General features: G+C 36.8%; 1 protein-coding gene across 5 annotated transcripts; it reads left to right on the forward strand.

The window, feature by feature from the left end:
• Positions 1 to 15,244: 15,244 nt before the first annotated feature.
• LOC100678364 (proteasome subunit alpha type-3) lies at positions 15,245 to 101,608 on the forward strand. Of its 5 annotated transcripts, XM_031925987.2 has the most exons (8): positions 15,284 to 15,685; positions 15,779 to 15,861; positions 15,964 to 16,007; positions 16,184 to 16,309; positions 16,395 to 16,455; positions 63,993 to 64,384; positions 99,632 to 99,683; positions 101,299 to 101,589. In XM_031925987.2, the coding sequence occupies exons 1-7, from the start codon at positions 15,665 to 15,667 to the stop codon at positions 99,661 to 99,663; spliced, it is 759 nt and encodes a 252-aa protein (XP_031781847.1). In that variant the 5' UTR covers positions 15,284 to 15,664; the 3' UTR covers positions 99,664 to 99,683; positions 101,299 to 101,589. The 5 variants fall into 5 exon arrangements, with proteins under 5 accessions (XP_031781846.1, XP_031781847.1, XP_031781845.1 ...); XM_031925985.2 differs by lacking the exon at positions 99,632 to 99,683 and having other exon boundaries at positions 101,299 to 101,608; XM_032601827.1 differs by lacking the exons at positions 15,284 to 15,685; positions 99,632 to 99,683 and having other exon boundaries at positions 16,101 to 16,309; positions 101,299 to 101,608.
• The last annotated feature ends 31,360 nt before the right edge of the window (positions 101,609 to 132,968 follow it).

Below are 132,968 nucleotides of genomic sequence, written 5' to 3' on the forward strand. Positions count from 1 at the left end.
ATGATTTATATTTTAATGCATATGTAAATCGGTGTACTGAATTTCAGAATTATAATCGCGTTATTTATATTTACTGAAGAACATCCTCATATAGCCCGAAAGAGGGTTATTCAATTAATAACCATGAAATGAAACGTTACGGTATGATAATGTGAACATTTTTCTTACTCTCCTGCCGGCACGGCGCACCCTTCTGTTTCTTCGAATCGGTGGGCCTAGGTCATCCAGACCGGGGAGGGGTACCGCAGTGACTGCTTCCGCGGGTTCATCGGCGAGTGCGTCAGCAGGATCTTCGAGGAGCGCACCAGCGGCTTCTTCGACGATGGCATCAGCGGGTGGGTCTCTCAAGAAGTGCGCCAGCGGGTTCTTCGAGGAAGGCTCCAGCGGCTTCTACGTCCATGGCATCAGTGGGTTCCTCACGAAGTGCGTCGACAGGTTCTTCCAGGAGTGCGCTAGCGGCTCCTTCGACGATGGCATCAGCTACTTCCTCATCGACTTCGGCCGGAAGACTTTTAGTACATTAGTACATTAAGAGGGTTATTCATTATTTGAACGTAAAAAAAGAACGAAAAAAACGCATATTTTGGTAAGAGGATTTCAGCCTGTGTGTTATGTGTGTGAGTGTATATGTGTGTATGGTGTGCGGAAAGCTCGTCAACGTATTTACCATATGTTTTATTTATGCAATCTAACAATGACAATTTACATTAATGTTTTTACCAACCTTTTGCTAAATAATAACGCTGCAGACCAGCGACGTGAGTGAGAAATTCTGGTACATCATATCTATAAAATGCATGTACAAATGATCATTAATTTGTTCCAAAATAAATTATTGGGTTCTTTGTACTACATAATTATAGAAAATTACCACGCATTGGCACAAGTATCAAGGACTAAGTATCGTCACTCCTAATGAAGAGTAGTGCATATAAATTAATAACAAAGAATAATAATAGAAAAAAGAGGCTTTTCTGAAATCTGTTTTGTAAACGGTTTTTATCGTGTATTTATGTTAAAAAATAAACTTTAACACTCGGTGATAGAACGGAACAAGAACGATCCTGGCGAAAAAAATCACGCGATTAATCACGCCAAATAATTACGTAATATATCACGTTAGAAATCGAGTGATTTATCACGCGAATAATCATGTGATAAATCACGTGATTTTTTCGCCAAGGTAAGCACTCTTCGCCCTCGCCCCGTCGTTATAGTCCGCCAGGTGACGCGACGGTCCGCATGTGGTGTTAGGCGGTGACTTCCACATATATATATATGTATATATATATATATATATGGGACGTTTCACGTCAACCGGACCAACAGTGCACCCAAATTTTAAACCCACGTTTTCATAGCACATTCAACAAAAACAATAGTAAAAATGTTCTTATTTGTGAAATATCCCACCAAAAAGCATGTACAACTCATGATAGGACATATTATTGACAATGCTGACGGAATTCCAAAATCAAAAATGACGAAATCAAAATATTGGACATTATACCTCCACCAAACCCATTTTACCGCAACAAATGATTTTTGATCAGTTTAAAGTATCGATATGGGGGTTTTCAGGGTCACTGAATCTTATTTTAACCTCGACATTTCAAAATTCGAAATGGTGGATCCAAAATAGCGGACATTATACCACCACCAAACCAATTTTACCGCAACAAATGATTTTAGATCAGTTTAAAGTATCGATATGGGGGTTTTCGGGGTCATTGAATCTTAGCTTGACCTCGAAATTTCAAAATTTAAAATTGTGGATCCAAAATGGCGGACATTATACCGCCACTAAACCAATTTTACCGCAACAATTGATTTTAGATCAATTTAAAGTATCGATATGGGGGTTTGTGAGGTAAATGGTTATAAATGTATTATCGGAATCAGTATTTATGCACATGAATCTTATATTTTTCCGGTCTATTAGATTTAGAATTATCTGTCTGCGGTTTTTGCACATACATTTTTCTATTGTTCTGTGTATATGTATATGCCTGCGTGGATGAAAAAAATATATAATTTAGCCAAATGAATCAATCTTTAATGACATTTTGTGTACTCTTATCAATTCTGGCTCCTCGTTCGTGGAGTTTGTACTGGTGATAAATGGCTTTCGCCGATATCATAAATTACTCTGTTCCTAGGTTCATTGGCATTTGAGTAATGCATGACTTTCAACGTTTCATTATTTTCTGGGATAAATCCATGCCCCATTTGTATGTTTGTGACAGGTGGACAGTTTTTAAATCTCTTTGTTAGGAATTTACGAGTTTGTTCGTGATCTTTTTTGGTGTATAAGAAAAATTTTATATTGAATGATCGCCCATTAGCCCATGAATAAAGAGCTTTAACATCTAGAATTGCTTTATTTTTTGCAGCTTGTAAACACGCTCTTGTAGCTTCTCTCTTTACTATCGCTCCAACTCCATCGCAACTACCTTTTCCGTGTGCTGTTGCAAAACAGTGCCATTCAGCATCAACGCCAAAATCTCTCTTATGACTCATTAAACTACTCATTTGATAACGATTTTTAAAATGCTGTTTAGCACCATCAGTAGCATATATTACCTTTCTTACTGTGGGACAAACCTTGCGAATTTCAGGTATAAGCTTTTGCTGCATTATGTATACTGCAGTGGTATCATGAGTAGTACAGTCGGACATAGATACTGTACTAAAATGCTTTAGCTTGCCTTCAGATTTATAATAAACAACAGCAGGAAAAATCGTACTTTGATCATTATTAAAATGAAATGCCTGTGCAGCATCTTGGGCTGTAAAAGCATAGTTCTCAGCAAAATCCAACTGAGCAAGAACCTCTTCATCTGAAAGATTATTTTTCTTCCCAGAAATAAACTTTGATTGTTCCTTAGCGATGAAGTGATGAGGTATCAACTTTTCTAGGCTAGAACATAAAGTTTCAATAAATTCTTGCGATGTTAGGCATTGTTTTATCAAAGTGTATCTATCGGTTGATTGCCACGTGCTGAAGATGACTTGATCAATATTGTGCTCATCCATAATGTTCTCAACGTAATTAAAAAACTTTTGAATGTCCGGACAAAATTTGTATTCATTCAAATAACAACTTGGTTTGGGATCCTCACATAGAACGAAATACAAACAATCTTTATAATTCTTCAGAATATTGTTTGAGATTTTTTCCATATTTACTGCGTCAATCATCGCCTTGAAATTTTGGTGTATCGTACATACGCATACATTGTGTGTACCAGAGGATCCTGCAAAGACACAACATTTTGGTCTCAGTTCCGAAAACTTGGTAAGCCCAATCGGATGTTCAGGAAACTGTTCTTTAAATTGATTATGAAGGTTCTTAATATCAGTAAGTAATAATCTTTTCTGCACTTTTATTTTTTCACCATATAAATAAATACTGACGGTATCTTTTTTATTTGGCATAATTCTGCTATTAAGATAATTTTCGTAAAAATCTTCAACTTTCTGAGTAGTTTCTGCAGGTAATGTTTTTCCACGTTTTGCAACAGGAGAAGCCAAAACTCCATCTGATTCTCTTAACTGTTTTGCTTTACGAGCCATTCTGTGAGACACACCAAATTGGTTCATAATTTTACGTATTGCCCAGTGTTCGTATAGACATCTTGAAATTCTTTGGAGATCTTCCTAAGAGATTTGCTGTGTCCTGTATTAATATCAAATGGATTAACGCATCTATCGATACCATATTTTTTCGCAGGAGAGGACATTGTTGTAAGATATGAGAAAGCACAACCAAAACAAAAAAAAATGTTAGAAATAACAAAATTACGGCTAGTACAGTTGAACAAGGAGTTGCTGATAAAGTAAGACTTACTCAACAACTGCCTTAAAAAGGATGTTGAAGAAGAAGTCGCCAATGTATCTATTAATGTACCTATGAACTATCCTAAAAAGGACTGTTGGAGAAAAGGTCGCCTTTGAATAAAGCCGCTGATGGACTTGCTCACCAACTATCCTGAAAAAGACTGTTGGAGAAAAAGTCGCCGATAAAGAAAGCATTCCTTCAAGAAAATATTCCTTTCTATGGGTTGCTAAACGTGGGAAGGGTTTGGGGGTGTAGGTAAAAAAGAGGGATGAAATAAATCACTTGAAAGCAATAAATTCCTTTGCCACAAAACAGTTTTATTTGCTGAAGTCTTTGCACAAGTTGTCATTGGACACGAGCCGTGTACTTGCAGCATTAGGCTGTTGGAAGAGGGGCGAGGTACAGCGCTGGACCCGGCCTCCTTATGTGTCGTCCGCGACGCTACTTCACTTATGGGTAATGCGCAGCCGCCTAGCGGCGCGCCGCGGTACTAGCGCCGCGGTGATAAGCGCTGCAGCGTGCGTGGCGTGTTCGGCGGGTTGCGCGTTAGCAGGGGCTTTTCGCGAGAGAGCCTGCGGGTGGGTTATGACAAATATCCGCCAGTTTATATTGGCCATATTGAATTTTGAAATTTCGAGGTTAAAATAAGATTCAGCGGCCCCTTAAACTCCCATACCGATACTTTAAACTGATTTGAAATCGTTCATTGCAGTAAAATAGTTTTGGTGGTTGTATAATGTCCGCCATTTTGGATCGGCCATTTTGGATTTTAAAATTTCGAGGTTAAAATAAGATTCAGTGACCCTGAAAACCCCCATATCGATACTTTAAACTGATCAAAAATCATTTGTTGCGGTAAAATGGGTTTGGTGGAGGTATAATGTCCACCATTTTGATTTCGCCATTTTTGATTTTGGAATTCCGTCAGCATTGTCAATAATATGTCCTATCATGAGTTGTATATGCTTTTTGGTGGGATATTTCACAAATTAGAACATTTTTACTATTGTTTTTGTTGAATGTGCTATGAAAACGTGGGTTTCAAGCTCCATATTTTATGCGCCACATTGGATTTTTGAAAAGGCCAGAACTTTTTCAAAAGCCCTTAACCAGACGATCATTTTGAGACCTCAAACGTCTTGTTAGGTTAACCCAAATTTTGGGTGCACTGATGGTCCGGTTGACGTGAAACGTCCCATATATATATAAATTGTAACATAGCAAACCTAAGGTGAGGGAAAAACTCAATCTGAATTATTCCGTGCTCATGTACTTATAACATTCACCAGGATTCTTGATCTCTAAAAAGAATAACTAAAATTTTCTTTTTATGTATTAGAACGTCATACAAACACTATAAGTACAATGAAACGGGCATGGCAAGTTACGTAGTAATCATATTGAGAGTTGTTCCTCGCTTTATTAGGATTAAATGTAATAAACTTGACTTTGGTTAATCTCAGTTCTTTTCTATCTGTAATTTCGTTGCGGAATATATCAAACTCACCTAAGCTTTTACTTTTTTAAAAGTTATTTTTTTTTAGAGATTTCAATCGTTTTTAGTAAATTTTTTTGAATATTTAATATGCGACGTCGTAAAAATAAAATATAAGCATCTTTAGCACCTTTCGACCACAGTTTTTTTGTAACATTTTTATCACTTACATGAAAACACTGATTGTTCTGATAAGCACCACCCTCGAGTTATTTCTACATCTAGACACCAAAAACCACGAGGCGAACTACCTAGACGTCGTCATCGGCCACCCTGTACCACTAGACACCTTCCTCGATTGATTTTTACACCTAGACCAAAAAACCACGGAGCGCGCCACCTAGCTCTCGTCATCGGCAACCCTGTACACCTAGAGACCGCCCTCGTATGATTTATATACCTAGATACTAAAAACCATGGAGCGTACCACCTAGACGCCGTCATCGGCCACCCTGTACACCTGGACACCGTACTTGAATGATTTTTATACCAAGACACCGAAAACAACCTGAACCTTGTCATCGGCTAGGCTGGCAAGCTATAGTTACTGTTCGGAACGCAGAGTATGCACTGGCAATCCCTTAATTCTAAATATCGTAATATATTATTATATTTTTCTCGAGAAAATAATTTCCATCTGCATATAGCTGTGCAGCCAACTTCACGGCCTTGACACTTTTTGCGGCTAATTTAACGGTCCTAACACATTTCAGGCTGAAGAAGAAAAACGTGATTTTAGCATTTGTGGATTATACACTCACATATTATAAAAATAAGCAGCCTTTTTACTAATATTTTTGTTGGAAATCATAGTTTAGTTCAGAAAACACTCTAATACGACAAAAAACCTTACCAACAGTAATGATAAGTATTTTTTTTTCTTTTTTTGTATAATTAAAAATCCGAACACCAATATAGAAGTAAATAGTACGGAAGCGCCTATACACCACCTTTACGAAATAGGCTAAAGCGCGTTGCTTTTTCCGCAAGGGAAAGGGCTTGCTATTGCTTGCTTTTTTTAAATTATGTGTTTCAAGTAAATGTCTAAGTGTAAATGATAATCCACGGATAGCGTCTAGGTATGTAGGATCGACGATGACAGGCCAGGAAATGCGCTTCGTAGTTTTCGGTGTTATTTATTAGTATTTACACTGACAAGGAAAGGTACCCAACCCGAACTCACCGATTTTGATGATTTTCATATATGTTGTAGAACATAAAAAAATAAGAGACACGTATTTTTTTTATCGGCTAATTTTCACTTTTAAGGGGTAAAAACCTCCCCTAAAGTTAACCCCCAAAAAGCGTTTTTTTTAAATATCTCGGCTTAAAATTAATATTTTTCAATGAAACAAATTGGAGGTTATTTCTTACAAAAAGAGCAAGTATTTCATGGTGATTTGAAGAGTAAGGGTAGCATCCCCTATTTTTTAGGGGTTGAAAACATATATTTTTTGGCATAATTTTATAATAAAAATGTTTAAACCGACTAAAAAAAAATTGGAAAAAATGTTTAAACATCCTTAATAACAAAATTTAGTTGACGTCTTTCGGTGTTTTCATAAATATTACCCCTAAGGGGGTAAACCACCCCTAACACAAAATAACTGTAAATATGTAATTCAATACATAATATTTCGTAGAAAGTTTGTATATAGAGGTTTTCGAGGTCGCTGATTACAAATCTGTTATCAGATTTTGAAAATTCAAAATGGCGGATCCAATATGGTGGACGGAAATATCGAAAAAAAATTTTATATAATAAAAAAGTTTTAAACGACTAAAAAATTTGGAAAAAATTTGTATACATCTATAATAAACAAATTAAGTTTTTCGGTTTTTTCATAGATACTTCGCCTTAGGGGGGTAAACCACCCCTAACACAAAATAACTATAATTATACTTCAATCCATAATATTTTGTAGAAGGTTTGTATATAGAGGTTTTCGAGGTCGCTGATTACAAATCTGTTATCAGATTTTGAAAATTCAAAATGGCGGATCCAATATGGTGGACGGAAATATCAAAAAAAAATTTTAACTTTCAAAAAAACTTGTTTACAAATGTGTGATCTTTGTAGCCTGTACATGTGAACTAAAGAGCCTTAAACCCTAAATCCCTAAAGAACAAATAGGCTAAATGGTTGTGCATTTTAACCAAACGACTCCAAACCCCTAACCTCCAGACAAGCCGAAGGCCTATGCTTTACCGTAGACACGAGTATAGACATATTACCGATATTTTATTCTATCATTTTGTATGTAACAAATAACGTCTCGTTTTATGTTTCAATCAAAGATTATTTATTTTTCTGCTTTTATAAACTAGCATAATTTCAAAAGTAATTTCATAAATTGCATAATTATATAATTTTATAAATTCAAAAAGTCCACACTTTTTTGCAAATGAAAAAACATAGGTTAATAAAATTAGTTTATCAAACTCTTTTGCGTTTTGTAATAAAATTTAATGTTGTCAAACTTGGGAGTTTTTCATTGTTACAATTATTTCGTAAGCCAAACGTTTTTTAGATGAATTCTCGAAGTAATGATTATTGTATCTATAGTAAAATATTTACAGTCTGGAATTCCATAATAATACTATTTGATACGATTTAATGAATTTATCAAAAAATCTAAATTTAATAATAAATATTATTATAATTATTATTATTTTTCATTATCATTGCTATTATCGGTATTACTGTTATTATTGCTATTGCAATTATGCTTATTCTTCTTCTTCTTATTATTATTATTATATTACTATGATAATTTTTGTTATTGGTAAAAATACATAAAAGAATATTAATACTCGAACTTCATTTGCAATTAAAGAACACGTTGTTATTGAAAGGGAATTTTATATGCATTCATTAGTTTAATGAATGTTATCGTACATTCAATGATAATTCCACAGATAAATGTCTTTCACTCATAAAAGTTGTTGACAATATGTGCGAATCAGTATGTTCTTTTTTTAGATTGTTTTCATCGAGTGTTTACCTCAGCTGCCTGTGTTATTTTTTAGGCAGTGAGTGAGTTTTGTGGGTATTCTAGTTCGATGCCGGAAAGTACGAATAGTACGTCTTTTTGTTTGTCAGTGGTATCATACAGTTGTAGAAAATTTTCTTTAGTGATTTTATATAGATTTACATTATTAAATTTCAAAGTGAATAAAAGTTGAATAAAACCAAAAATAGAGTTTTCTGAACATCACAAAGTGGAACGAGAATTCTTCTCCAATGCATAAATTAATGATTTGATTCAATTTACATTCACTCGTTTTATTCTGGTAGAAATGTAGCAGTCGTGCCTTACATGCAAAAACACAGCTTGTATAAATTTTACCGCTTGTTTTCATTTTAGATTGAAAAATGAAAATTAATCCGTTAAACGTTCTAAACTTATTATTAGCATACTTTCAAGCGTTAAACATACCAGATAGTGTCACGAATTATCACGAAACAGAGTTGGCCGAAAAAATAAAAGAAATTTTAATAGATGCAACACATGATTTCAACGATGTAGAAATGATTACTGATGACTCTTTGGATTTTCAAGAAGAGTATAAAGACCATAATGTGGAAATAATTGAAGATGAAGTGCAACATCATTTTCCTGATCCGGATATAGCACCAACAAATCAATGTACAGCAGATAATGAAGAACTAGATTTTGAATACAAAAAAAGAGCTGTAGAATTTTGGAGAAGTAGCAAAACGAAGCAAAATTTAAGTCTTAAAACAGTGCAAAACAGATTCAAAAAAGTATCATCTATTAGTCAGCTACGTCGTTGGGCTCATTCAATTAATAAAGGTGGCACGTATAGAGAAAAAGTAGCACAAATTTGTCAGTATACCCTGGATAATTTTCAAGCAGCTCTCGACAGTGGTTCAATTATCCATGATGAAGATATAATTCGATGGGCCTTACAAGCTAAAAAGAAATTGGTTTTGATGATATTAGATTCAAAGCTTCTAAACATTGGTTACTCAAATTTAAGCAAGCACACCGAATAGTTTCTAGGAAAATAAATAAGTTATAACAAGAAAAACACTAGAAAGTAGTGCAGAACTTACGGCTAAAGCTGAAGCATTTATCGATGACGTTAAATCGTGTATACCAAGGATTGGACTCGAAAATTTGTATAATACAGATCAGAGCGGATTTCAGCTAGAAATGCATTCTGGAAGAACATTAGCAGTAGAAGGAGAAAAGCAAGTGCAATGTCTGGTACAGTCAATTTCAGCAACAACGCATAGTTAGTTTTGTCTTGTGCAACACATTGTGAAATAGAAGGGTGCACAAACATTGCAATTGTACGATGTGGTTGGTGCAAAAAAGCATTGTGCTTTAAACACTTCTATGAGGACTACCATTATTGTAAAAACATCGTAAAATAATATATTTTATGCTCAATACAAAAAATGCACTATGGCAAAAGATAAAAGATTGTAGATTATTATTATACTCTAATATTATAAACAAAAATACATTATAAGTTGAATTTACAATAAAGGAATTTCAATAACATTCTGATAACAATTTCTACGGAAATTATAAAACTGCTTCACACACAGAATTTTCTTGTTTACAAATTTAGGAATTTGAGGTGGTTTGGTTAAAAAGCACAACCATTTAGCCTATTTGTTCTTTAGGGGTTTAGGGTTTAAGGCTCTTTAGTTCACATGTACAGGCTACAAAGATAACACATTTATAACAAGTTTTTATGAAAGTTAAAATTTTTTTCGACATTTTCGTCCACCACATTGGTTCCGCCATTTTGAATTTTCAAAATCTGATATCAGATTTGCAAAGAGCGATCTCGAAAACCCTTATATACAAACCTTCTACAAAATATTATGGATTGAAGTATACTTATAGTTATTTTGTGTTAGGGGTGGTTTACCCCCTAAAGGGTAGTATCTATGAAAAAATCGAAAAACTTAATTTGTTTATTATAGATGTTTACAAATTTTTTCCAATTTTTTTAGTCGTTTAAAACTTTTTTATTATATAAAATTTTTTTTCGATATTTCCGTCCTATTGGTTCCGCCATTTTGAATTTTCAAAATCTGATAACAGATTTGTAATCAGCGACCTCGAAAACCTCTATATACAAACTTTCTACGAAATATTATGTATTGAATTACATATTTACAGTTATTTTGTGTTAGGGGTGGTTTACCCCCTTAGGGGTAATATTTATGAAAACACCGAAAGACGTCAACTAAATTTTGTTATTAAGGATGTTTAAACATTTTTTCCAATATTTTTAGTCGGTTTAAACATTTTTATTATAAAATTATGCCAAAAAATATATGTTTTCAACCCCTAAAAAATAGGGGATGCTACTCTTACTCTTCAAATCACCATGAAATACTTGCTCTTTTTGTAAGAAATAACCTCCAATTTGTTTCATTGAAAAATATTAATTTTAAGCCGAGATATTTAAAAAAAACGCTTTTTGGGGGTTAACTTTAGGGGAGGTTTTTACCCCTTAAAAGTGAAAATTAGCCGATAAAAAAAAATACGTGTCTCTTATTTTTTTATGTTCTACAACATATATGAAAATCGTCAAAATCGGTGAGTTCGGGTTGGGTACCTTTCCTTGTGAGACACCCGAAACTATGGAGTACACTACCTGGACCTCATCATTGGCGACCTCGAACACCTAGATACACTGCCTATAAGAAGTTATTCAATCCTTAGGCACTCAAAAATACGTAGCGCATCGCCTAGATCCTGTCATCGATGACCCCAAACACTTAGATGCCATTCTGGAATAGTTATTTACACCTAGAAACGAAAAACTACCGAGCGCGCTACCTGGACTCGGTCATCGCCGACCCTGCACACTTACTTGAAACACATATAATTTAAAAAAAAACAGGCAATTATGAATGTTAATATGCAAGCTCAGCCCAGAGGGCGTCTTGCTTCCCAGCCCCAAACCCGTGTTAAATGTATATCTATATATATGCTCACGGACACGCTCTAGAGTGCGTGTATCACGTGACCTAACTCACACATGCACGAGCGTGTCGGTTAGCATATATATAGATATACATTTAACACGGGTTTGGGGCTGGGAACCAAGACGCCCTCTGGGCTGAGCTTGCATGCTAATATTCCTTATAGCAAGCTCTTTCCCTTGCGGAAAGAGCAAGGCCTTGTTCTTTCCTATGTTAAAACGCGCTTTAGCTTAGTATAGGTTACGGGCGCCGCGGCTTCGACTGCTTCTCAAACTCGCCTTCATGGCGCTGGCGCGCCACTTGATTGATACTTTAATTTACCTGATGGGTGCCAGGTGAATGCATTCCTGGTCAAGATAGAGCGTGTGAACGTACGATGTAATTATTAAATTATGCACAGGATTTACAGGTTGTTTATTTTAGTATAACTATAACTTATAGCACTTACAAGTTCTGCCACCAGATGTACTACTTTTGCTTAGACGTCTGAATAGTGGACGCTAGCGGTTAAGCGGTATTCGCCATGTTAGGTGACTGGAACGCCCCCTTAAGCGGATAAAGTTAGCAACTTTGAAACGTGCCCCAGAAGTGGTTCCAATTAAGAAATTTTGTCACGCAACATTTTCCTTTTCTCTTTTTAAAACTTTTTTAGACATAATTGCGAATACTAATGTTCGACTGTAACGACTCGAACTTACGCTTGGCAGTGGTCACGATTACTTAGAGGGTTGCTCAAATGCCAACTTCAGGAGGCATCGGGGTAAGAGCAATCCGCTGCGTCCCCTGAAGTCAGCCATCGGGCGACCCTGCATCAATCCGAAAATGTTCGAATTACCGGTGGCTGTGCCGATGAATAAGAAAATGTCAATCTAAAACTAAAAAACAAGAACCCTATGCACTAAATCTAGTTACCAAGACTTAAATATAAAACGTCAATACTAATATATCACATAAGCTTAAATCTACCTACCCCATGCACGGCGAGATGCAAATGAAAAAATAAAAGTACTAAACCATGAGACGGCAGGCCCAGCCCGGGGGATAAAAGAACAGCAACAGATAACTTGCCTGGCGTAGGCAAGTTACCGACCGAGTGGCGCTAGTAGCTACATGTAAATAGTCTACCTAAGCGCTGGTAGATGGCGTGCAACACGGAAGAGAGGGAGCATCCCGAGTATATAAGGAGCCCCGGAGCCAGCAGCGAGCATTCATGATCTGGCTCTCAACTGAGCAACGTGCGAATGGTGGTACTCGCCGCTTGCTCCGGTCTCCACCATACCCAGTAGTCCATGAGCCCCAGGCTCTCGAAGAGTATGTGTGCAGTCCACTCCCTCTCCTTGTAGACTGAGATCCAGCATCGCTTATAATTCAATATTGAATGATTAAATAAATAAATGAAAGACATTTAAAACATATAAACTATGTTAACCCTTGTTTAGCATTACCCACTCCCATCCCCCCATCAGTTGTGTCACCGGTGTAGGATGGTAGTACCCTGCATTTAGGTGGCGCATCTGGTTCTAGACTCATGGTAAGATGGTAGTACCTCACACATCAGTCTAATAGCTGCGTGGTTTACCTAAGTGTGCGGGATATGCGTAGTGGGAATACCCTACTCATCTCCCTCTACGCACGAGCAGCTCTCCTCTGGTGGCTCGGCCATTACAGAGGCTAGGGAGGTCTTTTGGTTGGATGGTTCTCTCCCGCTTTACTAACCTCGGGTCTCGAATCCTTCGCGTTCGCGTATTAACCCTTCGCGGTCCGTTTCAACCAAAATCTCCTAAAACCATCTACACCAGGCACAGCACACAAGTTGCTAAAATACAACAAAAATATCAAATCCTAAGCACATAAGCCCACACAAAAATCAAAATCAAAATACAAAATCCTAAGCCTGATCTAAATTAATTTACCTAATAAGCAGATAGATCCCTATATAAAAAAGTCATGATCGGATGAAGTGAAGCCAAGAATGCGTCAATATGATTGGCTCATGTAGTAGTGCGCATGCGTCAAAAGTATCGTTAGAATTTTTTGATTTGTTTTTGATTTCTAAAATTGATTCTAATATTAAAAATGTAATTTAATACTATAATACATATCAAATTATAATTTTTGTATTTATAATATTCTGTATCGTAAATTTTATTATTGTTACAAAAAGAAACATGATGTGAACGTTGACACGAACTGAGTTGAGGCATAACCTTAAAATTTTAAAAGGAAGTTGGCGACGAAACCACGGCAATTTTGAAATTTATATGAGCTCGAAATTAATCATATATTGTAAAGTTTAATATATTTCCGTGATAGAAAACAAATATTAAAAATATCAATCAAGCATTTATATTTAATTTAATAAGTTAATGAATTAATAGTCTACTACAGTGCGCGCAGCGCACTGCGCCAAGTCCAGTAATATTAAATCTTTGAATATGTCTGCACGTTAACGAAAGTCGAGCGAGCGCAAGATTAATGCAAAACTAAAAACCTTAAACCCATCTATCCCATTTAGTAAGAGTTTAAGTCGTAAAATATTATTATTAAATACGTCGGCACATTAAAGAGAGGCGAGCGAGCGCAAAAGTAGCTTCAAAAACCAAAATTCCTAAACCTACCAACCTCACAAAGCAAGAGTTTGGTTGAGGAACTCTTGCTAAATTATTCTCTTAATGATATTAACATCTTAGCTAATATTATCATCTCTCACGCACGCTTTCCTTCGATATGCCGACGTCTTTAAATAATATCTTTTCAGTCAATCTCTTTCTCCCTATTGAAAATATTTAGATCAAATTTCATGTTATAATTTTGAAATTTCACATTTTTTAATAATTTAATTTAAACAAATTTTTTTATAATTGTTAAAAAATAAAAATGTTGGAGCTCAAGTTTTTGTGTTATCATCCTGATGGTAATACCAGTACTGGCCCTCATTATGTGAAATTATAAATTTTACTTTTTTTAAACAACTTATAATAAATATATTAAAGTTTACAAATTTTGAATGATTATGACCTGATTATCACCTGATTGTCATCAACATTTTATCTCACATAAACGCATATTTATAACTATCAGCTTTATTAAAAATACTGAGCCGAAATAACCTGATAATCAGCTGACGTTTTGGCATGATTATCAGCTGATCTAACTATAAAATTTTACATGTAAAAGTTTAAAATATTTACATAAAATTAAATGTAAAATTTAATGTAAATAGTTTTGACTGAGGTGCATAGGGTAGGTGGGTTTAAGGGTTTTAGATTTTAATGTTACACTTTTCCTCAATCGCCTTCCTTCAACGAGCAGACATATTTAAAAATTTAATATTATCTATCTGCTTATTAGGTAAATTGATTTAGATCAGGCTTAGGATTTCGTATTTTGATTTTGATTTTTGTGTGGGCTTATGTGCTCAGGATTTGATATTCTTGTTTTATTTTAGCAACTTGTGTGCTGTGCCTGGTGTAGATGGTTTTAGGAGATTTTGGTTTAGTACTTTTATTTTTTCATTTGCATCTCGCCGTGCATGGGGTAGGTAGATTTAAGCTTATATCATATATTAGTATTCACGTTTTATATTTAAGTCTTGGGTAACTAGATTTAGTGCATAGGATTCTTGTTTTTTAATTTTAGATTGACATTTTCTTATTCATCGGCACAGCCACCGGTCATTCGAACATTTTCGAATTGTTGCAGGGTCGCCCGATGGCTGACTTCAGGGGACGCAGCGGATTGCTCTTACCCCGATGCCCCCTGAAGTTGGCATTTGAGCGACACTCTAAATAATCGTGACCCTAGCACTGACGCTTGGGCACGTTTCAAAGTTTCTAGCTTTCCCCGCTAAAGAGGCATTCCAGTCGCTTAACATAGCGAATTGGTACAATGCGAGCTGTTTAATGTTCCTCTCTGTTTCTTGGTTTATATATATTCGAGGTGTTTAGGCCTTTATTCGTCTTTATTTATTATTCCTAAAAATTAATTTTTTTAGCGTGCAGAGGTCTTAAATAAGAGGGTTAAGAGTGACAGTCATGATTTTCTAAAAAAATATATTATTCATCATATACACATTCCTGAGTAGATAGCTTATTGTAACCAATAACTCATTGAAGGAGGATATATTTTTAATTTTTCTATATAGTTGGGACGTGAGGATAATAAAAAAGAATTCTATATTTCTAACTTATTAGCTTAATCTTTTGAATGCTTATATCGCTTAAAAATAAAAAAAAAATAATACAATTTTTTTTATTACTAAAGACTTTATATAAAAAATAGATAAAAAAAATTTGAGTTCTGCAATCAAAACTATTTACTGGCATTATTTTTTATATTAATAAAATAAAAAATGAGTTCTATTGGAACAGGGGTAATGATAATTTTTGTATATATTTTTTATAGTATAAGAAGATTTTTATAATATATTTTTTTTATTAATTATTTACTGTGATTTAATTTGTAGTACGATTTGTCAGCATCACAGTTTTCACCTGATGGTCGTGTTTTTCAAGTTGAATATGCACAAAAAGCTGTTGAAAACAGTGGGTAAGTGATGTATTTTATTAATTAAAAGAAGTTCTACACCTGTCAAAATGATGGTATACTTTAGATTTCTTATTCATTCTCTAATGTTTGCCTACATTACAGATATATTGCATACCTATACAAATTCGATTTGTATAACAAGCAAGGTATAGAAATAATCTTAATAATTTTTTATTTTGATGCCAATATGTTTCGGATACACCCTTTCCAAGGCTAAAAGATTTATTGTCAATTTATAGAAAGAAATTATTGATACATATGAAATAATATATACAAATCACAATAGCTGTCACTTTTAATATCTCCCATACATTGCTGCAAGTTCACAGCTCTCACGAATTTGGCAATCAGTCTGATCTCAAGAGGCTTTGGGATAGAAACAAGGCAAAACACTGCACCTATTGTCGCCCATTCCATAAAGATGTCTTAATGTTAATGTCACAGCTGAGTAAGTCCTTTTTCTGCACGCCGGCAGATCAATGATCTATTTCCTCGAAAGATGCTAATCGTGTGTATTTGCTTATTATCCACAGATACAGATAAATCCGTGTACTCATGTTGCAGACTCAAAAACTACTTGCATATTCTTACAAGGTGAGAATTGCTAAGAAATTCAGTCTTTTATTAGTAATATTTAAAATATTTTAATTTGATAAGTACTGTAATTTATAAATACGTTTTGACACACGTTAACAAATTATTTCTATAAATTGACAGTAAAACTTTTAGCCTTGAAAAAGATGCCACTTGCATCCAAAAGATGTTGGCATAGAAATCAAAAATTGAGAATTTTATTTCTATACCATGCTTATTAAACCCATCAATTCATTCTTGAGTCAAAAATGTCCCGCATTCAATAAAAGCAAAAAGCATTAGGTCTATTTATGATAATTATTAATATAAAGATCTTTAAAAAATTGAAGTTGAATGTCCCTGGTACAAACGTTAACGGTTAATAAGCTAAGTTTTGAGCCACTTAGCTAAGTTGTGGTTAACAATTTAAATAAATAAGAGTTTAAACATTATAAATGCAGAGATATACACATTAACTCAAGATAAAATAGAACATTTGCTTGAAATTTGTCAAATGACTGTTACAATCCAGAAATTATAGAAAAATATCTTGCAATCGTGAAAAATCCAAATATTTGTAATAAAACATGCAAACGTTTTAATGCAAGAAAAAAAGGAAAAAACAATTTTTAACTTAAAAATAATACTGTGTTGGTATAACACGCATCACTAAAATATTAGCAACATTTTGCTTTATTCTTTTACATTCAAATTTGATAATAATGGTCAACTAAACTTAACTTTTTAACGGTTTTCACTCGTTAATTTTCTACCAGGGGTATTTTTTTATTTTGCGTGCACTACAAATCAGAATGTGTATCTGACATTTGCATGCTCCATAGGTATGATTATTTAACCAAAAAGCTTTTTTCTAAAATAATATAGTTTAAAATATGCTAAAGCGATTTTATCTCTATCAAATGGTTTAAGTAACTAAGCTAATTTTAATAAATTGTTTTTCTTTGTTCAACAAACCTAGCCATAGAAAAAGTCTCAATCCTGTCCCAGATCAGTAGTTGAGTTAATTGGGTTATTTATATATCCATAAAATTTTCTTTGTATAATTTAAAAATAAAAAATAGTAAACACAATCTTGGTCCTTACATATTTGCACGTTTGTTTAAAAATCTAAAGTAAGATACTGCAGTGTAGAGTATGTGAAAAGTTTTATAGCATTTATTTATTTATTTTTTCCAGATATAGTACAGAGTATAACTAATTGATAGAGACACTCAGTACCTTGCAGAGGTCAATGTATTACCTGTTCGCAAGCACTGGCATTACATAATAAAGTACAAAATATTAAAATATACTTAATATCTAGAGAAAAACTTTCCTTCTTATGCTATATGTCACAAACTAAAGGCATCAATCATGCTTATTTATTGTGCTTTTAACAAATAACTTCAAATAACAACAAATTTCATTTAAATAATTCCTATGTTAAATTATGGCATATATATAGTCAACAATTCATTTTAATCCACTCCTTGATTAAATTCTTATCAGACATTTAAGCATATATAACAAAGCATATGTAACAAATTATCTGAAAAATCATCTGAAAAATCACTACTAGATTTTATTTTGCGTATGCTATATCAGCCACAGAGACATACTCTTTGTATAATTTAGAAGTATATATTAATACATTTCAAAAGCAATAATATGTGATAATCGTTTAGTAATTGCATTAAGACTCAATTACGTATTTGCGCGAGAACATAAAGAGTTGAATCAAAAACCAAGATTACTATGTCCAAGATGACAACAATCACAGGTGTCCCTAATTGCTAACATGGAACAACTGCAATGAACAATGTGTTGAGAAATGTCACAGAATGTGTATCAAGAGAATCAATAGCAGAGAATGTATGCTGTGATCTTTACACTTTGTTTACGAATACCAGGTGATAAAAAATAGAAAGATAAAGTCTCGAGACCATTATCTATCATCTTGATCAAGGAGTTCTACCTTACAGCCCAAAAGATTAGCTTTGACTCTGTACGGGGGTTTCCAGTAAAAATTAAGATGAAATAAGCGAAAAAGTCTGCTTTTAGAATGAAATATAACTAACTAAGTGTGCTGAATTTTCTGCAATCGAACATACAGGAGAGAGAGGTAGGATAGACCGAACCAGAATACCCAGCCATCTGATTGATAGTAAGCTTCAGCCAAACCACATATTAAAATTTAAATTAACTAGGAATAAAGGCGCGCTCTTGATTCTATCTCTATCTAATAACACTGGTAGAAAATCTACCATAAGTGTTGGGCGGCACACTTAACGTCTGCTAATATTTTATAAGCATGTAACATGTTACTAAATCCCTCAAAACTATTTTTTAAAAAATATATATTAATAATGCTCAATGTTGTCATCATTGATTTGAATAGTGAATTTGAAGAAAAGTTCAGTATAAGAGTCAGTGGGTTTGTCTATCATTACAATGCCATTTATTTGCATTATAAAAAATCTATACAACTGAAATTTTACACAGATACTTACTATGCTACCTAGAAAACATGTAACCTACATGATTATGATTTAACTATTTTCATTCATATTTTCACATCGAGGCCCATATGAATTTTTTAATTTAGCGCATCAAATTTTGCTTGTAGACAGTTACACAGAAACTACCATCTCCAGCACATTGTGTATTTCTGGTTTCCAGTGTATTTTTACATGAAGAAAGTGATAAGTATTTTAGCTTTTTTCTCAAGACATTAATTAGAATTTTGACTTTTAACAGTTGTGAGAGATTTTGAGACCAATACCTTTTTCTCCATTTTTGCATTATTTCTCATTCGAAAACTAACAGGTCTACAAAGCTCATATTTTGCATATAGATTTCTTTTGTGATTGTGAAAAGATATTTAAAGTTGAATCGACCTTAACTGAAAAACTTCTGATTTCGACTGCGACACTGATGTGAATGCAAACTCATACTATATCACTAAATAATTATCATGGGTGTTGTAGTCGAACACAAAAGTATTTCAGTTAACATTGATTGTGGAAAGATATTTAAAGTTGAATCAATGTTAACTGAAATACTTTTGTGTTCGACTACAACACCCATGATAATTATTTAGTGATATAGCATGAGTTTGCATTCACATCAGTGTCGCAGTCGAAATCAGAAGTTTTTCAGTTAAGGTCGATTCAACTTTAAATATCTTTTCACAATCACAAAAGAAATCTATATGCAAAATATGAGCTCTCTAGACCTGTTAGTTTTTGAATGAGAATAAATGCAAAAATGGAAAAACAGGTATCGGTCTCAAAATCTCTCACAACTATTAAAAGTCAAAATTCTAATTACCTAATACCTTGACAAAAAAGCCAAAATATTTATCACTTTTTCCATGTAAAAATATGCTAGAAACCAGAAATACAATGTGCTAGAGCTAGTAGTTTCTGCGTAACTGGCTATAAGTAAAATTTGACCTGCTCAATTAAAAAATTCGCATGAGCCTGGATGTGAAAATATGAACAAAAACAGTTAAATCAGAATCATCTAGGTTACATATTTCTAGGTAACATAGGAAGTGGCAGTGTCATATTTTAGTTGTCTAGTAGCCTTTTTACAATTCAAAGAGCATTATATAACGATAGACTTACCCCGTCAAAACGAACAACGTTGATTCAATGCTGATTTCAATATTGATTTCAGTCTGAAATCAGCGTTGATTCAATATTGTATCCACGTTGAATCAACATTGAATTTGTCCGAAAACGCAACGTGGATTCAGCGTTGATTTCAGACTGAATTCAGTGCTGGATTTCAGGGTTCAATCAGAGTTAAAATAAATAATTGTAAAAAAAAATATCGCTAAAACCTGGGCTCGAACCCGAGACCCTTTGAATAGTAGACGAATGACTTGACCACTTAGCCATTTCGACACTTACATTTATATCTCATAATGTAACATAAACGGAATCCTATAGAGAATAACCGAAAATTAACCTACTCTATCATGATTTTTATAATAATACTGGGTTCGACCCTCAACTGAACCTCTCTTTGGTCTCGGGAAGGTACCCAGCTTCGAGACTATTTGCGACCTGTAGGTTTCCACACAAATCAACGCTGAATCCACGTTGCGTTTTCGGACAAATTCAATGTTGATTCAACTTTGTTTCAACGTGGATACAATATTGAATCAACACTGATTTCAGACTGAAATCAATATTGAAATCTGCATTGAATCAACGTTGATCGTTTTGACGGGGTAAACTTACTGACTCGAATACTGAACTTTTCTTTAAATTCACCTCTCAAACCTCACCAAGGGCGACTTTGGGCACAGAGACACAGTATATCTTCAAACTCTTTATTCTTTTAATTGAACTTCTCACTGAAATTAAAAAAAAAAACTAAATAATATTCACACACTTTATTACTACTTCAAATAGGGTTAGGGTGCCACTTTTCAATACACTTGTTGTAATACTACACACTCTTGGTAATGATTAATTTTTACATTTCTTGCTAGTTATATTACATATATTTTATTTGTTATCAAGGTTTCCACATTACATTTTAAACACCTCAAACATTTCTACCAGGGTTATGAGTTATGACTGTTTTGAGGGTTATGAATTTAAAGCGCAGTTCTGATCTCGTTGCAGGCAACCAACCAGCAACCAATCAGAATCACGTATTAAATGCTTCACAACAAAGGCCATCATTTTTTAAAGAGAGGATTTCTTAATATCAAATGCTATCGAATACATTAATAAATATGAATAATTCAAAATTGTATATACAAATCATTATTAAATAATACAAATTTCAATATTAATATCTGTAGGAAGCCGTACAAAGGATGTGTGTATGTGTGTGTGTGTGTGTGTGTGTGTGTGTGTCTATATATATACGTCCAGAAAACCTAGGTGATTACAGCGAAGAGCAGGGAGAGAGATTTCACCAAGATATCAAGGAAATGGAGCGCAGGTACCAAGGAAGATGGGACGTAAATATGTTAGCAGATTACTGTTGGTCGTTAAAAAGAGATCTACCATCAACATTGGAGAAGCGGAAGCGTACTCCACTTCGTAGATCATTTGCCAATAAAATAGTTCGTAAAATTTTACGGGTATTTTATTGAATTGCATATACTTCTAACAAATTTAAAGTAAATGAAGGAGCAGCAAACTATGATATAGTTTTAAAGGATACGATTGTACTTGCATATATATTGTTCTTTGCTTTATGGTTTACATTACCTTTCGCATTGTTTCAATTTATAACTATTTTTTTCACTCTCTTTACGTCCATGACCTTGAACTAACCTTGAACTGACCATAAATATAACCTTATGGGACTATACTGACCCTGGATTCGGATTCAGCGACCCCAAAAACTCCTAAATGTCATGGTTTGATTTAACTTTTTATGAATCTTTATGATTTAACCTTCAACTGACCTTGACCATGACCTGATAGGGTTGTAATAAGCCCGGATTCGGATTCAGCGCCCGAAAAAATCCCAAGATACCATGGTTTTAGTGTATTTTTCATGTATTTCGATAATTTGACCTTCAATTGACCTTGAGAAAGATCTGATTGTTTAATCTGACCCCGGATTCGCATTCAGCGACCCCAAAAACCCCAAGATACCATGGTTTAGTCTTTTCTTAATGTATTTTGATAATTTGACCCCTATTTGACCTTGACTTAAGATGGGGTTAAAATGACCTGGATTCGGATTCAGCGATCCCAAAAACATATAAGTACCGTGGTCAAGTTTTTGGGACTTTTTTTTTGTATTGTGGGGCTGTGATAATCATTGGAAAATTAAACATAGTAATTGTTATTTTTTTTACTAGTTTTGAAATCGTGCACGCATATTATGTGCTGCACGACTACATACTGCAATTTGCATTTATTTACCTGATGATTACTCATCGAAATAAGACAGATGGTCTAAAAAATGGCTGATTGTCCAGGACTCTTTAATACCATCTAAGTGATCCCATCCATCTTGAATACTTTCATTTTTCAAGCCCGATTTCTTCCGTGTCGTTTTCAGATCTTCCAGATAAAAATTTTGAGCCTGCGCAAAGAGTCTTGCCATTCTTTGAATATCTAACAATCCGTCTGCAAATCAAAATATAAATCATTACAGATTCTATGTGAAATAATTAATAACTAATAAAAAAATGTGTTCATGAACCTTTGTTTATATAAAATTGCCGGTTTTATACGTAATTTTTAAATTGATTACAAATGTTTTGGTTCGACAGAAAGCAAAAGAACATGTGTTTAGCAAATTTATATAATGTACGAAATTATACATACTTAAAAAGTTCAAGAGGTTCGGCTTTTTATTAATGGACCTTTGTATGTTTCGATGGTATACTTCAACCACATTATTTGTTCTGTATGTTTGTTTATAGACTGAAATTTCTTTAGTAGCAGTTAACCATTGATTTTCAAAATATTTCAAGAAGGTCAGGATGCTAGGATCGGTTGCAAATTTTTGTTGGCATTCTGGTTGTACAATTTTGTACCCTTCAAGTATGCACTTACTAGGCAGTAAAGCTAAGGCGATTAATGTTTTGATTATCTTATGCTTCCCAGGGTTTTTCTGTTTTTGCTTTTTTGATAAAGCTACCTTATGCTTTAGTGCATTTTTGTACATAGCCTGTGAATAAATAAAATTTACTTATTAATTTCTTGCTTATAATTTATAAGAATAAAGTCGATAAATATATCGATTCTTTGTAGACATATAACAATATAAAATTATAGTTACCTGTGAGAAATGGAACCAGCAGCCAAGGATTTGTGCTTCTGGGAACTCGCACCTAAAACCAATTCTCATAGCATCCTCATAATCAGACATGATTTTATTTGGTGCCAACAGCGGGAATGCATTTTTCAATTTTTGGAACAGTGCTCTGTACGTATCCGTTGTCCTGTTGCTCATTAAAGCGAATGCTATTTGAATAACCTATGTATAAAAAAGAGTTGCATATTAAACAAGCAAAAATGATTTTTGTTTTAAAATGCTTATACAGGGTAACCCAATTTAAACCGGCACCGGTGATAACTCGTTAGGGACAGTCCTAATAAAAAAAATGATGGTGACCTTGGATTTGACCTTGAGCTTGATTTTCAAGGTCATATCAAGGTCAACTTTGATTTTTTAAATAGAAACCCTATCTTTTTATTGCGGGAATGGAAAGAGCGGGAAATTTTACGTTCAGAGTGATATTTTTGTTTTGGGTAGCGAAGGTCATCTCGAAGTCATGCAGCCAGTTCATGTAGATCCACCTGCGTAATTACTCTGGCAACGCTAGAATCGAAAAAATCGTATATATAAGTTGTACGATATCGAGGGGGTGCGTAACGGTGACCTCAAATTTGACCTTCTCTTAAAGGTCATTTCAAGGTCAAATTGATTTTTTTTCATAGAGTACCCATATTTTCGACTCCGGATTCTGAAAGCACGTAAAAATTTGCGTTTTAAACAAGATAGTCAACTTAAAATCGAAGAAAGGATTTTTAACATCTAGCGGACCATTTCCTGCATTTCGACATCACATGCCAAGTCACATGACAAGATATGCCATTTTTCATCAGCATGAAATATTTTTGTTTCAAGGTGATAGTTCACTTCGCCATACATATATGCTAGTGAAGATTCGTTGTTAGTTAGTGCATCTCCTAAATTTTGTATGGTTTTTACCCCATTTACTTTAGGAACGGTTTTAAGCCTCTTTATAGCATGACTTTTATGCCTTGCTGCAGATCTCATCTGCGACTTCAGCGGTGTAACTTACGCCCCTTCTACGTTTCTGTATAAAAGAAATACGTACAATTTATAACACAGAATCATTTACGAACATACAAAAATAACTATATTATCGGTATTTACATTGCATGTATGTAGTATAATGTAACGAAATGCGAAATCGAAAGCGCGAGGTAAGATTCGGGGTCTATCGTATTAGTCGCGGTCTCTCAGACAGACAGATAGCTTCCGGTGCAAATGCATCAGCTCTCGCAAGTGAGAGTGACCCTAGCGTGCGTAGGATTGAAAGTGTGTATAATTGCGAGAAGAAGACGTCTAGGCTAATTCCTGTCACAAGAGAGAAGGATTACCCGCGCGGCCTATCAACCAGCGACCGAACGAGAGAGGACCGAGCACAGCATGTATGTGAGTGTGCTGTCTGTAGTGCGCGCCTACTGAGAACGGCAACTACAAGTAAGTATCAGCTGTAGCCGCGGCTACAGTTTTGCGACTTGATGCTGCGGCACCAAGTAAAAAGTGATAGCTGCATTACAAAGCAGCTAGAGCACATACGCCGCAAGAGATCTCTGCTGCATCAAAGGATTGAGATCCGGTTAAGTCTTACTATGTTCCCCTCCCCCGAAAACGCGCCCCGTTACAATATTTAAAAAAAAGAAGGAAATATATATTTACAATAATATGCGTAACCATAATACACTTACACTTTTGACAAGTCTGCGTAGGTAAGAGATCTACTCCGATTACCCGCTGTGCTGCAAGCTCTCAAAAGGTCTTGGTGAAATTTTCTTCGAGTTGCGTAATTAGGACGTCGTTCACAGACCTCATCATTGTGGCCTTTGGACTCAAAAGGTCGTTCTTCGACGTGCATTATTGCCCTACCCGGACACTTGTGTTTTTCGTAATTAAGACACTTATAATACCTACAATTATACGTATAATTTGTAAGAGTTGAATATTTAATGTTATTATCTAAATATTAATAATTGTGATCACTTTGAAGGTCCATGCAACCGATGTTTTCACATTGAAAAGGTGAAATTTCATTTGTCCTTGACATCCACAATGCGCGAAATGTCGGATTCTTCAATATGCGAAGTATGTGATTTTTACTCGACTTCATTTTGTTAATCAAGCATATAGTAAAGACGATAAGAGTACGATATTGCACTTTGAGAACGTGTACACGACTTATAATAAAATTGCAGTAAATTAATCGCATGTATGCAATAAAAATACGCAAAAAAGTTTTATCAATCAAACTTACTCAAAGATGCAGCGTTCTCGAACAAGCCGCCAAGACAATGCGTCCTCGAAGCAGGAGCTTCGAGCTTTTCTTGGCCCTCGTCGGGATGAAGCCTTCTTATAGTTAGCCGCCGATATACGCGCGTGTGAGCGAATCTTATTACACACTTATATTTCAATCACCTTAAATACGCTTGTCCGACAAAAGTAATTACTTCGCGTACTTTTTTCAATCATAATCCTTTTACACTGCGCACGGATTTCGATATTTTTCGTGCCTGCATATGAGACACGAAACATGCAATGATATAATCATCAAAAGTAAAGCGTTTGTGAAGTACAAGTACAAGAATGATAAGTCTAAGTATTCGCACTTCATGGTAAAAAAAATTGAGTACAAGATACTATTGTACACGACAAGAATTCTCGACTCGGATGATTAACGCACTAAGATCCGCCGAGAATCACACTTGTCTCGCAAACACGTAACACAGTGAATTTTCTTTGACACTATTTAAGAAAAAAAGTTAGTATGTAACGTTTATCAGTTGAAAGGCATGTGGTACACTGTACCATTCTTCTTGTTTTCACTGTGCTTGTGTATACACACGTCCATTGAGAAAAAGTCCCAATCCATCACCGTGAACTTGGTCATCTGCACTTTCACTACCTTTGTCATCCATTTCGCACGAGCAAAAGATCAAATTGCACACTAATACAACACAAAGATCACACGCGACAGTGATATGCGAAACTCGAAGAAGTTCAATAAAAAAAGTAAAAAACACTGCTTTTAAACGCACAAATCGACAAAAAAAGGGGTAAAAAGACAATGCGCAACTCACAGATCTTGCAAGACACTAGAGACGAGAGACAGTAGATGCATCAAGTCATCTATGCGCGACTGACAGCGACGCGGGCCGCGAGAAGGGGGACGGGGACTTCGAAAATATGCAGACCAAACAGCGCCGGCAAATAACCGCGCGCGCATATACGCGTACAATGTAGATGACCAAATAGTTGCACCAACCGCAAAAGCGGACGTCCTTCTAGCTTCACGCAGACTTTTTGCGTAATTCTTGATATTGTACGGCAGTAGACGTAGCTAAAGTTGGTCTATTGAACAAACATTTCATGTAAATCACGTGCAATTACATAAGTCGCGTTGCGACGAGATTTTCATTTTGCGAATATCGCTCGATGCCACTAATTTACCTCCAAAAAGCCAACGTATTTCGCTATAGGATGCCGATTAAATTATTATCAAACTCGCTGCGCGCGGGGTAGGTTGGTTTAAGCATTTCAGTTTAAGAGTGATCGCTCGCATTCGCTCGCCTCCCTCCGATTTGCCAATTAAATTATTATCGAACTCGCTGCGCATGGGGTTAGTGGATAAACGCAATCTCATTCGCTTTGCTCGGGCGACAAACCTCACACTTGCGTAGAATCAACTTTTGCGCACTTGTATCAAAGTATACAATTTTGATGCAGTGTACTTTTGCACACCAACAAATGTTTGTAACCAACATGTGTTTCTATCGGTAGACATGAAATTTACTAGGTTATAAGTGTCAAATTTGCATGTAAAACCACTTATTAGCCATTATATCATGTTTGTTTTCAACATAACTTCTAGTAGAAGGTCAGGCCCATTCCGAAACTTTACAGTTACTTTTTATATTTGATATTTTATCCCTCTGCGTAACCTTAAATCTTAAGAAAATATTAATTGTTTTTACTCTAACTATATTAAACACTTGCACTGCAATTGTATATTATCATACTCATCACCATGTATATATACACATACTTTTACTAATTTTTATACCAAGTGACCTTATATTATACTTCATACTTTCTTTTTGTACTCAAACTCACTATATATATATTGAATATTTTATATTCTACACAGCGTCTAGCCTACATTTTTTAAAAAACCTTATATTACATGTCATACTTGTTTGAATCAACTTTTTTCACTCAAACTCACTATATATATACTGAATCTACGATATTTTGCACAACGCCTAGATTACATTTTCAAAATATCCTTATATTACACATACTTGCTCATACTTGCTTGAACTAACTTTTTTCACTTAAACTCTACACCATGCCTAGACTAAATTTTTAGAATGTTTGTACCCTACTTCCTTTTACCTTTTTTCTGACTAAACCTTCTCTTTCTTCTGTCTTCGTGAATCTTGTAATCCTGGTACTTTCTTATCACTCCTTTTTTTGAAAAGCACACGCATCATCACAATATATTATTGACAGCAGCAAGTCACTTATATTGCTATTATCACCATGTATATATATGTATATACATTTAATATTTGCATGTTACTTAAAATCATGAATTGGTGAATTTTTTATTATACTCTTGCGTCCACTCAACACAACATATGTGTAGATGTGTATAACATACATATACAACTACCGCATATAAACACAAAGTCTAAAACGATAAATCTTTAATCTTGCTTGCTCTGAACGTAACACTATGCCTCATAATTATAAAAATACATATAAATTATATAAATGTAAATCATTAACTCAATGATATATGGTTACTGCATCACGGAATCGACTTCTGAAACAAATATTGAACAAGATACTTTTACTAAATTGTAATTTATGCATTTTATACATTAATTAAATTGTAACTAGATTATACATAGCAAATTATAACAATCATAAATAACAATCATTATTGCATTGAAAAATTAATAATAATGATGATAAAAATTAAAATAAGAACAATATTTTAATCATAATTTTAACGGTAAACAAATTTTTATGCAATTTTTGACTATAATGAAATATTAATGAGATTATACTTTGCAATAAAATGCAACAAAATCATTTATATACAAGATAAATAATAATTGTAATAAATTAAAAATAATATACTTTACTAGTCAAGAGGCTGATAGAAAAATTCATCTGCTACAAACACCATAAATATTGAAGAACCTGTAACAATAAAATAAATTCCACAAAGTAAATACTTTATAAAAAAAGTTTTAAACAATAATTTTTGTTTTTAATTTATAATAAATCACATATCTAATAATTCCATTGAAGTACTTTATTGAAGGCAGGATATGCATACATGGAACACTTGTGCAATTCAACAAATTTTATATATACTCGCACATATATCACTAATAATTAAAGAAAAATAATAATTATCAAACAATATTATTATGCACCAACAATATATGCAATATAATTTATAATTTAAAATTGAAAATCAAAACAAACTAAAATCTAAAATGCTAACTAAATATGGAGTGTAAACTTCAATATTAAAATTGGACAAACGATTTGAATCATTAACTACATAAATATAACTATAGAATAACACTATTAGTAATTAAAGGCAACTTCACTTCTTACACAATTTACTAGCATGACTCCATGGCTTTTACGGAAAATCTTAAAATTATTAATTTGCTAAAATACATTAGCTTATACTTTAAACGCACAGAATGATATAATTTGCTCCATAAATATAAATCTCATTTAACCTTATAGTAACAGAATTAAGAACTATTTAGATAAGAACACATCTATTTAAGAGAGAACACACAGTGGCGCTGTCTGCAATTTGGCAGAAGCAATATATATATTGATAAAATATTTTGATACATTTTTATAATCTTTCCACGTCATATTTCTCAGCATTATTTTACAATATTCCTAAAATAATTTTTAGAAATGTAAAATTATGAGATTATAATACATTTTCTCAGAAATATTTCAAAATATTTTATAAACATTTTAGGGGTGTAACGGACGAAGTGCAGACGAGTCGAAAAGCGAAAAAGAGTAAACGCGGGTTTCAACCGCGGATCCCGAGATTAACAAGCAGGAGCTCTAACCATTGAGCTAACGTCTACGATACAAGCGCATGCTATGCATCGTAGTACGGCTGTGCGGACTCTTATCGCTGGCTCGTCTCGCAGCTTGCGTTGCAGACGTGCGCGTCTGTGATAGGGGTAATTTTTTTTATTTAAGTCGAGATAAGTAAGAGACCACATTCGGGTAATGCATGTTTATTTATTCTGCTTCCTACTTAAGGAAGCCATGTAGGTAATAGTAACTTTTAGAGTTTGTTTAAACACATTAAGAAAGTGTGTTTTGATTCAAGTCGAAAAGTAGTGTTTTTGTATTGTATCCGTACGGACAGATGTGTGTGTATGTGTGTGTGTGTGTTCTCCAAGAGAAAGCTTTGTAACAGTGCAAATTATCGAATCAAAGATTTTGATAAATTTTGATATTTTTGAGTTTCCTGAGTCCGAAAAATACGTTTTAAAAAAATGTATGTATGTACATATGTATGTATGTATCTACGTATCCGTATACTAAATTTTGTCCTCATTATAACTCTGAAACGGATTGATATAATAAGCTAAGATTTTGCATGCTATTTGACTATGTCTCAACTTAGACCTGATTAAATTTTGGAGTCAAATGACTGACTTGTTATGTTGATTTTTTATAATTAACGATTATCTACATTTCATAATCTTTGAGAAAGCATACTGCTAATTTAGTTAGCAGCGGTTTTTACATTTTGTTAACGCGTTTTTTATAGATTTTATATTTTACAGATTTGAGTTTTTTCTAATAAAGTTAAATATTCTAAATTTTAATGGCTAAATTTGAAGGCCTTACAAGGACTATTTTTCAAATAAATGTACGTGTTAAAAAGGCAAAAAGTAACAACCTAACCTAGTATACTCCGTGTTTATAGTATTGGTACGTCGTTCAGACTGTCTGCTTATATATTAATTATATTTATATAGCAACGCAAGCAGCACCTAACCGTACACACACATACATACAAAAGTATATACCACGTATAGTATATAGATTGTATATGTTGTCTGCTATGCTATATACAGCAGAATAGCAGATACAGCACACACAGTTCTCACGTTCTCAGTCATGTTAAAAATGATATAATATACACTGACTAAATTATTGTTGATTAAGTGTAAATTATAAAAAAGTGTCATCTTGTATGTGCCCAAATATTACCACTGATGAGGTCTGAAAAGAGAATAGCACAGATACTGCAAGCCAGTTACTGTCAACATCCAAATCTGTCATTATCATGCTAAATCGATGATATTAAAGTTCAATGTCTGTTCTTTCGCTTGAGACTTGTTAAATTATTCAAAAACAGACTGCCATGTCAGTTATTATTTTGCCGTCTTGGTTCGGCATTTGATCTCAAAATAGCCTTGATCTTGAAAAGCCATAGGGGGCTTTGGCATCAAAATATACAGATAGGTCTATAGATGAAAATTAAATTCATATCAGCTAGAATGAATTAAACTGAATATATTGTTTCAACATACAGATACAAATTAAAATGTAAGATTTCAGTCCTCTAGGTTTTTAAAAAAGAGAAAAAAGAGAATCGTAAAACAGGTAATGGTATAATCATTGAGAATTAGGTTTTGCTCTCAATTAAAAAATATCATACCTAGAGAGCTGAAATTATGCATGGTAATTTCTTTCAACATGTTGAAACAATATATCAAGTTGTCTATATTTCAAGTATTGTAGTTTACATTCTCAAAGTAACACCTATCTGCAAATTTGGCCGACAAAGCTGTAGAGTTCATCGTTGAACAACTATATCAAAGACATAAGTAAAAACTGTCACACTTGTCTATTTTTACATAATGAAACAAGTATCCACGTCAAAAATTTTACATGATGCATTAGTTCACTGCATATATGCCACTATAGTGATAGATACTGCCAGTGACTGACTCGCAAACTGAGTTGAGAATATCTTTAAAGAATAATCAAATCCAGATTTCATCATTGGTAATCTTGAAAACACAAGTTTAATTGGTGTTTCTAAAATCCACACCTGCATTAAAAAAAAACATGTCGGAATAGTATGCCAGTGCGAGTGCAGAGTATGTCATGCATATGTTATTATATGCATGAATGTGCAAGGTTAGGTTGCCACTCTTAACATATACCTTACGTACTAAAAGTTTACATTGTTTATCGTTATTAATATTGTTGAGAAATATACTTTCTACCAACGATACGCACACACAGCCCTCAGCTGATCGAGACGAGCAGAGAGGGTAGCTACCTGGCTTGGGTTTTATTGCACCCGAGCGGCCACCGACGCTCCCCAGCAGAGACGCGCCCAGAGGGCCTCACTTCCGAACGGACCGCCGACCAGCGTACACATCAGCCCCCGCAACTATGTCTACTCTACAGTTTTACCTTGTTCTCTCTTTATATTAGATTCAGTGTACAACGAACATTTTAAATTAGTGTTACATATATTGTATTTACTTCATTTACCTCTAGTGCTGTTTAAAACTCTGTATAATCTCGTATATTTATTTGAATAAAGTCTAATAAATAAATACTACCACTTCACGTAACTCCAACAAATATATTTCAGATTTTATTATAAAGTATTATAGAATATATTAACACATTATAAGTTTAGATAATTTTCTTCTAGATCTGCTACAAAAAACCAATTAAAATCGATAAGCCCAGGCTCCATAAACTGGGGTTGTTACTATTAAAAAGCTCTAAGAATTTTATAAATGTAAATATTTAAAAAAATTGTGAAGAATTTTGAAAATTCTAAAAAATTTAAACAAAATGTGAAAATTCAATTTTTGTTAGAAATTTAAAGAATTTGAAAAAACAAAATTTTAATTTAAAAATTTCAATTTTTTTCAAATTATAAATTAAACAATTTTTAATATTTTTAAATTTTTTACAAATTTTGATCCCAAACTTTTACAAATCTTAAAGATTTGATATTTGTATCTAAAATAAAAAAAAAACATGTTTATGGAGCCCGCGCTCCATAAGCTAGGGTTGTTACTTTTTTAATGGACCCGGGATCCATAAACATGAGTTTATATGAAAAAGGGCTCCATAAACCTGGGTTACTTAATATACACACACGCTGAAGTCCTATGCACGAAAGCTGTCAACAGTTTATAGGAGAAGTGCATTGCGGGTCGCTTCTGCCTATCGAACAGTATCAGAAGATGCAGTGTGCGTTATTTCATGTATGCCGCCTATTGACCTCCTAGCAACAGAACGAAAGAATATATACGAAGAAAACCGGCGTGGTGACAATACTCAAAAGGAAGTTTGGAAATCCGCTAAGGAACAAACCCTAGCTGAGTGGCAAAGGCGATGGGACTTCAATGGAAATGGGCGATGGACGCACCGGCTCATACCGTGTATTGTTGGCTGGACCAATAGACGACACGGGGACGTAAATTACTTCCTTACGCAGTTTTTGAGCGGACATGGGTGCTTTCGAGCCTACCTACACCACTTCAAGATAGAGGATAATCCAAATTGTCCAGTACGTTTGGAAGCAAACGAAGATGCGGAACATGTCTTCTGCAACTGTTCGCGATACGAAATGAAACGAGAGGGACTCGAGCAGTACCTTCAGGCTAGGGTGACCCCGGAGTCAATGATGACAGCTATGCTAGCGTCGAAAGATGGCTGGTGCGCAGTAAACAACTACGTAAGGACTATTATCAAGAAGGTTAGAAATGACGATGAGAATAGAAGGGCAAAACAGCTGAGTAAAACTGTTGCTAGACGAAGGCCACTAGGCAGCAGATACGAAACGTTTATCGGACTGATGCAGAGGAACGTAGGTCATAAAGTTGAGCTTGCACTCTCTTGCCCGATGCAGAGAAACGTAGGTGCTAGGGTTAAGTACCTCTAAGTGTTCCTCAGACCGATGCTAAGGAACGTAGTTAACTGAGTTGGGCCTAGACTTCCTCACCCGATGCAGAGATCACAAATCCATACGGACATTTTCTAAAAACACTTGATTGGAACTTCTCACACACTAAAAAGTAATTAATTAATTAATTAAGCTTTATTCTGTCTCCCCTCTGGGGTTTACAAACTTCTTCCTTTGTACACTTTATTACATCATTTATATTACATTTATTTATTTATTTTTTTGTTTTATTTATTTTCATCCTCTTGTCTCCTTTTTGTGTATGTCTGTTTTAGGTTATGTTTTGTGTGCGTGTTTGTATGTTCTGTTGTTTCGTGTACGGATGTGTCTGTTTGCGCTCGTGTGTTTAAGTGAGTGTTTGTGTGCGCGTGTGTATATGAGTGCGCGTGCACGCCTGCTCCTCCACTTTTGTAGGCGAACTATGGGCTTTTTCCCCTCTTCCTCCTTTCTTCTACTGTCTCTGTCACTCCTTCATCCTGTCATCTTTCCATCTTTTGTATCTTTTTTCTTCTACTTGGATCCTAGCCCTCTTTCCTTTCTTCACTATGCACTCCTTCTCCTCGTCTCATGTGTACCTCATTCCCTCCACTTCTGCTATTATTTCCTCCTTTAGGCATATTCCATCTCCCTCTTTCTCCTTTTCCTCTCTCTTTTTTAGTTCTCTCATAATGAGAGCTTTGGCTCTTCTCTCCTCGTGCGTGAGCCACTGCTCCAATTTAATTTTTCCTCCTCCAATCTCTGCCCTCCTCTCCCAGATTTTCGCCATATCTTCTTTACACTTGAAAATTACTTTTTTTGTCTCCTCCGTTCTCGTGTCTTCTAGTTTCCATGCTACTCCCTCCATGATATCCTCCATCCATTCTTTCAGCAAGTCCTCCTCATTACAATTATTTAGGTGCACAATCAAACCTCTTTCCCACACCATACATTTATTTTCACTTTTCTTTTTTTCCGGTCTCTCTCTTTTTCCCTCTCTTCTGCTCCTACTATCCATACTGTCTCCGACTCTTCTTCCTCCTCTTATTTCCTGCTACCTCTTCATCATTCCCGCCTTTGATTCCTTTTCCTCAACTGCTTCTCTTACCTCTTCCATCTCTTTTTTCTAGTTCCTCATTTTCGCTTTCATTATCTCCATATCCTTCCTTTTCTGATTGTTCACTCTTACCGCTTTTTCCTATATCTTTCTCTTTTTTGAAATGCTCCCATCTGAATTCGAAAGCTCCTTCTACCTGTTCGTTTGCTCTTCCTCTATCCTCTTTCTATTTTCTCTTTTTCTTCTCTTTTCCAAAGTACTCTATACAGTTTCCCCAAATTTTTTCTCTCTCCGTTCAGCGTGTTCTCCCAGACCTCCACGCTGCTACCTGTATAGCTACAACGTTCAAAGATGTGCCCCACCGTTTCCTCCTCCGAATAACCTGCATCTTCTTTTCTCTTCCATCATCCAATATCTGTATCCTCTGGCCTCATTCCCCACCCTGAATCTTGCTGTCGTGGCTAAACCTCTCTTCCCCGTGTTTCCTCCTCTTTTCAGGTACTCAGGCCTCTCTCCTGTTTGGTTTATTCCTCACCTCTTCTTCCGTTACCCACTAAAAAGTATTTTCTAGAAGTTTTGACGAAACTTAAAATTTTACCTCTACAAAGCTTTTTCTAGGAGGAAGAAATAAGGTTCCTATTTAAAAAATCAAAGTTGACTTCTGAATGACCTTGAAAAAAAATTAAGATTAAATCCAAGACTCGATACGCAAAAATATAACCGCCGCGTAAGCTGCTTGACTTGCGTCGACGAACGTATGCAGCGAAACAATGTCGCCTTCCTGAATTTCGCCGAGCAAACATCGCGGAACCTTAACTTCACCGAGACGTTTAAGATTATCGGTCCATTTAACGAATTGAAGCTTTATTTCGTCATTTACTTTCTGATTCCACGATAAATTCCGCGCTTACGTTTCTTGTAAGAACAAGCGCGCACAAAGCACTGCCGGGCTTACAAAACCTAGTGGATCTTATACTCGATGTGCTGCCGAAAAAATTGACCTCTTTATCACTTTATCTAATTCTAATTTATCAACAAAATCAGTGTTCAAGGAGAAAGTATTGTCACACTAGTTCCACAAAATTTCTAATATTCTCGAGCGCGGTTTATTGGAATCATCGTGTATAGACTCTTAAGTCGAATTTCCCTAACTCCATCGATGCTTTTGCTTCGCGAATCTAGTCATGCAACTCACTCACACAATTTACCATAGTCACGCAATTGTCGACGGAAAAGCTATTGAGTAATTTTACAATATTTTGTTCGGACAAATTCAAATCATTATTCTCATCTAACGACGCCATAATTTTTTCCAAATGCATGAAAAGCACGGCACTTAAGATAAAAGGACTATTCGTCACACCAAATACGACTCGACAATGTCTAAAAACAACCTGATTGCCTCGCCATAAAAAACGTAGAAAATCTCTATCGCTCGCATTCAAACTTATCTGTAAAAACGCTTTCTTAATGTCGGACACTACGCCTATCATACTTTCTCTAAAACGCAACAGTAATGCCGAGATGAGCCCGATAAGGTTCGGTCCTTTTTCCAGACAATCATTGAGCGATTGTGACTTCTCCTCCTTCGTAGGTTTAGGTGCTGCTGATGCATCGAAGATCGGCCGTATGACTGTGGTGCTGTTTTCCTTAACGATAGGACGATGTGGCAAATAATGGACGTTATTATCAATCTCTGCTTCAGGCACGCGTTCAATGATGCCCTCCGCAAGCCACTCGTCAAATACGTCGTCATACGCTTCATACAATCCATCAGTATGCAGCTGCTTCATCGTAGACTCGAGTCTCTTTATTGCCATCATTTTGTTTTCACCAAGTGGCGAATCGTTATCTAGCCAAGGTAACGGCACTACATAGCGTTCTTCCTTATTTATACGAACACTAGCAAGGAAAGTCTGCTTTACCTACTTTTCTCGATCAGACTGCAGTTGCCGCTCGATCGGGTCTTTAATCCCCAGTACATCCAGTGACCATAAACTTTCGACTACCTGGTAGCTTGCGAACATTGTCCTTGTGAAAGGAACTGGATCATTACGAGCATCAGGATCTTATATGGCCTCCATCACGGTTCAGCCCAGGTAGGTCTTAATGGCCACTAATCCGCACTGTAATATATGCCGTTTACCTATAAGCACTTTCTCTGCGATATTGGCACCGGTGAGGATTGATACGGTGTCGTCCTTTGGGTCTAGATCCGAGAGACTTATGTCTAAGTCTTTCATCTCTCTGCACCATTGGCCACGTTTAATTGAAAGCACGTCTTCGAAAATCACTCGTTGATCAAGCGCTGTAAAATTGCATTTAAAATCGCTGGATAAACTGCCAATCTCCAACATTTACTTTTTGCACAACAACTGCTCGGCGATCGGCACATATCCGATTCGACTTGCACTGTCCGGAACTTTGCTGCCACACGCGCAGTAATTCTTCTGGTAGCGAAGATTCTACGAGCGGAAACAGCATCGCGGCACATTTATCTGTCGTCACACCCAGAGACTCTAATGCTCGTAAATACGACTCGAGATTATCATACAGAGTCGAGAGTACAAAATCCTTCGCGGGCGCGATCGCGTTTTGCAACACTAACTGCAATAGTTCGCGCACATACACTTCGATTTGAATATCGTCGCGTCCAAAACGTGTCTTCAAACCTGATATTACCTTCTCATAGTTTTCAGCTGTTGGCGGGTAACTCTTCACGAATTCGGCAGCCCGCGAACCTGACGTTATCGACTGCAGAAGATACTCGAACTTGTCCTCTGGTTTGATTTCGGCGTCCTCGTGGATCTTCTTCAATTGGCTCCAGAACGACAGCCACTCTCGTACATTGCCATTATATTTGATCAATTCAATGGTCGCGTATTTGCGAGTTTGTCTCCCTCGCACCACTGTTACATTATTGCCAGCTTGTCCATTATCCACGGAGCTGGTCCTGGATCTCGGCGAGTTTGCTGCCATTGCATTATTTTAGGTGACCTTCGCCGTGATAAATTTCTCTCGGTACGCACGTGCATTGTCATATCCTTTGTTGATGGCGTCGTCGTTAGTTGCGTCGTCCTCGAACAATAATTCCATTACGACGTCCGAGCACTTGGTCAGACCTTTCATCCTTTCCTCTAGCATCTTGAATGCGATGGTAGTGGCAATGCCACTTACTCCGAAATATGCGTCAGTTTCATTAAACGCGTTGAGCTCCTTTGTGAAATCTGTGCGCTCAACCGCCCTTCTCTTCTTTGCTCTATCCAAGTTTAAAATATAACACAAACTACTGAAAATCGCTTAAAAATCAAACCACGTCCTGTCACGGTCACCAAATGATTTGTTCAGTAGGAACGAGGTTTGAACATAGGAAAAAGCAAACACTGAAAAATAGTTCTAAAATAAGTAAGTCATATTTGAAAAAAAAAGAGTTTAGAAAATTACATTGTTGCTATCGCTCGATGTTCACTCGATCGAGACGATGCTGAGACTGCCAGAGCTCTCGCACTCTGGCTTACAAAAAAGCTCGGTCTCCTGACCTGAGGCCTAATGTACGCTAGGTTAGGGCCGGGAAAAGGACCCTCAATAAAGCGCGCCCTCTTCACCGGCATCTTATCCCTATCATAAAAGATCTGAAAAAGGTACGTGCTACTTAGGACAGTACGTATTGCCACGCCTGACAATACGCTTAACGCAGATATACATAATTTGCCATTTTTCACTAAAAATGGTTGCTCTCAATCCAGCACAGCGTCAGTTTATTTATCCCACCAGGATACTGGCGGCCGTCTATTATTGGGAGCCCTCCTCGGCATCATTGCGTCGTAGGCTCGAGAAATATTTCCTATCACCTGCTCGACCTTATCATTCGCAGTCCTGTAGAGCTGTATTTCTTCTAGAGCCAGCAGAAAAGTTTCCTGATCATAATCCTTCGTTTTCCAAACGACTCTTTTTGTCGTTGCCCTTCCGTCAGATCTCTGTTTTGATATTGTTATCTCCATTATTATCGCTTGGTGGTCACTATTTGTGTAATGATTGCTTACCGTCCACGATCTAACTAAGTCAATCAGGCAGCTGCTGACAAACGTGAGATCTATGATGGACCCTGCGTCTCCTCTTTGAAATGTGTAAGAACATCCCTCGTTAACTAAGACCAAGTCAAGAAGGGCGAATGCTTCCAATAGCGCTCGTCCTCTTTCGTTCGTCCTTTGGCTGCCCCACTTTACTGCCCAGGCGTTAAAATCGCCTGCTATCAGTACCGGTTTTCTTCCTACAGCATCCTGTACTAGCCGGTCCAACAGTTGTCTGAATTGTTCTATCGACGCGTTAGGAGAAGCATAGCAGCTGTAAATGAGTACGACTGCGACGTTAGCGCGCAGTCCTTCTTTACGTCTTCTCATTTTTTTCCTGGAAAAAAACATGTGTGTGTGTTTTTTTTTTTCTATGTGGCGTAGGCAGAGCAAGCTCTGCACAAGTGGCCCTCTGACACCGGATCCCCACAGGTACTATCATTGAACAATACTTCCGTGGGAACCGTTAACTAGCCTTTTTGGCTTCTCCTTTGAAGTTTGACATTTCTATACATCCCCCATCCACTAATGTGATTAGGGATTCAGGATCAAACACGTCTTCTTCATTCTGCATCGTCCGACGGTCTGCTTGTTACAGCATCGTCCAGTCGTCTACTTCGTGCAGCATCGCCCGGTCATCCTCTAGACAGACTTAACCCCTACACTTACGTTTATCTGCATGTATATATATATTTATATATGGGTGGTTTTCTGTCAAATCGAAGATCAAACTTTTTTTCTGTTTAACCCACGGTAAATATGTTCCAGAAACAGTTTCCAATGCACGTGAATTTTTTCAGATTTTTATATTACTTTTTACCAAAACGTCGGAGATCCAAAGATGGCAATTTTGGAAATTTCTGGGTTTTCAGCACAAATTAATTAATTCATAGTTCCTCAGGAAAGCGTTTTTCACTATAGACATAAATATACTTGTTTTTGTCAATTTTTTTCACCTTTTTAATGAAAATACCCTTGAAGTTATATATATATATATATATATATATATATATATATATATATATATATGTGTGTGTGTGTGTGTGTGTGTGTGTGTGTGTGTGTGTGTGTGTGTGCATTTTATTGGGCGGAGGGGTAAAAATGCCTTTACGCACGAAGTGTGGGAGTCGCCGGTGCTGCACCGTACAACACAGGAATACCCACTAAAAACCCCCTGCCAGATCGCACCGGCAGGGTTCCTCCATACGACTGTTACTCCCCCCCCCCCCCGGGAGCTACCATAAAGCTTTACTTCGGGGGAGGGGGGCAGTCATGCCTCGTCTGGGCCGTCACACTTTATGTCTGATTGGTGTTATTGCCGACGTTTCCTCTTCTTTCTTCTTCTCTTCTGATGAGATTCAGCCGCTCGATGATGTTAGTGGCGAGGGTAACCACGGCATCCCACCCACTCTGCGACTCGAGCAAGCACGCCTCTAGGCCCTCAGGTGTTAAAGGGCCACTCCAATACTCCTGGAATTGCTGTCGTTCTTCCAGGAATCTTGGGCAATGAAATACGACGTGCTCCACGTCTTCGTCTACTCCAGGGCATATTGGACACTCCGCGCTCCTGTACACTTTAATACGATACAGGTAGCTGCGGAAGCATCTGTGTCCGATTAGCACCTGGGTGAGATGGAACGTGACGAAGCCGTGTTTCCTGCTCGACCACCTGCTGATGTCCGGGATGATGCGGTGGGTCCAGCGACCCTCGCTGGCTGAATCCCACCGTTGCTGCCACTGCCGATATGTGTTGACGGCCCATCTTGAGCCCAAGTTGTCCTGTTCTTCTCGTTCTGTACGCGACGCTTCACGTTATTTTTCAGCTCTCTCGGATGCTAGGAGGCCGATGGGAGGTAGACCAGCGACTGCCGAGAGAGCGGCATCCGACACGGTGCGGTAGGCTCGGGCCACACGTAGCGCGGCGACTCTGCAGGCCCGACAGGGATCTCCAAAGCTCGCATTCCTCATCAATGCATCAGCCCAGATTGGGGCTCCGTATAAAATGACGGAGCTCACCACCGATGCGAGGAGGGACCTTCGAGGCTGTTTTGGTCCCCAGATATTGGGCATGATGCAAGCGAGCGCACGAGCTACCTTTGTTGCCTTTAAGCCTGCGTTCTGAAGATGTTCTTTGAACGATAGTCGCGCATCTAGCGTGACCCCAAGATATCGGATGGAGCCTACCGATCGGACTTCCTTGTTACCAACCGTGAATGTAGCGTACATCTTCTTCTTCGTGCGAGAGATGAGCACCGCTTCCGTCTTTTCTGCCGCCAAACTTAATCCATGGTCGCTCAGCCAGTCCGCTACTACCTGAATGGAGACGTCTCCGAGGTATTGTACCTCCTCAACGCTCTTCGCAACGACGACAAGAGCTAAGTCGTTGGCGAAAGCCACCATTGAAACCCCCTGGGAAGCCGCTGTCTTAACAGACCGTCGTACACGACGTTCCAGAACAGCGGCCCCAGGACAGAACCCTGTGGTGCGCCTCCAGTAATTTTGTATGAGCGCACACCTGCATCGGTGTCGTAGAGCAGGATCCGGTCCCTCAGGTAGCTCGAAACGACTCTTCGTAGGTAGAGCGGCACCTTGAGATGTTCTAATCGAGTTGAAGGCGTTCCTGATGTCCAGGGCAATGACTGCGCTCATGCGTCTGGCACTTCTACTGCCACCGATGGCGTTGGTGGCGAGCTCGACAACTCGGCTTATGGCGTCGATGGTTGAGCGACCCTTCCGAAAGCCGAACTGGTTTTCGGAAAGATCTCCTTCCGATAGGATGGCTGCCTCCAGCCTGGCACTTATTATCCGCTCAAATAGCTTCCCGGATATATCCAGCATACAAAGTGGTCGGTAAGAGGATGGCTCCTCCGGGGGTTTACTTCCCTTCGGTAGGAGTACCAATCTTTGTACCTTCCACTGATCCGGGAAGCATCCTTCCTTTAAGCATGCGTTGAAGGTGTCTCTAAAAAGGCTAGGGATCTCCAACGCTGCGGTCTTGACTGCCAGGCCAGGTATACCGTCCGGCCCTGGGGCTTTTCTGGGAATGATCTGAGCAGCCATCCTCAACTCGGTTTCTGATACGTCTGGCGGCTCGGCTGCACCGTCCGCTACCATCAGGCCCGTATCTGGTGCCCTTTCCCGTTGTTGTGGGAAAAGGTGGCAAACGACCCTGTCGAGGAAGTCGGGGCAGGTGAGCGTTGCCGCACCCCTGGGGTTGATCTTGTTCATGGCCGTTTTGTACGGCCTGCTCCAGGGGTCGTTTTCTACTTCCTCACAGAAGTCGCGCAAGCACTTTCTTTTCGCAGCCTCGATGGCAGCTTTAAGCCTCTTCCGTTTAGCCTCATATTCAGCGGTCAGCTCCTCAAACCGCGGCCTATTCCTCGCTCTCTGGTGCAGCCTTCTGGCCCGCAGACACTCTGCGATTTCCTCTGACCACCAATAGACTGGTGGTCGGCCACGGGAGTTTGATTTTGTGGCCATGGACGTATCGCAGGCCGCTGGTATGGCCGTTGCGAGGTCTCGGGCTCTCTCGGTGGTTGTCCCTTCCACCACTGCTCCCTCCCTTCTTCACAGCTCGCAGCTTTGCCCCGGATCTTCTGTTGGTCAGCTGGAGCCGATACACGATAGCTTGGTGGTCGCTACCACAGTCGTGCCCTTCCCCCACCATGATCGATGGGATCGATGAAGGTCAGGTCAACTATGGAGACTTGCTACTCTTAGCGTAGGTAGGAGTCGTCCCTCTGTTAGCGATCTCCAGCTCCAGTATGGAGAAGGCTTCGAGGAGTATGCGTCCGCGAACGGTGGTCTTCGCGCTGCCCCATTCCGTCGCCCAGGCGTTGAAGTCCCCCCCCCCCCCCCGATTACAACAGGCAACCGGGAGGATTGGGCGCTGGTGACGATGGCGTCCAGGGACGTCGTGAAATCCTCGATGGTGTCGTCGGGCGGAAGATAGCAGCTGTAAATGCGTACCCCGGCTACCTCCACCCAGGTAAAGTTGGGGAGGGAGCGGCCATTTTGCGGGATATGTGGAGGCTTCCACATACCCAGATGGCCGCTTTGCTGGTACTGTCCCTCACCCAGCTTGGGTCCTCGAGATCCCTATACTCCTCGCTGATGATGACGATGTCTGCCTTCTCCTCCCTGACCAACTGAGGCAGGAGGTCCTGGGCCATCCTGCAGTGGTTCAGGTTGATCTGGAGTACCTTAGTCATTTCTAATAGGTACTCCCGCCTCCTGCGGGGCCTTCACTATGGCCCTCTCGAACTCTGCAATTGACCCATCCGATCCTTATTTTCCCGTTTTGTAGCAGCTTTTTAGCAGCTGCTGCCGGGAGTTGGATGGTCGCCGCTAGAGTGCCGCTATAGGACCCTCTGATGTTAATGCTGTCAGGGGGCACCACATTTGGCCTGATCTTTGCCGAAATCGCCGATAGTGATGGACTCTTGGTGAGTCAGCAGCCGGACCTCTGCTGACCCGCTCAGGGTGGACGAGACCACTGTCTTCAGGTCTGCTGTTTCCGTACCCGGTCGCCCCAGTTCCAGGAGAAGCTCCCCAGCCCTGGTGCGCCTGATACGGGTGACTCGATCTCCTAGGGTTTTAAGCTCCGGTGCGGACTTGACCTTCCGGAGGATACTTAGACTCTGACGTGCCTTTGGCCGGTTCGCTGGCACCTCTCTGCTGTTATTGTTGCTGCTGCGGCTGGCTGCCCTTTGTCCTCTTCTTGCCCTTCTTTACTACGGTGGCCCAGTCGGGGGCTTTTGACTGGCCTTGCGTGTCGCCTTCCGCCTTCCTCTTTTTCGGTGGTAGTGGCGGCGATGGCAGCTCATGCTCCCCGGTGTTCTGGGGGATGTTCTGGTGGAAGATGGGGGAGGTTTGGCATCCCCCATCCTTCCTCTTGACCGTCGGTGTTGCCAAGGCTGAGCTAAGATGGCGCAGTTTGGCATACTCGCCAAGCGCCTTGCTAGTAGCCCTAGCCAGTATCTTAATCTCCTTGTGGACATTGTTCCTTGGCAGAACAAAGTCCACAAGGGACTTAATCCGTTCGCTGAGGAGGGTAAAGGCTTTGTCAGTCTCCTCCTCGCGGTCCTCCTTCTTTGCTCTACTGTCACTTGTAGCATTGGATGCTGCAGGGGCCGAGTGACCAACCTCTGCAGCATTGCGATCGCCGGATGACGACGCCTGGGAGCCCGCTTGCTCACTCCCTGTAGACGCCGGTACTGGGGTATCCCTCCCTGCACCGTAATGGTATTCTCCTTCACTACCCTTTCCATATTTGGTTTATTTTCGAGGTTCCTTCCCCTAGCCGCTTTTTTTTGTCCACCTCGTGTATTTTATTTCCACGATACCCTCCACTAGTGTCATCTTTAACCACGCTATCACTTGACGAATGCATTACCATCCTTAACGACAACATCACGAAAGCCATAAATCATCTCGCCCCATTAAAGACTGTGACACCTGGACGTAAGCGTCACCCATGGTTCACCGCGGCTCTTCGTGACCTTTTAACTGAAAGCAATAGACTCTACAGGCGCTTTCGCAGAAGTCGACTACCTTGGGATCTATACTTTTATAGAATCTCAAGGGACGACGCTCATAGACAGGTCGAGGAGGCCAGGCTGAATTACTATTATTCACGCTTGTCTACTCTGACCGACGTTGCAGAGATATGGAGAGAGCTTGAAAATCTTGGTATTACTACCTCTAAATCTTCTCCACCTGCTCGGTTCTCTCCAGATGCTCTCAACAAACACTTTAGTTCCATCTCAAATGATCCTCAAGCTCCATCTGTTGAGGAGTATCTCCGAACCCTTGAGAGTCTAGACCTCCCTGAACATTTCATCTTCAGGGCTATCACAGAGTCGGACGTGTTGGCTGCAGTATCACACTTCAATACCCAGGCCAGGGGAAGCGATGGCATCCCACAGGTTGTAATCTCCAAAGCGTTGCCAATACTCGCTCCTTTACTTTGTCAAATTTTCAACCTGTATTTGAGCGAGGCACGCTTTCCTTCCGCCTGGAAGTCATCGCTCGTAAGAGCATTAAACAAGATCAACTCTCCAACAGCTGTAACAGACTACTGACCGATCTCTCTACTTTGTTTCCTATCCAAGGCACTGGAGTGGCTGGCGCACAATGAAATCTCTGAATACCTTGAAACAAGACTTTATCTTGACAACTTCCAAACTGGTTTTCGCACTGGCCACAGCACGCAGTCCGGCTTAATTAAGCTGACTGATGATGTCAGGCTTGGAATAGACAGGAAGAAGGTCACTCTTCTACTTCTATTTGATTTTAGCAAGGCGTTTCATACGGTGTGTCACGTCAGGCTACTCGGAAAGCTATCCTCCTTCGGCTTCTCCAAGCAGGTTATCCGCTGGCTTGCATCTTAACTCTCGGGAAGAGAACAGGCCGTCATTGGTAACAACAATGAGATCTCTACCTTTCTACCACTAAACACCGGTGTCCCACAGGGGTCAGTTTTAGGCCCCTTGTTGTTCTCGTTGTACATCAATGATATTGGTTTTTGCCTAGATTCAGATGTGTCCCATCTAATCTACGCAGATGACCTGCAGATCTACAGCCAATGCTACCTCGAGGAGCTTGACTCCTGTTCTGTCAGAATGAGCGCTAACGCCGAGAGGATAATGGGCTGGGCTGGGCTGAATAAACTTAAACTAAATGTAACTAAAACAAAGCCTATCGTTCTGGGTTCCCCCTACTATATAAACGCTCTACCTTCTACTGCTAACACCTATATAAATATAGGGGGAGCCCAGGTCAACTTTGAATCATCGGTGCGCAACCTGGGGCTGGTGCATGACTCCAAACTTACGTGGAAAGAGCACGTTACACAAATTTGTAAACGTGCTCACTCTTTAATGTACCATCTCTATTTTTTCGGAAAAGCACTAGCCTTAGATTGCGCCAACATTTAGTTGAAGCACTCCTGTTTCCCCTCATTGACTATTGCTCACTTGCTTACTGCGACCTGACTCAGGAACTTGACTTAAAGCTGCAGAGGCTTGTCAATACGGGGATCCGTTGTATCTACGGTGTGAGGAGGGATGAGCACATCTCCCCTTACAGGCGTGAGCTGCAATGGCTTAACACCGCCGGACGTAGGAAATACTTCATGGCCTGTTTTCTAAGAAAAATGTTCAATACCTCAATACCTACTTATCTATTAGCCTATTTTGATTTCCACGTCGCGCTCAGGCCTGTGAGGGGTGAGGTGACTCCACTGGACATCCCGTCCTTCAAGACGGAGACGCTGAAGAATTCATTTTTCATCAGCGCCTCCTACCTCTGGAATAGCCTTCCATCCCATCTTCGCAACACACTATCCATATCACACTTTAAACAAGCAGCTAAAAATTAATTCTTCAATCTGGAAAACACATAAACATCACACAAACATACACACATTCTCATTCATCTCATTTCACTTCATTCCATTTCACACTCTTCACACGCACCCTTACACAAAATTTTTATTCTTTTTATAATATACTATTATTGTATATGTACAACACAATGTACAACAATAAAAAAACAATTAAATCTAAATCTAAATCTAGTGGCGAGCGTTCCCCTATCCGCAACCTGGGGAGGCGCCAGATGGGAGAAAACAGCAAAACTCCGCACTAGAGTGTGTGTGTGTGTGTGTGTGTGCGGGGGGGGGGGTGTTATACCTATCTTATAAGCCATTTAAACCTTAATATTGGTAAAAGTAAGATTTTGAATCAGACTACGACCACCAAAAAATTCATAGTGATACCTTTTTGTGCTAAAGGCTATAGCCGGGTTACTATGGTGAAATGGCCCCCTTGGAAAATGTATATATGTTATATACCATTCGATGGGGGATAAAAAAAAACTCCCATAGCCAAATTTTTAGCTCTCTGCCTAGTGCGCATGCGCAGTAACGTCGATAAACGTGTTTTTTTGATTTTATTTTTTTCTGAAGTCCCTATAGGATAAAAATTTTTTTAAAAATTCACATTGGTGTATTTTTATGTCATGAATAACTGCAATTTTTTTGGGATTACATAACCTCAAATATCGGATCTAAAAAAATTATTAAAGTTTTCAATCGATATTTTGACCCCCTTGTTTTTGAGGTGCAACTTTTTAAGTAGACTTTTTTTGTGTACTTTTTCCCGTTCTTTACGATGGCACTAACGTTTTTTCCTTAAAAATGGTGGCACAACTCGATTTGAGCCAAAAACTGATTTTTTTGCCATTTTTTCACGTTTTTAGCTGGTTATGTTACAATTTAGTTACTAAAGTGACTCCTTTTGAGTAGTTTTGCATATCTTCCCATGAAAACATAATCAAATGAAATATTTTGTTCGCTCCAAACCGTATTTTTTATATTATCTTACGTTTTCAATGATGGTCTTATCAGAATTTGAGGTAATAAAGGGTTTCTCTCTATATATAAAAAGAATATCGCCGCTGTCAGTGTCTGCTTTTCTCTTTAACCTAAAAATGCCCTCATTTGAGTGATTTAACGCCGAAAAAGGCCATTTTTGGTACCATGTAACCCAAAACTAACCTAAAAATGTCATAATGCAAGGGTTTTCACGCAAAAAAGCCTGTTTTTAGCTAAACATAGCCTTGAAATCGATCGTTTGAGGGTACTTTTGGCGTCTTGTGGTCTTAAAAAGGCCATATTTGGCTTATCTGCCTCTACTTAATTGATTATTCAAAATCTATTGACAGTAATAATTATCAGGTAAAAAGGAATTGAAGTTAAGTATGTTCAATTCGTACAAAGTATAATTTATTATCTTCATAGGCTATTTAAAATAAATTATGGAACGTATACAAGTAGCTTTTTAAAAATAACGAATGTTCACAATAGAAAAAATGATTCACTCATCATTGTCACTATCTTCATCAATACACACTTCAATTTGATCATTAAGAAACATTTTAGACAGAATTTCAGCTGGTCGTATGATTTTTGATAAATATCTTCCATGTGAAAGATAATAGATTATGGCAGCAATATGCGCACAACATCCTATAGTACGGTTACCGTTAGCACAATCACAACAGTGTCTTAAGATGCTAGAATAACCAATACCATTTGGTTTATACTCAACGAAACATTTGTATTGTTTTCTGTTAATATGCCTGGATTGAACTTCAAGTTTGAGAATATTGTTAGTCTCTTTTGAATATTCAATCTTCAAATTATTATCTGCGTCAAGCATTTCCGCTAAGTAAGATATTGTCTGTTTAAGCTGATATGTTCCTGTAAACAGAATTTTCAAATCTTTTATTGTTAATTCAGGAAAGTCTGGTAAATCATCCGAAGTTATTATTTTAAATGGTAGTTTCCGACGACTCCATCTTTTGTCTGCTACTAAAACTGCTAATGTATTTTCAACATTTTTTCTAGATTGCATGTCTTCATCAGAATCTAGGCGTTTGCCAAACAAGTTATTTAAGTAGCAAGAAATTTTACAATAAGATCCAGTATTTTTCACCATTTTATTATCAAGTTTGTGATCTAATAACCTATATTTTTTCTTTTGAACTCCGTGCACTGCTTCAACAACCCATCGCAGTTTTGTCGTGAATCTTGTTTCATTTGATTCTTGCGTAGAAAGTTGAGATTTTGAACCTTTGAGTGCAGGCATCAAAACAATATAACCCATATTTTCTAATTTTTGTTTAATGTCCCTGAAACCTCTATCCAGTATAAAAATGTCCCCTTGGCCAAGAAGTTTCTGTAAAATATTCTGCTTCTCTTCCAATATTTCAATCAGTATTGTAGCATCATTTTTATTTGCAAGATATGGACCTAACTGGTCAACAACATAACCATTAGTAGTACATATAGTAAATGGTTTAGTCAGAGGAACTTTTTTTTGGCCTGAATAAGATTTTCTTTGGTACTCGTTATTAGAGCTTTTTTCATGCCTTATATAAGTACCATCAGCAATCAAAATAAGTTGTTTACCAGGATGTAATTTCTTTGCCATATTAGAAGTTTGATTTTCAATCAATTCATTTCTGTCTACATTTTCTAATCCAAAGTGTTTTGGTAGTAAATCTTTTTCGAAAGATAATAATACTGATTGACAAAAACGAGATACTTGTTGTTCGCTTTCAATGTCAAATATTGTAGAGATGAGCGAGTTAGAATTCCCAGAGCGCATTTTGAATAAAAATACGACAATGGCTTGTGTCGCTGTCCTTACACAGGAATTCTTTAGAGAAGTGAGTTGATCTTTAAGATAATTAATATTTTCCCACGTTAATCCCGTAAAAACTTTCAATTTTTTTTCAGGCATGGAAAATTCAGCTACTGTATAGCTAATAAAGTTTCGTCTGCTTTCATTGATAATTGACTCAAAAATTGTAGTAATTCATCAATATATACCGTACTTGTAGTGGAAAAAATATTAATTTTATTTAGTTCATCTTCATAAAATCTTTTTTTAATTAAATGTGTGCAACAGCATCTATTGTCATGTGGAATAAAAACATTCATTTTACTATAAACTTGAATTCGGGCCTCTAAAGGAACTAATATATTATTAGTCTGTTTTTGGTACCCACAAACAAAGCAATATTTATGTGCCGCAATCGTCCTTTGAATAAGTAATTCCGTGGTTGCTCGTACTTTTTGTTCCTTTATTGTGTATACAGATGATTGTGTACTTTCCTGAGATGATGAAGTGACAGTTAGCTGAGAAAATGATTCAGAAACATTTGAATCTTGAGACGAAGCAGTTGCTGGAACATTAACCTTTTTAGGTTTAGAGCTTGATATGTATTTGGCTAATCGCTTTCTACATGAATCACAAATTACATCATGGATGTAAATATCTTTATTTGATAATTGTTTAGCATATTCGATTTCAACTTCAGATTCGATTTCCTTTTCTCGACCAATTGATTTTCTAATATAAATATTACACATGGCACATCTTCGATCATCGCGTTTCCTGATGTTATCTGACTCTTCATTACTATTAGATGCCATATTTATTTAACCATTAGACAAGAAGATCACTTCTGAAATAATAAAATATAAATATTTTACAATACATTTAAAAATGCTGTTAGTTAGTTTTTAAAAATCTAAAAAAATTGTTTGCCTTTTTTTAAATTAAAAACTAGAATGAATAATAAATATTACAAAAATATTATAATCTAAGTTCTTCTATAATCCAGTTTTCTCAGTAGCTTTACATGAAAAGTAAAAAAATAATATTGCCTAGTAAAAGTGAAATAAGTTGTATTTCATTTATAAGTTTTTTAAGCAAATAATTTTTTTTTGTCATAAAAACTGTATTGAAGTGCTTGCACCTAGTGATTTTATAAAATCAACAAACCTATGAAATTATTATATTCAATTTGTTTTTTTGTAAAAATATGTTCTTGTATCTAGACATGAATAATAGTGTATTTTAAAATAAATAAATAATGTTGTTTTTAATGATGTTTCATATACGTATGTGTTTAAAGCATAGGTTAGCTTGTGTTTACTTTATTCATTTTACATTTTTTTAACTTAAAAGTTAATTGACAATTAATAAGTTCGCATCCTATTAGTTCTATTTTTCATTTTTATTATTTCTCATGTATTGTTTTTATGTCAAACCAAATATTTTTTCTCATCTCATAATAATTAACTATAGTAAAAATCACATCATATATTGTCATATGCAGATATTTATGTGCATTTTTTATTAATTTGACAGTATTTTATACATAAACAAATTAATTATTGTTCAAGACTTTCTATATTTTATCAATTTAATCATACTTGTATAATTAATATACCGCATTACATCAAAACATGCAACTCATCAATCGTCAAATCCGTTTCTAGCAAAAGTTTATTGTCATATTTTATTCAAATGTTTTTCCTTCTTAATTTTATTTAGTTAATAGTTTCAACAACTTTATGTTTAACTAATTTCTCATTTTACTTTATGTGATTAGCCTAAATTGGTTAAGTTAAATAGATAAAGACTCGTTCCCCTTACATGCATTGTACGTATATCTATATCTATAGGATTGAAAATTCATTTTTATTAATTACTTTTTTGTTAGCTTATTGATTTAAAATCTGATTGCTATTTTTGTTTTAGGATAAGATCGGATCTTTATGCGAGTACTAAAACAGTTTATAATTTAATGTTGGTTTAAACTTTTGATTTTATGCAAGAATTTAATAACGTACACAACATGTTTTTCTTATTTAGCGTATAAAAAGGTCTAATAATTATCTGTTATTATTATTACATTATTATATTATTATATTATATTATTATATTATTATATCATATTATTATATTATTATATCATATTATTATATTACTATATTATCTGTCATTATTTTTTATACAATTACTCTTAATACTACAGAATTTATAATAAAAATTTTATTTTTCTACCCATTAATAAGTCTTACTCTGCATATACCGGTAAAATACAAGTGTATTTATTATAAATACATGGGAGATTTTTTATTTATCAGTAGGTTGGTTACAGTATTTTTTTCAAAACTCAAAGTGTCGGCATAAAAATAACATTTTAGATATTAATAATAGGTTCTGATTTTAAAGAAGTTATTTAACAAAATATTAATTTATTGTGTAATATGTATTAGAAATATATATAACCCTAATATCAAAGCATATAATCTGTGATGTCAAAACTTTTGAAAAACTTTGTTAAATCTTCATTTTTTTAAAAGATATGTAAAATATATAGTACTCACTTTAAATATACAAGATTGTTAGTTTTGAAGTAAACAGCAGAAAGATTTAAAGTAGCCGCGTCAGCCTTCGGTTCCAACTAACTCCAATGTATTTGAAAATAAATACTTAACTACTTTATTATTTTTTCTAGTATTGCTATCAATTATCAGTCAAAAGCCGAAATAGTAAAAAGAAAAATCGAAACAATTTTTATTTGCTAGATTTTAATTTACTTTAAAAGTTATAAACGTATACTAACAGCGTTTTCACCATTCACTTGTATTAGTATATTATGGAGAAAGTACAATTGAGTCCGTCGTCCCGTACCGACCTCGGGACATACCGTCTGAAATAAGCTGTTTTTACGGGATTGGCTAATTCTGTACCGTCGATTGGGTTATCGAACAGAATTAGCCAATAATATAAAAGTGACTTATTTCAGACGGTATGTCCCGGGGTCGGTACGGGACGGGACGGGACGTATTGTACTTTCTCCCTTATATAGACAATTGTAAGAAAAAAAAAATTAGTTTTGAAAAAAACAATGTTGGCCATTGGTTTGCGCATCGTTTAATTAATTAAGAAATCAAAATACTTTATTTGTTTATGCTCCTGATAATTCTTAATTTTATGATTGACCATTCACTACGCAGATCGTCTGCATTGCAGCCGCCGCGTCAACCGCGCGGCCAAGCATAACCTTTTATTATAAATAAAAATAAACAATAAACAAAAAAGTGCGACAGAGACAATACTTTCGACCAATCACAGAACGTTTAAAAAGAACATAACATTAGCCATCAGTTTTATAATAAGGTGATATCACAATTCTGATAAGACCATCATTGAAAACGTAAGATAATATAAAAAATACGGCTTGGAGCGAACAAAATATTTCATTTGATTATGTTTTCATGGGAAGATATGCAAAACTACTCAAAAGGAGTCACTTTAGTAACTAAATTGTAACATAACCAGCTAAAAACGTGAAAAAATGGCAAAAAAATCAGTTTTTGGCTCAAATCGAGTTGTGCCACCATTTTTAAGGAAAAAACGTTAGTGCCATCGTAAAGAACGGGAAAAAGTACACAAAAAAAGTCTACTTAAAAAGTTGCACCTCAAAAACGAGGGGGTCAAAATATCGATTGAAAACTTTAATAATTTTTTTAGATCCGATATTTGAGGTTATGTAATCCCAAAAAAATTGCAGTTATTCATGACAAAAATACACCAATGTGAATTTTTAAAAAAATTTTTATCCTATAGGGACTTCAGAAAAAAATAAAATCAAAAAAACACGTTTATCGACGTTACTGCGCATGCGCACTAGGCAGAGAGCTAAAAATTTGGCTATGGGAGTTTTTTTTTATCCCCCATCGAATGGTATATAACATATATACATTTTCCAAGGGGGCCATTTCACCATAGTAACCCGGCTATAGCCTTTGTGCTAAAATTAATAAAATTCATATTTAAAGCCCGTGGAAAAGCGTATGAATTGCTTGGATCATTCCTAAGAAAATCACAGAGGTAGGAAACATTAAAATAAAGAAAGTCACCGTAGGAAAAAATTGTTCCTTTATGACCATCATTGACTAAAAATTAAAAGCTTGGTGATAAATTATTTAAATACATGTTTGCTTAGAGAAATAAATTGCGTCACTTATATCATCGCCAAAAAAAATCATAGAACTTGATTTTTTTGTTACAAATATTCCTACTGAAGTAAGGATTCGTAAATATGAAATACTCAAAAAAAAGTTACTAAAATGGACTGAAATCTCTAAAAAAATTAACTTTGCTGAAAAACGCTGCCGCGCTACTTGATTATTTTCAGTTTTAAAATAATATAGTACAATGAAACAGTCATAGCAAGTTACGTTGTAAGTATCTTGAGAGTTGTTCCTAATTGATCATTGTATGACTTAACTTTAAGTTAAGTAAGCCCTTTATTGATCAAAAAAAAATTTGTTGCATCATTATAATTAAATATAATAAACTTGACTTTGGTTTATTGATCTCAGTTCTTTTATATACGTTATTTAGTATGATATTATATGAAGCAACTATCATATAAACTAAACAATTTCTTTGCATACAAAAACAGTAATAATACAAAAAAATTCTAAATAAAATGATTATATAATGTGTGTAATAGTACATTGTACAACAAGGAGATAAAATAGGCTTTTCTGAGCAAGGATGATGTTTGAGCACGAGTGGTAGTCGAGGGCGCCGTAGGCTCAAACATCATTTGAGTCTGGAAAAACACATTCGCCCCTCTTTGTTCACCGTGCTTTTTATAACAAGTATATAAGAAAGACCATTTTTATCGCCTATGAAATAGATCGAGAAAAGATTTTTTCGAGTCGTCCACTACGGTGTGCGTGTATAGATGCATATATATATATATATATATATATATATATATATAAATCAAATTTTTGAAAATTTTGGCAATTGTTTTAAAAGTTTTTAACGATTTGAAGCTCTAGTAAGGAGATAAAAAAAAATAAATCAAGAGCCGCAAAACTGGACGTTTTTGCCCCTAGGGAGCGAAACCGACCATTTTCGCTCCTCTTGATTTCCGATTCTCAAATTATTGTAGGTTTTTCCTACCTTATAGGGAGCAAAAATGGATTAGTTTATACATGTATTATGACCAAGGACTCTTGCTCCACATTTTGTCTGACGCTCGGAAAAGCCTATTTTTGGTCCACTTTATAGGCGCCAAAAATAGTCTTTTTTATGCACGTGTTATAAAAATATTATTTTACAGTATATTTATATACACAAGTTTTACAATGCATATACTAACACTCAACTTAACCTTATATATAAATATATTAATATCTCAAATGTTATCTCAAATATTATAAAAGAACAAGTAATACATGATCCGTGTTGAAAATAAATATATAGTTTTTATACGTATCTTTAAATACGCACTAAAAACATATAATTTAACATAAATCATGTTACTATCCTTATCTTAGGCTAGTCCCCTTTAGGTACTTCCATTTATAGACACGTCAAATACTTATATTTACATTTAATATATTCAAAATAGTCGGTCCAAAATTACCTAATATTTATGATATGTATCACCAGATAAATTAGAGATTTTTAATAAGATGCATACAAAAAATTTGTATTTTTTTCAATAGTATTAGCCAGTAATATAATACTTGATATATGCAATATGTTATATATTATATGCACTATACTACATTGAAGATATACAAATTATTGTATCCACAGAAACCTAAGAATTTCTTTCGAAACAGACTACGATAAAAATTTTTATTTATTTGCCTTTAATGTACATTTCACAGCAAATCCCATGGCTTATGCATGGGAATTTACCTATAAATGTTTATGTGAAAATAGAAACTGATTACATTTCTTTAATGATTCTACACTTTTTGAGTTCATTGCTGATAACGTATACTACCTGTTCTCTTATAATTTTGAAGATAAGAAAAAATATGTACAAGAATAGTAGGGTAAATATTTATATATCTGTATATAGGGTTAAGCTACCACTTTTAGTATACCAATTAGGTAAAACTTACTAAACTTTAATCAATAAATAATTTAATATAGATAATTAAGGTTGTTTTTATGTTATAAAAATATGAATTATTCTTCTTATATAAACTTTTAGATTGCAAAGTACAGCAATATATGAAGCAGTTTCTAAGCAGTTATTATGCAGCGAAACTGGGCAGTGGGCACCGCCCTTACACTAGTCTGTTGGGCAGTTTTACTACTCTATTTTATAATAAAAAAAATAACTTATCTATATTGAATCATTTATTTTATTGTATTCTACTTTGAAGAGGACAGATAGATACTGATTAAGCAAAAAATCAGATAATCAAACAAAATACCTACTGGATTTTAAGCCATAAAGTTTAATTATTTATAAGAATATTATAATACATATGATAATATTTTAGAAACTTCATTTTTTCAAGTTCATTTTTACCAAATATATTTCAATCATATAAAAAATGTATTTTTTTTTATCAAAAATAATAAAAATGAAAATAATATTATCAAATGATTTAAATAACATTAATACATTCTCATGTAAGCTTATTAAACATTAATATAAACTCATCAATTTTTGTTTATTCAGAAAACACTATAAAACAATACTTTCCTGCCGTGTTATAACCAGGGCCAGAAGGGCCCTGTTTATTGTAAATTAACGTCGGGCGTGCAGAAGGCACGGCTCGGCCGACTCAGATCATGCACGTGTTTTTACACGAGCCCGCGGAGGCGGCGTAGGTCGGGTCGTAGGAAATAACACACAAGAAGTTTAGATAAGGAAATGTTTATTCAATTGTAACTATACACGGAGGTGCAAACGCCGCACACTTCGACAAACGATAAACAGAGACGAGAGATATTACCCTGTCGACGTGAGAGAGTGAGAGTGCAGGTACTTACAACTCGGTAGTGGCAGTAGTACTTGACGCAACGGACGTGGTCCAGTCTCGGACGTGGAGATGTAACAGTTCGGACGGGCGTCGCAGCAACTCGTCGGTAACGCACGGACGAATATCGTTCGCTCTCGAGATGCTCGCAGGACTCACAACAAACCCGCGTATATAGTAGCGCGAGCTACTCATGTGGATAGCGCAGCGAGACTAACTCTAGTCGCGGTTCTCCCGGCCGTCGGCACATCGTTGTCATATCTCGCCAACGCTGTGCGGCCAGGCGGCAACCGCGCTACCTATGCTCTCACTCTCTGTGTCTCTATCTTGCCTCGTTTCTCGTTCTCGCTCGTTTCGGCGCTCGTTAGCAGCTTGCTGAAACAATAATCTTATTATAATTAGTACATGATTAGCCGTTAGACATTTGACGTGCACTCGGCCGTCACAACACCCTCCCCCAGACGCTGTGTACCCTGCCAGGTGTACCAGCTCGCACTCAGTCATGTCTAACTGGGTAATAAGAACTTGTAATAAATATCAATTTTTACAAGGAAAACTTGACTTTTTATTATCATCATTAATTAGATAATACATATAATGAAAGAAGTAAAAAAAAAATAGTTCATTTTTAGTCTCTCGCCTCTCTTTTTACATACGGCCGTTGGCCAGTACGGCAGTCTTTTGCCTCTAAAAAAAACATTAAGAGAGAAAGAAGAGAAATAAGAAAAAACAAAATGCTTCATTGCACGGGATTGAGATAAGGTACAGGAGGAAATGAAGTGGTTCGGCCGTTAGCCTGAGCTTCTTCTTCTACTTCTTCTTGTACTTCTCGCCGTACGTTAAGTCCATTCCATGGACGTTGAAATTGGGGCACTCGTCCAATCGAGCAATACCTCGGTATCCGCAAATGGGGCATTGCGGTCCAGGTTCGGTGTAAGTCGGCAGCCTGTTTTTCGCTCGACGCTTCAATTCACGGTTACGGTCGAACTCATTGTTCAACTGTTCGTTGGTTAGAGTCGGTCGTTTCTTTACGGCTATTGCTGCTGGAGCGGCCGTGGTTTTCGACGTCGTGTCGGGCTGATGGCTGGTCGAATCTGGCCTTACGGCTGTTGGAGCCGTCTTCGGGACAACCGGTGGCGCTGGCAATGGTTGCGGCTTCGCTTTGCATTTGGCCTTTAGAAATGCCACGGTTTCTACTAGGGTTGTGTCTCCCTTAGGTAAATCCGGCCGGTGGCCATACTTTTCCTTAATTTCCGACCCAATAGCGATGGCTTCTTCCAGCGCAGCGATCAGCTCGGTTCTGAGCTGCGTCGCTCGGTTTCTCGCTTGCTGTCTTCTGACTAGAGCCTGAGCGAACTCTGCGTCTTCTATCACCTGCAGTTCTTTCAGCAGAGCTTGCTTCCTCAGTTCGATCTCGGTCGGTGATTCCGGGATAGCAAAGATCGACCGGTTGAGCAGTTCGCTTCCCACCTCTAATCCGGATGGGACGTTGGCCGGTACTGCTGGCGTGTTGTCGACCGTGTGACTCATCGACTCTTCGACGATTTGTTGCACAATCTCCTCTGCTAACTCCCTGATGTCGTCCATCTTGCGTTCAACCATCTATGTGGGAAGAAGGGAATTATGAGTGGAGAATGGGACGGTATACAGAAGAATGAAGCTCCCTAATCGCATGATTTTAATTGTCAACCGTACCCGCCGCCTTTTGCGCTCGCGTTTTCCTAGGAGACAAACTATTCGGAACGTCACGCGGTTTATTTTTCGAACCTTTCGGTCTTCCGCGTTTCGCTTTGTCTACCTCGATGCTTACGGTGTTTGTCGGGTTTACAATCTTCGCCGGTAGTGTTTTGCGTTTTACAAGTAACCGCGTTTTCCTCGGCCTACCTCGCTTTTTCGGTCGCTCGCTACTTGCGTTAGATTCTTTCGCTTCTTCAATTTCTTCATTGTTGACGGACGTAGTCCTGATGTCGTCTACTTGATCAGTAACTTCACAGCCGTCTGCTGCTGCGACAGGCTCACCGTCGTTTTCTTCTCTATTGTGATACTTTTTCAAATATTCGACAGCAGTCGGTCCATCAACCGTTCCGTTTCGGTCAACTAGTTCGTAAATACCTGGGCTCAGTATACGGCTGATTTTGAAGAGGCCGATAAACGGTGGAGCTAATTTAGCTGACACTCCCTCCGCTGCTGATGACAGTACTCTATTCTTCTTCCAGACTTCGTCGCCTACTGAGTACTCCACGTTTCGGTGTCGGCTGTTGAAATATTTGGCCTGGCGCGCTTGCGCTTCTTGAGCGTTATCGTTAACCGCTTCTTGGAGTTCTCTCAGCTTCTCCATCCTAGCCTTCCATTCAGATATAGCGATCTGATCTTCGTTGGCTATAGCTTCAATCTCCTCTTGTCGAAGCAGAGGTTTGGGGTGGCTCGGCTGTCTACCAAAATTCAACATCGCCGGAGAAGTCTGGAGTGAGTCTTGTGTAGCCGTGTTCATACTGAATGCGAACTCTGCTATATGTTCGTTCCAGTTTTTATGATGACCCTCGATATATTCGCGGATCAGCGTTTTAAACGTGCGGTTCGCACGTTCTACGGTGTTAGGCTGAGGGTGATACGGTGGTGCGTACGTATGGTGTACTCCCCGTTCCTCTAGGAATTTATCCATAGCCTTATTTCGGAACTCTGTTCCGTTGTCGGAAAAGAAGACTTTTGGCGTTCCGAACCGTAGAAAAACCGGTTCATTCAAGTTTTTAATGATGGTCTGAGCGTTGGCCTTTCGTATAGGTATGCATTCTACCCACCTGGTAAACATGTCTTGAAACACCAGTAAATATTCATAACCGTGAGTGGACTTTGGTAGCGGACCCATTACGACACCAGCAACTGTTTCCCATGGACGCGAGAAGTTGCGACTGCCCATCTGACCAGCTGGTTTTCTTTGTTCAACTTTGCATTGTTGACAGCTCAAGCTGCTTCGGACGTAATTTGTCACATCTTTTTTCATCGATGGCCAATAGTATGACAGGGCGACTCTTTCTTGCGTTTTCTTGCGGCCAAAATGACCTGACGTCGCTTCGTCATGACACTCGTTCAAAACTTGAGCTCTTTTCTCTTTCGGAAGTACTAATTTCCAAGCATTCTCATCTTCGAAAACATCATCGACGAATGCGTCAGGCCGGTAGGTATATAATTTTCCACCTAATAACTTCCAGCCAGGAAATTCTAGCGGGTTATCAGTTACTTCCTTCTTTAATTCGGTGTACCATTTGTCAGTTGTTTCGTCCTCTGGTGTAATACTCGCGATAATCGGACGTGTCTCTTCTGCGTCGTCTCCTTCGTAAAGTCTCGACAGCGCATCGGGAACCACATTCATTGAGCCTTTGCGATGTTCGATCGTGTAATCATATTCCTGTAATTCAAGTGCCCATCTGGCTAAACGTCCAGTTGGATTTCGTAAATTACTTAGCCACTTGAGACTGCTATGATCGGTAATCACCAGAAAATGGTAACCTTCAACGTACGGATGGAATTTTTGTACCTGCGTTAAAACAGCACCAAGGCCTGTGCCAGAAGCGTCGCATTGTAGACAGAAGGTTTTATTAAAGTCTGGTCGGCGGAGAACCGGAGCGGATGCTATCAGCATTTTAGTTTGCTCGAACGCGCGTTCTTGGTCCTCCCCCCAAACGTAGCTTGTTCCTTTCTTAAGCAGTCGATTTAAAGGTTCAACTATGATTGCAAAATCTTTGAGGAACTTCCTGTACCACGACGACATTCCCAAGAACCTGCGCAGTTGTTTTATTGTCTTCGGAGTCGGGTACTCTATAATCGGAGCGATTTTATCGGATCCGGACGAAAACCGTCCCTGTTGACGAGCACGCCAAGATACCGCACTTCCGATTGACAAAAATGACTTTTCTCGCGATTTATAGTCAATCGTGCTTTGGCTAGCTTCGTCAGCACGATCTCTAAGACTTTTAAATGGTCTTCGAACGTTTCGGTACAGACGATAATATCGTCCAAATAGCTGTAACAGTGTGGTTCAAGATCGGGCGTAATCAAGGAATCGATCATACGCTGGAAGCAGGCAGGAGCACCAGCTAAGCCGAATGGGAGACGTTTCCATTGGAACAACCCCATTCCCGGGACCTTGAATGCTGTATATGGTCGACTTTCCTTTTTTATTTTTATCTGATGGTAAGCGTTGCTCAAATCTATCGTAGATATGTAACGAGCACATTGAAGCTTACTCAAGATAGTATCCATGAAAGGTAGAGGGTAAGCGCTTACTTTGGAAACTTTATTTAATTTGCGGAAGTCGATGCACAATCGACGCTTTCCACTGTTCCTCTTTTTCACCATCACGACGGAACTAGCTCAGTCGCTGAACGAAGGCTCGATGATATCTGCTGCTAGTAACTCTCTTACTTGAGAAAAGAGCATTTCTTCGAGTTTCTTCAAAACCGGATAGAATTTCTGCTTGATCGGACGACATGTCTCTACCTCTAGATCCAACTCCACCAAGTTCGTAAAGCCGAGCGGCCCATCATCTTTAGGAATTAACCGATCGAGTAATTCTTCTAACATCCGTTTCTGGCCTTCATGCAAATCCTGCAGGCCAATCGAAGCTAAGACCGGACGAGTGGTTCCGTCTGTTACCGCTTCACAGGCGTTTATGACTTCGGTCGAATTTTCAACCGTTAACGTTCGTTCACGAGGGTTAAGCCTGGCGTCGAATTGTAGAACGAAGTCAGCGCCTAAATTGCATCCTTCACGTAAGTTAGGTACTACTAGCGTAGTAAGCGTCCTGGTTTGTCAACCGATCGTGAAGGGCAAGTCGACTGTTCCAGTCACCATTGAGGTTTTACCGTCCGCCATGCAGGCGACTATTCCGTCACATGGTTTTATTTCTGCGTTACATGCACTGGCTAGTTGTACGGACGTAGCCCCGATGCAAGTTTGAGTGGCTCCTGGGTCGTAAAGGGCACTGACCCTGAATTCACCTACCTGCACCTGCAGCCACCAGCGCTGGTCGGATAAAACAGCGTTACTACTGGTCGCTGCACAGTGTGCTATTGCAGTCGGATTTAGTTGTTCAGTCGACTGTGATGCCGAGATCCCTGAATTAACCTCGGGGTCAGTACGAATCTCGCTTACTGTTCCCCTTTGGCTTTTCCCGCACAATTGGGACACGTCTTCTTCGTAAAGCCCGGTGACTTACAAGTCACTCGAATCTCCAGACGGTTTATTGGCCTCCTTGGAGTCGGACTTATTTTTCACATCTGTCGGCACTGTGGACTTCGTCTGCTGATTTTCCGCAAAGGTTTTCTTCTTACCCTGGGTAGATCTATTGGACCCTTTTTGGTTCTGACGGCCGTAGTTATCCTTCTTTGCTATTGAAGGGTAATTGTTGTTGACCCAAGTCTTGAACCAGAGAGGTGGCTGCTTTGCATCCGTTGGACAGATAGCTGCTATCGCCGACTGATTTTTATTCTTTGCCTTCTCCTGTGGATTATAAGCCGCTCCTGGTAGCATAGATTTCTCCGGAGTAGGGGGTTGCTTGTAACGTGATTTTGCTCTCGTCCGTTTCTCGGCACTCACAGCTTTACTCTTGAATTCGTTTAGAGTTTCGAATTCCATTCGACCGAAAATCAATTTTAACTCTGGATTCATATTTTGATATAAAATATCCAGCTGTTGTCGAACTGGTAGGGCATCAGGCATACGGTTGAATATCATGACCATGCTAACGTAGTAATCGTTTACGTCTTCGTGTGGTCCCTGCGTACGTGAACTCGCCTCCACAATTAGTTGTGAGCGCTCTTCGTCTGTCATGCCGTACGTTGCTCTGGCTTCCTCGCAGAAATCTTTCCACGTGTGCCATTTCGGACGTTCAACCCTAGCCCATTTCAATGCTCTTCCTGATAGTAAAGAGGTGGTATGTGATAACGCGTCTAACAATTCTTCCTCTGAAATCCTTGGACGAGCTAGTTTCCTGCAACCTTCCACTAATCTGATAAACTCTTCTACATCTTCTGTTGACGTGCCTCCGAATTTTACATTCCATTTCCGTATTTTGTCGTTAATATCGGCGGAATTTTCTCTCAACGTATTTTGAAGGTTAGAGTCATAATATCCAGACGTATTAGTCTGTAGGTTGCTTGGCCCTCGTTCTGAAACCAGGCGATTCGGACGTATTGGCTGGTCCCCCTCTCTCCAAGCATTCCCACTCCTTTGCTGGGAATCACCAGTATTTTGTGGTTGGTTTATTCTATGCAGATCGCACGTCTGGCAACACTGGCTTTGATGACATGTCAGTACTTGTGCCTGTTGTGCCATTCTGTTCTGTGAAAAGATATTCCTCTCGTAACTCGACTGTGGTAACGTATACGGAGGCTGAATCGGCCGTAGTTGGCTAGGCGTATGGTTGTGTGGTGTCGACTGTTTACTTACCCTTCGCTGAGGTTGCTGGTATATGTTGCTATCTTCTAATTCTGAAGTTGAGAGATTCTTGTTGGTTGGTTCGAAATACCTAGTCGTGTACGTGTCATTAAAATCTACGTGTTTACTCTTGGTCTCTTCCGATGGTGGTGCATCTTCTTTCGACCGTGTAAATTCTGATGTTCTTAAACGGCTACTACACGCCGGAGGCTCTCTCTGAGCGCTGTTAGCTATGCGTAATTTCTTTATATATTCGCACGCCTCATCTCGTATTTTCTTATACTGTGCGATTTCGTCGTCTTTCTTTAATAGGTCGTCGACGACTCTTTTCGGTAAATTATACGTGCAGCCGTCGTTGGCATCAGGAAATCGACGTTTGATGTTCTCTCTTGTTCATCCGCTAATTCTGGGGGGTTCACGTCTATTCTTATTTGATCTGGATTTTCGAGGCTTTCCTCAACAACGTCATTCCCTACCGTGCTAGTATTATCGCACGAATTACCATCGAAAATTGTTGTTAACGGTTGTCGAACCTGTTCTCTATGTAGTGGTTAACCGAACCCTATTGTTACTGGTTCCAACCAGCTGAATTCGTTTTCGACGCCGCTTGGATTGCTGCAATCCGGAGGCTGATACGCCTGTTGCTCCTGACTTTCGACATCAGGATTGCTGATTGCATTTCTTTGGTGCAAAATTCTTAGACTTATTTGATTCGCGTTCCGCTCTTCTGCTTCAAATATGCCGCTGATTTCCTGAGGGATATAATTTGTTATGTACGACGCGCGTCGTGTCACCCGCGACCTAAATAACTCCTCCGAATTTAACAGGGTTAGCGACGGACGGAAGTCTTCTGGCACGTAGTCACCTGGTAGGCACCTAAACAATCGACGCATTCTGTCTTCATCAGCCCCCCTATCCTGCAAACCTAAGAAATCTAACGCTTGACCTAACGTATTCGTGTCCATCGATCTTACGTGGTCAAACATTCAATTTAATAAACTAAATTTGTTTAGTAATGAGATATAAATATTTTATAATGAATATATATTTTATAAATTATTAAAAAACTTATTTTTACTGATAATAATTTCGTATTTATTTTTTAATGTTATATAATGTATGTTATATAAAAAAGTGTCATCTATAAACCACAGCTCTGATGACAATATTTTTTGTTTTTTTTTTTCAATTATAAATTTTTGTGATTTTCTTTTAAACTTCAATAAATGTTTTCGAACGCTCATATATCTTTCATACCGTATGAATAATGTATTAAAAATTTACGAATAAAATAGTGATTATTTTAACAATTATTTTAAAACAAAACAAATATTTTAAATTCAATTGTCACAATTGATGTCCATATATTTGTATGTCAATCATAAATATTTTTATCATCGTTTCTGACATTTTAATCATTATTTACATATGATCTTTAATTGTATATATGAATAATGAATTAACAAAATTATGTAAAAATTAACTAAAACATTATAATAAATTAATTTTAATAATTGACTATGGTATATATTAAGAAGAAATATTTTTGATACAATCTCAGTATAGACTGCATTAAAATAATGGAGCATTATATTAACATATTTTATACGAACAAATATAATTTTCCACCATTGTTTTCTTTCCACACTCCTATACAATAAAATATAATTAACTAACATATGTTAATCGCGAGCGGAGCGAGCGTTTTTTGCTAATATACTAAAAATATGTATTTATTTTTAACAAGGTAGTAAAATTCTTAAAGAAAGTGAAAGATTGTGCAAAATATCATGTACGTACGCTCACGTCCTCATATACGCACACGTTTAAGAATTATGATCAACATTTTTATAAAATGAAAAAGTTATTAGAATAAACAAATTTTTTGCCAAGAAAAAAGCTTGTTGGAAACAGGCAGGATTAAATAGAAGCTATTGGTTCAATGCAGTAAAAATATAACATTAAAAAAATAAAAAAAAATAAGAAAGTGTTTCCTTTTTAAAAGTGTTGGATGCAAGGAGTGTAATAAAACAAACGTTTTATTTTTTTTAGGACAGTTATAGGACTCAAAGGAAAAGACGTTGTCGTTTTCGCTGTTGAAAAATTAATTACTTCAAAATTGTACGAGCCATTTACAAATAAAAGGAATTTTAATGTTGATGAACATATTGGAATGGCAATATCTGGACTTATTTCTGATGCCCGTCAAATTGTTGAAACAAGCCGTTTAGAAGCAGCAAATTATAGAGCACAATATGGTACCAGTATTCCATTAAAATATTTGAATGACAGAATCTCCATGTATATGCATGCATATACACTATATTCTGCTGTTAGACCTTATGGATGTTCAATTATACTGAGCTCTTATCAAGATGATAACCCCGAAATGTATATGATTGATCCATCTGGAGTATCATACGGATACTACGGTTGTGCTATAGGTAAATAATTTATTTATTATTTTTTTTTTTCTGTAATCATCCTTTATTTTGTCCCAAATAGTCAATCAGCTCTTATAAAACGAAATATATTACATTTATGTAAAATGAATTAAGGTAATTTCTCATATTCCATTACAAATCCAAAGACTAGGCATTCGCTGTGTGCGCAAACAAAAGTGGCGCCATAAAAAATACTTGTAATCAAATAAGATCATTTTTAGTTTTCTAAAGTAAAGTAAATTTATTCTTATTTTAATAGTCTTAAGAAGTAATACGAAAAATCACAAGTTCATAAAGATCTAGATCAATTTATATGATTCAGGATCGTTAATGGGAAGCCAAACTTGTGGGTTCGAAAATATCTCTACCCTTTAGCCGGTTGAGGGGACATCAACGCGCCGATGAGCATTCCCCTATCCGCCACCCAGTAGACGCGCCACATACGGGGTATCGGTATCCCCGCGCGGGTTTGTGTGTGTGTGTGGGGAGACAGTCTGTTTTTACATTTTGTGGACGCGATTTTTTCTATGGTGATTCTTTAGTTTTGAGATTTCAGTTTTTTCTAATAAAGTTATTGGAAAGTTAATAAAAGTAGCGCTTTTTTCTGTTTTTGTTTTCCCAATATGTAAGAAACAAGATTTTCAGTTACGCATTTGCTTTTAAATATATAAGTTGGTGAATAAGGTGTCAAGTAAAAACGGGAGGGTGATATCTCTTGGAGCTTATTTAAACAACGATAGCTATGCGATAAAAAGAGAGAGAGAAAAAGAGAATTTTAATTGATGATGTATATATAATTGATTTAAAATAATTTTATCAATAAATCGAAAAAGTACAATCACTTTATAGAATTATATATGCAGTAAAACTTATTTTTTTATCAAAACTATGACTGATGGTTCTTGGTATTAGTATAACTGTTTAATCATAGTTAATTACGCAAGAAAAATGTTGTAATATTAAAAACTTCATAATGCTATTCATTTTTCAATAAATGCTAATGCATTTGAGAAATGTTAAATTGTAAATTGCAAGGGAATAAATTGATAACAATAGAAACAGCAAAAGCTATAGCAAAGATTCTACAATCATAAATATTATTTTGTAATTGTACTTTTTCAAAAGTGATGTTTACATTTCGTACAGATATATATTATGTGTTCGTTCTGTAAACATTTAGCCGTGTGTGGCTAACTTCATGGTTTTAACATTTTTTGGGCTAAAGAATCCAAAGATGATTTGAGCATTATTGTTCACTGACATACTCGTTTATTATAAAAAGCTGCTTTCTTGCCAATATGTCGATTAGAAATCATAGTTAAGGATACAAAATATGATTATACCCAAAAAAAAATTTAGATACAATAATGTAAATATTTGTATTTTATAATTGAAAATTCGAGAAGTCAATATAGAATCAAATGTTGCGGCGCCGCAGGTTTGAATGCTTCTCAATCTCGCCTTTGTGGCGTTACCGCGCCACTTGATAAATATCGTGAAAATTGGTTTTAGTGCTTAGTCTGCTCTGACCTTTGGTAGCGGCGAGATCGATAAAACATAGATATTTAAATCAATATATATATATTTTTTTTTATTTTTTAATATAGTTTTTCACCCGAAATATTTCAGTATCAGAAGCAGACTTAACGTTCGGAAGACTGTGAAGGTTGTACTTATATAAATACTTTCCTGTTGCTTATCAATGACTTGCTTATCAATCCCCCATCATGACGTCTACGCCTTCGCGACAATATGTATAAATAGCGTGAAAAATTGATTTTAGTGCTCAGTATGCTCTGACCATTGCAAGCGGTATTTTTAAAATGTGTATTAATACCTAAGATACTGGTTTTGTTGCTCAATCTTTTCTGAACTTTTAAAGCTATATTATATATAATTTTAGTAAATTTTTTAACCATAATTTATCCAGATTTTTTTAATATAGTTTCTTATTTACAGGGTGATCCTAGCCGCATTGTAGAACCATAGCCGACTAAACGTTGGAAAGGCTGTGCAGACAATAGTTATTCAAACATTTTTCTGCTACTTGTACATACATTTAAGGGGACACAAATACCTTTAAATCCTGAAAAAAGACTCATGAGTAAAAATGAGAAAATTAAAGTAAATCACTAGACATTTTTTTGGTGATATTTAGTATAAATACCTTTAACTTTACGGTGCTAAAATTTTAATTATTCCTGCTGGCCCATCGCCAAACCATTTCTAAGCATTCAAATCAAAATCCCTGCATTCATACCAAAACTGCAGGTGTACAAAGTATCCTCCATGAATCTGAGCCCAAGAGAACCATTTGTACACTTGGAATCCTACGGACAGTGAAAAAATTCATAAGACCGAGGGCCACAATGGGCCAGCAGGGATAATTAAGGTTTTAGCACAGTATAGTTAAAGGTATTTATACTAAATATCACTAAAAAAAAAATTCAAATGAAAATTAGCGTTTTGTATATATCATTTTTTATTTGAATTTTTTAATTACAACCTTGTTGTACCTTTATTGACCTTATGCGTTTCAATCGAGGGGCGCTGTTCGCTTCGGGGGTCTGTGAGTCGGGTCTAAAATTGTTACCCTTAAGTCAATGCTATTGCACAAGGTTGCTAATTGAAAGATGATTCGAATGAGATACGATTTACAAAATTGGTCGCTGTTATTCATAAATAATGATGAACTCGGAAAATCGGGAACCGGACAACGCCAAAATAGCAAGCCCAGATCTTGACTTTTATTTATTCGTACAAAAACAATAATTTACTGTATTAGTCGGCTCTGAAGGTATAAACTTACGAGCAAACATCTATATTAGAATTATACAAAACAATTATAGTTTGAAAATTTAGATACTTTTTTGAGAATTAAAGATATATTTGTCCCCTTAAGGGGGTACACCGCCTTTGAAATTAAAATCAAAATTTTTCATTAAAAATTTATGAATACATATATAAATACACCAAATGTTGTTACTATTCTTAGACATAATTACCTTAATCTTTATTTTGATGGTTTTAGACCTTCTTTATACCTCTATAATACCTACGTAGGGAGTCCACAATTCACTGACCGTAAGATTCCAAAGGATCGAATGGCCCAAATAAGCTCAAACTCCATCATATTGTTTAAAAGTACATTAGTTATGGTATAAATGAGAGGATTTGGTTTAAATTCCATAGAAAAAAGTTACATGTTGATTATGTTAAAATTAATCAAAAATTGATAAAAAAATAAGGAATAAGCTTATAAAACTTTTTCTAAGGTACACACACACACATACTACACATCCACACACATCCATACGGACATTTTCTAAAAACACTTGATTTGAACTTTTAACACACTAAAAAGTATTTTCTAGAAGTTTTGACGAAACTCAAAATTTTACTATTACAAAGCTTCCTCGGAGGAAGCAAAATATCGATCGGATAAATTGCAAGTTATTTATATTTTCTAGGAGCTAGATTAAACGATATTTATACATACGCTAATACCATTTTTAGCATGCATTTTTTAAATTTTACAAATATGAATTTCAATAATTGAATGAAAATAATAATCTTACTCCTTTATAATAGTACTTTAGCAAGTTTTTTTTTTAATGAAATAATTCAAGTATTTTATGAATGTTTCAATGAAATTAGTACTTTTCGATCAACAGTACTTGGTATAAGTGAAGATATGGCTAATTTGTTGTTAGGGCATTTTCGTCTTTCTCAATCATTTATTGTGCGTAAGCTTTAAGCTGACGCCACTTTGGTAGATTTTAACTTATAGGTATAAATAAATCTTCGTTCGCATATTTTATTAAATCATTTGTTAATTTCATTTTATAATAGACACTGTCATTTTTGAGCCCCTGATCGCTGGGGTTACGTGGGAGTTCATCTGTAAGTCCTGGGCGTACTAAGAAATTCTGCAGATAGTACTATCTCGATAGTACTCTGAAAACCGAAAATTTTTAAACTTTTCACTACTTTGGAACTTATTTGTACGCTCCTCCTGGGGTTGTAATACGTGTATCTTATACGGGGTTTTTGTTATTTTTAGTATTAAGAAAATCCATGTAACTAAAATTAAAGTACGGGAAAAGAGCTTTCATTTAAAATAAATCGTTATAATTGCTTGCTTAGGTAAAAAGTTGTCTACGTTAGGAAAAAGAGAAAATAACAGTACTTTCCGTTAAAATATGTATTTTCCGTTTGCATCCTTAGACATTAAGTATGTATTATAGTATTCGCTGTACGAATTTACTTACGGGATTTTCGAATTTCGTAAAAACCGAAATTTTTTAATTGAGTACAGCTTAATAGTTTCTTTATCAAAGGGTCGTATAAAAATTTTTTTCAGTTAGTTTTATCTAAAAACTTTATGTTTGTACAATGGGGCGATTAATTTTTGAAAGACGGAATAGATATCTGCTCCGAAAAAAATTAATGAATTTGCCCCATCCTCCCTTATTCAATTGATTTAACCATATAATGCGATCCCGAATTTAATCTAGCTTCGGTCTTTACAATAAAACTTTTAGTTAAACCTCGATATTCTCTGTATTTTTGTATATCAATATTCCTAACTGATACCATATGATGTATTATATATTCATATTGTCCAGCACTCTATCTTGCTCCATGATTTATCAGTTGGTCAATGTATCATACTTATTACCAAAATGAGCCTCAGATTCCTTATTGAACACTCAATATGAATATAATGAGCAGCTCCACAATTATATTGAAATCACAAACAATGTGTCAATTGTTTGGTGAACCATGTTGATTTAAAGATTCGTTACCATCTTATAAAGATATAATAAGAATATACCTTTTATATAGAGATAATATTAAAACAGAGGCGAATAATAAATTTGAACCTGCTTTTTTATACGTCGCAAAGAAAGTTGTTCATGACTTGTGTAATCTTTATCATGAACTAAGTATTCCAACACTAAGTCACAAACGTATCATGGATATGTTAAAAATATATCATCGAAAGTACGTTTCTATTAAATCAGAAATGAGAAAACTTGACAAATCTAAAAATGTTAGAAATAAAGTCTTCTTATTCAAGGAACATGCCAGGTCTACACTTTTCGATATTTCTGCTTATAAGTGTAACATGGTTATTTCTGATGGTTGTTCATGTCCCCCGATAAATAAAGTGCCTCTTGAAATGTAGTCTTTTTTGTCTGAACAAAGAATAACAAGACTTATGAATATAAGCACTATGAATGCTAATCGCGAAATTCTTACATTTAGAAGTCAAGATATAGAGGTCCGGGATACCAGGTAGTGGGAGAATATTACAATAATAAAATCCTTTTAGATTATGTTTAAATATAAAATTAATGTATTCAATTAACTTTTTCTCAGTGTGGATAGTGCATAATTATTACATATATTCTTTGTTTTAACAAAGTAAATTTACAGGTAGTTTTTGTGTTACAAAGAGTTTGTTGATAGATACGCTTTAAATTGCGTTATCTATAGCGAATCGCGATAATATAAAAAATATTCTATAATTTGTATAAGCTTTTGAATGGTACGCTTAAATCGCGTTATCAGATATTAATGGAAAAAATTTTTACAATAGTTTGAAATGGCTTAATAATTCTAAGTATTATTTTTACTCAAGACGTAAATTGCTCTTGAGAAGAGACTAGTCGCTTAAATTACGCTAGAGCTAGTGACTTTTCATAGTCCGCGCAGGGCCTTTTATAGGCAGCTAAGAGAGCGCAGATTGAGCCGCCGAAATAATTCGCACATTTACACCTCACACCTACATACATATTCGCATGCGAAGATGCGCACGCTTCGCCGCTGCTGCGTCATCGCTCGCTTCTATTCCACACACGCACTCATGCTATCTGTGCGAGCTACGCCGCTGCGTGCTCGTTCTTGTTACGTAACTATGGCTATGTACATTCTACTCACTCTCTGCCGCTGCTGCTGGTATGCGGCTGTTGTGCTGCGGCTGGCTTCTCGGCTGTAGTGTTTATGGAAAGAGAGGGGCAGTGGACAGGTCCCGCGTTTCTGTAATACAGTGTATGGGGCATTACAAAGTGAAAGATACGGTGTTTTACATAGAGCGACTGCAGCTTTAGCTTCTTCTGTTCTTACGGACTATAAGCTTTTAAAAGAGAACGACATATCGCTAGCGGTCGATAAAAGTTAAGTAGCTAGAGAGAGAGAAAAAGAGTTCAATATGACCTTTCGAGGACATCAGATGTTACTGATAAATTATCATTAACTGGAATTTATTTTGATGGTCGTCAGGATAGAACGATCTGTCAAGAAATGAAGGACAATAAATTGTATTGTAGCACTGTAACGGAAGATTATTATTAGTTATTAACGTAACCTGGTTTTGTCACGTCCCGGCATGAAAGAATAAGTTTTTGAAAATAATTTTGATACTTAGCTTTTGTAGAAAATCTGGATATGACGTTCGAAGCGGCAAAGGCAGCTTTACGAGTCCTGTAAAGGGCTGGAGCGGATATGTGCTGTAGAAAAGGTAAGTAGTAAACGGCTGCTGGGCGTGCTGCCACCACTCCTGATATGTTTTTGGCCGAGCCAGGCTGCTCAGCGTCCAGGCCACGATGTCTAAGATTGCCAAGAAGTACTGTCTCCAGGGCCCAGTCTCCAAGCAGCAGAGATGTTCGTGTGAGCTAGATAAAAGTCGCGAAAAGCTGTTGCGCGTTTGTATGTTTCGCGGCAAAATTATAAGTGATTTTGTAATTATCAAAAGTTTGAAAATAAAGATAATTATTACACTGCTGCGTAAAATAACACTTGATTTTAGAATGCTCGATTTTAACTTCAAAAACTTTATAATTATAAAAATAGTAAATTAATTCCTAATGATAGTAAGTTAATTTTAACTTAGTCTCGCGTATGTGTTTAATATGTTCGGTCGACACGACAGGGATTTTATCACTGTTCGTGCTGCATGACATTTGTTTCGGTGCATTTATGATTTTATTTTCGGAAAAATTCGGCTGAGAATTGGCCGACGTTACAGTTTACAGTTTCTAGGACATATGACCCCTCCTGCAGGAAATGCCATCACTATTAGCGAAATATTACATAGTTATTTGTTAAACAAATTTATATAGCTTACGAGATATTTCTCAAAATAAAATATTAAAATTGTTGATCCAGTTATTCAGAGGAATGCATACTTCCCCATGTTGAGAATATACTCATAAGTATGTTATTTGATAATAGAAGTGCCGTAAGACTGCAAGCAGTACAGAAAATATTACATGCGCAATTAGTAAATATCAACGTACTGTGCGTCTTTTTCGTGTACTTCAGTTACAGTTAACAGCAAATGATTATTTCAATATAATTAATTGGAAAACAACAATTATAACTCCTCCACCAGTATTATTAAGTATTTCGTCACATAACACAACAAATTTCAACAAATCATTGAAATGGGACTTTTTTTGACTTTTCTAGTCACACTCAAGCAGTGAAAAGAATCGTAAAATTAGTGACCGAAGCATCTTCCGAAATATTTGGAGAAGACAATAGAGATGGCTTTATTTAATGTACGTTATATTCAAGAAAAATGATGCCAGAGAATAATACAAAAAAAACTATCAAAACCTGTTTAATTCTTCTGTAGAACAGAATTGAAAAAGAAGTTTATTTCTTTAAGATTTTATGACTGTTACATTATTATTACAATAATTGTTCAATATTGTACAAAATATATGAAAAATATGCAGCTCTTTAATATAATGTTACAACTCATTATATAACAATAAAATGTAATAATAATAAGAATGTATTACATCAGGCTACTTAGTTTCGTTCCCGTCCTTTACAACTTTTATTAATTCAAATAATTATAAATCATTCTCTTTCTTTATGACATTGATTATACTAATAACAAACTGAAAATTTTCAACTATTTTCAACCACTATTACTGTATATCAAGTATACGAAGGCGAATTTAAGAAGCAGACGAAGCCGTGGCGCCCGCGTTACTATTTACTTCTATGTTAGGGTTCGCATTTTTCATTACGAAGAAATAAATGCGTTTCTTTGTTGTCTCTAATATACTTTGACTTATATCATGTTTTATTATGCAAACTATGATTTTCAACCAAAAGATTGATAAAAACAGCTACCTTTGATGTAATACACGAGTGTGTCATTCAGAAAATGCTCAAATCAAATCAAAGAATGTTAGGACCGTGAAGTTGACCGCACAGCTATATACAGACGGTATTGCTTTTTTATTGGTTTTCTGCATGTTTGCTGACATGTAGATTTTAGTGTCTAGCTGTAGAAATAATTCGAGGGCGGTGTCTAGGTGTACGGGGTGGCCGCTGGCGAGGTCAAGGTGGTGCGATTCGTAATTTTTTATGTCTAGGTAAATATATCACTCGAGGGCGGTGTCTAGGTGTACGGGGTGGCCGATGACGAGGTATTTTTTTTATGTGGCGTAGGCAGAGCAAGCTCTGCACAAGTGGCCCTCCGACATCGGATCCTCACAGGTACTATCGTTGAACAATACTTCCGTAGGGCTCGTTTACTAGCCTTTTTTGGCTTCTCTTTTGAATTTTGACATTTCCATACATCTCCCATCCACCAAGGTAATTAGGGTTTCAGGATCAAACTCGTTTTCTTTATTCTGCATCGTCCTGTCGTCTTCTTCCTTCTGCATCGTCCAATCGTCTGCTTCCTGCCGCATCGTCCGGTCATCTACTTCGAGCAGCATCGACCGGCCATCCTCTGGACAGACTCAACACCGACACCAACGTTCCTCTGCATCGGGTGAGGGAGTCTGGGCTCAACTCAGTTACCTACGTTCCTCAGCATCGGTCTGAGGAGCACTTAGGGGTACTCAACCCTAGCTCCTACGTTCCTCTGCATCGGGCAGGGGAGCGTTTTGTATCTATTACCTAGTGGCTTCCGTCTAGCAACAGTTTTACTCAGCTGTTTCGCCTTGTCCTTCCCTTCTATTCCCCTCGTCCGTTCTAACCTTCTTGATAATGGTTCTTACAAGCTGTTTACTGCGCACCAGCCATCTTTCGACGCTAGCATAGCTGGTAGCATAGCTTTGCTTGCCTTTTTCTCCTTTTTTTTTTTGACTTTCTTGTGACGACTTCCTACCGCGCTGCCTTTTTAGGTTGATTATCCGCTCGTTTATTTCCTCCATCTCTATCCTGTGAAGTAGTTGGGGCTGTCTTCGTTGTACCCGCCTTCCAAGATCTGAGACTCGGAGTTGTCTGGGTTTCCCTCCCCTGAGTTTTCACGCGCTGGCATTGCTGTAAGTTATCTTCTGCTATGCAGAGATTCTTATAGCTCGCTCTTATGATTCGGGCAAGATCTTTAATTTGCTTGTGCACATTGTGCCTGTTCCTGACATACTCTATCAGTTCATCGATTCTGCTGCCAAGGCGATCCAAGTGTGCATTCCTTTGCGTTATGCATGCAGCTCTTCTATCCCTGTCTGCATCTACCTCCATTTCCATATCACCTGCGTCTCTACATGCATCAATGGTCAGGTGATAAACCTCTGCGGCTTCTGAGTGAGTTTATCCCCCCCCCCCCCTCCCCCCTAACTCCATGGGGCCAGCGTCGACCACCGGAGCTTTCACCCGATCCGAATCGATGGCGGGACTGGGCACTATGGCTTGACCCGCTTGGGGTAGTAATGTTATCAACTCACTATTCATGTTTGATTTATCTTCGGGGTTTCTTCCCCTAGCCTGCTTGGTATGCGGGGCATATTTTATTCCTGCTTTACCCTTCGGCCGGTTAAGGAAAGCTCGACGCGCCATTGAACATTCTTCTATCCGCCACCCAGGGGTCGCGCCACATACGGGGTATCAGCATCCCCGCGCAGCGATGACGAGGTCTAGGTGGTGCGCTCCGTGGTTTTTGGTGTCTAAGTGTAAAAATCATTGGAGGGTAGTGTATCAGAACGATCAATGATTTTATTTCATAGTGATAAAAATGTTACAAAAAATCCATGGTCGAAAGGTGCTAAAGATGCTTATATTTTATTTCTAGAAGAAATATGAAAAACTCAAAAAAATTACTAAAAAGGACTGAAATCTATAAAAAAATTAACTTTTAAAAAAGTAAAAGGTTAGGCGAGTTTGATATATTACGCAACGGAATAACAGCCACGTTACAACACATACGTACATATGTACGTACATACAAACATATCATATATCCATATCATCAGATGTATACTTTAATGCTGGAAATATAATACGCCATCTATTAGAATATGTGGGAGGCAAGGTACAATAAAGACACAGAGGATTTAGAATTACTACCCTACTAAAAAAAAGCAGATGACAATCAACTGATTATAAGCTGATAATCTGCTGATAATCGTGTTAATACGTCAGCTGATTATCAGGTGATATCAGCTTAATATTTTTATTTAAGCTAATAGTTACACATATTCGTTTATATGCGATAAAATGCTAATGATAATCAGCTGATTATCAGGTGATAATCGTCAAAATTTTTCAACCTTTATTATATTTTTTCGAATTTACTTTAAATTAATAAAATTTATTAAATTCACATAATGAGGGCCAATACAGTTTTATCATCCAGATAATAACACCAAAACACTGGCTGTGAGCTGCAAAATTTTTATTTTTCAATAATTTGTTTTAAGGGGTCAAGCCTGGGTTAAATCCTGCAAAAAAACAAAAAGATATTCTTCTTACCAAAAAATTATTGATTTGATGTAATTTGAAAAAAAAATTCTATTGAAAATATATAAAATATACACCATTTTTATCGAAAAAAAAACATGTATATACCTTGTAAAATCATTGACCAAAATTCATGACATTTCACTATATAAATAAGTGTTTTTAGTCACTTGACCGTCTTCTTTACTCTATCCGGACTTAAAATGTACCTTAAACATGCCCCCTTGGACCGATCGAGAGACATTGCTAAAAAATATAAATATATTTTCAATAGAATTTTTTTTTCAAATTACATCAAATCAAAAATTTTTTGGTAAGAAGAATATCTTTTTTTTTTTTTTTCAGGATTTAACCCAGGCTTGACCCCTTAAACAAAATTTTTTTTAAATAATAATAAATAAAAATTCTGTAAGGTTAAAAATTTTTGACGATTATCACCTGATAATCAGCCGAATATCATTGGCATTTTATCTCTTATAAACGCACATTTGTAACTATCAACTTAAACAAAAATATTAAGCTGATATCACCTGATAATCAGCTGACGTTTTGGTACGATTATCAGCCGATTATCAGTTGATTGTCATCTGCTTGTTTTTAGTAGGGTAAGTCCAATTTTATAACGTGCTCTTTCCCGTGCTGTCCGACTAGAACTAAACGGATCGGTCGTATACCTCATACTAAAGAGGCCCTATATTAGTACTTTAATGTAGTACTTATAGACTTCCTATAGCTATTATCGCTATTTTGTTTACAAAAACGAGTGTGTGTTACATATGAGTGTTACTGTGAGATTTCTTCAGAAAGTATGACCTAATAAGATCGGACTCTTTATGTAAATTTAGGAGTATTTTACAAACCATTCTTTCTTGGTAATCAATAAGGAAGTTTATATTAGATAATATGAATTTTTGCATACATATCAATACTTCCACTCGAAAATTAATCCCTAACTACTAAGCACAAGAGAGAACACTTTTTTCTCCTATATAGGGTGATACATAAATGGTCCAACATTTGATGCAATGTATTGGGGAATACCCAGATAAAAATCCAATCACTGTTTTTGCAAACACAGATAATACAATGATTTTGATAAAGGAGAATTTTGAAATTGAATAAAGCAAATATCTACACTATATTAAAATTTCTTATTCGGTCGATTTTCTAAAAACCCTCCAAAATTCATAAAAATTAAATTTATTTTACCGTAGGAAAGTTCTTCAAAATTAAATAGTTCAGGTCACTGAAAAAAAATTTAATTGTATCAAATTTCAATTAGTCTTTAGCAATAAAAGCGCTCTAAAAATGTCCGTCCGTCCGTCCGAATTTTTTTCTTTGCATTTATTTCCCAAAACTTAAAGTTTTATTTATTTATTTATTAATACTAGTAGTTTTACAGAGTATTAGTATAACTAATACCCGGAAACCCGCAGAGGTCAACATTGTTATCTGATCGCAGGACTGGGGTGTATACAGATAAATATAAAAATAAAAATATACATACATACAAAATTAAAGTACTTAAATACTAAATTCTTACAAACTAAAAAACAATCTGTATCAATCTATTTTTTTAACCAATTAATAACAGTACAATTTACAACTGTATGTTCGCGAGATCATTTTAAGCTATCACTACTAACGGTTAAGTTTAATCAAACTTTTAATCCTATTTATTTGCGCATGTTTTTCTATATTTACAGTTTTTAATTCGTTTGGAAGCGTATTAATATCACTATAGCTTTCTTAAAACTATTCTTATCACTAATTCTTTTATTGTTTTTGAGTATAATAATACTTGTATTCCTTGTTATACTATTTGACGCGAGAAATTGAGATTCAAGGTCATCATAGTGTAGTCTCAACGCCTCCAAGCAAAAAAGTTGTTCTATACACTGAAAAAAGGTTAGCTTATCCTCAGCCCCGCCTCTGGTTCAACAGTGACACTAACGTTTCGCATATCTGTTGCTCTAACTTTAGGACAGTATACGTCCTAAATCCTGAGTTCTCAATTTCCTCACTACCTTTTTTGCAAGGCACATGCGCAGTAAGCAAAAGATTGTAGTGAGCGGCGCGATAATTTCCTAAAAGCGGGTAGTATACGTCCTAAACCAAAGGACAAGCACCGCTTCGTCAATAGACTTCTACGTGCCCGCGTGAGGTAACCTCTTATGCTAACCTTTTTTCAGTGTATTTAGGGGATGGTCCTGAACTACAATTTTGTTTTTTTTTATTGAGTGCATTTTTTGTGCTGATCTTCTTCATAAAACCAAATTGTTGCTTGGATATAACATTGTGTTTTTTAACAAAATCATACAATATATTATAAATGATTCTCTCGAAAATCTTTGCGATATTTGAAATGAAGGAGATTGGTCGATAATTAGTTATTCTGTGCTTTTCACCAGATTTGTCAATCGGTATTACTTCGGCTTGTTTAAGCGTATCAGGCCAGACTTCTCTTTTGATACACAGATTGAATATATGTGTTGTAACATTGCAAGAGATTGCAGCGTTCCAAGCAGCTCGAGTCCTGGGCCGGTGTAGCAGCGGGGCGTCCCGAGGCCGAAAAGTATGAAAGTATAGAGCGAGATTTCACATGTATGTGCGCTTTTTGTTTTCCATAACTCCCGAGCGAGAGCGGTGCCGGGAACTACGTAGCGTTGCTAGATCAACCCGAGAAAGAGAGTATTGCTAAGCAGAAAACCCGGAGAATCATCGCAGACGAGAAAACTGCGAGGCCAAAGATAGGCTGAAGAAAGATTAACGAAAAATTATCAAGCGTGATTTATAAGGCTTATCGTTATAATTTTACATAATTGAATGTGAGTGTATATGAATGCGTTGGAGCAAAATCGAAAAGCGCGCGCGGACGGGGCCTAGCAGAAGGTACGCGGATTCGCGGATAGCGACGGCGCGAGAAAGCGGTCTCCGTTCTCGCCGACGCGGGCCGCTAGTTCGCTCTCTTGCTTGCCAGCTCTGGTCCAGGACGGACGTGTCCATCAAAGCTCTCTAGATAAAAGTCAGTGGTTTTTCTCCTCCTAACATCTTCTTCGCGGTCAGTCATGTCGCCGAAACTCTTGGTTCAGGCGACTTGAACGGGCTACGGTTTAGAGAGAGCTTCGTGTTGGTTTCCTGTCGGTTTTTGTTTTTCTTTGTTTCGCGCGTTGGGAAGTAGAATTGTGGTTTTTCGCGGGTTTGTCTCCCGGAGTCTTTGTGTTAGCAAAATTTGGTTTATCTCTTGGTTTGATGCGAAATTTAAGGTTCGTCTATGGTTTAAAATTGGTTTGTATTTGATCGTTTGAAATCAGAAAGTTCAGAGGTTTCAAGTTCAAAGTGTATCGCAGTTAGGTGTCGTTAAGTTTGGGAAGTGTTTAGCGAAAAGTGCATATTGGTTAGTTAGACGAGGGGGACGCCGCCTGCCAGCGATGACCTGGTGCAAGCGAGAGCGATAGCGGTCGCTCGTTGCAGATAGAGTCGTGCGTAGCCGGTCAGAAGCGTGTTGTTGTGCGCGTCCTAGACGGCTGTCCACCATCTTCTTGCGCAAGCGAGAACAACAGCGGTTATTGAACAGTGTATCTGGGAAGAGTCGGCCACGTCCGGGCTTTCCGGGTACGAGTTAGCGGGGCGGTGAGCGCGGCGGGTGATTGTGAAGGAGTCGTCCGGGGACAGGCGATAGAGCGTCGCCCGATGCACAAACTCGGCCGGAGTGTCGCTCCATGAGGAGGAGTGCCGGGGTGTTCGTACGACCGTATGCATAAGTATTTGGGTGAATGAGTTTGGCTTCGGGACAAAAATCCGACAGTTTTCAGCGGTTTATCTAGTTCTGTTGGTTTTACGAGAATTCAGTTTATCTAAAGTTTTTGGTAAAATATGCTATGAATGTAATCATGAGAACATAAATAAATAAGACCATCACAGCATAAATCGCTTGAGTTCTGCGTAATTTTCCCCTTTTTTCCACCTCCTCTGCTGACCAAGAACCACTCCTGCTCTAAACTATATCACGGCTGAGCTGCGAGAAGATTCGGTGGCGCGAGAGTGCAGGCGCATGGAAAAGACCTCGCGATCTTGACGATTCGGTCGTCTGGAGCTCCTTTGTTAAAAGTAAGTCTGCACTGTCGCAAAGCCGTGAAAAATACGTGGACGGTGCCGAGAAATATCCTGGGTAAAACGCAGGCAAACGGTTTCGCAATATAATTGCAAATCACCAGCGTCTTAGTATTTATTTTGTCAACGCCACCATTTTCAAGTTTTAAATTATTGATTTTAGTTTTTACTTCTGTCGAATTCGTAGGTTTTAGAAAAATGGAATTTGCATCCTATGTTGGCAGTTCGGCATTATTAGGTTTTACAATAATATCACTCAATGTGCGGCCTATCTCACAGAAAAATTTGTTAATGTTTGCCTCTATTTCTACTTTGTCTGTAACTTTATTATCATTAATCTTTATGTAACTTATGGCATCATTAATGGATCTTTTTTTACCCATTTTTTTGTTAATGATTTCTTATAGCTTCTTTGGATTCTTAGCATTTTGTTCAACTAGGCTTCTATCGTATCTGAATTTAGCATCTTTAATAACCTTGTGCAAAGTTTTAGTATATGTTTTGTATCCATATTTAAGTTCTTCATTGTTAATATCCATTTGCTATAATTCCCTCTATAAAAAGGAATGGCCTATGTTTTGAAGCATTTGTTGTGAAGCATTTAATACGTGACTCTGATTGGTTGCCATGGTTTATTGGTTATGAAGCTACATCTGTGTTAAATGGCGCCAAAATTTAAAATGTAATTTCAATTATAACAATAAAATCATTATTTTTAAATCATTCTGAATCAGAAATTTGAATTTAGCATTTTCAACGGCTTCACTTTTCCCGTATCACTTTTTTAAGAAAGAATTGAAAATTTTAAGTAAAGTTTTAGAGGTCGAGTAACGAACTGGGCAACAAAACTGAGCGCTGGACTTTGCTAGTTTATATAAGAATACTGTGGTTTTGCATGATTTTACAATAGCATTAGTGATTCAGCTTGTTCTGCCTATTTGTTTACATTGACTAGGTTTCGTTTTGAATAACTCGATACATTATTAAATTTGAGATACCAAATTATCTGTAGTTATATTGGGATCCTGCATCGACATAATATTAATCCAGTTTCTGTATTCTGCAATGTTTACTAATTTTTTATAATTAAAATATTTTGTTGGTTTGTCATCTTCAATTTTCATTTTATTAAGTGTAATAAATATAGGTTAATCGTCAGTTATTGATAATTTGAATTTGTAAGTTACTATATTGAGGTTATTAGTTTTTCTGAAAATATTGTCTATGCAGGATCCTTTAGACAATCCAACAGGTGGCCTTGGGATACCAACAAATCCCGGTATATATCCCTTTTCAAAGAAATTACACAAAATTTCTTGACTTACATGATCGCATTCAAAAAGATCAATATTGAAATATCCTATTACTAAATGATTTTTAATATTCTTCTTTTTTATCGAATATTTATTTAAATCTAATAGAAACTCACTCTTTGGTATACCATGTGATTTCATTTCATGTAATTGTCATTTAATTTCGCGTATTTACAATCTTAATTCTACCCTGTTGAACTATTTCCGTATTTTGAACTTATTTACAAACACAATATATATATTATGATTTGCTTGCTCAAACGTTTCAGTACAAATAACAGTTAGTTTGACTACAAAACCTTCGAATAATATCTTAACTTTATCAAAATTTGCATTTATAAATATAAAGTAAAATAAAATAATTAAATTTATAATATATTTATAATATTAAATGTGCATAACTAATTCATTTTTATTACTTATTGCCTTGTTTATATCGTCAATACCACTGTATGTTTTTTCTTTTTGCACTGAATCATTTTTATCAAGTCGAGATAATCAAAAATATCCATAATGTTAGTAGTTGATAGATTTGCCGCTTCTTAACCTTGTATCCTTTTGTTGAGCAGATAGTAGTTGCTATTGTTGTCGCTTCTTTGCTAGCTCTGAACCATCTTGCTGTGTTCTCTTTGTACATTTCGATTGTTCTTGTTTTTGCGTTTGAGTTTTATCATTATTGGATGGACTTTGAGTTTCTACTATAGATCCCTGTTCATGGTAAATTGGGAGTACAGCCGGTAAAGTAGGTTTCACCGGATAGTTTGTAGACTCGATGTACATAATTTTTTTTTTTTCTTTTGAAAATGCTGCTTTGCTTTGAATCACTGGCAATATGTTTGATATCTAAATTTGTCTTGAATTTATAATTTGAGTATTCACAGTTTAAACATTTTATTGTATTATTTGTGCAGGTACTGCTATTGTAATTTTCTGCGAATTTAAAGCATACACTGCTATTGTTGCATTTTTTGCCGTTATGTCCAAACCTCCCACAATTATAACAAGGTCTTATGTTGATTAAGTCATAGACTCTGCAATTCTGATATTCCCCAAAAATTTTGCTTTTATTTTGTTTTATATATTTATATGCATCAGCCGCAACCTCCGATAAAACTGTAGTCAGATTGTTGCCTATCTATTTTTATACTTGTTTGGCACTTTAACTTTGTTTTCAAAGTTTCCAAAATTTCCTGCGTTTATATCGTCCTCAAAGTCTGGTCCTTCAAAGTTCTTGCAATTATCAATTCCTACAATTTTGATTTCAGAATTTTTCAATTCTTCTTTCCTAACCTCACAAACACCGTCTAGGTTATGTTTCAGTACCTCTTCTGTTTGTGAGACACTCTCACTGTTCAAACAAGAAATGAATTCGTTCCTTCTGTTGACGTACATATTTGTAGTTTGAATCTTTTTTTTTAGTAGTTAAACACTGAATCACTTAGATTTAATGTCAACTGGTTTGTTGCCTACATTTTTCACTGTTATTTTAGGTACTTTTTTTCGGAGTGGCTTTGGAAGCCTGGTTATCTCTGAATACGACAGACTTGCTAAGATCCTTTCGTTTAGCTTTATTTGCAATTTTTTTGAAAAGTAAGATTTTTTCATTTAGTTCACATACTAATTGTTTCAGTAGAAAATTTACACTCATACACTTAGTAAAAGTTAACTCCTTATTTCTTCTGATTTGCTCAGTTTTATTTGAGCAATCAACAATCCTGCTGCGTCATTTAGACTTTCTGAACAGAAAGAGATTTCTCTTACTTAAGGCCTTTGTAGCCCGCGCAAATATCGCAACCTCGAACACCGTCGCTGAGGATGACGCTGAGTCGCCCGCTCGTCGCACGCTGCCGCAGATTTTTGCCGTGTTCTGGTGGGCTGGCAAGCTGGGCCTGGGGAGGCAGACCTGTGATCCGCAACCTGCACCAAGCACACCTCGACGTCTCGAGGATCCAGACACTTGGTGCTCGTGCAGCAAGGGGTGTTGCCTCTGCTCTGCTCGCCCCAAAAGAGTCACGTTCAACACGTGGAAACCTTCTCCAAGAAACCTTAAAACTAGAACCTCGAGGCACACACACACGCGAACACGATCGCGAATTTTCGTAAACGCAGGAATTCACGAATACACGTTACAAAGAGAAAGTAAGAACTCTAAGTAACCCAAACGTACGAATCGCTAAGCGGTCCTGACAGGAGTGAGCACGTGCTGAAGCGCGCTCGTGTGCGGGGTCGGCGGCGCGCGTCTCGATGCATGCGCGTGCTACTCAACGTCACAACGAAAAGCGCGCAGCGGCGCGAAATTCAAAGCGTAAACTTACATCTACTCTCCTTAGCTAATTAAAATTGAACTAAACACTTTTCTCATCAATTTTTAAGGTTAGGTCTTTGCCACCATGCTCTGGACCGATTATTAGAATTCCACTAATCATTTTAAACTCAGTTAATTTTTCGGCTAGACAATTACGATGATATACTGAATCGCAAATAACACAAACTAGTGTTAAAGTTGTTTTTAGCATGTGACAAGCAAGATTACTAACGCACTTGTCGGGAGGCATCCGCTCTCCCGCCATGTAAGACTGATATAATTATATAAATAAAAATCTATTAAATAATATAAACAGGCACATATAATAAAAATATACATTCCTACTAAAAAACATTATCATGATTTGGTCCAAATGCATTGGAAACTGTAAGAACAATTAAAAAAAAAATAGACGGAATTAAATGTATTGGTTTTTATATTTTCGACATATATTATGACATATTCATATATGTTGACACATAATATAGTAAGTATTATGTGTCAACGTAGTATGTGTCAAGTATAATATAATAAGTATACACGTGGATTAATGAAAATTCTTTTAAGATTAGCCCAGATGGAAAAGATGCTGTGGATAATTTTTTGCGCAAATATGATTTTTTTTATGTGTTTGTGAACATGAACTACTGATTGCTGTATGTATTCATGGATATCACAAGATGTAATTTGCTGTTTTGGTCCAGATAATTGGATGGAAAAGATGCTGCAACTAATTTTTTGTGTAGGTGTGATCTTTTTTTCAAAGCTAATGTGTTTGTGATTATGAAATGACGAATGATATATGTATTCGTGCATATTACAAGATGTTATCTGCAGATTCAGTCCTGATGAAAGGGATCCTGCGAATAATTTTTTGTGCAGGTATGATCCTTTTTTTAAAGCCATGTGTTTGTGAATATGAAATGACGAAAATAGTTATGCAATCATTTTCTTCATGTAAAAATCACACTCATGAGTTTTTTGAGTAGGGAAGAATAAATAAATATTGAACAATATAAATTTCTTTAGATAAACTATAATTTATAATCAAATAGATGTTTTCAACAAACATTACAATAAATTATATACTTTGAATACCGTATTATATATGTCTCTTATAATATCTAAGTTTATCTTATATAAATCTATAGTTCTATATGTTCTTGCGAGCCGTACGACTGCACACCCTTTTTTTTAAGTGGCATTTGGAACTCGAAAGTTCATCGCCTCATCTGCGCAAGCCTTCCACGCTGCCCTGTCTTGTGTCAACCCCACCCAAGATGCACCCCTCCGATCGACATCCACCCGTCCTATTTCTACTAGATCCGCTTTTACATTGTCCTCCCATCTGCGCCTAGATCTACCTAGAGGTCGCGTTACCATCGGCATGCCCTTCATGATACGCGCTGCCGTACGGTCGTCTCCCATTCTCGCTACATGTCCTGCCCATCCCAATCTGCGTGATTTTATTATTCTGTTAATATTTGGTGACGAGTACAGATTGTGTAACTCATCATTGTGTAGTCTCCTCCATTCCCCGGTTTTCTCATCTTTCTTCGGCCCGTATATTTTTCGCAAGACTTTATTTTCAAATACCCCAAAATGGTTGTCCGCCTGCTTAGTAAGAACCCACGTTTCGCACCCGTACAGAACCACCAGCAGTATTATTGTCCCATACATTCTTATTTTAACGTTTTTAGACAACAGCCTCGACTTAAGTAAATTACTCACGGCGTAGAAGCAAGCATTACCCGAATGAAGTCTCTTGTTTATTTCGACATTAATCTCGTTTCTATCATTTATGGTCGTACCCGGATACCTGAATTCACTAACCTTTTCACAAGTAAAATTCCCAACTCTGAGATCTCCCTCCCCTCTACAGATGCCAAAGTTTATCCACAAGCATGTACTTTGTTTTGGATTCACTCACTTCTAATCCTGTATACTCTGCCGCTTTTATGAGGATTTCCGCGTTTCTTGCTACCGTTTCCCGACAATCCCCCAGTATATCCAAATCATCTGCGTTATTCCATTAAGTGTTGTGCCCAGCTGGCTAACCTGCATTTTTTTAACTACATACTCTAATGTTAAGTTAAACAGCACCGTAGAGAGCCCATCCCCTTGTTTTAAACCATCGCGTATCGTGAAGGGTTCTGATACATTACCGCCTACTCGAACCTATAATTTGATACATTTTGCTTTGCTTAATAGTATCGTACTCTTTTTTAAAATCTATAAATAGTTGGTGTATGGTTTCGAAAAATTCCCAGTTTTTCCTCTAACTGTCTCATGGTAAACATTTGATCGCTCGTCGATCTGTTGCGCCGAAATCCGCACTGATAATCTCCTACTATATCTTCCGCGAATGGAGTGAGTCTAGCTTGTATTACGTTTGACAGAACTTTGTAGCACGTTGCTAAAAGTGAGATACCCCTATAGTTATTGCAGTCTTATCCTCCTTTTCAAAAATCGGTATAATGATAGATTCCTTCCAATTTTCATGTATTGTTTCATTTTTCCAGATGTCACATACTAGTTTATAGATTTTAAAAGTAAGCTTGACGCCCCCATATTCGGTCTTTACTTCTTGGTAGCTCGGTTCCTCCACGTGGTGTTCAGCAGTGTGAATTTCGTCCCCTAATTCTTCGCTATTTTCATGCACGTTTAATAATTTATCGAAATAGTTTTACCACAGCGACAGTAATTCGTTGTCATTTGTTACGAGGTCCCCGTTTTCGTCCTTCATCAATTGCGCTCTACTCCTAAAACCCTTTCTGATGGCGTTAATCCCCCTGTTCATTTCGCGGGGGTTATTTTCCTTATTGTTTGTTTCTATTCTCCTAATAAGATTCTTTTGATACTCCCGCTTCCTATTTCTGTAGATCGCACCCGCCTGTTTCCTTACGTTAGAATACTCTTCTACGGTCCTATCTCTTCTATTGTGTAAGAAATCTAATTTAGCCTTTTTGCGCCTTTCAAACCAGAGTTCGCACTCTTCGTCAAACTATGTTTTGCTCTTTGGCTTTTTCTTTTTACCCATTACTTTGTTCGCGGCCTCTTTTACCGTTTTTTCGATGTCCCCCCATAAGCTATTCGGTTCGTCATTCCCCTCCGGCGATGTGTTTGCTTCTTCAAGTGCCTGAAATCTGTTATTAATTTCTATCTGGTACTTAATTCGTTCTGTTCTATCTCGTAGCTTTTCAATATCGAAGCTTTCTACCTTGTTTGTTCGCTTATTATTATGATTCGCTACTAATCTAGCACTTAATTTGGCTATTACTAGGAAGTGGTCCGAGTCGCTATCTGCCCCTCTATGAGCCCTTACGTCGAGAACGTTAGTATGACGTCTTTTTTCAATGAGAAAATGATCAATTTGGTTCTGTTTGGCCCCGTCCGGCGATGTTCACGTTGCTTTGTGTATGTCCTTGTGCTTAAAACACGTAGTATTGATTATACGATCTTTTGCTGCCGCGAAATTTATGACCCTAATACCGTTATCGTTGCTAGCTTCGTGCAGGCTTTCCTTCCCTATAGTAGGCCTAAACATTTCCTCCCTACCTACTTTAGCCTTGAAATCGCCTAATACTATTCTTGTGTCGTAAGACGCGAACTGATCGATTACCTGCTCTAAAGTTTCGTAATAGAGATCCTTAGCTTCTTCTTCTTTGTCCTCCGTAGGACAGTGTAGATTAATAAATACATATCTATACCATTCACCTTCGATAATGATGTACGAGAGCCTATCATTGACGGATTTGAAACTTTTAACCGAATGTATGATGCTTTTGCTTACGAGAAATCCGCTGCCTAGGGTTCCCCCGCTCCCGGCCCCATACAGGTACGTGAAGTTACACGATGCCAGTACTCCGCGATTCCTATATTGCTACCAAATCTAGATTGTACCTATCAGCTTCCTTTATGAGTTCTTTAAACGCGCCTGCTCTGTATAGACTGCGAACATGCCAGGTTCCGACCCTTAAGTCCCTTTTGGTTTGATTTTGATTTTTTTGAGCCATGATAGTATGTTAAACCCGCGCGCTTTGGATCCTGTTGCTATCGCAGGTGAGTCCACCGTTCTAGAGGTGATAACCCCCATACCTCTCTAGAACTAAGTATGAGAGCTTTCTGACTTTGACGAGGGCAGTGTCAACTCATCGTCAGACACACTACGGTTTCATTCTCGCATCCTAACGCCCCTCTGCAAGTCAGCGCGCCTTCGCTGGCATCGTTACCGCGTAAGACCAGGTGAAGAATCATTCTACACATCCTCTTTCGGGGCAGTTGTCATCGCTCCCGCATCCTCTTCGGCAGCAGGATTTTTGCCCATTTTTGTAATGTGTGATTAGATTAGATTAGATTAGATTAGATTAGATTAGTTTTATTTTGCGTACATTATATTGTACGGTTATAGTTTACAGTGTTACAGGTGAGAAAAGAAGAAAAAAACAATACAATAAATAATAGATTGAGGCATGTTTAAAGTATGTGTAGTGAGAGAGTGAGGCGATAGTGAAAGTGGAATGAGCGAAAAAGTAGGTGTGTGTGTGTGTGTGTGCGTGGACTGTGTACGATTTTTGTGTTTTCGAGTTGAAAAAAGTGATCCTTAGCAAGTTTTTTGAAAGTGATGGTGGATGAAGTGTTTCTGATGTGTGATGGCAGGTTATTCCATAAGTATGAAGCGCTGATATGGCGCGAGTTCCTCAGCGTCTCCGTCGCGAAAGCAGGAATTTCCAGAGGTGTCACCTCGCCCCTCACAGGCCGGAGTGTGACGCGGAAGTCAAAAAAGGCCAGTACGTATGATGGTACGACCGAGTTAAACATTTTACGTAAGAAACAAGCTGTGAAGTACTTCCTGCGTCCGGCAGTGGTTAGCCACTGCAGCTCCGTCCTGTACGGGGAGATGTACTCATCTCTCCTTACATCATAGATATACCGAATTCCTGTGTTCACGAGCCTCTGTAGTTTTAAGTCGAGTTCCTGCGTCAGGTCACAGTATACAAGAGAACAGTAGTCGTTGATCGGAAACAGGAGTGCTTGCACAAGATACTTGCGCAACCTGAGATTGGTACTCTTTCTGAAAAAGTAGAGCCTGTAGTGAGCTCTTTCCACGTGAGTTTAGAGTCAAGCAACAATCCCAGATTACGCACAGAGGATTCAAAGCTGACCTGGACACCCCCGATATTAATAAAAGTGTTAGCTGTTGAGGGAAGTAAATTTATGTAGTAAGGGGAGCCCAGGACAATTGCTTTAGTTTTATTAGCATTGAGTTTAAGCCTATTTTTCGCAGCCGAGCCCATTATCCTCTCAGTATTAGCACTCATCTTGTTTGATAAAGAATCGAGCTCCTCGAGGTGGCATTGACTGTAAATTTGCAAGTCATCCGCATAGATAAGGTGGGAAACATCGGAATGAAGGCAGAAACCGATGTCGTTGATGTACAATGCGAACAAAACGGGACCTAAGACGGAGCCCTGCGGGACGCTGATGTTAAGATGCCGCGGAGAGGAGCGCTCGCTATTGTCACCAACCTGCTCTCTCCTAGTGAGATAGGGGGCAAACCAGCGAATGACCTGCTTAGAGAAGCCGAAGGTGGACAGCTTTCTCAGGAGCCGGACGTGACATACAGTGTCAAACGCCTTGCTGAAGTCAAAGAGGAGAAGTCTCACTTTCTTTTTGTTTATCCCGACCCTGACATCATCAGTTAGCTTAATTAGGCCAGACTGAGTGCTGAACTAGAACATATACATTTAAAAAAATCCTAAAAAACATCCGACTCTGCCTATACAGCGAGCGCACGGAATATTTCGGCCTTCCCCACTCTTCTCACCTACGAAACCAGCAGCTACGCAGTAGTCAACGCAGCGACGGCAGGCCATCGACTCGCATGTGTGCGTGCGCGTTCCCCTTCTCTCTCCAGCTACCAAGCCAGCATTAGCAGCAGCGCGTTGCGTAACAGTATTTATATGTATATGCGAGCGTAAGCGAGCGACGGCGAGTCGTGCGCATCCGAGTATGTTTGTATGAATGATAAATATAAATATGAATGAATGATAGTATGATTGTGTGAATGTGCGAATATTTTCGGCGGCTCGATCAGCGCTCGCTTAGCGGCCTATAAAAGGCCATGCGAGGCCTGTGTTTAATCACCAGCGGCAGCATTTTCAAGTGCCCTAGTCTACTCTGGCTGCACTTTTAAGCGCCTTAGTACATATACAGAAATCTACTGCAAAATTAAGCGTAGAATTTAATAATTATAAAATTCGAGCAGCACTTTTAAGCGCTCTAACACATACTCTACTGCAAAATTAAGCGTAGAATTTAATAATATTTAATAATCGCATAACAGAAGTCTTCATCAAAAAATAAACAAAATTGTAACTAAATCTGATTTAAAAATAATAATAGCAATAATAGGCATTATTCTTATGTTAAATTATTTTTGTTAATATACACACTATTTTAAATATAAACAAGAGTTTATAATTATAGCGTTGCATACCCATTACCCACAATCCCGGACCTACTATTATTATTATTTAATTCATTTACAATCAATTTTCTTTTTATATTATTCGTTAAATAATAATTTAAAGTAAAATCGATTTATTCCAAATCTGAATTCGGATCCACGGTTCAGATTTGCAAATGTTTATTACTTTTTCTAATAAATATTAGACTTATTATTTCTTTTATTAAAATCTAATATTAAAAAAGTACCAAGGACGAGTAAGAAGACGTGATGAGCGTTTCACTGTCAAACATTGTATCATAAAATGGCGCATTAAACATTTCTCCAACTCTCCGGAGGAACAAAAAAAAAGTGATAACTACTGCACTTTTAGTTATTAAGTTTTTCTATCATAAATATGCGTATATAAATACAATTATATTTGCGCTTATGATTAATATTGCATTATAACGTATAAAGTTAAATGGCTCCGTGCACATAGATTTGTTAATTTATTTATTTATTTACTTATTACAATGAAATACTATTCAAAGTTGTAAACATATTACATATTCTAAATATTATATGCATATATTGTAACGATATGCGAAATCGGGTAGGTGCGGTCAAACGCGTCAGCCCTCGTGCGTGAGACTGACTACAGCGAGTGACTACCGATAGCGTGCAAAGAAGTGAGAGTGTGTGTGATCGCGGGAAGAAGACGTCTTGACCAACTACTGCTACCAGAGGGATGGACGACCCGGTCTCTCATCCAGCGACCGGACGAGAGAACGTTGGCTCCTGCGAGTAGGTCATCAATATCACCAGTGCCGAGTGTGTTTAAGTGTGTGGTGGTGTTGCGCGCGAGAACAACGATTACGAGTAAGTAGAGCTAAGCCCTTTACTTATTGTGTAAGTCGTATCAGTGGCTACGGCTTTATGACTTAATCAACGACGTTAGTAAGGCATACGCGTCACGAGATACTCTCCACACCGAGTCGATGTTGACGCAACTCAGCGCATACTTGTATGAAGTAAAGTTTAGCCAAAAAACAATTAACTTACTTATAATAATTAATAAAAGCTGTAACGGGGTTTCCGGGAACTAATTCGCACAAAAGTAAAGCGACGAAGAGGATTCGGCCCCACGTCCCCGAGATCTCAAGGCGCGTGCTCTAACCACTAAGCCAACGACGCACTACCCAAAACTAAAATGTCACAGAGAAAAACTTGAAAAATGCGATTTTTTAATATTTTTAGGATTCTTAACTAAAACCGTAGTAGTTATCACCACTACAACGATTATTATTATTATTAATTAATTAATTAATAATGATAATAATAATAATGGTAATAATAAATATTATTTTTATTGTTGTTAATACAACTTTTTACAAATTTTACAAATTTTTCTAACATCACTTGCCTCGGGAAGATCAATAACTTCCAAAATAATATTCTCATATTACTACCGAGGGATAGAGTCTTATAGAGAAATAGTATATTTAGCTACGAGGGCAGATCTTTTATGCCTGAGTAGCATATACTATTTTTCTTCATGCCCGGCCAAAGTTCGAAGTAGTAATTCGTCCGTAATTCTAAAAAACCATCGGACGAGTTGGATCTGTTAGCTGACGACAGTGCGTAGCCATATTATGACTTTCTGATTCGCTAGCGCGCTATCTGTGAGCATTGCGTGGTGTTTTGAGCCCGTGTACGAGTTTTCAGCGCCGCGGCATTTGCGGCCCGAACGAGGCGAGAGCTGCTGGCCACCTGGCGCCGCAAACACATACAAGCGAATATTATATTATACAATTCATTAAAATTAAATAAGAACAAAAATTCGATTACATTGATATACTTTTTACTGATTTCAACGTATAAAATAACAAATATTGTCATTTTTATATAAACATTTATAGTTTTACATATACATTCATAGTTTTGCATAAATATATTTATGACCTTTAGAATTAAATCTTTGACTTTAAAATCAGACTTTTTAAGCATCTTATTTGTAATAATAGTAATTATTAGTTATAGTACAGTTATCATATTTAATGTTTGAGTTTCCCAAGCACTTGGGACATACATTACTTTCCTGTTGATTATTCGAAGTGAAAACTTCTTGATCTTTCGGTCTATCATCAAAGATCTTTATTGACGGCTTTGATGAAAAATATTGTTTTGCAGTTGACATGGATGGTCTCACTTGATTACCATTTAAAACAACTACTTTGCGTTGATTTTCTGTTGACCTAACACATTTTACCTTCGTGGTAGACGTGTTTGGTTGCAGATGAGTAACAGTCGAAACGAGCACTTTTGAAGGATTTTCTGTGGACGTAATTAAATGTTGTTTCGCAGTGGATGTACTTGGAGTCACTTGATAAACAGTCGCATCAAAAGCTTCTGATTGGTTTAACTGTTGATTCAAGAGCTCTCTTTTGATTAACATGATGAACTTGTTCTGGATTTAGATCTTGATTAAAATTATCTTGAAAATCATTCCAAGATATTCCAAAATCTTCTGCGATACTATTATGCTCTTTGTTTGCATCGACCATTATTGATGAATCAACTCTTTTAGTTAATAGTTCTGGGTGCGATGGATTATTGGATGAGCCACTTTTATCTTCATGAGTGATACCTTGAAAAATCCTCTCTCTATTTAGCATTGAATGTTCAATGTAACCTTTTGCGACATTGTCTGAACGCCATCCTCCCATCTGCTTAATCATGGTCATGTATGCCCCAGAGTTTGCAAGTAGTGTCGCTGATGATCTTCGGAAACAGTGTCCGGTATATCTCTTTGCATTATCTAACTGTAAGTAGCTATAATTTGAAGTGTTTCACCTATTTTGTTGCGACCGATCACTTGACGAATACATTTTCCTTTACAATATTGCACGAAAAATCTATTAGTGAATTCTTTAGGTGGCCTCAATAAGATGTATTCCTTGACTTTGTTATAATATAATGGTCCAATAACAAAACTTCGTTGATACTCATTTTTGTTGTTATGAATAGATACCAAAAACTTGTTACTTGAATCTTCAACATCTTGGACTTTAATGTTTGTAATTTCTTCTGATCTTAGTGCACCACAGATGTCAAAGATAAGAATGATCTGAAATATATACATATAGGTTAGGTACATACAAATGTTGGAAACGTAATTTGAGAATCTTTATTTTTTTACCTTTGCTGCTAAGTACAGTTGATCAGGAGCTGATTTTAGAAATTGTTGAATATGATCCTAACTTAGAGTGAGAGATTTCTTTGGTCTATAACCTTTAGAATTATTCTTGAGGAAGCTTTTTAAATTAAGAAACTTATCAATTGCGATATTTTCTTTGGTCATCAGAGTTTTATTCAACATAGACCATATACTCCATAAAGTGGGTGAAATTAACTTAGTTTGAAGTTCTTTAAAGTAAACAATTAATACACTTCTGCAAATGAGTCAGCATGATTTTCATGTTTCCATTTCATGAATGTATCGTAGACTAGAATGTACCGATCTTCTGACTTCTTTGGCAATGTATTCTTCTCTATAATAAATTTAGCCTCTGCATCAAAATCGCGAATAACTTGTTCGTCGGCAGTACTACATCCATCAGATGAATCATTTATCAAAGAATCCATGATCAGTGGATCAGTATTTTACACCACTGATTGCCAATTTTCTGAATCGAATTTATATCACATTACTCGATGTAGAGATTAAGATAGCGTCCGCGCTACACTGCTACAGCGATTTTTCGGTCGAAATTTTTCTGCCCGCTGCCATTTTGTTTTTCACCTAAGTTTTTGCAATATCTCACTCCTGTATGATTTAATAAAAAACAATACTTAAATGAAGTTGCTTAATGTACCAAATAAAGTAGATAAGAAATTGATCAAAATTAAACAAATAAGGAAGATACCAGTCGGAGGATTCACAGAATTCAGCCACCTAGACCTCTGCCAATTTTTTAAAACTCTTTAGTCATGTAAGGAACAACTAGCCCAATTGGCAGAAATGCACCCTATGACGTCACTTCTACCGTCATTTTGTTCCCCACCTACGTTTCTGCCAATTTTTTTCTGAGTTTTGTTTTTGCTACAAGGAATGATTATGTAAATTTTAAAGCTAGCACTCGATGACGACCGAGGGTCATAATATTTACCTGTTTTATTGCACGCCCACGCATATGTACCCCAGTACGAGTTCTGATAAGCTGGCTATCGATTCTTCGATATAAATCAAATCGATATCAATAGAGAAAAAGCTTGCACCTTATCACGATCATCACTAGTACCTATCAAAATATCACAATTTGTGTACCAGGCTTTCGCATATTGATACATATAAATACGACTGCGGGGGTGTAGATGCGTCTGAAACACAAAAAGTAAAAATAAGTAATTTAATTTAATGGTTATAGTTAAAAGCATAACTTAAATTAATACTTGCCAAATCCTTTGAGACCAAGTTTCCAGTGTTCCAGATACGTAGACCATTATGCTTGGCATTTATATGGTATATTCACTTACACCAATTGTGCTCAGTACGACTTTATTCACCTGTAAACAAAAAAAAAAGGTATTTTATGTATTTTTCATTAAAAATGTAAAAAGAGTTATTTTATCCTAGCTAATAATAAAACTGTATACTTTTTTGTCACTGTGTTAAGTCTTGAAACTGAAACTGTATTAAATGACCAATATAAATTTCAAATGTCATCTAGCTGGTTAGCGTTGCCAGGGTCCACTGGACAAATAAAACAAATCAATATTTTAATTTCATAAGAATAAGAATAAATTTAAACAATACAGAGAAGAATACTCATCTTTTTATCGCAGTCATAACAAGACCATTGTATTTCAAAACACACTACTTAGCGTGCACCTGCAGCATAAGAGTCGTCTTCTTGTAGCCAGCCTGGCTCTCCTTCCTATTGTTCATGCTTCCTTCGCGCTAGTTTAGACTTGTCGTTCAGTATAGAAAATCCTTTGAGCATCAGTAGTCTTCGTCCACTTTGTAGCAGCGTGTCGAAGAATCCTAATCCTTGAGCCCTGGACTCGCCAATTTTGCTATGGAACTAGAAACAAATCAAAAGTTTTTCGAGCTCAGAGGATAGAAGATTGATGCCAATCATACTATTCCTGGCCTTAGGGGTTCCTTGCGCTGCTGGAGTTTTTATTTATTATGCTGATCCTATCCTACAAATTTTCTTGGCCTCTTCTTGACTCTTCCTTTAAAGTACTTCTTTTCTGGATGGGTACTCGCTAACCTGCCCTTAGCATCTTACTAATCACACACTTTTATTCCACACTCAACCGATGAATTTGTTGTTCTGAAATTCTGGGCGAAAGTAGCATATTTTTCCCGCAAATTCCGTTTACGAAAATAATAAGAAATTTGCGGGAATAATGAAAATTTTACAGGAAAAATAAAAAATTAGCAAGAAAAAAATTTGCAGAAAGAATGATAAATTTGCGGAGAAAATAAGAAATTTTCGAGTAAAATAAGAAAATTTGCGAGAAAAACGTTAAAAATTTTGAAAAATTTTGAAAGTGTGACCCCGTTTTTTAGGTTCAAATAGTGACTTTTCAGCCGAAAGTGGAAATACTATATATATGCAACACGGGACGAAAGTTGATTTTTCCTAGGATTTTTATTGCCATCACGAACGATCTACGCGCTAAGGCAGTAAACTCACCCACGGGAAAAATTTATTTATTTTTTCACCAGAATTATAGACAAAGGTATAAAAATTAAATATTCATTTCCATGAATTTTTAATTAAAATTATATCATTATATCTAGCTACGAGCCAAGCCCAGCTCCGGTAATGGTGAACTACTTGTAGTGTACTACTCTTCTACTTGTACTTAAAGCTAACTGCGTAACTTTATTGGTATCGATAGACATAAAATGTACTAGGCTATAAGTATCCAATTTGCATATGAAACCACTTATAGGCCATTATATCATATTTGTTTTTTACATAACTTAAAGTAAAAGGTAAGACCCATTCTGAAACTTTAAGCTACTTTTTTACTATGAAAAGGTATCTTTTTACTGTATCGAGGTGGTCGGAGTCGGGATCAAACATTCAGATTTTCACATTTTAAGGTTTAAAATGCCAATAAGCTTAAAAAGTCATCATTTTTGGTGTAACCAGATATGTTACCTACTCCCTCCGATTTTATAATCGCTGAATCATTGTCATTTGCACATTTAATATCGAGCCTTTTAGTATTATCAAACATTTTAAAAATTAATTTAGAATTAGTCATGTGCTCCGTAGCACCAGAGTCCGCCAGAAATCTAATCAGTCGGTTTTTATCGCTTTCTTCCGCGTTAAGAAGTGCACTATCTACATACAGACCTGTGCACTCACCAGATTCGGAGGTTTTGGTAGAATTATTGTTGTTTTGTCTATTTTGTCTACCTTTCCCCTGTGATCTGCCTCGGGCATGGCCTCTATCGGACTTGATTTTCTTAGGGTTGCTACCCTTCTGTGACTCGTATTTGCGTCGTTTTACACCACGACTAAAGCCACCTCGTCTACCACTCCGATTAGAATTTAAGGATTCATACCTTCTTTGACTTTCATTCTCCTTCAAAACCTTTTCCAGCTGACTCTCCGTGTATGGGCAGTGTGCACGGACATGCCCTTCGTACCTCTTGCATCTGAAGCACATCTTTCCTGACCTTGTGCATTCTTCCTGATGGTGGCCCTTGTTACCGCATTTGTAACAAAGCGCCGCAGGATCAGACACGTAATATGCTTTTGCTCCAGCTTCTGTAGTCTTTCCAGCTGATTCGATTGATCCAATTCGAGCTGTTTCCTGTCGCACAATATAATCTTTAAGTTGGTTTAAAGTTAAAAGTTTGCCAGTCGTATTCTTATTCAAAAATTCAGACTCTTTAACTTGAGGTAAATGTACGACAATGGCCTCATAGAATGCATCGCATATTTCGTCATCTGATAAGGAAGGTGTGTCGGGCAACTTATTGTACAATCCATTTACAACTTATTGTTAGTCGAACTTGAGTCTAGTTTTAGTAACATTTCCGCTTCCCGATTCGATCAATGCGTCGCAACATTAAGATTTTATTCGAGAATGAATTTTCAATCAAAATTCGAGCCGTTGTTCTCAGTTTGCAACATAGCATTTTCGAGCATTTACGTGTGTTTACGTACGTGCAGTCAAGCTTTGATTAACGGAACAAGCGCCATCGTTTGTGCGCACGAGGAACTAACTCGCCCCGGCGCTCTCATGTGCACTGAGAGCAAGATGGCGCTCGCGCTTGAACGCGCCAACGGCTTCTCTTTCCCGCGCCAACGACTTCTTTTTCCTTGTTGCCGGACGCCGCCATTTTGCTTCGCCGCTTAAATAAGTTACCGGCTTCGGGCTGATTCTCGGAATCGCCTGCCTCGCATGCCGCGTTACGGATTTTGCGTCATGAAGATTTTACGGTCTTCACGCAAAATTTTTCTGCAAAGATACCCTCTTTGCCTGATCGGACATATTGTCACTCGAGCTGAGAGTCGCTTTTTTAATTAAAGCAAAGCAGCGGGTCGTCTCCTTGGCCTTCTCCTCCGCGGCAGGTGTCAACCGTTGCTGATCGAAAACGGGAACGAAAACACAACACGTCGAACTTGTCTTCAAGCTTTTAATCCAGCTATGCACTTCCAACGGTTTCACCCCTGAAAAGGCAAATCCGTAATTTTGGCACTTCACTCGCGAGGTATTCTCAAGTGCACGCGCAGGTCTAGAAAATCCCAAGCAGCGCAGTGGAAGCTGAGCCCATAACCTGTTGGACCTATGCTAGGCCTGGCGTGACTTGGGGAAATAAATAACACCTATTTTCATATAAAACACTTTATTAATTGGAGCTTACCCTCGAGCTTACTTAACACAAGTAATGAACTATAAATCGAACTAACAAACAAAGGAACTATGTAGATGCAATCGTATCGCGAACGCGTCTTTCCCGCATGAGAGCACACAGAGAAATGAGCGCCGCCGCCGCAGCCGCGACGTCGACGCTGGCCGTAGTTCGATGGGGAGAGAGGGAAGAACAGTCCCATCGTGCTCTCTGCAGTCGCTCGAATTCTGTTCGCTTATTCTCAACAGTTATATTATGCCTGAAATAATATTGTAACAAACTTGACTTACTTTAATTAATCTCACTTCTTTTTTAATATGTAATTTCGTTTTAATCGACATAGATACTATTATATTACATTAACATGCACAGAAAAAAATTAAACCCGCATATCCTTTTAATTTTTTATAATTATTATTATATTATTTTCTTTAAATTTTCCGATATAAATATTTATACCTAACATCAACCGAGCGACGTTAGGAGCGAGGTGATTCTGCTAGTAATAATTAACTTGCTCAAAAACTTCGGAACATATCACAATCGCTGGTTTAGTAGCTAAACTTTTCTATTAAAATGTTTAGTTTATCAAAATCTGCATTCATACTTTGAATATTTACATGCAGAATAATATCCTCTTTATTGTTTATAACTTTATTAAAATTCTCAATATTACTGCATATCCTTTCTTTTTGCATTGATTTATTTTGAAACCTATCTGAATAATCAAAAGTATCCATGTTACTTCCAGTTGCGAAGTTTCATTGTCTGCAGCATTATTAACATCTATAGGTACAAGAAAGAAAACACCTCACCCGAGTCTGACATAGCTTTTATTCCCTTGTTGCACACCATGTTTTTTCGAACAAGGGCATGAAAGGGACTTTTTTATGCGTGTAAGTTAGGTAGGAGATCGTGAATTTCAAGTCGTGCACAAAAAATTTGAGAAATTTGAAAAAATTGAAAAATTTGAGAAATTTGAAAAAATTGAAAAATTTGAGAAATTTGAAAAAATTGAAAAATTTGAGAAATTTGAAAAAATTGAAAAATTTGAGAAATTTGAAAAAATTGAAAAATTTGAGAAATTTGAAAAAATTGAAAAATTTGAAAAAAATTGAAAAATTTGAGAAATTTGGAAAAATTGAAAAATTTGAGAAATTTGAAAAACGGGTATTAACAGAGATAACTTGGGTTAATTTTTTTCTCCCCGCTTGAGCTCAAATTTTTTCTAACACGCTTGGGATTGACGATTTTCTACGCTACTTTTAGGAATGAAAAAGGCCCATTCCATGCGCGTGTTGGGAAAAGATAATATGTACAAGATGTACAAATTATAACATGAGATGAAATATCAATGATATCGAAATTTGCTTTTGAAGCAGTTGATCGTCTTTTTCAAGATTTATGTGACGTAACAGCAATAATTGCTAATAAATCCATGCTCGTTTCAGGAGATTTGAGACAAACATTACCAGTAGTTCAACACGGTAGTCGAATTGAAGTAATCGAAAATTCAGTGAAGTATAGCTACTTATGGGCGAATTTTAGACTTATGACATTGAATAAAAACCTTCGTGTATCCAACAATTATGACAATTTTAAACAATAGCTATTAAATGTTTTTAATGGAAAACGATTAAATTTATATGAAGAAGAAAATTAATTATTTGAAATACCTGTTAACGTGATATCAAAAGAAGACAGTATCTACAGAATTTCTGAATTCTTCAACTCCTAATGTACTTCCTCCACATAAATTAAAATTGAAAATTGGAGACATTGTAATTTTATTAAGAAATTTAAATATTAATGAAGGACTTTGCAATGGAACAAGATTAATAGTTAAACAATTTTTTACGTATTCGATCTAAGCAGAAATTTTGAATAGAAAGAATATTAGAAAATTAGGCTTGATACCAAGAATAACTTCTTCACCATCTAAAGAAGAACTACATTAAATATGCGTAGAAAAAAATTTCGTATTAGATTAGGTTTCGCATTGACAATAAATAAATCAGAAGGTCAGTCATATAATAAAGTTAGCGTCTATCTGCCATCACCAGTTTTTAGTCATGATCAACTATATGCGGCTCTATCTAGAGTAAAAGATAGACAACATTTAAAGTTGCTATTAATGCATAATGCCAAAATGGAAGAATTGAATAGTAAAGATACACAAATTTACACTAAGAATATTGTATACAAGGAAATATTATAAACGGTACAATATTATAACAGATGCACTTTTTTTCAATGCAGCGCTCTAAATATGAAAATCGGCTGCAGCATTTTTTAAATGCAGCGCTGGAATTATTAAAATCGACTGTAGCATTTAACTAATACAGCACCAGAATATGACTCTCATAAAATTAACCTTACTAGCACGTCTCCGTCGTGAGAGTCGGGCAGCACATTATGCTGGCTAACGCTAGGAGGATCATTACATGTTTAACTTGCTTACTTTCAGGTGTACACTACAGCGGCACAATGTACGATTGATTAAGCTGGACAAAAATCAAGTAAATATTTATTTATTTTATTTTTAAATTATTTTGTAAGGACCACATTATGTAATGCCTAAATTTATTAGCACGTTCTTTATGACGGTAGCTCGGCCGTCATTATTATTTTAAGTTGTTTGTTGTTTATGCTACTATTCACCGTTTCCGTCGGCTGTGCAGAAGGCACTAGATTCTACCGACTATAATCTATCTGCGTACGGACGTAAAGTCGTATGAACACGCGGCGGTGATAGTAGTACTCAGGACGTGGATTCAAAAGGAGGAAAAGTCAATGAACACTCGCGGATTATTGTAAAACTTAGACTAACTGTTTATTGGTGCTTGGCTTACACAAGCGCGCCAGACGGGCGCATGCCAGCTACCAGCATGTAGTCGAGGTGAGAGAGAGAGGTGGCTTAAAGTCGCCCGAATAAGCGAGAGTTGATAAGAACTAGTACTTACAGATGTACGTGGCCGGCACGGCCGTTCATACCCACGCGAAGATGGTCTCGGACGGATTGTCCTCGGTTCGGTTGACCCCGCAACCCTCGCACACAATAATCGCAATCGCAGAGTGTCTATTCGCGAAACGGAGCGGAGCGAAGACAGACTCGGAATGGCTCGCTAGCGCGAGCACAGATTTACCTATGCCCTCTGACACACTGTTGTCAACTCTTGACAGCAGTGTGTGAGCAGGTGGCAACATTGTACGTTGCTGAATTTAAATCTCTCTCGATGCTTATTCTCTCTCTGTCTCTCTTACTCTCTCACATGCTGCGCCTTTAGTAGCTGTAACAACAGAAGTATTATACAGAATGTTGATTCTGTCCCGGAGAGACGTCGTAACGTGCTCAACGTGCGTTAATTGCACTGGCAACCGTTACACCTTATCCATATATTTTCTAAAAGTTCAACATTTTTAAGGTCCAAATATTTAAAGGTTAAAAATGTCTGAAAAAAAAATTGTGAAGCCCCAATTTTTAAGACCCAAAATTTGTAAGACCAAAAATTCTTAAAACTAAAAATTTTTAAGGCCCAAACTTTTTATGTTCCATCATTTTTATATAAAAAGATAACATAATATCTAAAAGAGTGTCACGTAGGGCTGGTGGCCAGGAGAATCGGAGAACCGGAGAAAATTTGTTCCACTTTAATATAATGTAAGATTTTATGCGGGGCTTGTACGGGGTACTACAAGCCGTGCGCACACGAATTCGTCGCAGCCGAATGCAAATCTAACCTCGAATCCCCGTCATCGCTCCGTAAACCTGACACCGTACCGTATTACCGATGCCGCACCGTTATACCTGTAATCGCACCGTAATATTGTAACCGCGCCGATTGATATCAGTTGAATTGTACAGGCGAAATATTCCTAACATCCGCGATTATATATTTCTGTTACGGGTGGACCATTACACCCATCACCCACATTATTGATTTAACGATCAGAGATTTAAAAGATATGTCAACATTTAAAAACCGAGTCTTAATCACCCTTTTCCCCTAAACCTATCCTAGATTCCGACTGAGTATCCGACCCCAGAATAAATACAAACGTTACAGATTTTTACAGCAATTAATCAGTTATTTATCACTTTAAAATGATAACAGTATTGTTTTTTCCATGTAGGTAAAGCTAAACAAGCAGCAAAAACAGAGATTGAAAAATTGAAATTGTCTACAATGGATTATAAAGATATAGTAAGAGAAGCTGCAAGAATTATTTACTTAGTACATGATGAGTTAAAAGATAAACAATTTGAACTTGAAATGAGTTGGGTTGGTAAACATACGAATGGAAAACATGAGAAAATTCCGAATGACATTAAAATTGAGGCAGAATCAAAAGCTCGTCAAGCTCTAGCCGACGACTCAGATAGTGATACTGAGGAAATGTAAAATATTTGTTTGCTGATAATAAATTTATACTTAATACATTTTTTCATCACTATTTTACTATGTTCCTCTAAAATAAATATAAAAACTGCATACAAAAGCAAACTTTACTTACTATTGTGTACTAACCTTAGATTTGACAAAACTGACATAGTTTTTTCATACTTTATCATATTAGTTTTACATTTTCTATTTCATTATGTCACAATTTTCTAGCATTTTTGTACTGCATGTATAAATTATACATATTTAACGCATATAGAAGCAGAACATATATAATAGTGTATTTATACTATTGTAACACTTTCGTATCGCTCCCATATAATTTTATATCACGTTTTCAGAAAATTATGATTTCATTTAATATTTAAGAACTGTTCTAAAATAAATAAGTTACATTTTTAGAACAGGTATGTCACACTTATTCACTCTTTTTACAAATGCTGAATTGCTTCCTTCCTAAGGAAGCCTTGTAATAGTAATTTTTGAAGTTTGTGTAAAAACGTGTTGAAAGTGTCTTTTGGTGCATTTTGAGTCGAAAAATAGTGTTTTTGGAAAATGTTCATACGGATGTGTGTGTGCGTTCGTTCGTATACGCCTGTATCTTAGCTTCTACTTAAAGGATTTTAACCTACCAAGTCTCATTTTCTTTGTTTTTACTTGTACATAGTGGGAAAAAAGTCCGTTCTTACATTTTGATAAATAAATTGATAAAAATAAATTGCTTGATATGTACCTGAAAGAGAATAAAATTACATATCATCACCGCGGAAAATTTATATCGTCTTTCGTTCTTTTATTATACACCATAAAGCGCAACTTTTTGAAATTGTTTTAACTCGATAACTAAATTTTGAATCATTAAAAATAAAAAAACATGATTATTAAAAATTATTAGAACTATACTCCACTTTAATTTTAAGTTACTAAATGTGGCAAATCCTAAAAAAGCATCAAAAACTGAAAAAAGTCGTTTTTCTAAGTGACGCGATAATTGGAGTAAAAAGCCCTATTGCAAAATCTCACGTGAGATCTTACATAAGATCTCATGCCAAAATCTCATCTGTAATTTTGGTCCGGAAGCTGTTGGATCCTCTTATTTAATAAAAAATAAGGTTTTTAATATTGGAAGTCGCCTATAAGGAGGTGCTCCTACTCAGAAGAGTTCAAAAAACTAGGTTTCGAAGTATTTAAGATGTTTTTTTGATTTTTAAAAATGTGTCATCTGAGATCTCACCTTAGATGTCACCTGAGATCTCAGGTGAGATTTTAGATGAGATATTTTTAAAAATCGAAAAAATGTCTAAAATGCTTTGAAACCTAGTTTTTTGAACTTATTTGGGGGGAGGCTCCTCCTTATAGGCGACTACCAATATTAAAAAACTCATTTTTGAATAAATAAGAGGATCCGGCAGCTTCCGGACCAAAATAATAGATGAGATTTTGGCATGAGATTTTGACATGAGATCTCAGGTGAGATCTCATGTAAGATCTCACGTGAGATTTTGCAATAAGGAGACATTAATCAAGTTCAAATTTTGGATTCAGGTTCAAACAAGATATTCAGTTACGCATGTGCGTTGAAATATATAGGTTGGTAAATAAGGTGTCAGGTCAAAAGGGAGGGTAATATCTCTTGGAACTTAGTTAAACAATTATAGCTATGCGAGAAAAAGAGAGAGAGAGTTATAATTGATTATGTATATATAATTGATTCGAAATAATTTTATCTATCAAACGAAAAAGTACAAAAACTTTATAGAATTATATATGTTTTTTTAATCGTACATACGTTAAAGAAAAGTGTGACAGAACTGTTAAAAAAATGAGACATATTCATTAAAAAATGTGATATAACAATTATAAAATGTCCCGAATATGACAAAAGCTCACGTTTTATCATCAAAAAATTACACTTTTCTTCGATTAGGTAACACTTATATCACACTTTCCTTTACTACTAGAGGAGGCCGTAAAGTGGACTTTTTCAGACCGAGTGTAGAGTATGCAGTATGAGCTGAAACGAGCTAGCAGGAAGAGTGATAAAACTCGCGTGATACTGTAGTAGGGGGCTGTTGTAATCTCTCACTCTCTTAGTGAAGGTAAGTGTTACATGATAGTGGCAATTCTCACTCCTTCTCTGCATACCTTTTTTTAAGGTTCAATCAGAGCGTATGTGGAATAGACATATATATCGAAATATACATTTTTACTTTATACAGAATAGAATTGAAATTTATTTTCAAATGCTCGAAAAAATATACAAATGACGTGCATTATCTTTAGCTGGTTATCACAGAATTGTCAGTAAATATCACAATTTCGTATAAACATACAGGTACACATCTAATTTTTTGTGTATGAAACATAATTAATCTATTCTATCACGTCATTGTAGATAACAACGCAGACTAGATTTGAAATAGGACAGGTACAAATGTGCAAGACTCAGGCGCATACACTAAACTATAATGAATTATATTGCTCTAAGGCGTCGGCAAGAGAAAATTTCGCATCGCTATTTTAAACTTCGATAGCGAAGGCATTACCTTGCGGTAGCGAATTCCGCAAGCTCAAGTCAGTATCGGTTCTCGTTGCCGGAACAAAGATATCCGTCGACAACCTACCCGAGGTCCTACATTTATTTTTCTTAAAGAGGGCTGAAAGTTGCGAAGGTTGCCCTATACAATAGGCCTTATACATAAAGGAGACACAATACCTTTAAACTTCAAAAAACTCGATTTTTTAATCGAGAAAAAACCGCTACAGAGACTGGAGCACCCGGATTAAACATTTCTGGAGATGGTTTGACTGAACTATTCTTCTCTGTAACATTTGGAGGTTAGACTGGTAATTTTCAACAGTTTCAACTTGAAGATTTAACACAGTTTTAAAACACTTTCGAAAAATATCAGCTGTTTTTATGCAATGCAAAGACATCAGCTGCGTTTACTCAGTGTAAAACACATGCCAGGATTATACCAGATGTGTTTTGAAATATTTGCTATCTACTAGCAGAACACCAGAACGGTCGCTCTGTTCTTCTCCGACACATTGATTCTAACCTTTGTACAGGGGGCGTGCAGGTGCAATATTTGAATTCAAATAAATGTTCCTACGTTTCGATCGGAGCCTTATATAACATGCAAAATAAGAAATTTATCTCTAAATAACGCAAAAAAGTCTAATCAATATGCTCAAATTTATTTACTAAAATACATGCGTCGAGTATTATATACGTATATACTACGGTAAAAAACTAGAGTACTATCTACTCTACATAATATTAATTTGCTTAAATTTCTGTCCAAAACGTCATTTCCAGTTCAATTTATTCAAATTCCTCCAATTCTAATTGAAGTTTTTTTCACTATTACATGAGTCCTAACATCTAAGAATATTCCTACTGTTTTATTTTTTTCGTTGGTGCACAAATATTGCTATATTTTAATTTAAAGATGAAATATCGCACTTTCCGGATTTTTTAGGGAATTTTTCTGAACTTCTTGGAATTTTAACGCTGATAATATACTCATAATTATAAACGAGGTTTCTTGGTGGTTAGACTTGGAGTCATTTTGAAGGTAGCACCATATAACATTTAGCATAATTATAATGAGTTAACCTCAGGATCATCCTGACACTTGAACATCATCTACAGAAAGTGAAAATTGTTTTTTTGGTTCATTGTTGTATACTTAGTGCGTTATATTATAGACCATATCTCGCCATTCTTGAGGTGATTTTGACACCTGGACATCGTCTACAAGAAGTGAATTTTTTTTTGGTACATTAGTTGTATCTTTAGAGCATTGTATGGTAGACCATGTTTCGACTTTCAGAATGTGATTTTGCAATATAAAAATGTCAAAATGAAATTTGGCACTTTTCGGATTTTCCTGGGAATTTTTCTGGACTTGTAATTTGGTCCTGGAATTTTAACGCAGATCATATACTTATGACTATAAACGAAGTTTGTTGTGGTTAACCTTATTGTAATTTTGAAGGTAACACTTATATACTGTTTACTATAACTATAATAGGTTAATCTCAGAATTATTTTGACACTTGGACTCATAGACCATGTCTCGCCATTCGGGACGTAACTTTGATACCCTGATATTGTCTGCTGTAGTTAATAATTTTTTTTTGTACGTTTGTTGTATACTTATAGTGCATTGTATCATATACCCTGTTTCGTTATTCGCTATAATAATAAGTGTCGAATGGTTATGTATCAGTAAAAAATGTGTAACCTAAATTAGGGGCCAATTTTACCCAGTTTTAATCGTGTAAAATACACAAAGACAATTAGTTTTTGTTTAAGAACCTAAAAAACTGGACAAGTAAAAATTTTACCAGTGATTTTTGACTTAGGTATAAAATATACCATTTTTATTAAGAATGAATATATTTAATAATGCAAAACAATAAATGATATTTTAAAAAAAGGAAATATATTAAAAATAAAATATATACACACTTATATTTGATCAAAAGGTAATACTAAACTATTAAATTAAGATAATAAATATTATTATTAGTATAAAGACGTACGCAATTTACCCTGCCGGCTGCCATGCTACCACGCGCCCTCCGAAACATGGCTTATATTACCACATTAATATACTTTTTTATTTAATATTTTTTAACTTATAAATTAAAAATTATCTTATTATTATATTCAATTTAAATTAAAGACTTGAATGTTATTAACTTAAATTTTTATATGAGTCAACAATTAAATTTATAGTATTAACTAATAAATGGACAGAACTGACATAGTTACTTTGATAAACGCGCCATAATATGGCACAGATCCCGTATTAAGTATATAAGAAAACCGAGTTAATACAATCACAATATCATATATCTGTTGTATGACTAACAACCAATCGAAGCAGTTCAATTAATATAACATCAACATCTATTATATCGCGCCTCTGCGAGAGGAGACTCCTCCCAAAATTTCAGCCCGATCGGTCAAAAATTGCATGAGATATCGCATCTCGCACATTTTTCGATGACAATATAAGGCACTTTCGTGTCGCGGTCGTGCCTAAAAAAGAAATGAAAAAAGTAAAATACTATGAATATCCCTCAATTATTAAAGGTACTAAATTTGCATTTCAACAACTTTTTAGCATAATTTGGCTGTTTTCCGTATTGTTGAGATGAAATAAAGCTTTACTATCAAATTACGAATGTCGGTTTCTTTTTTACCATTGTAAACTACCTTTATAATATTATTATGAATGACTGCTATTTATATCTTTGTCATCATTTTAAAGGTATATGACATTCTGACTCTCTCAACTTTTGCACTATAAAAACTTGTTCTCTAAATCAAACACTCAGATTTTGAGGTTTAAAAGGCTTATTAGATAGTCATAATAGGGTGAGATTGTTTCTGTCAAATCAAAGATAAACATTTTTATTTTGGTCAAAATGCATATATATATATATATATATATATATATATATATATATATATATTCTGCATAGTGAGATAACAAGATTACCATCGGTAGAATTTAATAACAGCGATACTTACTGGCCTGACTGTCCGGAATCTAGCTTTCGTGCTGTATCTTTTGGCCAACAATCTTCTTATACTTTTCTCTGAAAACGAACGTTTTTATTAAGCTTGCGAATGAGAACTGTGGTCTCTGTGTTACAACTACGCTAGCTTATATTTAAAAAATCGCTAATTTAGTAGAGGCTAGACCAATAAGATTTTGTAGATTAATAATTCTACATAAATTACACTGTTTCAAATCCACGCAAGCTAAATATCTTCTTCTTTCGTCGTCTCACATTGCATTTTTTTTTTTTAATATTGTATTTAAGTTTCTCAACAAAACGTTCTACAAGCTGGTCATTTTTTTCTCAAGTCTTGTAAGATTTTTTTGAGGAATTGTTGCATACTCAACGATTAATCATATAATATAGAAACAGAATACAATATTTGCCACAAGCATTAAAAATACTGCTATGTAATCGAATATTATTCCATTTTAGCCTTTTACAATTTCTCTGAATTCGATTTCTGTGATCGACGATGTATGACTGTGTACCACAACTATCAAAATACCACGTCTTCTATGACTTTCCAGATTAAGCACAAAGTCGCATGGTTTTACCTACGTTATCGAAATTCGATTTAACGAATAAACTTCGACTGGGTGAAGTCTCATTTTTTATAACTTCTGAAGATTATTCAGAGAATTCTCTTTCATGACAACTAGAGCGATTTACCTCACTCCTAACGTCGCTCAGTTAAAATATGTATTGCAATCATAATAAAATTCAAGTCTTGTTGAGATCTTTTTTCCTACTGTCAATTCCTAATAGGGGTGTAAGTAAAAATTTTAAATAATAAATATTTGAAACAGCGAACACGGAAATTACGCATTGATTTATGATGGAAAGTAAAACTTTAAAACGGAAAATATTAAAAAACTATGACAGTTCAAAAATAAATTTCAAATTTAAAACAAAAACCTTCTAAACTCTTGTTATTTTATATATCCTAATATTTCAATTCAACATTTTCGTATTATAAATTGTTTAATTTCAGTTTTTCAATTTTTGCCGGCAAATTAAATTGATTATTTAATTACTGACTAACGAAAAACTATATCTATATTAGATATTAGATGTACACTAGATGGTAGTTAATTCTTGTGGAACGTTTTTGAAATGCTCGAATCAGATTTACAGATTGATAAATTCTAACCAATCAAAATTATAAAATAGATAAATCACGTGATTTTTTTCGCCAGGGTCACCATAAACAAAATAAAACGGTCATAGCAAGTTACGTAGTAAGTATCTTGAGAGTTTTTGTAATTGATCAGTATATAACTTAAGTTAACTTAAGTTAAATGAGCCCTTTATTAACCAAAAAAAAGGTTGTTGCTTCATTATGATGAAATATAATAAACTGGCCTTTGGTTGATTGATCTCAGTTCTTTTTTATCTGTTATTTCATTGCGGAATATATTAAACTCGCCTAAACTTTTACTTTTTTAAAAGTTAATTTTTTGAGATTTTAGTCCTTTTTAGTAAATTTTTTTAGGTATTTCATATTTCTTCTAAAAATAAAATAAAGCATTTTTAGCACCTTTTGATCATGTTTTTATTGTAACATTTTTATCACTAACATGAAATCACTGATTTTACTGATACACTACCCTCGAATGATTTGTACACCTAGACACCAAAATTAAGTGCAAACTACATAGACCTCCTCATCGGCCACCCTGTACACCAAGACGCCGTCCTCGTATAATGTATGTACCTAGAAATAAAAAAACCAAGGAGCGCACCACCTAGACTTTGTCATTGGCCACCCCGTATACCTAGACACCGTCTTCGAATTACTTCTACACCAAGGCACTAAAAACTACATGTGAGCGAGCATGCAGAAAACCAATGAGAAAGCAATATCCATCCGTGTATAGCTGTGCGGCCAACTTCACGGTCCTGACACTTGTTGCAGCTAACTTAACGGTCCTAACATTTTTTGATTTGATTTGAGCATTTTGTGAATGACACACTCGTGTATTATATCAAAGGTAGTTTTTATCAATATTTTCGTTCAAAATCATAGTTAGGCATAATAGAACATGATATAAGTCAAAATATATTAGAGACAAGGAAGAAATGCATTTATTTCTTTGTAATGAAAAATGCGAACCTCAACATAGAAGTAAATAGTAGCGTGGGCACCGCGGCTTCGTCTACTTCTCAAACTCGTCTTCGTGGCGCTACCGCGTCACGAGATAATAGAATCTAATTAACGTAACTGTTGAAATCTGGTACCATTCTCAGTAAACTAAAAAAATGAAAAAAAACTAATATTACCTGTAAAAACTGTTGACTTTGTCTGAATTCCGACATTTTTCTGCTAAACATTTATGTTTTGTTCAGTTATCTTCTGTTTTAGTCTAAAATCTTCAGATGGACACTGTCATGTACAGAATTTTCGTTCCTCTAAGGATCAATATAAGTATGGAAAATTATATAATTATATACAAAATCATATTTTATATCCTCATATAAAGATAAATTCATTTTATTATTTTTGTATTTAATACTTATCTAAGTTATTAAATAAGACAGTATTTAAAATAGATTACGATATAGTGTGCGTAAAATACACTATCGCGCATGCTTCGCGTGCGTTTAAGCACATTTTCCGCCCCCTGTATCAGGATATAACCTTCGATACACATGCAAAAAGTTGATAAATTTATAAATAGATAAAATTTAGTTGTCAATATTAGAATGACACTTTATTGATTGTGGAATAAATGCAGAATGCTTTATCTATTTTCGAATACAGTTTTACTATTCAAAAATTAATTTTCAATTATAACAAACTTAGAGTATTTTAGAAGTAAACTTAAAAGAGCAATATACCTAATAGAGATCACAGTTGAGATTAACCAGATAGAAATGACTATAGATAATTAATAAAAACGTTAAAATATTAAAAATTCACATCAGCTTGGGATGTGCAATAAATTTGTATAAAATATATTTAAATATTATAGTAAACATTCCTGGTAGCAGCGTTCCCGAGAAATTATCTGAAAGCTACCGAGATTTTCCAAATCTAGCAGGATTCCAGAGTAGAATCTAGATGAAAACCCTGATAAATCAGACATGATTTCTGGAAGAAATCTCGGTAGAATTTTTTCTCCACTATAATTTGTTCATATAACCTTACTTTGCACACCAATCATCCTGCTTGGCATTGACATTGTTTGAAATAATATTCATAAATTGATGAATGTGTGTATATATATATATATATATATATATATATATGTGTGTGTGTGTGTGTGTGTGCGTGTGTGTGTGTGTGTGTATTGGTACCGTGGTGGCTATATAACGGGGTGAGACTTGACGTGAAAGGAGAAAATCACAAAAGGAGACGTCGGGACCGAGAATCGATCTAGCGCTCCCGACATTTCTAGGCGCGCGTGCTACCGCTTGAGCCAACGCCGCCCTATTTCGTCACTCTCTATCTTGCCTTGATTACCGGCGTGGCGAGGGACGTTGTTCCTCGTTAGAATCCCCCGCTAGAGTCGGATTATCGTCCCGATTTCGACTCTACCAATCCATCGCAGGATCGCTGGTAAATGCAGGAACTCTTCTTCGCCGACTAGCTCTTCGACGATGTCTCCAACCTCGTACATCCCCGCACCTTTCGCACTCGTCTTTTTGACTGCATGTCGTAATCCGCAGTGCCCTGGCCTGCCGCCGCTGCAGCTGATCTGCTCGATCCCTCTTCCCGCCTGGGAGAGTCAGTTTTGTAGGTGGGGGTTTCTTCCTCGTCTCTTCCTCCTTCGTGGAACTCCTGGAGAACCATAGGGGAGAATGGGGGATTAAATTCACCGGGGACTCGTCACAGAGCGTCGAGAACTTCCTGCAACGCATGGAAGGACGCAGAATGCTGCACGACCTGTCCTATGCGTAGATGTTAGCGTCATTACAAGAAGTATTGACGGATAACGCGTACGAGTGGTTACAGAACCGGCTCTCCGAACAGAGAGAATGGTCTAGCTGGGACGATTTCTGCGAGTGATGGTACGGGCAGACGCAAGGCTACCAGCAGAAACTACTGAGCGAAGTAAGGACGCAGGGGCCTGGCGAACGCGTGCGGGTGTACGTGAATAACCTGCAAGGTATAATGCGGAGGATGGTTCCCCGTCCAGACACTAGCCAGCAACTGGATCGAATCTACCATAATATGCTGCCTAGTCTCAAACGCGGGCTCCAGCGGAAAAATTTCTCTACCGTGGAGCAGTTGCTCGAGGTAGCAGTCGAAGTCTAGGCCGCTCTAGCGTGCGAAGCCTTGTATCGAGCACCTTCGAAGCCCGGTGTAGCAATCGTCCCAGAATGTGCCTTTAAGGGCGAAACGCCGAAGACTGGCGGTAAAACGCCGGTGGCAGTTATGGGGTTCGCGGAGCAAACCGACACCCTGTCCTTATTGGTTGACGCCATAGGCAAGCTGTTCGACTCGAAGCTTGCAGTAATAGCGCAACCGGCGAAGCACGCCAACGCTGGAGGAGGCAGCAAGAAATCAGCCCCTCAGCGAGGACGCTCCGGACCTAGGAAAGAGAGAGGCAAGTCCGAAGCGCAAAAGCCATAGGTCTGGCGAGAGTTCCGGTCACATTGCCCGAGAATATCCCTTGGGTAAGGGAAACGGCAAAAAGGAGGAGTAGGCGAGGTTACTGCTCCTCTTGAACCGTCGCGCGAGGAGTCTTCCCGAGAGGAAAAGCACGTGACGGAGAGCGTAGCCGATACCTCGCGCGAAACCTCAGGCGATTTTGATCGCATGGTCGCACTGTTGTCCAGCGAGTCTCGTCAGCCGACGATATCGCCAAATGAAGACGAGTCGCGCTGGTGGGTACAAGTGGGCATCGGAGGGTTCAGAGTAAGGGCTCTCTGCGACCCAGGCGCCGCTATGACCGTGATGGGGTCGTTAGGACTTCAGGGTGTACAACGCGACGTAACAGTGGCGATCATGCCCGAAGCGACCAACGAATGTCTAGTTGGGACGAATTTTGGACGCCTGTTCGGCGCAGTCCACGATCCAAATGAAAACGTCCTGTATCTGAAGAAGGAGCGAAAGATTGTCCAACTTCAGGTGGCTACGATAGCTACAGCAAGGGCGATAGTTATCGCCGCGGTTGGACTCGCGTACGTCAGTGACGACGAACACGCGCAGATTCGCAGAATGCTGGACAATCCTGCCTAAATCCAACCGTACGATCGGACGGACGCAGTTGATTGAGCACGGGATAGACGTTGGATCGGCCAGGCCGATAAAGTGAAGGAGGAGACGTATCAACAAGTACGAGAGTTGCTTGCTGCGGGAATCATAGAACCCTCTGCTTGGTTAAGCCCAGTAGTGATGGTGCGCAAAGCGAACGGGCAATATCGTTTTTGCGTCGACTTTCGGAAAGTTAATGCGCTGTCAAAGGCTGACGCATATCCATTACCTAACATGGATGATATCCTTCGTAAACTGCAGAAAGCGAAGTACATATCGACGTTGGACCTTAGCAGCGCATAATATCAAATACTGAGCTAGGTTTATTCCAATTCACGCGTATGCCGTTTGGTTTAGAAATCCAGCCATACGCGTACTCGTAACTCGATATCATCATCGCGACAGAGACGTTCGAAGAACATCTCGAGTACTTAGAGAAAGCACTCCATCGAGTGAACGCAGCTGGATTGACGATCAACCGGGACAAAAGTGACTTCTGTTGAGAAGAGGTGAAGTACCTCGGCGTCCTGGTTAATCACGATGATTTTCGGTCAGATCCAGAGAAGATAGCGCCCATTGTGGCGTATCCAGCGCCGAAAAACCTGAAACAGCTGAGACGTTTCCTAGGAATGGCGTCGTGGAACTAACACCGCGCTACGTTGGTGGAGGCGCTAGAAGCCGCGCTGGCTAAAGGGCGAGGCATACCGACTCTATACGCAGTCGGTGCGCAAACACGGCGACGCCTTCCGCCGGTGCGCCGGCAAATGGGCGCGCCTCCTCGAGGAGGAACGAGCGGCGTTCTACGCCGCAGAAGACGCGCGACGTAAAGTCGCTGAGCACCGTAAGCAGGAGGACCGCGAGCGACAGCTGGCTGAGGAGCGGCGCCAGCGCGAAGAGCGCGGTGCGGGCAGCAACACCGGGGGCCGCAGACAGGACGTCTCAGAAATCCTGTAACGTCTGCGGACACCCCAATGTGGCTAGGAGCAACAAATGCCCTAATGTCCGGTTGCATAAGGCCAAATAAAGCCTAGGCACGAGTACACCCAAAATAACGTGTTTTTCTTTTATTACCCCAACATTCCCAGATCCATGGTCGCGACGCACGATACGACGGAAAACTTCGTGATACCGTGTGCTGTGCTGTGTCCAACGGATCGAAGTGTACCTTGTGTGTGAGTGCGACGCGGAGTCCGGGTATTCCTGATCTTGCCTAGCGGTCCAGCGCAGTGACCAAGTCTTGCGGCCTGTCCAGGATTAGGAACGTTGTCGACGAGAGAGAGAAGGTTTGTGTGGCGCGCACTGCATGGGAGAGAGTGCATGTGTGAGTGTGTATCACCCATGCGAGGGTGATCCGGCGCGCGCGACCATCACGACGATACACGCGTACGAGCGCGATTATTCTGGCGTCGCGGCGAGTCTTAAAGTTATTGGCGACTCGCGTATTATTATTTCATGATTGTAACTTCACGTTTATTTCGCGACTAGTAAATATAACCCTAGTCTTATTATTTTACGTGATTTGTCGTCATTTCTAAACCTCGCTCGCTTATTTCCGATCCCTGTTCCTTCCTGCGAATACCGCGGCACTGTGTTTCCAAACGCCGAAAAAGTGATCAAAAGTCTTGATTCACTCGAAATTACGGTCAAAATGACTCTATAAGGGCTCATTTTGTTCGTTGTGTAATAGGGAACCAAAAAAAGTATATTGCTGAAATATCTGACAGTATATTATATACAGGGTGAGTCATTTTAATCTTTAATCTCAATTATCTCGTTGGCAAAGCATGCCAGCGAAAAAAGTTTCGGGTAAAAGTTTTAGGATTTTTCCCTGGCTATCTGATGATGACCTTGACAATGTCATTGAGCATGATCTTCAAGGTCATTTGAAGGTCAAGTCGATTTTTTCAAATAGAAACCCCTACTTTTGGCACCAGAAATGGAAAGAGCGGGAAATTTTACGTTCGAACATGTGATTTTGGAAACAAATCATCTTTTGTGCGGAAATTACCTTTGACATCAGCCGAACCCAGGATGCACCATCTAGGAGGTTGTCAAAAGGATTTAGCATCCCATTTTTTGTTTTATTTTTTTTGTATTTTTTTTTATTTGTTTTTTTTGTTTTTTCCCTTTTTGTTATTATTTTGGTATTTTTATGGAATGTTAACTGGAGTTAACCATTGATTAATTGTTCGAAATTACCGCCGTTTTGTTGGATGCAAAGATCAAGTCGAGCTCTGAATTGTCTTATGGTTCTAAGTAGAACATCTCGAGGGATTGCTGCACAAGCTGTACGAATGCGTTCGATCATATTATCTCGCGTTGTTGGCCGTTGAGCATAAACAACATTCTTAAGATATCCCATAAGTAAAAATCGGGAGGGGTTAAATCAGGTGAACGAGGGGGCCAGGCAACTGGGCCACCTCGCCCAATCCACCTGCCATTGTAGCGGGTGTTTAAATAATCACGAACAATGCGTGCATAATGTGGTGGTGCTCCATCTAATTGGATCCACATTCTTAGCCTTGTGGCTAGATCTACATTTTCTAGTAATTCAGGTAAAATGTCTCGAAGTAATCTCAAAAAGTTTACCCCATTCACGTTCTCTTCAAAGAAATAAGGACCAATCAAATAGCCATTGATGATTCCACACCAGACCATAACACTCTAGCGGTGTTGATTGTCTATGGGCCTGAACCAATGAGGATTTTCATCTGACCAATAATGGCAATTATGTCTATTCAATTCTCCAGTGTTTCTGAATGTTGATTCATCTGAAAAAAGAACGTGCCTGAAAAAGTCTTGATCTTGTTGAATCATTCGTATTGCCCATCGACAAAAACTTACTCGCAAAATCATATCATTTGGAGTTAACTGTTGTGTTAATGTTATGTGATAAGGATGATATCTTCTCGCTCTCAATATTCGGGATGCTGTTGATCGAGGTATACCTATTTCTCTTTCTATTTGTCGAGTACTAATGTGAGGATCAAGATGAATAATCGCTAGAATGGTAATAACACGAGGATCGTTTTCGTCGTATTCATGATGACGGCGTTGACGAACAAAAGCTCCATTTCGAGCACTCTGAGTTAAGGTTTCAATAGTAACATTACTTGGGTGTCTCCTATTGGGATAGCGTTCAGCATAAAGTCTGGCAGCTGCTGCATAATTATTTCGACTTTCTCCCAAAATCATGATCATATCAACGATTTCGTTGGGACCATAATCAGCCATGATCAAAATCAAAATAATTTGTTACAGACCAGTAAACAGGGAAACAGATTTTTTTCAATAATAATTATCGATTTACAAGAAGTAAAAAACACGATTAAGCTTTTCTGCACTAATTTGCTATCTACATAACTGTTAAGAGTAGTTCACTCTCAAAAATTGACACTAATACAAAATAATGGAATGACTTTGAAAATTTTTGAAAACTGAAAAAATTACGAAAATTTTAGAAAATATTGAAAATTTCTGGAAATATTGAAAATTTTTTCATTTTTGAACGCATGTCACTCTCTTTTCATTTATGGGGCTAAAAGTAGGGGTTTCCATTTCAAAAAATCAACTTGACCTTGAAATGCCCTTGAAGATCCTGTTTAACGACAGGGTCAAGATGACCATTCGTCAGCCGGGGAGAAAACTGAAAACTTTTGTGGGTAACATTTTCTCCTTGAATGCATTCGAGTTCTGCTAACCAGTTGTACTGTTATCGGCATGACCAATGACCTTGACCATTGAATTCAAGGTCAAGGCAAGGTCATATTCAAACGTAAAATTTCCCGCTCTTTCCATTTCTGGTGCCAAAAGTAGGGGTTTCTATTTGAAAAAATCAACGTGACCTTCAAATGACCTTGAAGGTCACGCTCAATGACATTGTCAAGGTCATCATCAGATAGCCAGGGAAAAATCCTAAAACTTTTACCCGAAACTTTTTTCGCTGGCATGCTTTGCCAACGAGATAATTGAGATTAAAGATAAAAATGACTCACCCTGTATATAATATTGACGAATATAGCACACTTTCCCTTATATCGGATATATCGCTGTTTCCAAACCAAAAATGGAGATATCGATCTGATTTTTTTTCTTAATTCAACCATAGGTCATGCCAATTGAGGAAAAATTATTGGAAATGCAAGCATCCCCCATTGAGGGGGTGAAATTAGGGGGTTGGAGGGTGAAAACATGGAAAATCGCCGAAAAAATGCTTCAAGGATTTTCGTGGATGCTGAAGTCAATTATGGCAATGACTGTATGAACAGCCACCACTTTGACCATCCCATCCCTCACTCTAGGGGTGATTTTGGGGGGTTGGAGGGTTAAAACATGGAGAATCGCAGAAAAAATGCTTCAAGGGTTTTCGTGGATGCTGAAGACGATTATGGCAATGACTTTATGAATAGCCCCAACTTTTGTTTATGGTTTTCCGTTACCATCCCTTACTATAAGCGTGAGAGTGAGGATCAAGAGCGTGAAAATATGAAAAATGGATTATACATCTTTTGATCATGTACTGTTATATATATATATATATATATATGTGTGTGTGTGTGTGTGTGTGTGTGTGTATGTACATATTTACACCGAAATTAAAATAGTTTTATTCAGTGTCTGAATATTCTGTGTTGTCATCATCTGCTGGCTCTGTATCTAATAACAGATTTTTCATCTCCTGAGTCATTGAGCTTTTTTTTTTGTTTTCTTCGATGTCTAATAGCGAAAGATAAGGATCGGAATTTACAAATAAGCGACGAAACATATCCGTGTTTGTTGCAACCCTGAAATAATAGTAATGGATATAAAATTATCTGATTTGAACAAATTTGTAAAATTTTTTTTTATTTGAAATTTTTAGAAAGGTAATTTAATAAAATAAGCTCTTTTTTTACATAAAAATTATCTTAAATTCTTCTTTTTTTCGAGCAATAAAACTAATATATTACATAAGTTGCACAAACAAGTTATCGCACATACAAAAAAAAAATGAATCTCTTAACGCACCGAGAAACTTTTCTTGAGAATCTATCTCTGAATCTTTTAATCATTTTATGATTACTTTCTTGGACTTCTTCACTAAGCATCCCAATAGGTAAAATTAATTCTTTCATAATGACGTGGCCATGTATTAAAATGACATGCATTGATGTAGGCATTTTATACCAGTTGTAGAGCTCTACGTATTTGAATGCCGTCTCTTTGGAATAAGCATCAAATGCTGCATTATTTACTAAGCAATTTGATGAAATAACTGCCAAAATAACTTTAAATCTGTATAACAAGTGTTCACTGAATCCTACAAATCATTATTTATTTTATTATAATTAATCAGTGATTATAATTAAATTTTGGTAGAAATAAAATTATAAAAATTGTACCAGTTATTCGAGCCACAACGTCAATATTATTAAAAAAATTTCTAGCAGTATTACCATTATTGGTATTACCAGATCCCTGCGTTGACGCATCTACCAATATACTTAATTCACTTTTAAGTTGATCTTGAATCTCTTTTTTCTTTTGATTTGTTACTGCTTCAAAAACTTTTGGAATCTTATGGAAATATAATAAAGAAGAACAAAGAGAAAAAAAATAAAATACTACATCTAAACATTTAACGATTGATGTATCTATCTATCTTTATTATTTACTCTCCATACTGGAACTTCCAATGCCAGACGATAAGAAATATGAAGGACTAGTTCCATGAACCGAATGTTTGCATGTAAGATTAAAAATCCATATTTAAGAGAATCTGATTTTATATTTCTTTCAATCATATTATCAATATCGTTGAATTTTCCTATAGTGGCATCACATACAAAACATCTTGGACTCGATCGTTATCAAGCAAAATAGCCATATAATATCAAGCCAAAATAGAGTTACTTTATTCCCGCAAATGCAGAACAAAAATACGAGGGAATAAAAAACTACTTTAGTCCCGCTTTTCAAATAATAAATTGGCTATTATAGTTAAGCCGTAAATAAAACTATTTCAACCCTTCTGCCTCTCACTCTCACACTTGAAGTAAGGGATGGTAACGGAAAACCATAAACAAAGTTGGGGCTGTTCATAAAGTCATTGCCATAATCGTCTTCAGCATTCACGAAAACCCTTGAAGCATTTTTTCTGCGATTCTCCATGTTTTAACACTCCAACCCCCCAAAATCACCCCTAGAGTGAGGGATGGGATGGTCAAAGTGGTGGCTGTTCATAAAGTCATTGCCATAATTGACTTCAGCATCCACGAAAACCCTTGAAGCATTTTTTCGGCGATTTTCCATGTTTTCACCCTCCAACCCCCTAATTTCACCCCCTCAATGGGGGATGCTTGCATTTCCAATAATTTTTCCTCAATTGGTATGACTTACGGTTGAATTAAGAAAAAAAATCAGATCGATATCTCCATTTTTTGTGAAGATATTTGGTTTGGAAACAGCGATATATCCGATATAAGGGAAAGTGTGCTATATTCGTCAATATTATATATATAATATACTGTCAGATATTTCGGCAATACACTTTTTTTGGTTCCCTATTACACAACGAACAAAATGTGCCCTTATAGAGTCATTTTGACCGTAATTTCGAGTGAATCAAGACTTTTGATCACTTTTTCGGCTTTTGGGAACACTGTGCGCCGCCTCCGCGGGCGTTATTTATTAGTATTTATTTAACGCAGTTGAGCAGCCGAGCACGCGCCAGGCGGCGCTGAGACCCAGCAAAACAGAAGCAGCTGTAACAGCTGCATGCAACGGAGGTGTTTCGCGGGCGGAAAGGAGTCCTCCGCCACATCGAGGGAACGCGATCCAATCGTTTAACGAGTAATTCGTTGATCGAATATATATATATGAGGCATTCTTTCCCAACGTTACACCCCTGCTGCCCACTTTTTATTTCATCTAAAAATTTTCAAAAAAATGTTAAATTTTGTAGAAAATTCTCAGCTTTCGAATGGCGAGTGGCAAAATCACTAGTGTTAATCGGATTATCCTGAAAATTCAAAAAAACCGTAAATTAAGGATGGAAAATTTATTGTAATGGCATCCTACTAATTCTGAAGTTGCTATACGAGTATTATCCAATAGGTAACAGCCTCTTTTCACTATAAACGAACCGTTCAAATGGTCTCAAACTGGAAAAATTTGGATCCTGAAAATAGAAAAAAAATGACAAAAAGTTGTTCTTTCTGTGTAGTTATGACAATCTTGGTGTCAGAAAGAGGTATTAGACAACCATTAGTTAACTTACAAATTTGAGAACACGTTGGAAGGTTCTCAACATCACTCCTGGTTTTGCCAAAAAGCCAAAATAATAATGCGAAGATTCATTTGAAAAATAGAAAAGATAATGACTATTTTTGTGATGATAATTCATCAATCGGATAAATTTTTGAGAAATGTCTCCACTATGAAATATGAATGAATTGATGTGACTCATAGTCAAATTCATAAAGGCTATAGCCGGGTTACTATGGTGAAATGGCCTCCTTGGAAAATGTATATATGTTATATACCATTCGATGGGGGATAAAAAAAAACTCCCATAGCCAAATTTTTAGCTCTCTGCCTAGTGCGCATGCGCAGTAACGTCGATAAACGTGTTTTTTTGATTTTATTTTTTTCTGAAGTCCCTATAGGATAAAAATTTTTTTAAAAATTCACATTGGTGTATTTTTATGTCATGAATAACTGCAATTTTTTTGGGATTACATAACCTCAAATATCGGATCTAAAAAAATTATTAAAGTTTTCAATCGATATTTTGACCCCCTTGTTTTTGAGGTGCAACTTTTTAAGTAGACTTTTTTTGTGTACTTTTTCCCGTTCTTTACGATGGCAATAACGTTTTTTCCTTAAAAATGGTGGCACAACTCGATTTGAGCCAAAAACTGATTTTTTTGCCATTTTTTCACGTTTTTAGCTGGTTATGTTACAATTTAGTTACTAAAGTGACTCCTTTTGAGTAGTTTTGCATATCTTCCCATGAAAACATAATCAAATGAAATATTTTGTTCGCTCCAAGCCGTATTTTTTATATTATCTTACGTTTTCAATGATAGTCTTATCAGAATTGTGATATCACCTTATTATAAAACTGATGGCTAATATTATGTTCTTTTTAAACGTTCTGTGATTGGTCGAAAGTATTGTCTCTGTCGCACTTTTTTGTTTATTGTTTATTTTTATTTATAATAAAAGGTTATGCTTGGCCGCGCGGTTGACGCGGCGGCTGCAATGCAGACGATCTGCGTAGTGAATGGTCAATCATAAAATTAAGAATTATCAGGAGCATAAACAAATAAAGTATTTTGATTTCTTAATTAATTAAACGATGCGCAAACCAATGGCCAACATTGTTTTTTTCAAAACTAATTTTTTTTTTTCTTACAATTGTCTATATAAGGGAGAAAGTACAATACGTCCCGTCCCGTCCCGTACCGACCCCGGGACATACCGTCTGAAATAAGTCACTTTTATATTATTGGCTAATTCTGTTCGATAACCCAATCGACGGTACAGAATTAGCCAATCCCGTAAAAACAGCTTATTTCAGACGGTATGTCCCGAGGTCGGTACGGGACGACGGACTCAATTGTACTTTCTCCATAATATACTAATACAAGTGAATGGTGAAAACGCTGTTAGTATAAGTTTATAACTTTTAAAGTAAATTAAAATCTAGCAAATAAAAATTGTTTCGATTTTTCTTTTTACTATTTCGGCTTTTGACTGATAATTGATAGCAATACTAGAAAAAATAATAAAGTAGTTAAGTAGAATAGAATAGAATCGTTTATTGTTTATACATTAGTATTTACAATATTTTACAATGAAAAACTATAAACTATTGCGTCGTAGTGTACAGCTTAGTAATATATATTTAAATCACTTTTTTTTTGTTTTTTCTTTATTATTTTCTTCTCTTCTCTCTATTTTTCTTCACTCAATCCTCCTTCTTCTCCTGTGACTCCTTTCTTCCCTATATTTCAGCTCTTTCCTCTCTATTTTTCCTTTTCCATATTATTCCGTTTAGATACCCTATCTGTGTTTTCTCTCCTCCGCAAACTTTTTTCCAATCCGCTCCTGGTATCTTTGTGTCCTCGCACCTCTCTATTACATGTTTTAGTGTCTCCTCTTCTTTTCCGCACATTCTGCACCTCCTGTCTTCTTCGCTTCTCCAGTATTTGTTGCTCCTCGTTTCACTCCCCAGTCTAAATCTTGCTATTATTCCTAATGATCCCCTTCTGTGTTCTCCTGTGTCCGTCATATGTTGTGGGGTATCTCCTATTTCTTTTAGCAGTTCTTTGGTCTCCCCCGCGAATTTTGAGTCCCTTATCTCCTCTCCACCTTTGCCATTGTGTGTCCTTGTTTATCCTCTCAATCTCCTCTTCTACTTCCTCTCCTGCTTCCACTCTTCTGATATATTCTGTCAGGGATAACCCGCATTTCTCCATCTCTTTCTTCCGCTGCTCCTTCTCTCTTCCGCTCCTCTCTTTTCTCTCCCCCTCTCTTCTTAGTATTCTCCAGCACTCTCCTAGTAGCGTGCCTTCGCTCGCTTTGCTCAGTTTCCTCTCATATCTTATGGCCCTTTTCCTTGCTCTCGTTTCCAGCTTGAATCTCTTCGTTTCCCAGTGTAGTATATGCGCTGGAGTTGTCCTCTCTAGCTTCAGTATCCACTTCATGTATCTCCTCTGCACCTTTCCCAACTCCTCCTGGCCTTTCCAACCCCAAATCTCTGCTCCGTACTCCATCACACTTTGCACTAGTGCCTCGAATAGCTTCATCCTGGTTTTCCAGTTCTCCTTACATATCTGTTCTCCTATCCCCCATACTGTGCCTAGTAAAGCTGTTGCCTTTTCTTTCATTTTCTTTATCTGTTCATCCTCTTTTCCGTTTTCTTTCATTGTGTATCCCAGGTACTCGAATTTCTTCACCACTTCTATTTCTTTTTCTTTCCATTCAAATCTCTCCTCTCTCCCCCTTCTCCCTCCGTTTCTGAATATCATCACCTTCGTTTTTTCCGCATTCAGCTCCAGCCCTTTCTTCTCTATAATTTTCTGGAATCTTCTCATCATCTGTCTTAGCCCTGTCGCGTTTGTTGCTAGTAGCACCACGTCATCTGCGTACGAAATCGACCATATCTTCTTTCTTCCTAGTATCACTCCTCCCTCCTGTACTTTACTCAGTTCCTCTTCCACGTCTGCCATTGCTACATTGAAGAGTAGTGGACTTAGTGGGCATCCTTGTCTCACTCCTTTCTGTGTCTCAAAGCTTCCTATCTTCCTTTCTCCTACCTTCACCTCACATTCTGTCCTATCATAAATCTCCATTACCCTTTCTCTGGTTTTTTCGTTCACTCCCAGCTTCCTCATCATTCTCCAGATCTCTCCCCTTTCTATCTTGTCGAATGCCGCTTTCATATCTGCGAAGCATGCGTACACTTTTCCTCCTTTTTTCTTCAGCTCCTGCTCCACCGCCATGCTCACCACGTATATCGCGTCCGTCGTGCCTCTCCCTCTCCTAAATCCCATCTGTGTGTCGCTTAGTCTTCCCTCTTTTTCTAGTTTTGCTTCCATTCTCCCTCTTAAAAGCTCCGCATAGATTTTATATCCTGTGTCCATTAGTGTGATTCCTCTATAGTTCCCGCAGTCTCCTTTCTCTCCTTTTTTGTATATCGGTTTCACTGTCCCTTTCTTCCATTCCTCTGGAAAGCCTTCTCCGTCCCATATCTTCCCCATAATCTCCGTTAACTCTTCCAGCATTAGATCTTCTCCGTGTTTCCATGCCTCGTTTTGAATTCCGTCGTCTCCAGGTGCCTTTCTCTCCTTCATTTTTCTTATGATCTTTCTCACCTCGTCCACTTCTATCTCTCCCTCTCCGCCCTCGTTCTCACTGCCCGTTTCTAGTATCGCTCCCCTTTCTTCGTCCTGCCGTCCTACTTTCTCCCCCAGTTGCCCTTTAAAGTGCTTTAACCATTTTTCATCTCTTATGCTCTTGTCTATTTCCTCCCTTCTTCTCTTCCTTCTCTTTTTGACCATGTCCCAGAATTTCTTGCCCGTTCTATCTTCCTTTGCCTCTTTTATCTCTGACTTTAGGCCCTCCTCTTTTTTTCTCCTGCATAGGTTTCTTAGCTCTCTTTTGACCTGCCTATATTTCTCCATGCTGTTCCTCCCTTTTCCTACCTCTTTTTTTGCCTTTCTCATTTCTGCTTTCTTTCTCCTGCACTCCTCATCCCACCACTTTCCCTCCTCTCTTCTTCCTGGTTTCCCTTTCTTGAATTGTAGCGCGTTCCCTACCTTCACTTTGATCTCCCCCCACGTCCTCGCGGCCCCCCCTCTAACTATCCATCTTCTATATTCTTCGATTGCCCTCTCTGACCATGAGACCTTCACTGTTTCCTCCCTCCGTTGCCTTTCCTTTCTCCTTCCCGATTCGAGGTCGACCTCTAGCGCCTCGTGGTCCGACTCCATTCTGTCTACTACCCTCATTTGCTTCACCCTATTCCTCCCTTCCTCATTCGTTATTCCATAGTCAATCACCGAGCACCCCATCCCTCCCACGTATGTGATTTCCCCTTCTTCGTCCCCTTCTATGTTGCCATTTAGTATGCTGAGCCCCATCTCTTTGATCCTATTTAACAGTTCTTCGCCCTCTCTATTTTTTATCTTATCTTTCGACTCTCTTTTTTCCTCGTTGCCCTCCTCATCGAAACCGCCCCCTTCTATTCCTGTTCTAGCGTTTAGATCACCACACCACAAAATTTTGTCCCCCCCTGCCCTCTCTACTAATTCCTCCATCTCTTCATAGTTGTTTTTCCTCTCTTCTCTCATGTATGTCGTGCATATCCACCATTCCTCCCCCTTTATCCTCACCTTCGCCCCTATACATTCTCCTGACCTGCCTCTCATCCATTCTATCTTATCCCCGCTCCCCCCTGTCCTTACTGCCATTAGCAAACCCCCTTTAAGCCTACCTCTGCTACCCCCTTCTTTGCTTCTCTTACCTCGATTTCGTATCCTTTTAGCCTCTTTTTTATCTTGTCTCCTTCTCCATCTTCCATCCATGTTTCCTGCAGGCAGATCACATCGAACACTTTTAGGTATCTCCAGCCCTCCTCTCCTAGTCCTTTTATCCCTGCCACGTTCCAGCTTACTACCTTTATGCTCTCATTGGTCTCCTCCCTTGTGTTGTCCTTCTGCTCTTCTGTCCTCTGCCCTTTTTCCTGTCTCTCTTCGAAAAAGCTGTCCCTTCCTCTCTGCCCAAACATATTCAGTATTTCCTACTGTGAGCCCGTTTCTCCTTATTTTTACTGTGTGACCCTCTCTCTTCCACTGTTTTGCTAACTCGTTCAGTTTCTCCCTCGTCCTTCTCTCCCTCCAGGTCGTGTCGTGGTCGATGAACACGTCCGTCCCTTTCAGCGCGCTCTTCATCCCCATCAGTTTTTCTTTCTCTTCTCCGTCTTTGCACTGAGCTCCTATTTTGCTGTTGGCTCTTCCTCTTATTGTCCATACTCTCTTGAATTCTATCTCTATTCTCAGTTTGTCTCTTACCCAGCTCTTCAGCTTATCCTTGTCCCATCCTTCTCCTCTGATTCCTGATATCACCACGTTGTTTCTCTTCCTCTCTCTCTCTCCCTCTTCTATTCTCCACTCCAGTTCTTCCATCTGCCTTTTTTTTCTTTCTTCCTCTTCTGCACTCTTTTCCCTTCGATCTTGCTCTGGTCCTTCTCTGCTTCTTTCCGGCATTCTCTCCTCAAATCTCTCCTCTAGGTTTTTTATTTTCTCTAGCATTTCTTCCTTTAGTTGTTCCCTTCTTTTACCTTCCTCCTCTGCCGCCTTCTCTGCTCTCTTTCCCATCTCTATTCTTTCCTCTCTCTCCTCTTCCATCTTCTTCTTGAATTCTTCCAGGGCTTCCTTTATCCTTTCCTCATTTTCTTTCCATTTTTCCTCCCACTACTCCATCATTCTTTTTCTCTCGTTCCTCTCTTCTTTCATCCCTTCACATATGTTGTTCAGGGTTTCCTGCAATTTCTCCATTTCCCGGTCTTCTATCTCTTTCTCGTTTCCTTTCTTCGGTGGTGTCCTCAGCGTCAGGTTACTCTTCTCAAACGGGCTTCTCTCTTCTCCTTCCTCGACCTTTTCTCTCTTCTTTGCCTCGTCCTCCGCTGGGCTCCTCTCCTTTCTCTTTCCTCCTTCTTTTATGTCTTTTGCAAAGCTCTCCGATAAACTTCGTTGTTTCAGTCCCCTTCCCCTTCCTCTTCCTCCTCTTCTTGATCCTCTACCCGTCGGCGTGTCCTTCAGTCTATTCCCTGTCTCTCCTCTTTCCTGTGTAAATTCAAATCCCCGCGGGGTTCCGTATTCCTGTTCCTCTCCGCTTCCGTCGTTCCTCTGTTTCCCTATTACCACTTCGTTTATCTGCTCGTAGCTATAGTTCATGCCTTCTCTATCTCCGTCCTTCTCTACTCTATCCTAACCTCTCTTTGCCGCTCTCACCTTTCTCTCCTTCTGTTTTATCCCTCCTCGACGCTCCAGTTCAGATTTTTTGATTTGTTTTTTCTTCACCTTTCCCTTTCTCTCCCGAATCCCTCCTTCTCCCTCTTCTCCGCTTACTACTTTCTAAAACTGTACACTACTAACGCACCTCACTCAAACGCTTCTGATCTAACCAACCGCCAAAAAATGGAAGCAATAAAGTAGTTAAGTATTTATTTTCAAATACATTGGAGTTAGTTGGAACGGAAGGCTGACGCGGCTACTTTAAATCTTGATGCTGTTTACTTCAAAACTAACAATCTTGTATATTTAAAATGAGTACTATATATTTTACATATCTTTTAAAAAAATGAAGATTTAACAAAGTTTTTCAAAAGTTTTGACATCACAGATTATATGCTTTGATATTAGGGTTATATGTATTTCTAATACATATTACACAATAAATTAATATTTTGTTAAATAACTTCTTTAAAATCAAAACCTATTATTAATATCTAAAATGTTATTTTTATGCCGACACTTTGAGTTTTGAAAAAAATACTGTAACCAACCTACTGATAAATAAAAAATCTCCCATGTATTTATAATAAATACACTTGTATTTTACCGGTATATGCAGAGTAAGACTTATTAATGGGTAGAAAAATAAAATTTTTATTATAAATTCTGTAGTATTAAGAGTAATTGTATAAAAAATAATGACAGATAATATAGTAATATAATAATATGATATAATAATATAATAATATGATATAATAATATAATAATATGATATAATAATATAATAATATAATATAATAATATAATAATGTAATAATAATAACAGATAATTATTAGACCTTTTTATACGCTAAATAAGAAAAACATGTTGTGTACGTTATTAAATTCTTGCATAAAATCAAAAGTTTAAACCAACATTAAATTATAAACTGTTTTAGTACTCGCATAAAGATCCGATCTTATCCTAAAACAAAAATAGCAATCAGATTTTAAATCAATAAGCTAACAAAAAAGTAATTAATAAAAATGAATTTTCAATCCTATAGATATAGATATACGTACAATGCATGTAAGGGGAACGAGTCTTTATCTATTTAACTTAACCAATTTAGGCTAATCACATAAAGTAAAATGAGAAATTAGTTAAACATAAAGTTGTTGAAACTATTAACTAAATAAAATTAAGAAGGAAAAACATTTGAATAAAATATGACAATAAACTTTTGCTAGAAACGGATTTGACGATTGATGAGTTGCATGTTTTGATGTAATGCGGTATATTAATTATACAAGTATGATTAAATTGATAAAATATAGAAAGTCTTGAACAATAATTAATTTGTTTATGTATAAAATACTGTCAAATTAATAAAAAATGCACATAAATATCTGCATATGACTATATATGATGTGATTTTTACTATAGTTAATTATTATGAGATGAGAAAAAATATTTGGTTTTACATAAAAACAATACATGAGAAATAATAAAAATGAAAAATAGAACTAATAGGATGCGAACTTATTAATTGTCAATTAACTTTTAAGTTAAAAAAATGTAAAATGAATAAAGTAAACACAAGCTAACCTATGCTTTAAACACATACGTATATGAAACATCATTAAAAACAACATTATTTATTTATTTTAAAATACACTATTATTCATGTCTAGATACAAGAACATATTTTTACAAAAAAACAAATTGAATATAATAATTTCATAGGTTTGTTGATTTTATAAAATCACTAGGTGCAAGCACTTCAATACAGTTTTTATGACAAAAAAAAATTATTTGCTTAAAAAACTTATAAATGAAATACAACTTATTTCACTTTTACTAGGCAATATTATTTTTTTACTTTTCATGTAAAGCTACTGAGAAAACTGGATTATACAAGAACTTAGATTATAATATTTTTGTAATATTTATTATTCATTCTAGTTTTTAATTTAAAAAAAGGCAAACAATTTTTTTAGATTTTTAAAAACTAACTAACAGCATTTTTAAATGTATTGTAAAATATTTATATTTTATTATTTCAGAAGTGATCTTCTTGTCTAATGGTTAAATAAATATGGCATCTAATAGTAATGAAGAGTCAGATAACATCAGGAAACGCGATGATCGAAGATGTGCCATGTGTAATATTTATATTAGAAAATCAATTGGTCGAGAAAAGGAAATCGAATCTGAAGTTGAAATCGAATATGCTAAACAATTATCAAATAAAGATATTTACATCCATGATGTAATTTGTGATTCATGTAGAAAGCGATTAGCCAAATACATATCAAGCTCTAAACCTAAAAAGGTTAATGTTCCAGCAACTGCTTCGTCTCAAGATTCAAATGTTTCTGAATCATTTTCTCAGCTAACTGTCACTTCATCATCTCAGGAAAGTACACAATCATCTGTATACACAATAAAGGAACAAAAAGTACGAGCAACCACGGAATTACTTATTCAAAGGACGATTGCGGCACATAAATATTGCTTTGTTTGTGGGTACCAAAAACAGACTAATAATATATTAGTTCCTTTAGAGGCCCGAATTCAAGTTTATAGTAAAATGAATGTTTTTATTCCACATGGCAATAGATGCTGTTGCACACATTTAATTAAAAAAAGATTTTATGAAGATGAACTAAATAAAATTAATATTTTTTCCACTACAAGTACGGTATATATTGATGAATTACTACAATTTTTGAGTCAATTATCAATGAAAGCAGACGAAACTTTATTAGATACAGTAGCTGAATTTTCCATGCCTGAAAAAAAATTGAAAGTTTTTACGGGATTAACGTGGGAAAATATTAATTATCTTAAAGATCAACTCACTTCTCTGAAGAATTCCTGTGTAAGGACAGCGACACAAGCCATTGTCGTATTTTTATTCAAAATGCGCTCTGGGAATTCTAACTCGCTCATCTCTACAATATTTGACATTGAAAGCGAACAACAAGTATCTCGTTTTTGTCAATCAGTATTATTATCTTTCGAAAAAGATTTACTACCAAAACACTTTGGATTAGAAAATGTAGACAGAAATGAATTGATTGAAAATCAAACTTCTAATATGGCAAAGAAATTACATCCTGGTAAACAACTTATTTTGATTGCTGATGGTACTTATATAAGGCATGAAAAAAGCTCTAATAACGAGTACCAAAGAAAATCTTATTCAGGCCAAAAAAAAGTTCCTCTGACTAAACCATTTACTATATGTACTACTAATGGTTATGTTGTTGACCAGTTAGGTCCATATCTTGCAAATAAAAATGATGCTACAATACTGATTGAAATATTGGAAGAGAAGCAGAATATTTTACAGAAACTTCTTCGCCAAGGGGACATTTTTATACTGGATAGAGGTTTCAGGGACATTAAACAAAAATTAGAAAATATGGGTTATATTGTTTTGATGCCTGCACTCAAAGGTTCAAAATCTCAACTTTCTACGCAAGAATCAAATGAAACAAGATTCACGACAAAACTGCGATGGGTTGTTGAAGCAGTGCACGGAGTTCAAAAGAAAAAATATAGGTTATTAGATCACAAACTTGATAATAAAATGGTGAAAAATACTGGATCTTATTGTAAAATTTCTTGCTACTTAAATAACTTGTTTGGCAAACGCCTAGATTCTGATGAAGACATGCAAGATGAAATATTTAGTGCTATGCAATCTAGAAAAAATGTTGAAAATACATTAGCAGTTTTAGTAGCAGACAAAAGATGGAGTCGTCGGAAACTACCATTTAAAATAATAACTTCGGATGATTTACCAGACTTTCCTGAATTAACAATAAAAGATTTGAAAATTCTGTTTACAGGAACATATCAGCTTAAACAGACAATATCTTACTTAGCGGAAATGCTTGACGCAGATAATAATTTGAAGATTGGATATTCAAAAGAGACTAACAATATTCTCAAACTTGAAGTTCAATCCAGGCATATTAACAGAAAACAATACAAATGTTTCGTTGAGTATAAACCAAATGGTATTGGTTATTCTAGCATCTTAAGACACTGTTGTGATTGTGCTAACGGTAACCGTACTATAGGATGTTGTGCGCATATTGCTGCCATAATCTATTATCTTTCACATGGAAGATATTTATCAAAAATCATACGACCAGCTGAAATTCTGTCTAAAATGTTTCTTAATGATCAAATTGAAGTGTGTATTGATGAAGATAGTGACAATGATGAGTGAATCATTTTTTCTATTGTGAACATTCGTTATTTTTAAAAAGCTACTTGTATACGTTCCATAATTTATTTTAAATAGCCTATGAAGATAATAAATTATACTTTGTACGAATTGAACATACTTAACTTCAATTCCTTTTTACCTGATAATTATTACTGTCAATAGATTTTGAATAATCAATTAAGTAGAGGCAGATAAGCCAAATATGGCCTTTTTAAGACCACAAGACGCCAAAAGTACCCTCAAACGATCGATTTCAAGGCTATGTTTAGCTAAAAACAGGCTTTTTTGCGTGAAAACTCTTGCATTATGACATTTTTAGGTTAGTTTTGGGTTACATGGTACCAAAAATGGCCTTTTTCGGCGTTAAATCACTCAAATGAGGGCATTTTTAGGTTAAAGAGAAAAGCAGACACTGACAGAGGCGATATTCTTTTTATATATAGAGAGAAACCCTTTATTACCTCAAATTCTGATAAGACCATCATTGAAAACGTAAGATAATATAAAAAATACGGCTTGGAGCGAACAAAATATTTCATTTGATTATGTTTTCATGGGAAGATATGCAAAACTACTCAAAAGGAGTCACTTTAGTAACTAAATTGTAACATAACCAGCTAAAAACGTGAAAAAATGGCAAAAAAATCAGTTTTTGGCTCAAATCGAGTTGTGCCACCATTTTTAAGGAAAAAACGTTAGTGCCATCGTAAAGAACGGGAAAAAGTACACAAAAAAAGTCTACTTAAAAAGTTGCACCTCAAAAACAAGGGGGTCAAAATATCGATTGAAAACTTTAATAATTTTTTTAGATCCGATATTTGAGGTTATGTAATCCCAAAAAAATTGCAGTTATTCATGACATAAAAATACACCAATGTGAATTTTTAAAAAAATTTTTATCCTATAGGGACTTCAGAAAAAAATAAAATCAAAAAAACACGTTTATCGACGTTACTGCGCATGCGCACTAGGCAGAGAGCTAAAAATTTGGCTATGGGAGTTTTTTTTTATCCCCCATCGAATGGTATATAACATATATACATTTTCCAAGGGGGCCATTTCACCATAGTAACCCGGCTATAGCCTTTGTTGCATTGTAGTTCATCAGAAACAGGCCTGAGAGTTGAAATAGATCAATGAAACTGAGTGTTATTAGTAGTCATTTTTTAAAACTGTTGGTCACAATATATATTTTCTATGTTATGCTTCTAATATCTCCTGAGCTATTATACTCTATTTTTTGAAATCTTGATATGAAAATGTCGTTGTAGCGCCATCTTCAGAGTATCTTTTGATCATCATTTCTGTGTTATTAATGGGTATGAAACAGTGTTTCTTTAGAATTTCTGGAACTGGTGGAGCAGCATCAAATCTTTTGTTCAAAAATCTTTTCATTTTGTTGTGATCTTTGTCATTGTAAGATAGTACATGAATATTTTTGGAATTTTTCTGAGCCCAGTCGATAAGTTTCTCGAATGTAATAATGGCGTCATTTGGTTTACAGAGAAGACTAGCTCGTACAGCTTCTCTTTTGAATACAGCACCTACACCATCAGAAGCCCCTTTACCGTGTGCAGTAGCATGAAAGTGCCATTCTGCTCGGACACCAAAATCCTGTTCATGATACATAAGATTCATCATCTGGTATTTATTTTTAAAATGCTGTTTATCTCCATCGCTAAAGTAGATAACTTTACTCAGCTCAGAATTGATTTTTTTCAATTCAGGGACCAGCAACTTCTGTACAGTATATACTGCAGCTGTGTCATGGAGTGTACTATTTGACAAGAAAATGAAACTTTTGTGCTCAATTTTCAACCCATTTTTGTAGTAACACACGATAGGAAAGACTGTGCATTGGGAATTATTGAAGTGGAATCCTTGCGATGCCTCTTGTGCAACATATTTGTAATTTTCAGAAAAGTCTAACACTACGAGAAATTTTCTTTCTTCTAAATTCTCTTTCTTCTCCTGATAGTATCGAGACTGTTGTTTTGCTATGAAAGAATGAGGTTTTAGTTTGATTAATTTTTCACATAATTCATCAGCGAATTCAGATGACGAACGGATTTGTGTTTCTAGAGTTGCTCTGTCAGTAGTTGTCCATACACTAAATTGCACATGATGGATATTTTCCCTCTCCAAAAGTTCTTTCAAATGCTTATCGAACTCATTTATGCAAGGACACTTTATCGATTCACCGAGAAAACAATTTGCATCAGAATTTTGGCATACGATTTGACGTAAACAATCTTTGTAATCATGTAAAACCATATCAGAATCTGCAGTGAGCTTGTTCAAATTAACAGAGTCAATCATCAATTTGCAATTTTGATGTATCGTACAGACACACACTGAGTGCGTACCACTCGCACCAGCGAGTATACAATGCTTAGGTCGGAGCTGAGCAAATTTACTGAAACTAACTGGATATTCAGGACATAATTTACTGTAGGTATCATAAAGACTTCTTAAATCTGAAAGGAGAAGGCGTTTCTGTGACAAATGTCTACCATCATCATTTTTTACAGAAACCACATCTTTTATACCCGGCATGATTCTGCTATGTTCGTCACTATTGTAAAAATTATCTATTTGTACCACAGTATTGTTTGGCAACGGCCTGCCATTCTTAGCAGTTGTATCTGCCAAAACGCCTTTTGAAGCTTTTAAATCTCTAGCTTTCTTCGCTAACTGTCTTGAACAGTTAAATTCTCGATTAGTTTTATTAAGACTCCATGCATCTGGAACTACTGTCAAAATCGTTAATCTCAAAGGATCATTGATATCAAGAGTAGAAAACTTTGCTTTCAATCCATTCAACAGATCTTCCAACTCGATTTCTCTTTGTGACTTGACGTTAGCTTCCATTCGACTAGAAGAT

Source organism: Nasonia vitripennis (assembly GCF_009193385.2).
Source record: "Nasonia vitripennis strain AsymCx chromosome 3 unlocalized genomic scaffold, Nvit_psr_1.1 chr3_random0007, whole genome shotgun sequence".
NCBI classification, from domain to species: domain Eukaryota; kingdom Metazoa; phylum Arthropoda; class Insecta; order Hymenoptera; family Pteromalidae; genus Nasonia; species Nasonia vitripennis.

Excerpts from the sequence above, each read along its gene's own strand:
- LOC100678364 (XM_031925985.2), top strand. The coding sequence starts at position 15,665 with ATGAGTTCTATTGGAACAGGG. Across the intron at positions 16,008-16,183 it reads CGATTTGTATAACAAGCAAG|TTCACAGCTCTCACGAATTT; the intron begins GTATAGAAATAA and ends CATTGCTGCAAG. Across the intron at positions 64,385-101,298 it reads ATACTACGGTTGTGCTATAG|GTAAAGCTAAACAAGCAGCA; the intron begins GTAAATAATTTA and ends TTTTCCATGTAG.